General features: G+C 52.5%; 5 protein-coding genes across 8 annotated transcripts in view; 3 read left to right on the top strand and 2 right to left on the bottom strand.

Moving 5' to 3' along the window:
* Positions 1-11,215, top strand: part of LOC115612069 — an 11,813-nt gene extending 598 nt beyond the window's left edge. The window contains exons 1-2 of the mRNA XM_030495892.1: positions 1-1,090; positions 10,718-11,215. The exon at positions 1-1,090 is cut by the window's left edge and continues 598 nt beyond it. Of these exons, the coding sequence (XP_030351752.1) occupies positions 613-1,090; positions 10,718-10,893 (654 nt within the window). The 5' untranslated portion in view covers positions 1-612 and the 3' untranslated portion in view covers positions 10,894-11,215. The remainder of the gene's footprint in view (positions 1,091-10,717) is intronic.
* Positions 11,216-18,318: 7,103 nt separating this feature from the next.
* Positions 18,319-24,502, bottom strand: LURAP1 (leucine rich adaptor protein 1). The gene is made up of 2 exons (XM_030494272.1): positions 24,165-24,502; positions 18,319-20,930 (listed from the first exon to the last, which is right to left on the bottom strand). The coding sequence occupies exons 1-2, from the start codon at positions 24,354-24,356 to the stop codon at positions 20,241-20,243; spliced, it is 882 nt and encodes a 293-aa protein (XP_030350132.1). The 5' UTR covers positions 24,357-24,502; the 3' UTR covers positions 18,319-20,240.
* POMGNT1 (protein O-linked mannose N-acetylglucosaminyltransferase 1 (beta 1,2-)) lies at positions 23,198-40,331 on the top strand. Of its 3 annotated transcripts, none has more exons than XM_030494271.1 (22): positions 23,198-23,220; positions 25,624-25,812; positions 28,847-28,955; positions 29,358-29,473; positions 29,779-29,844; positions 30,281-30,394; positions 31,077-31,194; positions 31,494-31,592; positions 32,099-32,226; positions 32,789-32,859; positions 33,150-33,225; positions 34,694-34,777; positions 34,910-34,951; positions 35,028-35,086; positions 35,203-35,275; positions 35,539-35,667; positions 35,998-36,123; positions 36,283-36,347; positions 36,721-36,765; positions 36,934-37,069; positions 37,571-37,680; positions 37,931-40,331. In XM_030494271.1, exons 2-22 carry the CDS (start codon positions 25,702-25,704, stop codon positions 38,031-38,033), a joined length of 1,980 nt encoding a protein of 659 aa, XP_030350131.1. In that variant the 5' UTR covers positions 23,198-23,220; positions 25,624-25,701; the 3' UTR covers positions 38,034-40,331. The 3 variants fall into 3 exon arrangements, with proteins under 3 accessions (XP_030350131.1, XP_030350129.1, XP_030350130.1); XM_030494269.1 differs by lacking the exon at positions 23,198-23,220 and adding an exon at positions 24,511-24,621; XM_030494270.1 differs by lacking the exon at positions 23,198-23,220 and adding an exon at positions 24,579-24,663.
* A 6,267-nt stretch (positions 40,332-46,598) lies between these two features.
* TSPAN1 (tetraspanin 1) lies at positions 46,599-51,723 on the bottom strand. The gene is made up of 8 exons (XM_030494266.1): positions 51,678-51,723; positions 51,479-51,543; positions 49,996-50,202; positions 49,508-49,582; positions 48,705-48,803; positions 48,145-48,282; positions 47,604-47,687; positions 46,599-47,320 (listed from the first exon to the last, which is right to left on the bottom strand). The coding sequence occupies exons 2-8, from the start codon at positions 51,533-51,535 to the stop codon at positions 47,267-47,269; spliced, it is 714 nt and encodes a 237-aa protein (XP_030350126.1). The 5' UTR covers positions 51,536-51,543; positions 51,678-51,723; the 3' UTR covers positions 46,599-47,266.
* A 5,975-nt stretch (positions 51,724-57,698) lies between these two features.
* On the top strand, positions 57,699-138,502 carry LOC115611400 (phosphatidylinositol 3-kinase regulatory subunit gamma). 2 transcript variants are annotated; one of them, XM_030494264.1, is made up of 17 exons: positions 57,699-58,011; positions 58,608-59,300; positions 63,414-63,509; positions 63,749-63,826; positions 71,930-72,061; positions 74,724-74,925; positions 75,318-75,403; positions 120,716-120,827; positions 123,285-123,383; positions 124,862-125,042; positions 125,883-126,008; positions 126,768-126,910; positions 128,116-128,292; positions 129,117-129,191; positions 129,568-129,738; positions 131,154-131,351; positions 137,994-138,502. In XM_030494264.1, the coding sequence occupies exons 2-17, from the start codon at positions 58,985-58,987 to the stop codon at positions 138,070-138,072; spliced, it is 2,271 nt and encodes a 756-aa protein (XP_030350124.1). In that variant the 5' UTR covers positions 57,699-58,011; positions 58,608-58,984; the 3' UTR covers positions 138,073-138,502. The 2 variants fall into 2 exon arrangements, with proteins under 2 accessions (XP_030350124.1, XP_030350125.1); XM_030494265.1 differs by lacking the exons at positions 57,699-58,011; positions 58,608-59,300; positions 63,414-63,509; ... (2 more) ...; positions 74,724-74,925; positions 75,318-75,403 and adding an exon at positions 105,182-106,210.
* The last annotated feature ends 582 nt before the right edge of the window (positions 138,503-139,084 follow it).

The raw sequence follows: 139,084 nt of genomic DNA, 5'->3' as shown, positions 1-139,084 counted from the left end.
GTTGTGGGCATCGTCTCTGGCTATGGGTTTGTTCTTAAAGGAATCGATCAGGAGGTGCCGGCAAAAGAAGTTGCTGAGAGCGCGGCTGGCGCGGCTGGGAGCTGCGTGCTGCCGGCTCCCACACGCACTGTGAGCAGCTGAACTTTGTGGGGTTTGAACATACATTTCTCCTCTGCGGACACTTCAGGCAGCGCTACAGGAGAGGAGAGGCACGGCACCGCACACCTTGCGCCTACTGGTACCCAAACTGAGCCTGGGGCACAGCAAAGGGGGATTTCTGTCTCTCCAAGGACCATCACCTGTGAAAAGGAGCTGGAGAAGGGTGATTCATCTTTCTTTTCCAGATGACTGAAAATACCTACAGGATCCTGTCTCTCCAGTTTTCATCAGTGAGTAGCATCTGGGGGAGATGGCTGAGGGACAAAAATGGTATCGCTCAAAATCATTCTAGCACCTACTTTTTCCCAAGGAACTTCATGCCCATAGGGGTTTGCTGCGGGCATTTCCAGGGGTGAGGACCGACATCCACAGATGCATCCCTACTGGATCATGTAAGAATTTGCAAATGAGAAACCCACCCCAGCAAGACCTTCTCTGCCCAGTTTGCAGTACATGGTTTGGTGTAAGCACGGCAATTCTCGCCTCTTTCTTTCCCTTTTAAATATCTTGGGCTTGGAGACCTCTTTCGTCATTGCAATTATGATTATTTGCAACATCAGTGCCATCAAAGATTGGAGCACTTTCCTCTCCCAGATCCTTCCCAGCGTTAACAAGACTCTGAACTTGGTACAGCAAGTGGAAGCCACCACCAGCTCGGTGGTAAGTGTCCTGCAGGACCCTGAGCAGGACAACTACCTGTCCAACAGCCAGTCCATGAATTCCAGCAACTTCACGGCTGGCCTGGACCACTTGTTCCAGTACTCGTACTCAGACAATGACCAGCTTTACAAGGAGTACAAGCCCCCTCCTCGAGACGCCATTCCTCTGCCCAAGGCTGTCCTCTACCTTCTCATGGCAGCCCTGGTGGTGGTGGCAGTGGCGTATGCCATCGTCGGGCATCTCATCAAGGACCTCATTCATGACTTTATAGGTGAGTGCAGGCATCACGCGCTGTGTGCATGTGGTCAAAAAGAGCCTAGGGCAGAGCCTGGCGATGCTGGCTGGTCATTCTCCTTTGATTTGGTGGGGTTTAGACCAAACCTTAACCCTTTCACATTTACAAGAGTGTTAGTTTATCTGATGTGCTGGGTTCTTCAAACTGAGCTGTGTGTTGATGAGCTTCCCAGAGAAAATCTTTGGGTTCAGCTCCCTTCCTAAAGAGATGAGGCTTGTGTGTGTTTGTGTAAATGTGGGTGTGCAGAAGTTGGTGCTGCCAAACAACTGTAAAATCCATGGGCCAGTTTCAACTGAGCTTGGATTAGAGGTCTCCAAAATGAAAAGTTTCATGTTGACAGATACCTGAGCACAGGAGAACAACCTGCTAGTGCATTGTGAAAGAAAAGCTGCCATATGAGCCCAACCCCTGACCAGACACCAGAGAATCCACAAACTCCCAGGAAACACAGCGCAGCAGTCTGGCTCCCTTGTACAGCACCTAGCACAACCATTACAGCCTGTGCAACAAATCTGAACATTGATAGCCCAAAGACTGCATGTTTTTATGGGATTTGGCTTCCCGGCTCTTCATTCCATCCTGTTGCTGATGAAAGAGGTCCCCTGTCATTGAAGACAAAAGCGCAAACACTCTGCTGGTGGCAGCCACTGTGGGCAGGCAGAGGTGCAGGCAGAGGTGTTGGCTGCTTACAGCAAGCCCTTGGTGGCACTCTTGCTGTTTGCCCATAATTTGTCAGGCTGCGAATGTCAGGCTGCCCATAATTTGTCAGGGGAGTGCGAATGTTCCCAATTCCCTTCTGAATATGTGGTAAGTTTTGGCCTCTACAGCCAGCTTGAGATGTCCTTTTTGGGGGACAGGGCCCTGCTGCAGGGAGCAGGTGGCAGTTTTCCAGCTTGGATGGGGGGCCAGGAGGGATCCACAGATGGATTTAAGCTCCTGGCTCCTGTAGATGTATATACACCCCCCCTACACCTCCCCATTGAAAGCTCTGAGGAGCAATGTCTTCTGCTGGGGGGCAGGGCTAAAATCCCTTTGCACAGCCCTTGCTCTGAGCCTGCCCCCCAGCCAGGGATGCAGCCCTGCAGGCTTCATCTCTGCAGTGGGAGGGAGATCACACTCATGTAGAGCAAAATACACGTGTTCCTTCATGATTCCCCTTTATTTCCGTGCTCCTGGGATGCAGGAGATAGATACACACCAGCCAAAACTCTGACCACTGCCTGCAAGGCAGGCAGCACCCATGCCTTGCTGATGGGAGGACAAGCCAAGTCCCTTGGGCAGGGGGTCATGACCGGGCAGGGGCCAGCAGATACGGGACATAGGTATTTGGGAAGGCGGGATTTAGGACAAGAAAGGTCGAACCTCCTGGCAGGGAGCAGTGCTTGGGGTCTCCTCTGAGGCTCAGCCAGGAAAAGAGCAGGGAGCTGCTGCTGAGGAGTCTTTCTTTGCCCCAGCTAGAAGGGAATGGTTATCATCTTAAAGTGTTAAATATAACACTTAATCATCAGCTTGCTGGGGCTGTAACATCTCCCAGCTCTGCCACTCATCTGATTTAGCGTTGCCTTCCCAACAAAGGGACAGCACCCAAAATTATACACACTCCTGCCCTGAGATACTCAAAGGACTAGGTCAGGCCAGGTTAGAACCCCCCCCGAGTCATAGTGCCCCCATGGAGCAGACAACCCTGCCCTGATTACTGGGGTGCCTGGTGCAGGAGAGCATGGATGTGAGTGCTCAAAAACACCCCTTGGGTGAGTACTGCAAAACAGGGCCAAAATCCACACAAATGTCATGCCCTTCCAAGCAGGCAGAGAGGCTGAAGCTGCAGTCGGAGGCACTCGTGCCCATGCCATGCACAGCAACAACACTCCCTGGTGACCTTGGGCACCTTTTGATTTGCCTCTGTGTGGGACGATGTCAGCAGGGTATCCTTTCCCTAGCAAAGCCACAAAGGGACACAAAGGGACTGCCACAACCTTTCGCAGCACCATAGCCATCCCCAGTGGGAAAGTCTACCCACTTTTTGCCACTTTGGAGAAGCCCTTTCCCAGCCGAACACCCTCGCTGAGCACAGAGCATGCTCTCTGCCCTGGTGGAGGTGACATCTCGCTGAGTTAGGGTCAGAAATCCAGATGTGAGCTTCTGCCGCATCCAGACAGAGAAGAAGGCATTTACCAAACTCCAGCAGCACCCCTCAGTGCCGAAGGCTGCCTCTGGCTCATCCTATTTAGCACTCCAGGCCTGTCTTCACACCATTTACGTGCTTAAAATGAGCCAGTCCTTGGAGGAAAGCAGACAAGACCATGTTTGTTAACACTGCCAAGAAACAGCCCTTAAAGAGAAGGTTCTATTTGAATGAGTTTGCATAAAATTACTTCAGGGACAGGACAGAGGGACCAAGGGATAGTAAATAAGAAACTGGTCTATTAGCTGCCTTAACACAATGCCTGAATTTATATACTCAGCAGCAGCTCCAACTTCCACTATCAGAGTTCCTGCACTAATCATATTTAGAAGGATACAGAGAGATGGAAATACGATGCCAAAGGGCTGGAGCCTGTTTGGGGGAGATTAAAGTGTGAATAGCTAATCACTACTTTAAACAGTCACTCGGAGACTTCAAGGATGATTTCGACTCCTCACCAACAGCTTGTAGGACACCACTGGGGCAGTCAAAGCGTCACCAGCTCCATGCACCAAGAGGGACCCAGTTGCTGGGCTCAGTTCAGGATGGCAAAGAGGCTCTCGGGATGCTGCTGAGCTCTTCCCCTGTGAAATCTGAACAGGTATTTGAGACACTGACACCTCTTGCAGCTGCTTCTTAAAATTCAATTAGAGCTTGTCCAGACATCCCTGGGGAGAGACGAACACTACTGTGATGCCCAGTTTGGTAGGGAGGAGCAGGAAATGGGAAGCTGCATCAGAGGAGACGGAAAGGTGTATTATTTGAGAGGATGAAGGAAGAGATCCCCTCCAGCCAGGGTGAGGATCCTGCTTGTCCTCATCCCCCTGGATAGGGATAAGAGGCCTCTGAAAAAGGCCCTCTTCAGCTTTTCCTGGAGACACTTGGCCAAGGAGAGCCTGATTTCTCTCTGGTTTCTGATTTCCCACTTGCTCTGAGCCGACAAAGTCTCATGTTTGCGCCTTTTCCAAAACTCATCAGACATCTCTGCCTGGGGATGGATGCGAGCCCCCCGAGGTGGGAGGAGAAAGCTCTGCGTGAGCGCAGTTTAAACCCGGCTACCACTTAAGACAAATTGGGTCGAAGCATTTGGAAAGCGGCTTAACTGGGGAGCGCTGGAGAACTGCCAGAGACGGCGCTGCGGAGAAGTGCCGGCTTGGCAAATGACAAGCCTGTCACCAACGCACGGAGAGCCTAATTACTGCAATCCTTGGGAAACAGCCCGCCCTCCCTCCTCCGTCCCCAGCAGTTCACTGCATATTGCCCTTATTGAAACACACAAAAAAAGGAGGAAAAAGGGAAAAAAACCCAAAAGTTTGACTGGAAACAAAGCTGTTGCCATGGGGACTGCAGCGCGTGTGGTCCCCGGGAAAGCATCTCACTGCCTGCACGGAACCACTCAGGTCTGCGTGGGAGCAGAAGCTTTGCGGAGAGACCTTTGCTGGTGCCACCCAGTTCAGGCGAGGTTTCCTCTGAGCTGCTGATCTCCGGAGGAGACCTCGAGGAAGCTTTTCCTTTGGGACCCAAGATGGGGTACGGCAGGGCAGGCTCACTGATGCTGGTGGGACTGTGCTGGTTGATGGCTTCAGGGCAACTCAAAACCCTAAGCCATACTTGGAGCAGGGTCTTTCATTTCTTTGCCCTTTTGACCCACCAGCTGTATTTTTATTTTTCAGCCTTATCTCCACCTGCCACATTTCAGGCTTCTTTAGGAAATGGTCTCCTTGAACAAAGAAACTGTGCATGAATGTGGCGTTGCTGAAAATAGCTGCTGGGTGATCCTGCACGGGCTCGGGATCCACTTTTAATTGCTCCACACAGAACCACAGGGCTCTTAGGATAATTCCGCCTATGGCAGGGATTGCAAATTGAGTCTCAGGCCCATCAGAGAGGACTTACATCTTCTCTTTCGGCTATGGCTTGACTATGATTCATTTGCCCCCCAAAGTTGTGGGAAAAGAAGGCTGCGTCAGGTTCCCTTCTTTTTCCCATCTGAGTGCTAACCCACTCCTGGCACTAACCCCCTCCCTCAGTTTGCCTTTGGGTGCATAGAGGTGCACTGCAGCTCTTTAGGCACTGTCTAGGGGTGCTGATGTCTAGCATGGCTGCTGTAGGATGGCTTCCAGGGAGTTAATTCCCACTCCCAGCTACTATAATAACAGACAGATGCCCCATCGCCACATCCATCCTGGCATCACTACAGCTGCAGGCTGCTGCTGTCAGCCAGACAAGCGGTCACAGTGGTCTGGCCCTGACAAAAGCAGGCAGCAGTAGCCCCGCTCCAGGACAACTGCTTCTGCAGCCAAACCTTTGAAGCACAAAGCCTGAGCAGTGGGATTGCTCCCAGCACATGCTGCCAGGGATCGACCAAGTCTGCCCTCAGGGATGCGCCATCCCACAGTGGCGTTTCCATGTCTGCCATCCCTGGTCCAGTGATGGGCTGTGCCAGGTCCCTGATGCAAGGACTGTGCCTCTCCACTCCCCTTCAAGTGCTGGTCTTTTTGCGCTGAGACCAAGCACAGCTCCTCACTCTCTGGCCGTCTTTGCCTCCATGGGCTGGAGGATGCAGAGAGCAAAGAACCACCCCAGGAGCATCCCTGCCTCCCATGTACCACACCTGAGTCACCACCTCTCTGAGACCTGCTCTCCAGAGCAGCAACACTGCCCAGGGATGTGACTAGGATCAAATGCAGGCTTGGTCCAGGGTTGTACTGGTGCAGAAGAGCTATTTTTAAGAGAATATCATAATTAATTGAATGCCTTTTCCATGTCACCCTCCTTCCCCTTCATGCCAGGTGACAGCTCTGCAGAGGGACAATGTCCTTACCTGTCCATCAGCAAAGCAGCATGCTCATGTTGCTTGGTGTGTAGGGCAGTTTTGACTTGGACAGCATGGCTAACCTAGGAAATTTCTGCAAAACAGGGAGGGAAGAACAGACACCAACAGCAAGTTAATTCAGAAAGACATTGAACCTGGGGGAAAAGGGGACTTCTTGATAACAAATTGCTACTGCCAGAGGCAGACAGAGATTTTCCAGCAGAACAAACCTTGGAGATATCTGCTGATTTTGCTAATGAATAAGCAGAGTCTGTCGTGCAAATGAGACAGATACAATGTCCAGCTGTGACTGCAAAGGAACATGAGTCACAAGAGGGATATCCTTGAAGTTGTGTCCATCACGAACGCCTTGGCCAGAGCTGGTCCTGCCTTGCTGCAGAGCACAAGGCAATTGCTGGGTCAGGACCTGTTTCAAAGGAAGAGGTGCTCCTGCTGCTGGGAAAAAGGCTTTTTTAGCAGCTGTTTTCACACCCAGCTCCATTTAAAGCAAATAAAACTAGAGCACGAGTTCAGTTGTTCATCTAACATGTTTCCCCTTCCGTTGTTTGTTTCCATCTCTGCAGGGAGTGTGAATGTCTCACTGTGTTGCATTTAAATTTCAGCTCTTTCTCCCACCTCCCTCTGCTCTTCTGTTAGGGACATCTCTTTTCCAGTGGCTGAAGTGTCTCTTAGTCATCCCACCCTGTCACCAGTGGATGCAGGGGACCTGGCCATCCCACTGGGATAAGTCTGCGCGTGAAGCATCCCTGTGCCCCTGTGGACACAGGCAGGAAGGAGGCTGCTCCCTGCATTGTAAGGGGTTTCTGAGTGAGGACCATCCCTCATGGTGCTGGTATGAGGAGGGGTAAAACATGCTGTGAAATCTGGGAAGCCCTGAACAGTGTTTTTCTGCCCCTAAAAACACAGCACATCCTAAGGATCCTGCTTCCAGGGATGCGGCCAAAGACTCAGGCAGAGCCAGGAAGGTGCAGGGGCACTTTGTGCCACATCACTCGGCTATTTAGGGAGAGATTCTATTCCACAACTCCTGATGTACCCAGCCTACCCTATCTCCTCTCCCCAGCTGCTTTGGATCAATCACTCCATATCGATCTCACCCCATCTCAGCACTTTCCACCTCGCCTTTCGCCCTGCAAGACCTCAGCAGGCACGCTGAGCCTCAGCAGCTCCCGGCGAGCGGGGAGAGGTGTCTCTGCATTAGATGCTGCTCTCCCAGCCTGGCTGAGAAAGTCACTTTGTCTCTCTCCTTTATGTGAAGCATGACTCCTTGTGGCTGGAGCCTTTGTGAACACGAATGTTGACTCCTCCAAAAGAGGATTTCGTTTTCCTCTCAGTGACAACTGTGTCCATCTTCTGTTGCTCATGCAGACTCCCTGCCAGATGTAAGGGATAGAGAGAGAAATCCCTGTCACGATGCTAAAGGCTTCAGCTATCTTGAGAGGGTTATCACCACCCCTTGGCTCCCAACCCCTCACTACTCTCCATTACCTGATTACTCCCCTCACAGGGCTCATTATCGAGGTTTCTAGCACGTGCTTGTGTGTGACGTAAAGTTGTGCATCACACCCCCTGCAAAGATCCTTCCACATCAGAGCAAGGTTTAATCTCATGGGCCCAAAGATGTGCAAATCTCCTTTCTCCCCCCATTCATCCCTCCCCAGATATCCCATGGGAGACCTTGGTTCCTCTACCACAGGCTGAGAGGAGCTGGAGGGAGAAGCTGGGGAGGAGCATATTGAGGGTGCTGACAGTTTTATGGCTGTTCCTCCAGGGTCTTGCTGGCAGGAGATCCTCCACCAGCTCCATGGGGCCTCACTCCCCTCTTCCACACATGGCAACACGCTGAAGTTACAGGCCATAAATGGCCACAAATAACGTGTAATTGTGTAATTACTTCACTCCTTACTTACACAGTCAAATCATAAAGGCATCGCAGTAAATACCCTCTAATGACAGCCTAATTACATCTTCCTGCAGATTACTGGGTAATTAGATCCAGCAGGCTCCAGAAATAATTCCCAGGGAAGCAGCGGTTCGGATTAGCGTGTACAATCCAGCCCGTTCTTACCCAGGAATTAGACTGTGGCAGCCTCACACGAGCCACCTTCCCCAGGCACCCTGTTACCCTTTGGTAACAACACACCATGACCCTTTTCCTATGGACATGGCTTTTGCTGAGCCCCCCATTGCTCTCCGAAAACACCCATCCTCTGCGTTTCTGCCTTTACAACAGTACCACAGCGCTGTGCACAGCTCTGTCTTCTTCTGTTGCCTGCAAATGCCCCCAAGTGATCATTGCTTGGCCACCAAATGCCACCTCCCCTTGCTCACAGGCACGCAAAGCTGTGCTCTTTGCTTACCATTGCGTGCAGCAACCCTCATGCAATGGGTCCCGGGATATTTGGGTACCCATCACCTCTTTTCCTACAGCATATTCTCCTTCTTCCCCACCAGACCAGCCCCTGCTCCCACTGGAGTTTTATGGCTGACGTCAAGGAAAGCAAGCTGAGAACTTTAATAGTATTTGTAGGAGGCAATCTTGTTATTGTCTTCCGGATCCTCCTCATGGCAAGCGTCTGCGTGTGAGCCTAGGAGGTCTTAGGGGCAGGAGAGGGGGGTGTCCAACCAGCATGGACCCAGCCCAGGCTGCCAGGAAGCAGTTTGTTTGGCTTCGGTTTAAATCCAGTAAATCCAAGCAAAATGGAGGCTATAAAGGGAAAAAGATGTAAATGAGCCTTCCGGGCTTGGCTGCTTTCCTCAGGGAAGGGTTGTGATGGAGAGCCCAGGCTCTGGTGGGGATTGTGGACCATGCGAGTAAAAGCTAAATGCCCCAGTTGGGACTTGGGGCAGATCCAGAGCTCCCCAAAAGCCTTTGGACCACACCTTTGATGAGTTCTCCAATCGCTCTTGGCAGCACCATGGTAGCTGTGGGGACTGTGGAGGTTCTTCTGCTGCCCTTCCGCTCACACAACCAGCAGATCTCAATGCCACGGTGGTGGAGGTGAACAAAAAAGGAAAGAGAAGACATAAACAGCCACTCTCTGGACACATCGCATGTGCCCAGCATGGTGGAAGCCTTCTCCTCCTTGGAACCTGCACCAGTTTCCAGACAGCCCACACCAGCAGTGGGGTACAACACCCCCCTTTTCTCTGCCTGGTCCCCATGGCAGGGCTAGACACCCACCCTGGCTCCACAGCATGAACATCACCCCGAAAGCCATGCCCTATGCTCTTGGGAACGGTGTGGTCAAATGGATCCAGGATGGAGAAAAATGACAAAACTTTGGGTGTTTCTTCAAAAAAGAAGCTTTAGGGCTTTCAAAAAAGCCCCAGCATTAACCTACAGTGCACATACCAAGCACAGGTAGGATCACAGGTCATTCCCATCTCTCTTATAATGCCTGCAGCAATGTCTGGACACCATTAGTGACCCAAAAAAGTTAGATCTTCCTCTCCCTCCACGCCTGGAGTCCCACTCTGGCATTTGCCATCATTCAGCCTTGGTTTGGCTGCAAAGTTTTTTTCCACAGCCCATGAAAAAGGCAGTGTCTCACTGCGATTGCATTTCTCTGGCCCTGCTCTGCCAGGCAGCCTGTGTCTTCCTCCAAAGAGCTGCAACTGAAATGCCCCATGGGGACAGAAAATGTCACAAAGGAGAGAAATGTTATTTCTTGAGAGGGATCCATTGGTGAATAAGTGGACTCCCTCAGAAACAACTAAACCAGGCTGGACTTTCATCTGCCTCCTGATACCCATCTCTGCTTTGTTTTGGGAACAGGGCGGAAGCAGAGAGGTCCTGATGCTCCATTGCCCACCACTGTCAGATAGACTTGCCTAGCTTTGGTTTGCTCATTGCTGGTGTGTCTCCATCATGGCTGGGCATGGCCTCTCACTGCCCAAACAACCAGTTTAAATAATAGATATCTGGGAAGCAGAACACCACAGAGCCACAGTCCTTTGTGCTGCAAGGGATGTCTTGGTCATACCACATTCCAGCAATGACCACTGTATTTTGGAGTGGGATCAGCCACCCCCAGCGCTGTGAGAGTAGCTGGATCAGCTCAGCACCACGTCCTCGTGCTCTGGTGGTCTGCCAGAAGCACAGCCCCAAAGCTGCCCATGGAGGGATTGAAGCCCTGGTGTGGCTGTGATGTACTCCTGTGGCAGATAAGCTGTCCCCAGCCATGCCTCCAGCCCCTTTTGGATGTCAAACAGTTATTTAATCATTCCCTCTGTTTCTGACAGCAAAAACCTGCTGTGGGGAATATATTGCCAGAGAGCCCAGATGCACACTTCGCTTCAGAGGCACTTCATTTTCATTTTTGGGATTAGCAGTGTGATTTCATTTGCCTAAGCCAGGAGGGCTTCCAGAAACAAGCAGCCTGAAAACCAGCCTAGAGCTGGGAAGGGCAGAGATCCCAGTGCCAAGGGATCCAAGGGGGCTGAAGGGGCAGGGGTGACCTGCTAAATACCCAGAGTGAGGGGCAGGATGTAGTGGGAGGCAGTGATTTCCCAGCCAGCTTTGACTCTGGGAACAGCCAGACGTAACCAGCAGCTTGTTTTGTGCTTTTCCCTCCTCCAGACTGGATCTTTGGCCCCAGCCCGGATGACAACAGCAACAAGAGCGACGTCAACTGCATCAGCAACAGCGTCAATGAGATGAGTGAGATGCCCGAGGTGCCACGGCGCCGGGACCGCCAGCCCCAGGACGTGGTCATCACCATTGGCGAGACCTGCCACTTGCCACAACAGACGTGATGGGCACGGTGGCTGGGCCAGGTGGGATGGAGCAGCAGGAATGGAGTGGAGGGATGGAGCAGCAAGAAGATGCAGTGGGACTGCAGCAGCCGCCATGCAGGACCGGGCAGCGAGAGGAAGGGAAGGGCAGAGCTGGCACCACAGAGCAAAGCCCTTCTCACCCTGGTTTTGCCAGCCTCTAAGGACTTTGCTGGGGTGGGTGGCATTCCCCTTCTCCCGGGCTCGTCAGTCCTGCCCTGATGTCTGCCCATGGGTTCACGACCTCCCTTTCTTCCCTGTGAATAGCAAAAAAGAAAGGCAAATGCAAAATACACCCACCAAACAAAGCTCGCAAGAGGAATGAGCCAGAGAGGAGCCGGGCGGTCCTTTGGTGTGCGGCTGCCCTGCAGCACAGGGATGGGTAGTGAAAAGGGCAAAGGAGACAAAGAGGCTGCATGAGAAATATGGGTATCTGTTTCTGGGGACAGACCCAGGACACAGCAGACAGCTGTGGGCTGCAGCATGAGCTGAGGGCTGCAGAAAGACACTGGAAGGTCAGTACGAGCCAAAACCGACCCAGTTCATTGATGACCTCTGCAGGCCATCACTCCTCCCCTTAGTTTTGCAGCTCTGCTGGGTGCCTTCCTCTTCCTTGCCAGGGCACTGCCACACAGAACTGCCCTTCTCTCTTCTTCCCACTTCTCTCTGCCCAAAGGCATCCTTTCCATTGCTAACTCCAGGTGGATCCTCACTTCCCCTTTTTAAAGGGGCTCGGGGGAAGCAGGTGAGATGGGGGGCAAGCTCCCAGACCAAGTGGGAAAAGGAGCATCCTGATGCTTAGAATTGGTATTCTAAGGCCAGTTCTCGCCCTGCTTCAGGTTTTGAACCAGGATCCATCATTCCTCTGTATAGCAGAGCACAGGCACCAGGGCCAACCTCATTCCTTGGTCCCAGTGCCTCTTCCTTATGAAGACCCCTTTGATCTCCACATATTTCCTAAACTTAATAAAAGGCTATAATGCTGGCCCAGAGATCTGATCCCAGGAAAAGCCAAGTGGTCAGGACTTCTGCCTCTGCATTCAGGGAGCCGAGCACTGCCTTTCCCAGCCTGAGGTACACAGTGCACCCCTAACAGCAGGAGCCAGAGCATCATTTTCCCCTTCTGAATGCAGTTAGGGGAAAATGAATGTATTTTCAACCTCCTACTCTGATGGCTTTTAATGAGAGCCATTACCAGCAGTCCCACGCTGGGGCTTTGTCTGCTTTGCAGCAAGCAAGGGCAGTAGCTACAGTACCGCAAACCATCCCTCAGTAATTAACCATTTCCAATCAGACACTCCATTGCTCTAACCATCATTCTTCTCCTATTTGTTTTTTTGGCCCTGGGTTTGTAATGCCACGTCCTGCAGTGCGGCTGTCAAGGAAAAGCCAGGCAGCAATGCCACAGTGGCATGGGGGGATGCTGGGGTGTGATCCTGGGTCTGTCAGTGATGGAGACGTCTGTGTGCTGGGGAAACTGGGAAGGTCCAGATTCCTGGGGGACAGGAGCTTGTACAGGGTGGGAGGGCTGGTTTCCTTGCTTCCCTGCTCTTTCAACACATAGAGGCTGGGCATTGGGGTGACTCAGATGTCCCCAGCCACTGCTGGGCGGGAGTGAGGCCATGTGTCCAGCATTGGCACTGCTCTCAAAGGGACTGGTCCCTGCTATGGGGACATGCCACTCACCGGGCACAACTGGTCCCCTCACAGCTGCAGGCAACAGCCCCAGCAGCTCATCTGCACTGAGGATCCATCATCCAGCTGGTGGAAATGAGGCTTCTCTGGGGATGGAAGCAGCCCCTTCCACTCCGGCCGGGTCCTCGCTCCCTTCCTGAGACTTCTTGGGTCCCACATGACACGGTTTGATCCCAAGAAGATGCTCCTGCACCAAGCAGCAGCTCGCACCCTGCGCCAGCGTGGCTGTCATCCACCCCAGGACACTGTCGTCCGAGCAGGAGGAGAAGGAAGGAGCCAAGCTCCCTCCTGTGGCCACCGGCACCGGGGTCCACCGGGCTGCTCAAGGCTGGGAAGAGATTGGTGAGGAATTACCCTCAACCCACTCCCCTCCTGGAGCCAGGACCCCTCCTTTGAAACCTCTTTTTTGCAGGGATGCAAGGAAGGATCCTGGTGCTGTGTCCATCCCCAGACCAACCGAGCCTCAGGTAATGCTATGGCAGTGTGCATGGCAGGGGGAACCACCAACCGTCCTCCTGAGCTGCAGGGTCTCACCTGGTCAGCACCGGGAACCAGGCTGGCCCTGGAGCTGTGCAGAACCCCATGGCTGTAGCTGCTTTCTTTCCCTTTCTCTACTGTGACCCCACTGGCACCTGCAACATGACAGGGCAAACAGCAGAGGACAGCAGTTTCACACACCACCTTCACACCCCGCATCCCTGCATCACTGCCGTCATCTGGCACCTGCCTTGCCCTGATTCGTCAACAGACACCGCACTAATGCTGAGCTCTGAGGATGCTCTGAATCTGTCAGAGAGTCATGAGAAGCCAGGGAGCCATTTTGCCTCCAGAAACTGGAGCAGAGTGTGGCTTTTGGCTGAAAGCAGCCCCTGTCCCTCCAAGACATCAGTGGCTTCCAGCCCAAGCACCCACCCCTGGACTGGCTGCATTTTGGAGGATATCACCAGTACCCTCAGAGCACCTCTGAAGTGGGGTGGCAGTATAGGACCAGATGGACAAGCGAGACTGAGAGGATAGGGAAAGAAGAGTTGTTTGGGGGCCAGTGCAAATGGTACAGCAACCTCATCTGCTCTTCTTGCCCACCAGGACCCCTGCTAAGGGCTGGGCTGTCCCCCACCAACCCTCTCCTTGTCCCCCACGTCGTCCAAGCAGGGTATGAGGGTCTGGCCGTCCAACATCAGGGGCTCAGGGAGAAGGTCCATGGGCAAAGGTGCTGGGGGCTGCTTTGCCTGGGGGGAGGTTTGGGGGGTGTCAAGGGGAAAGGGGGCTGATGAGGGTGTCAAGCTGCTCCGACTGCTCCAGTCCCTGCCCCTCTTTAGTGCAGGAGGTTGCTCTTTAAGCACCTCTTTCCTCTCCTAAGCACCTTAGGGAGCAGGGGCGAGAGATGCTGGTACTTTTTATAGCAACCATAATCCCCACTGCACACACTGCCTGCGCCCTCCCGCCCCAAGGCCCAGGACTGAGCCTTCGAAATGGGGGCTGCTACCCCAAAACTGCCTCAAATCCCTTCAGTTCCCAGTGTTGCCTCTCTCCCAGGGCACAGATCCTGGCTGGGGATAGTTGTGGACACAAAACCCTTTTGCAGAAGGTGTTTGAGGGCTGCAAGTGTTGCACCCCCCTGCCCGTCACAGCACTCTGATGAGGAGGGACACACAGTCAGACATACAGAGGTTTATGGATGAAGACTGGAGCAACTGCCTGACCTCTCTGCTCTGCTCTGAGCCTGGGGAGAAGGAAATGTGAAATGGGAGGTTTGGTGGGATGGGAGCGGCACACGTGCCCGGGAGAGGCACATTTCACCTCCCATCCCTGCCACAGTGGCCAGCACTGTCCTTCTACCCAGCCACAGCCACAGTCACCCCCGCCAGGACCACCGCCATCCATGGAGAGCTGCGAGCACTGTAGCTTCACTCCCATTTGGAGACATCCCTCTCTGTTCCTGCTCCCCATCCTGTCCCCAGTGGAGATGTATCCTGACATCCCCCTGAGAGGTGGCCATGTAGAATGGGGACACCAGCCCTGGCCAGGCAGCACCCCTGCCCTCCCTGCTGATGTGTGATTTCTCTCTTAAGCAGCTCAGCTCTTACTTCTCTCCAGCCAAACGACTCTGCACCCTGCCAGGGGGAACCCAGCACATCTTTTAACCTTTCACTGTTTCTGTTCTACTGCCCACAGCAGATGCAATTTTCTCCAGCCACTGGGATCAGGTGGTCCAGAGGAGAGGGCAGCATGGGAAATCCTGCCTAAAACTGTTCAGACACTACCTGTGTTGCTTTTCCCTGCTGCAGGTCTGGCCCTGGTCTCCCACAGCCTCTCTGTAACATATTCACTGTAATTTTCCCTTTAAACACACCGCAGAAGGGACAAAACCAACCCAGGGGGGTTCTTCTAGGTCAGACTGAGCTAAGGCAGTGAAAGAAGATTAATTTCTCTAAAGAGCAATTCCGATTTTCACTCCCCTCCCCACCGGGGACCGAAGGCGGGCAGGAGGTGGCGACAGGAGCACACACATCTCCTGGGCACACACAGCTTCTGGTGTCACCCCTGGAGTGGCACTGAGTGGGGTGAACCCAGGTCCCACTCTACATGGGAAGTGGGAAAGGGGGGGTACTCTTGCCAAGCAATGGGTCACGTGAATGGGAAGGAGAAGCTGGCACACTGGGGACCCTGATGGGCCAGGGGGGGTGCCCACCACCCAAAGGAGGAGGAAGGGGACTCCTGGCACCCTGGCTGGGCTGGAAGGGTGACATGGGCAGGGAACCCAGCCCAGAAACTGTCCTTGTCACCCGTCCCTTGTCACACCCCTGAGGCCCCGAGCAGTCATGCTTGTTTTTCACTCTCAAGGAGGGTTGGGAAGCTCTAAAGCCAAAGGATTAGTATCCAAAGCAAAGGCTGGGCAGGGAACAGACCCGGGAGGCATTTCCCGAAGGCTCAGCTTGCTCCTGGCTTGTGCTCCAGCTTTGTCCCTGTGTTCAACAGCCTCTGGGTCACTCATCCGATGAGCCAAGAGCAGACTCGGGGGGGGAACTCGGGGGGTACCACAGGAGGCAGGAGGTTCCTATGAGACGCTCCCATGCTGGACAGTTGGAGCATCCCCTGCCTGGTGTGGCTTCTCCAGTGTGTGATAGAGGTTGAGCACACACTGAAAGCATGCCCTTCCTTAGAAGACAGGCACTGGGGGACATCTCTGCCTTCTCAGCTGCCTCTTTGCACAAAACCTGTAGGAGGTTCTGCCTTTGGAAACCTGTAATCCTGAGGCAATGGGAAGGAAAAACTGGAAACCAGCTGAAAACTCAGGACACAGGAACCCTCCATTGGGCTGGTTTAACCTGGTACAGGGGTGTCCTGGGCAGGGCATAGGGAGCAGGCTGGGTGAAACCAGGAGAGAAGGAGAGCTGGATGATGGGGCCAGCCTGGGTGCCAGGTCCCCAGTGCCAGGACTGAATGCTGTCCCGATCTGGAGGTGGTTTTGGCATCATGGGGCTCTCCTTGGGGATCACCACTTGGCTCCCACCAGCACTAACATTTCAGTCTTGCCCTGGAGAACATCCCCACAGCCAAAACAGGGCAAGCTGAGAGCAGGGTGTGGGGGCATGACCAGCCCTTCCTGTCCCATTTGTTGGCCTCTTCTGCCCCACGCTGCCTGCAATGGGTCAGGCAGCTCAAGCCCAGGGCCCTGCCTGCAACACTACTCCTGGTAACTAGAGAACCATGGGGTGAGTGGGACAACCCTGCACTGCCACTGGTGTCACTGGGTCACTTCATTGCACCCCTATAGCTGAACACTTTCTCTTGAGGGGTTTGGTTTTCAGGCAGGTCACTCTGTAATGCAGCCCGTGCTCATCTCAGGGAAACCAGAGGGCAAGACATTGTCAGCTCCAGGTTACACTTGGTTCATCTGGACCTTTTCTTACCTTCTCATCTCAGCAGTGGATGCCAGAGACAAGCCTCAAGCAGAGCCCAAAGGGTTCATTTTAGAACAGCCCCAAGCAGCCCTATTACAGTTTTCCTCCCAGCACCTGATCCCTGAGCAATGCACAGGGAATGGTACAAGGGACAACATGGAGCATCCCTGCCCCGGCCTCGATGAAGGTCACAGTGCCAGGATCCAGCCCCACACCCCCTGCACCGACTCCCCTGGTCACCCCACAGCAATGCACCCCACACCAGCCAGCCCATGGGGTTGTATGGGGCTATGGGGCTGCCAGACCAAAGGCCACAGTGAGGGGCAGAGGGGCTGGATGCCACCTCCCCTTTGGCCGTGGGCACTGGGCTCTTCCCCTCTGTGAAAAGGTTATTTTCATGGTGCTTCCCCACAGGAACTACCATAAATTGCTTAAATGGCTGCAGCACTCAGGGGACAGGCCCTTTCCAAGCCAAGCTACACATGGGGAGGGGAAGGCCCAGGGGAGTGTTTAATAGCTAGCAAGGGGAGGCATTGAAGTGTTTTACTGCCTCGTTAAGTCAGTCTAATCTCTGTGTATATCTTTAAAAAGAAAAAAAAAATGACTTGATGGTGTTTTTATTGTAAGAGGTGGGTGTTTTCTGGCACCGGCTGGGATCCTGCCTGCTTTATCTGCTTGTTTTCTTACCTGACACCAGAGCTGCACAGCCCAAGAACAGCCCAAGGGCAGCAGCAGGCAGGGCCAGGCACTGCTCCTCCCTGGGCAGTGGTGAGAAGAGAGGCTCCAGGTCTATGCTGCAGGCTGCTTCTCACCCATGGGTGCTCTGCACCCCATTGCTGCACCCACCTTGCAGCAAGACAGAGGTGCTGAGATTTGAGCAGATGATACCCAGTTTCTGGGGCTATGGGCAACTGTGGCTCCTGTAAACTAGGCTTAAGAGTCCATGCCCAGAGGAGCCCCAGCAAAGGCGACACGGAGCTGCCTGGGGTCTAGCTATGGAAGAGGAATGGGCTGGGCATTTTGTTTCTAAGGTTTCCCTGCTTTATTTTTTACCTCAGTCCAGCATAAAATGTGGAAATCCTGCCAAACCCTGCTGGCTCCAGCATCCACCTCTCCATCTGCAAAAGCTCACAGTTTCAAAGCCAGGAGACGGAACGGATGCTGGGCCAGGATGGCAGGGCTGGATAAGCTGCTTGCGTTTGCTTTGGAAAGGATGATGTTTCCACGAGCGCCAGCTCCAGTGGTTTTAAAGGGACCCACCCAGGAGCAAATCCCAACAACCTCAAATCAGAGCTGTGGCTGCTCCCACCCCAGGGCAGGCTGGAGAAGTCTCTGTCCCATACCCAGACCTCCCTGCACATCCTGGCTGGAGGAGGCTGCAGGAGCCAAGGCTGCAGCTACAGAACAAGGGAAACAAACGTGACCCCAGCAGAGCTAATAGGGCTGGCAAACACCTACAAAGATCTTCCTTGGAAACTTGGGGCAGGAAGGGTATTTGTAAGTGAAGAAATAGATCAGCTGATCTCAATACGCCCCATCTCCCAGAGATCCAGTATCACCAGCATCCTCGCTCCCAGCAGATGTGTTCTGGTACCCAGCTGCTTCAGGAAGTGTGACTTTTATGTGTCACCACCCTGATGTGAGAAGGGACAGATCCCCAGACACGTGGTCTGTCCCTGTTTAAGGACTGGGGTTAAGAACTGGGTTTAAGGACTCTGCCTGCAGAGCTGCCAGCAGCTCCAGGGCATCTCACTCTCCCCTTTCCCTATAAACCCCCATAAGCCCAGCAAAGCACCGACACTGTGGCCTGGGAGAAACGCTACCATTTATTAAGCCAGCTATTTTTTTATGAGAATGATTTAACAGCGCTGTGGGACTTACCCTGTCTCCCCCAGGGACTCTCAGCTGATTCATGCCATGCAGGGCTAGAAGGAAAGCGGGGGACAGCCAGCCTTGGGGGACGTGGTGGCTTAGCAGCAGTGGAGCTACACAGGGAGCCATGAGCTGCTTGTAGGCAATGGCAAGCCAAGCAAAGCTGCGCCAGGGCAGGCAGATGGGATGCTCATATAGAGCAACCTGGTCCCAGTTTGCTGGGATTCCCCCAAGTCCTCAGCAGGTGCCATCTCCTGGAATTTTGGGTGCTGTTCTGCTCTCCCTGTCCATCCAGGAAAGCCCTGAGGATCTGCAGCGGAAGGGAGGGTGCTCGGGGTTCTCAGTATGGAGTGTAGTTTCCACTGAAGGTGCTGCTTCGGAGGCACAAAGCTGAACCTGTCATGCACACAACCACCTTCCTATCCATGGCCAGCTCACATCTCACATCTAGGGAGAGTCACAGCCAGGTCTTCCCTCTCTCTTGGCTTCTCATGGACATCAGATATTGTCCCCACTCCTACCACCCCAGCAAGGGAAGAGCCAGGCTGTGACCCATGGAAGCAGGGGAATGATGGCATCATGGTGAGAGCAAAGCCGTCACAGCACTGTGCCGGTGGAAGATGCACCCATGGCTTATCCACGCATGTGGAAGAGCCCCTCTCCTTGAAGCACGATGCTCAGGTCCTTCCTGCATCATCTGATGAAGGCAGCAGGCCCTGCCCAAGCTCTCATGCAGCTCCAGCTTCAAGCCATGCTCTACGAGCCAGCGAGGAGTGTGCTGGGGGGCATAGTGCGTGGACAGTAAAAGGCACAGGCAGAAGCCAAGGCTAAAAGGACAGAGAAGATGACTCCGGGGCAGGGTCACTGCAAATCCACCCCGGCAGAGAAGCCTCATGTTTCTGGTTGCTGTTAGGGGGTAGAGACCTGGCACCATTCATCACACAGGTGGAGAATCCCAGTCGTCACCCCCACCACACTGTGTCAGGGGGAAGCACGAGCCTCTCTGAGCCTGAGCCCCGCAGGCTCTGCCAGGCTGCCTGTACACTGCCACATCCTGGGGTTTCAGCAGGACATGGTTCCATAGTGGAAGACAGTCCAGAAACAAACTGGGAGAACTGGATCTCTATCTCCCACTCTGTGCATTGCCCTTCTCGTGTAATCACATTGGGAAGGGAAGTCTGCACCATCATCCTTCTTCCACAGGGCACAGATGAAGGCGTTCAAACAAGGCAGGGCTTCACACACAGGAAAGGGGATTTTAGCATCCCCCATGTGCTGAGGCCAAACCCCAGGTGCCCCAGGTCAACTCTACCCTGGATGGACACTGGCCTTGAAGACAGTGATGGAAATGAGCACATCCAACAGGGATGACCTGCTGCTGGTCTTGCCCCACACCTCGCACTGAGCATGCTGGTGCCACCATGGATGTGTGGGAGCATCTCCTGTCCTCTCTGAGCAGCAGGTTTATAGGAAGGGTCCCCAGTTTTTGCAGATAGAAGGCTGAGGATTAGAGGGGAGAGGTCCCACTGCACCAGGTTTTCCCACCAACCCTTCCCTGCCACCAACATCAAGGACAACAGAGGAGTGACCAGCCACCTGCAACCACCCCCCCAGAGCAAAGGATTAAATTTATGGGCACCCATCTCATCTCCCCCCTCCCACAAATTTGCTGCAGGGCCAGCACCCCATCCCTTAGGGCTGAATCACCAAACACTGACAGGGGGGTCAGAGGAACAGTGCAGCACCACTGAGCCAGCCTGTCCCCCCTTCTCCAGCCACCCCAGCTCTCCCAAGCGGAGACAAGTGAAGCAGAGCGAGCAGTTGGGAGAGCTGGACTGGGAAACGTGAAGCCACGGGCTACAAGAACGTCACATCATCCTGAGACTGGAGCCAGCGCCAGTGGGCATCATACTCCAGGTGCAGTTTGCTGTTGAGTTTGCAGTTCTCAAAGTCAGCCTCAGCTTTGTGAGCCTTCCCACCCAGGTTCCCCTTCCCTGGCCTCTCCCCAGCCCCTGATGGCACTTTGGTGTCTCTGCCTGGTTCCACAGGGGAGAGCTGCTGGCCCAAATGCCCGTTGGCCACCTGGGGCTCCTTCGCAAACCGGTGATCCTGGGGCAGCCTGGGTGGGGAGACGTCCACGTGGGGCCACTCGTGCTCCGCTTTGCCCTTCTCTTGCTTTGCCAGACCCCTCTCAGGGTCGATCCTGACCCAATCCTGCTCCGCCCTGACCAGAGCTCTGCCCGATGCGGATGCAGCGGCGGTTTCGGCAGCGTTTTGGGAATACTCATCCATGTCATCAGCCAACGTGTCCAGGTAGCTACCGACGGAGATGCTGTCCAGCGGGTCATTGGGGTCCTGCAGGCTGTCCCAGCTGCCCCGCCGCGAGGCCGCCTGGCTCTCCACCAGGCTGTACTGGCTGCTGGCCAGGCTGCTGCAGCGGCTGGTCAGCATGCTCCGCTCCTCCAGCAGCCACTTCACCGCCTCGATGCCCTCATTCACCACCACCAGCTGCTGCAGGATCTTCACGTCGACCGCTCGCAGGTAGGCCTGGTGGGGAGACAGGAAACACGGGGGTTTGAGGGGACCAAGGTGACCCCACATCCCAGCACACCCTGGCAGAGGTGTCACCACAGTGGCCACAGGTCTCCTGAGCTGTTTAATGAACAGCATGGCATAGGGGAACACCCTGCAGGGAATAATCCCAGGAGACCCTGTCCAAGACTTAGGGACACAACCATTGCAGCCAGTGGCTTATGGCACCTACCAGCCACCAGCCCCCTCAGGCAAATAAACTCAGAGCACTTATGTCACTGTCTCCTATGGGGACAAGAATAAGCAAGGAACTGGAGGCACTGGGTGTAGATCTGAGCCCAGAGCATCCCCCAAGCTCTAGGAGGCTGGTGGCAAGGCAAGAAGACCAAGCAAGGGCATTGCTGATGGTCCAGATAGCACCTCCCCAGGCTGTTTTGGCTGGGTCCCTTCATGCATTTACTTCCCCTTTTCTTAGGGTCCAATCCAAGCCTGGTGACAATGTGACATGGCAGGATCTGGAGCCTGAGACTCAAATCACTCCCAGAACAGGGGAGGATGGTGGGGTGGAACAGGCACTGCTGACTACACGACTTGCCTCACTGACTCCTACCCCTCCAAGCCTTTGCAAAGCTTCAGTTGCTGCAGAAACATCTGTTTTCCTAACGGAAAGCCCCGTGTGCCAAGACATTCCTGTCTGTGTGATACTGGCCGCCGAAAGCCACTGGATTTCCCCTGCGCAGGACGCAAATATTTTGCCAGGAAAGGGAATAAGACAGCAGCGGGGGGAGAGAAACCCGTTGCAGGACAGGTACCGGCAGCCTGGGAGCTGTGGATGCCCACAGACTTGGTTCAAAAACACACCCTGTCCGCAGCACCAGCAAGCTGGGACGGAAATCCAGGCGATCCCACAGGATCATTTCTAAGCACAGCACCCGGTCCCCAGCATCCGGTACCCTCAGAATCACCCGCCTGCCCCCGGGTGACCTGCCGGTCTCTTGAGACCCCCGTCTCCGGTCTCACAGCGAGCGCAGCAACAAAAGCATCCGAGGAAGGAGCCTGGGAAAACTCCAGCCAGGGTTTTAGCACGTGATGCCTCTCAGTCCAGAGGACACAAAAAAAAGGGCAATGATTTGTAGAGACCCAACACAAATCCGCCATCCCCTCCCCGTGCTCCTCAAGCTGGATTTACATGAAAAATAGCAGCGATGTGCCCGGATTGGGGCAGCAGCCAGCGTCGGAGTGCAGAAACTTCCTTTCTAGGCAAGTTATTTCAAAAACTGCCTACAATGGACTTTTCTGCGCACGCTGCTAAAGCATCTGGCCTTGGCAGGGAGAAGAGGCGGGAGGAGGAAGGCTGGGAACCCTGATGAGGGGGTTCCCTGGTTTTCTCTGCCTCGTTGCGACAGCGCTGTCAGAGATGCCGGGGAGCCACCCGGAACACAGAGGGTGGGAAAACACTCCCCCCTTTCCATATGGTTTGTGGAAAAAGTTGAGCATCGATTTGCTGGTACTTTAGGCCATCCTGGCACATCCCGTTGCACCCCAAGAAACCCCCTCTCCAGCAAGGCAAGAATAGTGTGGGAGAAGATCGAGGTCCAGCTGCTCTCTGTATTCATCCAGATGTGCTGATGCAGCACCACAGCACCAACCTTGTACCAAGGACAGCCATACAGGGGACCATCACACTCCTCCCAGGGGGGATACGGTCCCATTCCCCTCCCCAACATGCAAGAAACCTGCAGGCACCTTCATCCCTAGGGATGAAATATCCTCCTCGGAGCAAGAGGCAAGAGTGGGAATTTGCTGTCTTCCCCTCCCACCACCCACTCCCAGGGCAGCTTCACCACGGACCACTGGGGTTTGCTGGTCTCTGCGGCTGGGAGGGGAGATTTTGGTTCTTGTTCATTGGGATGGGGAGATGGGAGAGCCCTGTGCTGGGTTTTGGGCATCCAGGTGCCATTCCCAAGCTGCTGACCTCAGTGTGAGGTGTCCCTGCTTCTTTCAGGCAACAAGAAGAGCCAGGGCCGAGAAAGGAAAAGGCTTTCTGAGCCAAGGTTAATAACACACGGCCGAAATCAGGCCTTGCAGACTGGGGGCTGACCCTGCCTGCACCTGGGCAGGGCAGACAGCATGGCTACTTCCTCCTCCTCCTCCTCCTCTGAGCAACTCAGGGCCCACAGACCTTTCTCCTCCGGTCAGAGTGCAGCTTGGAAGCTGGCAATGGAGGGAGGATGAAAGAGGAAGGAGGATGAAAGCACCGATGGGGAATATGGAATGGGCAAAGCAGCAGTGCCCCGGGTGGCAGGTAGGGATGCGGGTGTATTTAGGCGTTTTCCCTATGGAAAAGATGCTCATTCCCACCCACCCGGCCCGTGTGTGCACGTGTGGGAGAGTCCCTTCCCCCAGCAGCACTTGAACCCATTGCCCAATCTCGCCACGTTTCCCAGAGGCGCAGGCATTTGCTCCCTCCACAGAAAGAGGGAGGCGAGAAAGCTGCCATCAAGACTCCCACGGTCCTCAGGAAAGGCAGCCACGGGAGCACAACCCTTTACGAGCCACCAGAGAAGCCCCAGCAGGAAGCGAACCCCAGGAAAGCTCCCAGCGATGCTTGTGCCTTGTCACTCACGGGGTGACACCCGTGGGGGTGGGGGGACCCATCACCATGCCCTTGGCGAAGGTCCCTGCCCTAAATCCTGATCTCTGGAACACTCCAATCCCCACTGGAACCATGGGGTGAGGAGGGGGGGCAGGACGGCAGTGGATGGAGGGGTCCGTGAGACCCCGGGAGGGGGGGATGCTCTATAGACTGGGAGGCAAAGACAGGGTGGGGGGATATGAACTGGGAACCCATAGAGGAAAAGGGGGAACACCCCAAAATGCAGGTAGGGCACTGGGCACTATTAGGGGGCTGTTAGAGGGGGGGTGGCAGGCAGTTACCCGGGGGGGGGGATGCAGCTATCCCGGAGAGGGGGGGAACAATAACCGGGGACGACAGACAGTTACGGGGGAAGGATGGAATTATCCCGGAGGGGGCAGTTAACCGGGGTATGCAGCTATTCGGGGGCCGGCAGTTAGAGGAGAGCGGCAGGCACTTACCGGGGGGTCAGTTACCGAGGGGGTCAGATACCGGGGGGCTGCGGGCAGTTATGGGGGGGCGCCAGAACGGCAGTTAGCAGGGGACTGCGGGCAGTCGGTGCGCAGTTACCGTGGGGTGCGACAGTCAGTGCCCCCGGGTGCCGCAGGACTCACCATATCGAGGCGGAGCGCCCGGAGGCGTTCGGCGAGCGGCAGCCGGGCGGCGCGGGCCGGTGCGGGCGGTGCTGGCGGCGCGGGGGCTGTGTCTGCCCGCAGCCCCCGCAGCAGCCCGGCAGGCGGCCGCCGCCCCACCTTGGTGGCCAGGTCCCGCAGGTCGGCGGGCAGCGCCTCCCCGCCGCTCTCCATGCGGGTGGGGCGGCGGCAGCAGCGGCGGCGGCCGCGCTGTCACCCGGCCCGAGCCGCGGTCCCGCCCCGCCGCGCAGGGCACGCCTCCCGCCTCCACCTGCCCGCACCAGCGAGGTCCGCCGGGCAGCGCAGAGCGGCGCGGAGGGGCGGGGATAGGGGCGGGGGTAGCGCTGGCCGCGCCCCGTGTCCCCCCCCCGTCGGAGGCGGTGGCAGCTCTGCGGCGCCGGAAGCGGCGCGGCCCCGGGTTCGCGGCGCCGTGGCACCGGTGAGTCGGGCCCGGCCCGGCTTCGGCCTCCCCGCTTGGACCGTGAGTAGCGGGGCCGCGCACGCCGGCCGGGCCGCACCCCGCCGGCTCCGCGCATCGGCCTTCCCCCGCTGCCGCTCCGCTTGGGCCGCCGCTCCGAGCCGCCTCCGGCGCCTGGCTCTCCCTTCCCGCCCCCCCGCCTGGGGCCCGTTCGCGGTTCTCCTCCGCTGCCCCGCGTCCCCCGCTCCGGGTGTCCGCGCCCCTCTGCGGTGCCCGCCCGGCATCGCCGGCTCCCGGCGCGCTTCCCCTGAGGGTGCCCCGGTCCTTCTCTCCCCTCCGGGCGGCTGCTGTGGGCTCGCACCGTGGCCGGCCCCGCTGCCGGGGTCTGTGCTCCGGCCAGGCCCCTGGCTCTGCCGGGCCTCTGCATCCCTTCCCAGCCCCAGCAGGTTGGTCGCAGCACGGAGCCAGGACCTGGGCACAGGCCCTCTGCCCCAAGGGTGCTGGGATCTCCGGCGGGCTTGTGGCCCAGCTCCGGCTCCATGTGTAGGCTATCAGCAGCACCAGAGTGGGGATGGTGCTGCTTCACAGCCACCCTGCTGCAAGTGGGGAGGATGCCTCTCCCCACCAGGGACCCTGCAGGCAGATATGGCCAGTGATGACACCATGATGGCTGCTGGTCTGGGGTCTGTCACCAGCTCCTGCCTCTTGGCCACCTTTCCAGAGTGTGGGAGTGGGCCCACTGCACTGCAGTGGTCTCTGTAAGGCGGCCTGGAGCAGAAATCCTCACTGGCCCATGGGTTCAGGGGCTTCCCATCACCCTGCTTACAGTCCTCCAGCAAAGTCTGGCCTCCTGGATTGCTCCCTGCAGAGGTGGGGGTGCTTGCAGGTGGGGAGGCTCCATGGGGCTTTTGCTTGTGGTACATGAGTGCTATTGATGGTCACTTGTGCCAGGCTGTGTCTTTGCTGGGGAGAGGGTTTGAAAGCGCTCACCTCCCTCTCTGTGCTCCCATCCCATCCTGACAGGTAGCCCCGATGGACATGAGAGGGGAGCAGCACACATCCTGACCCCCGCCCCACACGGCTGTGCCAGCCCCTGTGACTATGGACGAGTGGAAACCCAACCCCGCCATCAAGCCCCACAAGAAGCGGAGCTGGTATCTTGCCTGGAAGTACAAGCTGATGAACCAGCGCATGCTGCGGAAGCTGTGCCAGGTGAGTCACCCGCAGGCCTGCAGTAGATTAGGAAGGATAATCTGCAGGATTTGTGAGTTTGCGGAGATGCTGTGTGGATGGAAGTGGGTCTGCTGACAGTCCGGGTGACCTAACATGCTGGGGAGACGTAATTTGTCCCCCAAAAAGTTACCTCCAGTGATTCTGTGCTCATGCGTGGAAGGGTCTGACATGCCTAGCAGCAATTTCCAGCTACAAATGGACTTGTTGGGTGGCTGTAGCAGGAGATATAATTATCCAGGTGTCCTTGGGAAGCTTTCATCTAGAAACCTGACTGAATGTTGCCCTCCTGGTTCCGGACCCATGCCAAGTGCTGCAGGACTCAGCCTGCAGCGGGAAACCATCCTTGCCCCATTTAGTTTGCAAACCAAGCCTGGTATAAGACACAACAGTTGGACAGAGAAAATAGGGCTGGATAACAGGATCTCATGCCCCAGAGGCAGCTGGCGTCTGGGAAAGCTGCAGGCTTGGTTGCTTGTGCTGTAAAACTGCTAATCCTCAGCAGGGTCGGCATCCTGGGGGCTGTCTGGGGCTGTAAGAACAGGAAGGGTTTGGCCCCACAGCAGCGAGCTGCAGAAAAGGGGCTGCTCCTGAGATGAGCAGAGCTTGAGATCTGGCAGCTGGTTGCTGTGGGAGGGAGCAGGGGAGGGTTTTGCGTGTGCCTGGGAGGACGAAGACTCGTGAGGGAACTCGGGAATGAGAGGGCTTGGTCCTGCATCCCCTGGAGTGCTCAGAGATTGGGAACAGGCCTGGTCATTGAGGTAGGCGTTGCTGGGGATAATGGGCTAGAGCCTGTCTGCTGTCACCTCTCTCCTTTGTGTCACTGCTGTGGCTTAAAACACAGATGAAAATTGGGCTTAAAATATGTAAACCAGAGTTGCAGGTATGGGGCAGACAGGTCTATAGCAGCTGGGCCTCTATCAGCAGCTCTGACTGAGCCAGCCTTGCTAGACCCAGCTGCTGGCCTTGCTTAGTGCTGCCTTGGTCACCAGGGCTGCTGCCCCATGTCTGCAGTGCTGACCAGGCTGGAGGCAGGTTGGTAAAGTGGCCTTGCTGCTGGCCACCAGGCACAGCCTGCTCCTCACCGTGAGCCCAAGGCTCTCTTCTTGCCTGTTTAAAAGCTTTCTGTGCACAGATCCCAAAGGTGCTTATACTGCTGACTCAACAGCAGATCAACAAGCCAAAATGCCATAGTGACAGTTACATCGTCGTGTGTCTTATTGCTGGTTTGCCATCTTCCTCTTCCTCAGTTACTTCCTGAACCCATTTGGCTGCTTGACAGAGGTAGCAGCAATACATAGCTTTGAGGCAGTAGCTGGCCAGGTAAGGCAGGGATCCCGTTAGTGCCTCTCAGCAAGGCCGGGCCTGTGTGTTATCACAACCCCATACCACACCTCAGAGAATCGAGCATCCTAGAGCTGAAAAAGGCACATATTATTAAGCAGCAAGTTTTTGGAGGCTGAGGAGCAAGGGAGGAGTCAAAATCACCCAAGACCTGTCTCAACATCCCCTTGCAGGGAAACCAGGCTATGAGCAGCTTCCACCAACCTCTCCCCTCTTCTTCCACATTTGCTGTGGACTCCATGCTGGGTCTTGGGATGCTCCAGGGAGATTAGTAGGACCCTGAGCTTGCCCGGCTGAAACTGGAAACCATCTGATGGCTGAGCCAAGGGGCCAGAGCTTTTGGCCCATGGGATGAATCTACAGATTCAGCAGCATAGGAGTTAGATTTCGGCTTTTGTGGTGGCTCTGCTGTGAGCTGGATGGACCCTCCTGGCCTGGAGCCTGGTGGAGCCCTGCAGTGGTGTTAGCTTTGGGGGTAGAAGCTGCTCAGGGCTTTGTGTCTTAAATCCAATGGCAAAGCCTCCTCTGTCTGCATGACTTTTGAGCTCTGGGCTAGAGCTGTTCCTCAGCCCTGGGGCAGGGCTGCAGGTACTGGGCAGGGACTTTGTTCCTGTGCAGACTCCTATGGCCACCACATGCTGCTGTCACCTTTTCACCTGGGCCCTGGGTCACAAAGCTCCCTAAGTCAAGCAAAGACAAATTGCTTCAGCTGAGGTCTTATCTTTCAGTCCTGCATCCCAGGCCAGCACTCCAGCTTTAAGACCATCCTCTTGGCCATGGCCAGATGTGCTCTTGCAGCTTACACCTGCAGGTGGATTATTTCCCTACATGGGATGTTTGTGGTCCAAGTCTTCCTGTGTGGCTCTGCCTCAGGAAAGGCCCCTTTAGTGTGGAGCAGTTTCTGCTTTATGCTGGATCGAAATACCAGGAAAAAGGCTGAAAATGAGCAAAAGAGGAGCAAGGTGCATTTAAAGTACAGGTACTTCTCCATCCTCTTGGTCTGGAAGCAACATGGCCATGGGCAGTGGTGATGCTCACATTAGGGGTTCCCATAGTCTGCTCCATAACTCCTGGACCTTCCCATCGCCCTCTGTGTTGACATCCGTGCAGGTTGCCTTGAAGATGGCTGCAGACAGTAAGGCTGTGGCCTGTTTTCTGCAGCCTGTTGCACAGTGTGGTTTCCTCAGGTCAGACCTCAGCTTCTTCCCTTTGCCTCGCTTTAGTCGCACAGCATCTATCCCTGTGAATACATCCTCGGGTTGCAGAGGGAGAGACAAGAGTAGTGATGCTGCAGGAGAGGCAGAAGTTAAGGTTACTGTGAGAGCTGCAATTCTGAATTGCCAAACTCTTTACATGCACAGACCCTCAACCTTGATGCAGTATTTTGACAGGAATCTGCTTGCAGATCTGGAAGCAGGGATTTGTTGGAAGTGGGTTAATTCTCATGTATCAAGAAGTTGATGTCTCCAGTTGATGAAAGCGTTTCAATGTAAAACTTGGTCACCTGTGTTTCCTTCTCTTTGCCTTTCCCCGGAAGAAAACAGGGGAAACGACAGATCATTATGATCCCTTGCAAGATCTCTTGGGGTGCCCTGCAGCCTCTGCCAAGGAGGTGGGCTGATTTTGGGTTTATTACTTACATGTTGCTAATGCAAAGCGTCCTGCATTGCAGACAGGTGCTGTACTCTTCCTGCTTGTGACTGTAATTGTGAACATCAAGCTGATCTTGGACACCAGGAGAGCTGCTTATGAGGAGGAAGAGGAGTCTGCGCAGGACTATGGTGAGGAGCAGCATCTTGCTTTTCTTTGAAAGCAAGGAAATTCGAGAGAGGGAAGTAATTTCTTCAAATCGGGGCAGCCTTTTGGCCAGCTACAGCATAAAAGACAGGTCTGTGCATGTGGTTTTAATGAAAATGAATAGAAAAGGTTGTTCCCATACCCATTCTATCTACTCAAGGTTTCAGCACTTTTGGCTGCAGACATCTATGTGGGGATAGCTGGGGCCAGACCTGTTGCCATTTTGTGTTTCCCTTAACTGCTGTCCCTGTGGATTCTGACCCATGGTTTATTGGGCTGGGATACCTGGTGGGCATGACCTTCTGGAGGCTTGGCTGGGCTAGCACCAAGCAGGGACAAGCTAGAGGTGTCTTGGCTGATTGAGACTGGGTATTTCTTCTCTGTAGATGATGAGATGCTGAATGTGGAGGTCCCTAGGCACCCTGTCAGCAACAAGAAGGTCTTGGATGTCGAGGTGTACTCCAGCAGGTCTAAGGTCTATGTGGCTGTGGATGGGACAACGGTGAGTGATAGGTGCTGGCTGGCTGGCTGAGCGGAGGGTGGATATTGCTGAATGGGTGAAACCTTAAGCAGCAAGTGGTGAGAGCACTTCAGTGGTTGACAAGAAGGTCAGGAGTGCATGCCCCCTCCTGCCTACAGGACTCTGGAGGTGCTGCTCCATATTGTCTTCTACTCTGGCATCACTGCCATAAGCAAAGACAAAATGTCACAGCAAAGACTTGCTTCTTGTCTGGGAGCTCTGCTGTGGTGAATGGGCAGGGAATAAGAGGTCTTGGCATGTGGTTCTCATCACTTCTCCACTTGCAGGTCCTGGAAGATGAGGCTCGGGAGCAGGGAAGAGGGATCCATGTGATTGTCTTGAATCAGGCTACGGTAAAGCATCCCTGTGTGTCTGCATTTGTCTTTCTTACTGGGCAGTATTTGTCCTTGCTCTTTAACTGTTGGGTGCACGAGGCAAAGGGCAGCCGGGAAGGAAGCCCCCAAATGCTTGTTTGTTGTTCCCAGAGAGGAACACAGTCACCCAGAGAGTCCCTGCAGCGTTTCTCTTGTGCTTACCTAGCTGTCCTTGAGGAGCAGGCAGGAGAGGAGTTGTGAGGTTGTGTAGTGCTGTCCTATGGACCTCATTGCACTTCATGTCGTGTGTGAAGGCCCAAGGGCTGAGCTTGCCTGGGGACTAAATTCTTGGCATACCAGAAAAGTAACTCATTGTGTTACTTAGGAACTGAGGCTTCCAGGACAGATTTCCATAACATTGCATGTGCTGCCCATGTAGCATTTAAAGATGCATCTGACGTTTGAATACCAACAGGGTCATGTGATGGCCAAGAGGGTCTTTGACACCTATTCTCCCCATGAAGATGAAGCCATGGTACTTTTCCTCAACATGGTTGCCCGGGGCCGGATCCTGATCTTCACCATTAAGGTATGTGACCTTAGTGTCAAAAGGAAAAATCATCTTGAGTCAGGGCGCCCTGAAGATTATCTGGGCAGTTGCCTCCTGAGTGTCATCAGGCATTCCCAGGGCTAAATGTCACATCCCCACTGGGCAATGCCTCCCTGGCTGGATCACCTCCTATGTCCTCTTGCTCCCCCTTGTTACTACAGGTACTTCTGTGTGCCCAGCAAGGCAGGAGAGCAAAAAGCTGTTGTGTGAGATGTGTGAGAGCCTGCAGCAATAAACAAAGGTTAGGTGGAGAATGAACATGAGGAAATACAAAGATATGGTGGGACCTTTCTGGATCCTAGTTGCATGCTTTACTGGGTGCACTGTGGACTCTGGGCTCTAGACTGCTGTGTGAGCAGTACTGTGCTGCTTCAGGGTTTCAGGTTTAGCTGTGTGAAGTGCTACTGAACACATGGCTCTGCTTGAGAACAATCTGGTCTTGAGGAAATAGAAGTCTGCAACTACTCTGACCTCCCTGTGGGTCATGATGAAGCCACTGGCAGGTTTAGTGGCACGGAGACCTTAGCAACCTGCTCTTGAAGGTTTCTGGTTCAGTGGTTCAAGGGTAGGAGTGGGCTCTGTACCTCTTTAGTATTCATAGGAACCTTCCTTGTCTGCATCAGAAGCCAGGCCTCAGCTGCAGGGTTGTGTTTTGTTCCAGGATGAAGGCTCCTTTCACCTCAAGGACACAGCCAAGAATGTCCTGAAAAGCCTGGGGAGCCAGGTTGCACCATTTCTGAGCTGGAGAGATATGTGGACATTTGTGGGGAAGAAGGGAGGTGAGTCCTGCACAGGCTGGGAGAGTGTGCATGGCTCCTTATTGTGGGAGAAGCCAGGTGAAGACAAACCCAGCCCGTGGCCAACATGCTGTATGAGCAGGGAAAAAGTCATAGAGAGTGGCAGCTCTGTTCCTGGGGGTGAGGGTGGAGAAGGAGACAGAGCAAGTCCCTTCAGCAGCTTGCAACAGGCCAGTGGGAAAAGGTGCCAGGCTGCCACCCTGAGCTACAGCCCTGTTCATGCCCTGACGCAGCGGGGATGGGCCCTTGCAGACAGTCCTGACCCTGTGTCCCTGCTCCAGGGGAAGTGTACGGGGAGAAGCACGCCAAGTCGCCCGCCCTCTCGACATGGGGTGACCCTGTACTGCTGAAGACAGAAGTTCATCTGACATCTGTGGAAGGTAGGAAGCAAGATCTGCTCCGTGGTGCTAGGTATCTCTGGGAGATGCCTTCCTGCTGCTCCTGCTGCTTGAGTGAAAGCTGTGGGTCTGGTAGCAAGATCCCAGGATGGATGTAAGGATGTTTGAGATGGGGATGGTAATTTTTAAAATGAGGCCAGCTTCCCTTCTTCAGGCTTCCATGGCAATTCCAGGCATGGTTGTTGATAGAGATGCGGATGGGGAAGCAGGGGCATGGTCTGGCTGTTTGTCACCTCTCCAAACCAGGCCTGGTCCAGTCTTTTCTGACTGTTGGCCTTGAACATGGCCCATTGCTGCTCAGAGAGGCTGTATGATGGGGATGGCTTCTGAATGGCTCCTGGGGTTATATCTGACATCCAGAGTGTTGCTCGTTCAGGCTTGGTGATGGCTGAGCTCAGGGAGAGCCATGCATGTGGCAGTGCAGCCTGGAGCACACAAGGTGAGGTCATGGGGATGAGCAGTCTGTGTTTTCTCCTTGATGCTTCTAGATGCTGAGTGCCATTGGCCTGACACAGAGTTGAACCGCCGCAGGAAGAGGTTCTGCAGCAAAGTGGAAGGTTATGGCAGTGTCTGCAGCTGCAAAGACCCCACACCCATTGAGTTCAACCCTGATCCTGTGAGTGCAGGGGCAGAGTGTTCAGGGAGGGCAGGGATGGAGCGGGTGTGTTTGCAGCTCAGTTGCAGAGCCCTGTCCTTAAGTACCAGCTAAATGGTGCGAACTGCCCCTGGGCAAGCCCTTAGTCCTGGCAAAGGTAAGGTGAATACACATGGTCAGGTCATGCTGGGGAAGGGGTTCCCTTGCCCTATGTCTGGCCTGAGCTGCCAGAGTACCATGGCTCTAGGGACATCAGTGTAGCCAGCAGAGCCTGTACATTTAGCGGTGAAGCAGCTATTATGGCCTTTGGACTGTCCTTGGCACAGTGATGAAGGGTTTGCACAAAGGTCTCCAGCTGGATGCAAGCTGGGATTTGGGAGCTGGGTCTGGGGTGGGGTAAGGGAGGGAAGTTGGCAGGGTCTCCAGCAGTGCTGAGTGGAGTCCTGGTTGGTCAATGTGGTCCTGAGTCAAGGGGTAGGACTATGCTGATCCCTGCCCCATGAATCCTGCTCTCAGTGGCATGGGATCATTTAGGTTGGCCTGACCTGCCCCAGCCCCATTCATACATATTGTTCTCTTCCAGCTCAAAGACAATAAAGTCTTTGATGTGCCTGTAGCTGTTATTGCAGGGAACCGCCCCAACTACCTGTACAGGTAAGCACTTGCAGGGGACACAGCTGCTCTGCTCTGTGCCACCAGGCATGGCCCAGGCTCTCCCCTTTGTCCTGTTGGCAGGACCCAGCCTCCTCCCAGGGTTGCATGGGGAGACCTGCTTGAACAGCTCCCAGGGTTCTTTGCCATGGGAGAGGGAAGAGCCCTGGGGTAATAGCTCATGTTTCCTAATTGTGCACACTTCCCCCATCCCAAGGGATCTGTAATCCTCTGCTGAATGGCCCGAGCCCACTGGGGCTGTGGTGTGCTCAGGCCCCTTGATCTCTCCCCAGGATGCTGCGCTCCTTGCTGTCGGCTCAGGGAGTCAATCCACAGATGATCACAGTCTTCATTGATGGGTACTACGAGGTGAGAGCACTCTCAGGGGTCCCTGTAGCCAGGTCCTTGGGCCTACAGCTCGGAGTATATGGTGCTGGCCCAGTCCTTGGTGGGTTGGCAGGCTATGAGCCCCTTCACCCTTCCTCCTGCTGTGGGTCACACTGCTCCTCACCCACTCCTGCACAAAGTCAGTCAGCTTTGCCAAGCCGTGGGTGTGGATAAAGCTGCCTTGGCCATTCCCAAAGCCCAGGATTGACATCCCCATGTCAGAAAGGGGCTGGTTTACAGGAATGAGATGGTCATGCTGGGCTCTCCCCATCTCCTTTTCTCACTTGATGAGTATCACCAGCCCTTTGAGCAGGGTCTGGGTGTAACGCCTCTTGTCCAGCTCCCTCACGTGAAGTGGAGGAAACCAGTCCATTCATGCCTGTCCAGCTCCACCCAGTGAGAGGTGAAAAGACCCAAAACAGTCTTGTTTTCACAAGGGTCATGAAAGCTGAAGACAGGTGAAGGAGAACTGGCCCTTTAGAGGGCAATGACCTTCCTGTCAGCTCAACCTTATAAAGCCCTGGAGGATCCCACTGCCATCTCTGGCACTCTGGCAATGGGATGTGCTCTGGGTCAGGCATGTGGGATCCTATTAGGTCTCAGGAGTTTGCTAGCCCTCATCTCTGCATGAGCCCATGAGGTCTTGTCTGGTTACCTTGTGATGGAGATGGGGAAGGGAACAGGCTTGTTCCCTTGCAGGCCTCTCCCACCACTGCCAGGTTGTGGGGCTGGGGGAGCTGTTTTGTTTATGCAGGCTCTTGCTGCAGCACATCAGACTGGTTAAAGATAGCAGCATCCATTGCCATGGCAACTGGAGCAGCATCCCTCAGCTATGAGGGGGCAGCCATGCTGCCATGGTGGATACCAGGGAAAGGTTGGTGCAGTGGGAGCTCCTTCTCTTGTGGCTAGGAGGCGGGATGGACAATAAGGGGATGGAGAAGGAGGGGATGGAGAAGGCCTTGATGTGGCCTTCTTGGGGTGGAGATGTCAGCCTAAATGTGATTACTTCTAACCCCAGTGCAGGTATGTTTGGTCAGAGAGGTCTCTTTCTTGGCAACTGTGAGAGAAAATGAAGTTGATTGTGGTCTTGACATTAAGCTGCTAGTATGTGTTCCTGCCTATACCTGTTTTCTTTCTGCACTGTCAGTGGGGGACTGGGAATTTTGGGGCCTCTGATATGCATGAATACAACTTTGGGTCTGCAGACTGTCAGGGCTAACAGAAGCTTGTGGCAATACTTAAGGGCTGAAGGGCCAAGAGAGTTTGGCGAGTTCCTTGTTGTGGGGTCACGAGCAACAGCATCATTTTAAGCCTCACTTGTCCCCAGGAGGACAGCCACATGCAGGGCATCCCACAGGTGTATTCTTGTTGTCCCAGAGACAAGGGTAGAGGGTGGGGGGAATGTATCCAGACCCACATATGTGATGAGCTTTGTACCTTCCCACTGCAGGAGCCGATGGATGTTGTGGAGCTGTTTGGCCTCTCAGGAATCCAGCACACTCCCATCAGCATTAAAAATGCCAGAGTTTCTCAGGTGAGAGACCTTTCCCAAACCCTGGAAGTGTTATTTCGTGGGACCTGGGATAGCATTTGAGGGAGGCTGGTTTAGCCCTGCATCGGTGCCAGGTTGATGGTAACCCAGGCAACAATCTGTCTTTTCTTGTAGCACTACAAAGCCAGTCTGACTGCAACCTTCAACCTGTTCCCGGTGAGTGAGACCTCTGACCTGTCTAGCTGCTCTGTCCTGTCCTCTGCATCCTTCTCATGTTCTCCTTGCCCTACAGGATGCTAAATTTGCCGTGGTTCTGGAGGAAGACCTTGACATTTCTGTGGACTTCTTCAGGTAAAGCTGTGGGTCCCTGTTTGGGTAGGGCATTTCCTAGAAGCATTCTGGCTGCTCAGGAGAGGCCAGGTTCCTGCCATGCTGTTTGACCAGGGGCTGGGTAACTCTTTCCTCAGCTTTCTGAGCCAGTCCATACACCTTCTGGAGGAGGATGAGAGCCTGTACTGCATCTCGGCTTGGAACGACCAGGTGGGTCAGGGGAGGATGGCGGAGCAGGGACACCTCTGCCTTGTGTTGTTCCCATGACAGGCTGGGGTCCAAGCTCCAATTTAAACCAGGGTGTCCTCCCCTGGACTGTTCGGAAGTGCCCTGGCAAATCACCATCCTTTCCCAGCCTTCCCAGTGGCTGTTCCCTGCTCCCCATGCTGAGAGCCTCAGTGGAACAAGATGCCTCCTTTTTTGGTGGGGTAGGGGTGCATTCAGGGTGCTGAATGCCCCCCATAACATCACAGGGCTATGAGCACACAGCTGAGGACCCCTCGCTCCTGTACCGTGTGGAGACCATGCCAGGCCTAGGCTGGGTGCTCCGGAAGAGCCTGTACAAGGATGAGCTGGAGCCAAAGTGGCCAACCCCTGAGAAGGTGAGTACCTTAGAGGCATCCTCTCTTATGCATCCCCATCTCTGCCCATCAGCAGTCTCTGATCATCATCCAGATCCTGTGGGTACAGCTCTTGGAAAGCCCCTGGCTCTCCCTGAGCTTCTACTGGGAAGGATGCCCAAGCAGAATGGATTTGGGAGAGACAGCAACTTGAGGACCGCATAACCAGACACAGACCTGGCTGGAACAGCCCCAGCAGGCTGGGGCCAAAGGGGCTAGAGCTGGTGTGGGCAGCTAGAAAGGTCCCTGGATGGCCACACTGCCAAATTACGTACCCAAGCTTGAGTGTGAGTGGCAGTTTTTCCTCCCCAGCTCTGGGACTGGGACATGTGGATGCGGATGCCCGAGCAGCGGAAGGGCCGGGAGTGCATCATCCCTGACATCTCCCGCTCCTACCACTTTGGCATCGTGGGGCTCAACATGAACGGCTACTTCCATGTGAGTGACCTCCCTCAGCCCCCAAGCCTCATCCTGATGCTGAGCTCTGACTTGGCCACCTTTCCAGGTAGAAGGGATGCTTGAGGTGACCTCCAAGTACTGCTGACTCCTGACCAAACCCCATTTTCTTTCCTTCCCTGCCCTTTCTTTTCCTCCCAGGAAGCCTATTTCAAGAAGCACAAGTTCAACACAGTTCCAAATGTCCAGCTTAAAAATGTGGAGAGGTGAGTGCTGGTCAGAATGAGATCTCGAAACAGTTGCTTGACCTGACTCTTGTCCCCTTGTGCTGGGGATGTGTCCCTTCCTTCTGGAGCAACAGCCATAACCTCCAGCCCCAGCACACTGGCTTCTACTGGGGAATCTTTGCAGTGTTTTGGTTCAGCTGTGGTGTGTTCCTGATGGACAGGTTGAAGGGTCATGTTTTTGCTGCCACATCCTCCAGGATGCATGGCAGTCCCTGCTCTCCATTTATTGGTTCCAACCTGCCTTTTAATGTTACACTGGGTCGGTCTTAAGTTTGGATCATCTTGGGATGTTCCCTGCTTATCAAACTGTCTGACTCTGCCCTTTTCTTTGTGTTCTCTCCTCCTCTAACAGCTTGAGGAAGGATGCCTACGAGACCGAAATTCATCGGCTCCTGGGGTAAGTGCTTGAAGGAAGGTTGGGAGACACTGGGTGAACCTACCAGGACAGAAGAAAGAGGGGAGGTGGCCCTGGCAGCCTCAGCTGCTGCTTGCCTGTCTGAAGTACTCTGCAGTGGGGATAGGGAGGAGTTGGGATACCTTCTCACTCCCTGTTCTGTTTCTGCAGTGAGGCTGAGGTCTTGGACCACAGCAAGAACCCCTGTGAGGACTCCTTCGTGCCCGACACCGAGGGCAGGGTCTATGTCATGTTCATCAAGATGGAGCAGGAAGCAGATTTTACCACCTGGACTCAGCTTGCCAAGGTGAGCCCCTTGACGTGGTCTCTCCTCACTCCTGCACTGGTCTTGGCATCACTGGGAAACATCTGGCTGTTGGTTTTGGGTTTGCTTATGAAATGGATGCAGTTCAGCAGATGGATTCTTGCTGTCAGTGGGTGATGCTGAAGCTCTCGGTGTTTACGGAAGGCACTGGGTCATCCAGAGCAGATGCATGGCTCAGTGGAGAAGATCAGTCTTATGACCTTGCTGTGTGGGATACCACTTGTCTAGTAGTTCCCATCACTTGCTTGGAGGTGATGATCAAACCTCATGTCCTGAGGCAGGGGTGGGAGCAGGTTCCTCCTTTCCTGTCACTAATGGTGGCTGAAGGAGGGCCACCTCGTGCCACCACAATCAAGGGATTCAGCCCTCTCTGCTGTGTCTCAGTGAGGGCAGGGGTGGTGGCTCTTCCCTTGCCAGGAGATGCCTGGCCCTGGTGCCTGTGCCCAGGCTCTGATGCCTCTTCATCCCTCCCCACCATCCCAGTGCCTCCACATCTGGGACCTGGATGTCCGTGGGAACCACAAGGGGCTGTGGCGGCTCTTCCGCAAGAAGAACCACTTCCTCGTGGTGGGGGTCCCTGCCTCCCCCTACTCGTGAGTATCAGGGCATGGCAACCTGGGTAACGTCCCCATCCTCATGGCACTGTCCCCTGCCCAGTGCACTGCATCATCCACTTCTGTCTCAGCCCAATCCTGGGGTGTACCACCCCCCTTCTTAACCATACATGCCCATGGAAGGATGCTGCAGTGGGAAGATCATGCCAGGAAGCAGTGCTGTTGGGAGCTGGGGTCCTGAGGGGGATCAGCATCCCTGCCTGCTCCCATCCAACCTCCTCACCTGCAGGTCCAAGAAGCCCTCATCAGTGACACCAATCTACATGGAGCCCCCCGCCAAGGAGGAGGGGGCAGTGGCAGTGCCAGCAGTTGCTGCAGCAGAGCAGACGTGAGACTGGCAGCGGGGAAGCGAAGGGGACCGGGGGAAGCCAGAGACCCCCCTGGTGCAGAGACAGAGTCGGAGGCAGCTCGCGGAGACTGGTGACTGGACACACACTCCCGTTTCAGGCTGCAAAATGAGATCTTGGGTTCCCTCCAGCCCCCTGTTGTGGTCTCCCCCCTCTCCCTCGCAGGAGATGGGGATTCCTCCCTGTAGATATGCCACCCCCCATCCCAGGAACCTTGGTTTTTTAACACAGACTACTAACGCTGCTCCATTTGCCCCCTGGCTGGGCAAGGCTGGAGGAAGGAGATGCTCAATTGCAGACTAGAGGGGGCCTCAAGAAATGCCTCAGCTTCCCCTTTTGGTCCCCAAGTCCTGAGAAGGCAGCATGCTCATGTGCAAGTGCTGCAGCCTACCAGCTAGGTGTTATTTATTAACTCTTGCCTGGCTGGCTCTGTGCCCAGAGGTGACGAGGGGATCTTCCAGCATCTTTTCTGTCTCCTGCACGACGGATGCACCTTGAAGACTGTATGCTGGGTTGGGCATCTCCCCACACACTGACTTTGCTTCTTGGGCTGCAGCAGCTGGTGCAGCCCAGCTCACAGGCAAAAGGGAAACGCTGAAGAGGAGCTGAATTTACTGCAGAAGTGAAGGGGACAGCCCATACCCAGCACGAGGAGCTGTCAGGTGCCCCTTTCCTTGCTCTGCAGTTCTGGGAGCTGGAGATGGCTGTAGATGGAAGTGGACCAGGCTGTGTGCTGCGGCTCAGACTGTCCTCACCCACCTTCTCTGTGGGGAGCAGCCCTGTCCCCCGAGTTGTGGGAGAGGGGGTGAAAGTGCCTTGCAGAGTGAGATGTGAGCAGACACAGGCACCCCTCCAGGGGCAGGATGGATCAGGGTCCTGTGGAGGGAGAGATGCTCCTTGATGGTCCTTGCCTGTGGTACTGTACCCTGTCTCTCCCTCTTTCCTGGCCAGGTACCCCCATCTTTTGCTGAAGGCTGAGGGGGTTTGTTCTGAATCCCCACCTTTACCTTGGTACGTTGAGGTGAGCCAGAATGGGCAACCTGGCTCTCTTGCTATGGTACACCCCTCATGCAGAGGGAGGGGGTCCCTGTTCCCCCTCCTGTGCCTTAGGAAGGACCCAGAGCCCCCTCCCATCCCCAGCCACTTGGTACTAATGTGTCCCCCTACTAGGGACAGCCCTGCTCCTCTTGCTCAGTACACCTCTGTCTCATCCATGCAGCAAGAGGTCTCTGCCCAGGTCCCCCAGCCTTGGGCAGGGATGCTACGCTCTGGCTTGCCCCTGGGAGGAGGATTTGCTGCTCAGCCCTTTCCCTGTGGTCGCGGGGGCTCTTCCCCTTCGTTTTCTCACTGTGAACTGAGCGTCGGGGTCTAGACTACACTAACTTATTTATTTATTGCTTGTGGGAAGGGGAGGATAGCAGGAAAGCAGTGTGGAGAGCTGGCAGCCCCCAGCCTGCGCAGGGGCAGTCATGGGAGGTTTGTCTCATCCCCCAGCTCCATTCTCTGTTCCCTTCCTTCCTCCCTTGCCCAGCATAGGAATGAATAGTTGTGAACCCAAGAAATCTGCTCGTCTGAGGCCAAAATGAGCCCTGTGTGGACACAGCACAGGTTGAGTGTGACCCAGCAGCAGGGACGGATGCAGGAGGGGAACAGGAGTGTGCAGAGTGGCACCTTGAGACTGCGGTACTGGGTTCAACCCTGTCCTCTGCCACCACCAGCACTGCCCTTCGCTGGGGCTCTGCTCTGGCAGCATGGGTAGAGCAGGTCCTTCCAGCATAATGGGAAAGGGACTGGGCTTCTTCCCAGGGAAAGCAGCTTGCTTCCCCATACCCTGCTTTGGGAAGACTTCTACAGCTCTCCAGCATGATGCCCTTTCCTTGGCATCTCTATTCCCAAGGCCCAGTTTCCCTTCTCCCTGAAACTAAATGCACCCCCTTTCCCTCCCTCTCTGGCAGGGCTCAGGCTTGGCTTCCTCCTAGCTCCTCCTGGAGCTGGGAAAGGTGGTTCTATGGATAGGGAATGGCTAAACCCAAGTTCCCCTGCAGCAACCAGGGGCTGGGGCTCCCTGCTCTCAGCAACAGCAGGACTTGACTGGTGGGCTTCAAGCTCCCCCTTCTCCGCACACCATGATGGGCCCACTGGTGCTGTTCTCCATCCTTCCCCATTCCCCCAGCAAGGCTCTGGTGTGGCGGCCGTGGTAGGGCTGGGAATGTGGGCATCCCAGGGCTTGCTGCTTTCTGAATTGAATTATTTTTTCAGGAGTAAACATTGCAAAGCTGTTGAGCCTCGTGTGTTTCATAGCTGCCCTCTGCATGGCCCAGGGGTGGGGTCCCTGTCCTCTGGTGTCACCTGGGCTCTTGGTGGCCCAGGGCTGTGCCAGCAGAGGTCCTCCAAGACATGCTGTGCTGGATCAGAGCAGTTGGCTGGCACAGGTTTGTGAGCTGTTTCCTCCTTGAGCTTTATCACTTTTATCTTCAGCAACCAACAGAAACTCGGACCAACTGTCTGAGGACCTGCTTGGCGTTACCAGCCCCTGTGTTCCCCATGGCATCAGCTGCTGTCCCCTGAGAAATACAGAGCTGTGGCCCTTAGATCCAGGTTTGGTGTCCCCTTGGGGGGCAGCAGGATGAAGTGGCTGCTTGTCCTGAGGTGGAGGGCAGTGAGCACCAGCCCTGGCACTTGTAACCCACCACCCAGCAGTCTGAGCCCCACAGGGCTGAGCTACATTTCTGGCCTCTGGGGTGCATTTGGGTTTTTCTTTTGTGGGAAATGGGGTCTTGCAATAAGGACCCCCTGCCCTAGGGCACAGCAGAAGGAAGGGATGTCATAGCTGGAGGGGATAGGGCCCTTGCCATCAGACCCACTACTGGAGCTGAGACCTGACAGTTCAGGTTGTGCCACACCAGGGCCAGCGCCCTGCCCTGCTCCTGAGCTGTTCAACCCTACCTGGTTGTGGCCAGGGGTGGCAAAGGCTGCAGGAGGGACCTCCAGCAAAACCACCTCTGCAGGGCAGCAGCTTTGCTCCTCCCCACGGGATGGGAGTGGGCAGGGGTGAAGTGAAGCTGAGTGAGGCCCAGGCTTGGTCCTGCCATGAGAACAAACAGCCTCAGAGCCTCTGGGTCAGCCCTGTGTGGGTGACTTTTGCAGGCAACACAGATCATCCCAAATTTCTGCCCCCGTGGGGCAGAGAGCCCTGGGAGGGCTGGGGGTGCACCTGCTTTTGGGGCAGAGACCACAGGACCCAAATGAAACCACAATGGGAGAGCGTCGGCTACCAGCATGGGCCGGCCGCAACCTGCATTCCGTACCGGCTGCCTCCTGCTCCCTGCAGCCAGGCCGGGCTTCTTCCTAAGTTGCCAATGCCCCCCCGGGACCAGGCACAGCTTTCAGGGAGAACATTCCCTTGCCAGAGGGTTTCTGCCCAGCCCCAGAGGCTTTGTTGGCAGTGCCGAGTGAATCTCACCTCCCGGCAGCATCTGCATCCACCTCCTGCTGAGGCAAAACGCTGCGGCACTGAGCCCTGCCAGGGCGCTGTGACTGATGCCTGTGGGTGGTGTGGGCTGGGGTTTGAGACCCACCACTTCATGCCCACCTCGAGGAGCCAGTATTTACAGGATTTTCCTCCTGAAATGGAGAGACGATGCTAAAAGCAGGTTCACCCCCTTGAAGGGGAGTGCATGTGCCAGGCTGATGGAGAATTTCAGTGCGTTACCTCTGGGTGATAATGATGCCGAGATTCATTGCCTGAAGGGGCTTAGTCCTGGTGAGCTTGTTAGAGAAGCCAGTTCACTCCACTTCCTGCCCTTTCCCAGGGTCCTGCTCACTTCCCATCCTGCTCACTTCCCAGCTCACCCACTGGTGCTGGAGCATTCCTGGGTGTCCAGAGCTGGCTGGACAACTATCCCATTGCCTGCCCTCCCTTGGAAGCCCAACCTGCTGTCTCCCATGGTGTCATGGTTTAAGCTTGGCCCCATGTGGCACCCGTTTGAGCACACGGTGCCCAAGTTGTGGGTTCCCAGGTCTCCCTTGCCCCCTGCAGCCCGGCCTCCTGGCTTTGTGCAGCCGTACAAAAGAGAACCTGTCCGGGCTGCTCCACGTCCCGGGAGCTGGCTGATAATTAAACAAAGGCAAAATAGCCTTGGCACGAAACTTGACCTTTCCAGAGCTTGGGGGAGGAGGGGAATTTTGCATAAATCCTGGCCGTGGTTATTTTTATGCATTATGCTTTTCCAGTGGGGATCTCTGTGCCGGAGGGGCAGGGAGTGCCTGTGCTCCGATGATGGGCTGCGATGTGGGAAACAAGGTCCATGCTGGCCCTTCCCATGGCACATCCATTTCCTCGTGTCCCACAGATAGAGGGAAGCACCCTCCAGCCACTGTCCTCCAGAACAACAGCCTGTGGGATGGAGCAATCTCAGTGCCTAGGGCGTGCTGGCCGCATCCCCATCGCTGTGCGGGAGGGAGGCAGTGACGCTGTGCCCAGGCCACCTCCATCCGGCTCAGGGTGCTGATCCCCAAATTTCAACACCTTCTGCATTATAAAGAGCCCTGTCACACCAAGGTGCCCAAGGGGCTCTGCCTGGCTTCTCCCCCTGGTCCTGGCTGTGCCCAGCCCATCCCTGTCGCCATTCCCTGCTGCCACCTCCTGTGCCCGCACCCAACAAAGCCCAGCAGCAAATTAATCTTCAACTGGATCCCTAGAATTGTTCCTGTGATGGTTATTACGATGGTATATAACGTGGTGCCTGCTTGGCATCAACGTTAATGATTAACACATCACGTTCAATGTCAGCTCCTGCCTGCTGCGTTTGAATAGCCCTTCGAACACCTCCTCTGATATCTCGACAAATAACCAGGACACAGAGCTGCCTAGAAAGCATCCTTGGGGCTGGGTGGGCACCCAGCATGGTTTATCTCTGGGGCAGGGAGGAGGAGGAGAAGGGAAGCCAGGGAGGAAGGCTGTGCTGGGAAAAGGGTGCAGTGCCTCCCTTCTTCCCCCCGGGCCAGCCCATGCCCTTCGAGGACGTCCTCTCCTGCCGGATCCATGAACGTCATGGCCAGGCTGTTACGGTGGGTGGGGGAAAATCCCACGCAGTGGGCACTCCTTGGGCAGCTGACGATGGATGAGTTGGCTTTTGCTTCCCATTCACTCCCTTTATCAGCACAAACCTAAAGAGCTGTGATTCCTCCTCCCTCTCATGATAACCCTGTCCCCCCACCAACACCAGTTCCCAGGAGGCAGAGGGCAGCTCGTGTCCCAAATCACTCCCTGCCAGGCAGGGGTTTGCCCATTGTGCCCCAGAACAGGCAATGCTGGTGGCAAACACACCCTGTAAATCTCCTGGGACTGTGGCTGGTGCGCGGCGTCCATCGTGGCAGAGCAATGGGTACAAAGGCACATCAAGGGGCTGCTGGGGGGAGAAAGGCAGCTCTTCATAGATCTGCCTTCCCTGTAGAGCTCCAGCTCCTCATTTTCCTCACCCTGTGCCCATGGGGATGCTGCCCACAGGAGGGTGATGGGGGATCTGGATCCACCCAGCCTCCAGCACACACACCAGCCCCTTCCTTATTGCCTCCAAGGGAGCAGCTTGTCCTTGAGCCATCCCGCTCCGCAACCATGTGGGGAAATTCCCCACATGGGCTCCGAAAGTGGCTGCTTCCAGCAGAGAGATGTTCCAAGGCTGCTGCAGGGTGGGGAATATGGTGACATTAGGCTGGTCCACCTCACATGGGAACTTGTGGGGCTGCAGCAGATGGGATAAGGCTGGAGACGCCACACTGTTCCCGTGGCTCCAGGGGTCTGCATGCACCCATTTCCCTATACAAACCAAATCCCAGATCACAGGGACCAAACACTGTCCATTTGCTGAGCCAGCCCTAAGAGTGACCCCAGCTGTGCTGCCACCCACCCCACACACAACTGGGTCTCCCTGCACCATCCTTATCCTTTCCTCAGCCAGGATAGGGGCAAACCCAACCCAGGAGAAGGGCTCATCCACCCCTGGGCTCAGCCACACTTCCCTTCCCTTCCCTCAGCCACCTTCACTCCCACCAGCTCTCCCAAACCCAGAGGGTTTCTGGCCAGGCTGGTTGTCACCCTCACAGGGGCCTATTGCCCATGGTGGAATGGGGCAAGGCACAACCCGTGGGCTGGGGTGCACAAGGGGGTGCATGGAAAGAGACAGCAGTGGCTCTGGCAGGCAGCAGGGTGCTGCTCACTTGCCTGCAGTCCCTGCTACAGGAGACTTTACCCTCCTGCTGTCCCCTCACCCTGTGTTATGGGTGGAAAAGAGTCACCGTCATCCCAGCACACACACCCTGCCATGCCGGGCACTTCAAGCCCGAAGACACCTTCATCGGGGAGCAATAAGGAAGTTTGTGTTTGCTACTGTATGCCCCTGGGAACTTTTTGGCCTCATTCTCCAATGGCACAATTATCAGCTTTTTGGGGTGCTGCAAGGCACAAGTCTAGGGGATCAAGCAAGTCTAAGGGTTACAAAGTGAAGAGATGCCTGGTGGCACCCACTTGGGGTGGTGGGCTGGGTGCATCCTGGGGCTGGTGAGGGACTAGCTGGTATGAGGTCTCCTCTGTGGATTCCAACAGGTGCTTGGACAGTGGAAAACAGAGGGAAGTGGCACAATGGGCGCACAGGGAAGGCTGCACCAGCCAGACTTACCCCCCATTGCCCCACTGCTGCCCTTTCGGCTGCCAGGGGAACCGAGAGCCGGGAAGGGTGATGGGAAGGAATTGCATCCGGGAGGAGAAACTGGTCCTTCAGGTTTCCCTAGCAGGTGGAGGGGAGGCACCAAGCTTGTGGTTGCAGCTATTTCCAGAAGTCGGTGCTGCAGAAACGGCCTGCGCTGAGCGGGGAAACCCCACGGCCAGGAAGAGGTGTAAAGCTGGGAGCGTACAACCAGCCAGGGATCACCCCGAGCCCACTGCACTCTGCTGGGGTGATGGCACAGGGTGTTTGCCAGGACCCTGCTTTGCAAGGCAGCCCCAAAAAGAAGGAGCAGAGAGGGATGAGGCCAGGCCAGATGTGCCCAGCGGTGCCTGGCTCAGAGACAACCAGCTCCTGGCCACCACAACCAGGAAGGCCACCAAGTCTGGGATGGGCTTTGGGCAGCAAAGGGCTCCTGCGTACTCAGGGAGGGAAAAGAGGAATAAAAGCCTTGGCGTCACCCATGAGGTCACTGTTTACAGTTAGAACCTGGTTTTTCACGTGTCGAGTGAGGAGGAGGAGGAAGAGAAGGCTGTTTTATGGCAGCTTCCCCGCACACCTCGCCATGGGGCAGGGCCAGAACCCATGTCCCCGGGGCTGAGTCACCCAGGTGGGGAGCAGATGCCCACACCTGTCCTGCTGCCACCCCGCTGCCCCTGACATCGCGCTGGGTGCTGGATGGTGCCATCGAGGTGCTGGACCCTGAGTGGCCGCAACCGTGCCCCGGTGCAGCCCCGTACCCTGTGCAGGAGCTGATAAGGGGGTGCTGGAGCAAGGCAGTGCATGGGGAGAATGTTTGCACACTGGACTCCTGCCCCACTGCCTATCGCCCTGTCCTTCACTGCCACCGCCCCACAGCGCTCTGCCCCACAGCCAGCAAGGTGGAGAGCCTCATGGCAGAAAGGGGGTGAAGCAGAACAGCCACCCCCAAACCACCTGCCTAGGCCTCATGGTTGAAATGAGCAAGACACCAGAGAGGGACTCTTCATCAGGGACTGTAGCAATAGGACAAGGGGTGATGGGTTTAAACGTATGGGAAAGTTCAGGTTGGATATAAGGAAGTTGTTCTTTACTGTGAGGGTGGTGAGGCACTGGCACAGGTTGCCCAGAGAAGTGGTAAATGCCCCATCCCTGGCAGTGTTCAAGGCCAGGTTGGACAGAGCCTTGCGTGACATGGCCCAGTGTGAGGTGTCCCTGCCCATGGCAGGGGGTTGGAACTAGATGATCCTAAGGTCCTTTCCAACCCAAACCATTCTCTGATTCTATGAAATGGGGAAACTGAGGCACAGCAAGGGGATGCTTAAGGTGGAGTGGTGCCAAAGGCAATGGGGGGGCAATGCTGGGGAAGAGGGTGGCTGGAAACCCGCCCATCACCCCCCATAGGGGGACTGTGGGTGCATCACAGTGGGACAACATTGGGCGATGGAGATGCTGGAAGATGGAGCTGCGGGGGGTACCACCCCATTTGGTGTTCCTGGGGCTGATGAGGACACCAGACCACCCCCCCCCCCCCCCCCCCAAGAATCAACCCTGCCTTTCAGGCCAGGCTGTTGCTCAGTCCCTGAACCCGCGTTGCTGAGCAAGCAGCGGCTGTTGCGGAGGGCAGGGCTGGTTTGCAAGGCTAATGGTAGCCCCCGCCGCTCCCTGGCTGTTGCACAAACACGGGGCTGCTGGTTTCCAAGCACCGGAGCAGGTGAAGAGGCTGCGGGCAGCGCTGTGCTGCCTGCATGGGGCTCTTGGGGTTGGGGAAGGCAAAGCAGCTCCTCACCCTGCAGTGCTCCCTAGGCACAGGCTGTTTATTGAAGCAGCATCAAGATCGGCTCCAGAATTGTATCCAAGATGAAAAATTTATTTGGTTTTCTTTACAGCATGGAGAGGGCTCAGCCATGATGTGACGGGGGGGCAGCCCCGGCCACCACAGGGACAGGGATTGACAGGGCTGTCTTCATGCCAGGGCAGGGGCACAGACCAGCCGGTGCCTCCTTTAGGTGACAACATGTGTAGGGGTAGATACATCCCCATATGAAGTGTAGTTACCACCTACAATGATTCTATGATTCAATGGAGCGATGAGGGGGCACAGAGCAGCCCCAGGGCCAGCCCCCACTTAGGGACACAGTGAGGATGGCGTGGGAAAGGCACAGCACCCGCCTGCAAGGGTTTATCAAGGCATCGCTGTGCCACTGCCAGATCAGCAGCCCTGATCAGCCCCTGCGCTGCTTTATCTCTCTCCAGCATCAACTAAACAGACCAAGCAGCTTCCCCCTCTTCAAAAACCACCCCAAATCACTATGTACAGACTCAGTGTGCCATATCAGTACAAAAATATACACAAACTCTACAGATCCCAGCTCAGTAGATCAAAACACAGCTACAAAATCACAGTGCACAGGACAGCATCAGGCCCAGGGAGCGATGGGGTCCCCCGGAGAGCACGGCACGCCACGGGAGCACCCCGGCACGGTGGGGAGGCAGATCGTCTCCTGCCTCGTGGGGTCATTTCTGGTCCAGGTGGCAGTACAGGTACATGGCAACCACCATGGCTGCAATCTGGAGTGGTGAAAAGAAAGTCAGCATCCATAAGTGCGTGCTGTCTCATCCCTCCACCCAGCATGGGTTTGGGTCACAGCCTGTAGCATCCATCCCCAGCACGCTCAAGGAGGAAGAGTTGGGTGTACCCATGGACGAAGGCTCAGTAGCCACCCTGGGGCAGATGATGGTCCATGGGGCTGCACCAGCCCCCTGCAGCCGCTCATCACCCAGGCTGGTCCCAGCTCCACTGCTCACTCACAGATACAAGGAAGAGGCAGCACAATGATGCTCAGGCACTCACCTCCAAGGCAGCGATGCCAGCTGCCACGCCACCCACCACAACTCCATGGGCCCTGATTTCTTCCAAGATCTGATCGAAACAACCCTGCAGAAGGCAAATACACAGGTAAGAGCGAGCAAGAGGTGGCGATCCCCCAACTGCTGGGGCACAGCAGCCTCAGAAAGGGAGGTACAGTTCTCCAGTATGGACATAGCGATGGTCTGGGGGCTTCAGGGGGCAACTCAGCCACTTCTCAGGCCAAACCACAGTATTGGGGGCAGAAAGGAGGGGAAGAGGCAGGGAAATCACACAAAAACCAAGAGTGGTGCCTGAATTCATGCTTGGCTCCAGGCATGCCACCCTGCCGCAGAGCTCCCCTTCGGACCAGAGCAATGGCAGCATCTTTGCTTGTCTCCACCAGGCATCTCCCAGGACTTAAGGCCCATGGGACCACCATGTCCCAAGCTGGGGCTGGAGCTACAGGACAGGTCTCCTGCCCCATGCCAAGGCACACCCCAAACCAGGCTCTGCCAGAAGAGAAGAGCTGCTGGTGCATCCATACCGTGACATTGCTTTTTGCAGCAGCCGCGTAGGTGCAGGTCTGTGTGTCATTACAGCAGGGCTCCGGGTAGGTTCCATGTGTGTTATACCAGACGGAGTCGTTGAAATCTGTGTAGTTACTCAGGCCACAGCAATGGACCTAAGAAGGAGAGAGAGGAAAGGATGGGGAGAGCATCCTGCAGGTCTCCCTCCTGGTGTCCAGGTCTGGACACCACTGCCCCATGGAGGGGGTTACCCAGCTCAACCCTGGTGTTCAATGGCCTTCTTGGGACCAGGATTTTGCCCACACTCCAGCATGTACAGCTCTCCCCTCAGCCATGGGACCACTAGATCCCAAGCGGGCAGGTCCCAGGCAAAGGGCCCAGGTCCCAGGCAAAGGACCCAGGTGGCAGATCCCAGAGAAGCTGATGGGAGGTGACAGCTCAGCACATCCAGGTTCATGATGGTGTCCCCATTCCCATCCCAGAATGGGAATTGCCCATCCCAAAACCCAGGTTTGCACCACCAAGCCATGCTGGGAGCATCCTGACCCAGAGATGGGGGCCCCAGCGCTCAGCGCACCTCCGTCATGGTGAGATTCCAAATGTGTGTGAAGCTCTCATCCACCCCATACTTTTGCTTCAGGAGAGGGGTCACCACAGCTGTCAGCAGCGCCTCTGCCTGGAAGAAGAGGCAGAGAAACACCATCAGAGAAGGTTCTGGGGAGCATCACAGAGCTAAGATCCCCCATATTGGTCTCAGCCTATGGGGAGGAGACCAACCAGGCCCAGCACGGCCAGGAGCACGTCACATCACATCCCTTTGGCCTGAGGACAGCTTGGCCCCTTCCCCACTAACCAGTATTTTATGGCACTTATGACCAGTGAGTCATCTGATAAGCAGCACAACTGAGGGAGCCAGGAATGATGTTTGCTCTGCGGTTGACTTCTCCAGTGCCCAATGAGGCAGTCACCTTTCTCCCCAGCTGGTTTCTCAGGTGTCTAATAAGGGGGTGAGTTTGAGCATGAAGCATTAGGGACTTCCTCTCCAAAGTGGCTCCTACCATCAGAGGTGGAGAGGTGTCAAGGCTGGTACTAGCTTAAGGCATTTGAAAGAAAGAGGAGGGCAAAACTCGGACCATAACCCTCATTTCTTTAGGGCAATGGGAATCCCTGTTTCCACCACCTTCGCCCCAGCCAGGCTGTCCCACCTTGCCCACATAGCTGGTGCCAACAGGGTCCAGCATCCCTTCCTCCAGCAGCAGTGCCCACCTCTCAGCTTCTCCATCCATGGGCAGCACCACCAGACCCAGTGCCTCCTGTTTCCCCAAGGGATAGGAATGGGTCCCAGATCAGCCCAATCCAAGCCTCAGATATGTTACTTACAACGCCTGTGTAGACCAGAGCCACCACGGCAACAGCAACTTCAGCAATGAAGATGATCAGCACCACTGTGAAGAACTAGAATACAGCAAGGAGAAGGAGGTCAGAGCAACAGCCAGAGACCACTGTCCCCCCAGGCTTCCCAAGGGCCACAGGACACTACCTCAGGGCTTAAGCCCTGTCTCATTGCCTTCAGCTCTGCCCCAGGGCAGGAGCAGCACAACCTTGGGATACTCCAGCCTTCTGCATGGGGCTGATCTCTCTGGACATACTCCAAAAGAGACCTCTGCTCAGCACCAGCTTCTGCTTCCTTTCACCCTTACCCAGGGCAGACTTTAGGTCCAGCACTGCCTTTCCAAAGGCCACCCAGCCTCCTGCCACATGGGAACATCCAAGGAGCACATCTCCATGGAAAAATCTGCCCCTCAGATCTCCCCCATCAGAGGACAAGCTCAAATGAGACTTGATAAGGAGACAAGTCAGGTCCATACCATCATCAGGAGACATTTGCTCTCCTTCTGTGCGCCGTAGCACCCGAGGAAGCCAATCACCAGCAGGATGGCACCGACGACAATGAGGAAGTAGCCCACATTCACAATCTGCAGGATGCTGGAGGAGATTGTCCCAAATATATCCAGGAACGACTGTCCATCCACTGTGACCCAGATGCCAACTCCCAGGAGGGTCCCACCAGCAAGCTGGGAGGAGAAAGACAATGTCAGCTCCCAGGCAGGCAGAGATGTGTGATTTGGGGAAGGTCCTGGCACAGGCAGAGATGTGTGATTTGGGGAAGGTCCTGGCACAGGTATTTCTCCCCTTTGCAAGTTTTTGCTGTACCAAAGCAATACTTTGTGGCCACAGAGGGCAGCTTGGGGTGTTGCTGCCACACACTTGGGGTGGCCGGATGGATCAGGATCCCGAAACACACCCCACAACAAGCACATTCCCAGCTGTGGTGTCACAGTTCCCCCTATTCAGGGCAGCCAAGCCAGTAGCGTCACCGGCCACCCTCTAGCCCCAGAGGGACCCACATTTCCAGCTCAGATGCTGGCCAGCATCATACTGCCATGAATTCCTCCATCCAGCGAAGCTGCCCACTTACATGGGGGAGCGGCTGAGCAAGTGTGAGCCCCGGAGGATCACATACCCCTGGCAAGGTCAGGTCAGGGCTGCTTCCAGCCTGCCCCAGCCCTGCCCTCCACCCGCTCCACCTTCCCCAAGTCCTGGCAGGAGCGTTAAGGCAGCAATGCTTCACCAGGGCAAGCCTGGAGGCTCTGCAATCCCCCTTCCTAAGGCTTTATCCTACCACAGCCCCTTCCAGCTGGCTCCATTGCTCTTGCAGAGCCAGGGTAGCTCTTGGAGCCCCACTACCTTTTAGCCCTGGGTGGGAGCAGAGGCTATATGTGCTCTGGAAACTCTCAATATCCCGACACTGGAAAGGAGTTGGGATATTTGGAGACCTCCAGCATTGCTGGTCAGTGTAACACACATGGGCTGCTCCCCTACAGGCAGCGCCCCAGCAAATCTCCCTGCTCTGGGGCACACTGCACCCCTCGCCAGAGCTTCAGCACAAGGAAGGACATGGGTGGCTGATGCAACAGCCACTATCCCCTGAGCCCAGCATGGTCCCCTGGGCTTTGGCCAGCACTGGACACACCACTGGAGCAAGACCCCTGCAAGCCCAAGGGCTTTAGTCCCCAGCTCGGGGCCAGAGCCCAGATCTCTCACCCCGCCAGGGTCCCAGGAGGACAAGTCCTACAGGGACCCACATCCCCTGCTCTGTTTCCCACAGGAGGGGACATGGAGGGGCAGGAGAGCTCACAGGGGATGGCTTTCCCCACCCCACACCGGGTTCAGGGTTCTCTCTAGGATCTGCTCTCGCAGTCCCCAGCCCTTCATCCCAGTTTCCCGGGGGGAGGAAGCCGCCAGGCTCGGGTCCCCCCGCGGCAGAGACATCAGCTGAGTCGCACTTACGAATATGATCAGGTTGAAGAGGACCATCATGACCTTGATAAAAGTGAAGCACCCCATCTTTGCACCTGCGGAGAGCAGAGAGGTGATCAGGGGTGATCCCCAACCACAGCACAGCTCAGCCCCCCTCCGAGCGAGTCCCCCCAGGGGCAGAGGAGGGGGATCCCCGGGGTGCACTCCCCAGTGGCCGAGCCGAGCTTACCTGAACGCAGACCGGTCCTAGCGCCCCGTCCCGACCGCACCGACGCCTTTTAAGCGGGCGCGGCCTCGGGGCCGCCTCCGCCGCTGGAGCCCCCCCGCCCCGTCCAGCCCGGCCCCGACGGGACCACCCCCTGGAGGGAGGGAGGAGTAGAGGGGATGAAGCCACGCGTGTCGCTGGGTACCTGGTGGCCTGCTGCCCTCTGCCGCCGGAGCGGCCCGGCCCGGGGGATGCAGGTAGAGAGGCTGGATGCTGCTCCGCGCCCATCACCGCGGCCTCTCGGCGGTAGGGTTGGGGATATGATGTCCCCGTCTCACTGCTGCTGTGCGCTGACAGCCCTCGAGGACACGTACCCCTGCCTGTGTCTTCACTGAGACCCAACCTGTCAGTCCCGTGACCCTTGGGATGGGGCTGTAGCCCCCTTCCAGTGCCTAAGGGGGCTTCAAGAAAGCTGGAGAGGGACTTTTTACAAGGGCGTGTAGTGACAGGACAAAGAAGAAAGGCTTTAAACTGAAAGAGGGGACATTTAGATTGGATGTTAGAAAGAAATTCTTCACTATGAGAGTGCTGAGGCACTGGCACAGGGTGCCCAGAGAAGCTGTGGCTGCCCCATCCCTGGGAGTGTTTAAGGCCAGGTTGGACACAGGGGCTTGGAGCAACCTGCTCTAGTGGAAAGTGTCCCTGCCCATGCCAGGGGGTTGGAACTGGGTGAGCTTTAAGGTCCCTTCCAACCCAGACCATTCTGTGATTCTATGACTCTGGGGGGGGGGCTTATGCCCATGGCAGATGCTGCAGCCATGGTGGGGGTACCACTCCACTGCCCTCCTCCACAGGCGCTCAGCAGCAGGGCTTGGGATATTCCTGCCATGGACAGCTGTCCCCTCCTGCAGGACCATGGCTGTGTCACCCCATCTTTCCATGGGCTGATGCTGCGGGCGCGCTTCTGGACCCATCACTCCGGGCTGCTCAGGCAGGGATCTCCAAAACCCCAACCTCCAGCCCCCTGGGCTAAACCAGGAGCAGCAGAGAAGGGCACAGAGCCAGTTCACAAAGGAAAAGCCAAAGTTGTAGGGGCCATCACAAACTGTTGCACAGGGAGGCAGATTTTCGCTGGCGGGGACACAGCAGGGTGACAGCAGGAGAGGACAGTGACAGCCATAACAGATGCCAGCGCTGGAGCAGGTCAGCAGAGACCTGCCATTGCCTAAGGGCTGCCAAAAGTGATTCTCTTTGGAAAGACGCTTTGAAACAGGGCTGGTTAAGCAGGGCTGCAACAGAGAGCCAAGCAGGGGTGCTGCATCCCCAGGCCTGACCATGGCAGTGGTTCTTGCCCATCCAGTGTGCCTTTGGGCAGGAGCTCATGTTGGTCCCCTCCCTGGCACCCACAGTGTGTCCCTTCAGCTTGTCATCAAACCAAGGAGTGATGCAGGAGGGTGGAGAGCCCTCATCCTGCAACAGCAGCCAGCAAGCACAGGGTCTGGATGCTCAGCACACTCCACCCTGCACCCAGTTCCCCCGAAACCCCACAGCAAATTCCCTGCCTGGCCATAATAATACATTTCAGCTGGATGAAGTCAGCCCCATTGGGCTCCAGCCAAAGCCCAGTGGTATTTGGGGAAGCCTTCAACCTTCCCAGGCACCCTGGGTATTAGTGCAACTTGTGCTGGAGCCGGGGGCTTTAACCCTTTCCCCCTCAACCCTTCCCTGCAGTAGCTGTCCATCCACTGCTGCCATGAAGCTGCTCAGAGTGAGCGGCTCAGCCTTTATCCCTCTCCCAAAAAGGGCTGTTATGCCCCCATGCAAAAGAAGACCCCCATCATATTGACCCTCTCCCAAAACCTGTCCCATCCCAGCCTGCACGCAATCCCCCATCTCAAAAATATTTTTGGGCAAATATGTAAGTAGTAACTTCCATTCCTAATCACTCCCAGCCAGGAGGAAACTCAAAGGACAAGCTATGGGCTGCTCCACTCACCTCTCCAGCACTCAGCACCGCAGCCTGGGGTTTGGCTGCTCCCCAGCATCATCCATTTGAGCCCCATTAGGGAGCCAGGGCTGGATTTTCTGGCTCTCCGGGAAGGCTTGGCCTGACCACAGCAGGACGAGGCCGGTGACATTCCCATGTTCCTCCTGTCCAGCAGGGCCACACTGCCTCCCCATTGTCTCCATCCCTGCACACAGCCTGGCTGGACCCTGAGCATCCCCTTCCCCACAGCACAGGGACGCTTCTCACCCAGGCATGGGTAGCACGGCTCCTCCCCAGCAGCCTGGCTCTGGGAGGCTGAGAGCAGGAAAGTGGCTGCAAGTGGTCACCCCAAAGTCCTCTGTCCCCATCCCAGCTGCTAACCCATGCTGGGCACATGTCCAGTGTCAGGATCTGCACCGAGCACCCCTCCCCGGGTTTTTCTTCATGGAAAAGCTGCCATCTCTGCTCCCTGACTCATGTCTCTTCCAGCTTCCCTGGGAAGGACTGGGCAGTGGGACCACACTGATTTCCTTGTGCTGCAGCTCCCATATTGGGGGCATCCTCCCCATTTCCGTGGCTACGTGCAAAACCACAACCTGAGTCCAAAACACAGGATTTGACCCATCTAGTGCCATGATCTGTGCCGCGTGGGGCACAGGGTTGTAAATACAGGGGTGATAAATGGGAGCTGCAAGTATGTCTCAGTGGTGCATCCCACAGTGTGAGTCCCTCAGGGCACAGATCCAGCCCTGTGCCTTACATAGCTGATTTTAATCACGGTGCTGTTTCTAGCTATGTGTTCATAATGCAATTACAGAGGGGCTCAATGACATCTCCCTGCCTGTGTATGGGGCTGAACTTCTTCCCATGCATGTACCCCCTGCGGCGAGTCCCCCGATGCCTGCCCCGCCGCTGTCCGCCTGCCCGCACCCCTCCACATAACATCTCCTTGTTTCTCACATGTGTTCAGGCCAGAAAATCCCTCCCAAATTCATTAGCAAGGTCCATGCCGAGGCAACAGCTGCTGTAAAGCCAAGTGGGGAGGGTTTGGGGATGCAGAGGGCTGCGCTGTGGGGTCACACCAGGACAACCGCATGCCAAACGGTGATGCTCTGGGGGCTGCTGCAGGTGAGTGCCGGGCTGCAAAGCCTTCACTGTCGTCTCACCACCAAGGGCTCCCAGTTGATAGGACCTTCTCCCACTATGGATTGAGGTATGGGACCTGGCCTCGGTCAGGGAGCAGCGCTAGGGTGTGCTGGTGCACGCTGCCCAGGGAGGTGGCGTTGAGGGGCTATTGGCACGTAGTGCCATGCAGGATGCCCTGCCTGGCACCGCGGTCTCTCTGGCAGCACCCGCTCCTGGCATCTTCCCCACTGTGAAGCTTCAACCCTGCAGAGAGAGGAAGAGCCCCAGGCAGTGCCCTGAGCCTTTCCTTATGTTCCTTGGTTTTGTTCCCAGCATCTCCCTCCCCAGGTCGGGGTACCCTAACCCAGGCAGGGGTGGCAGCAGTGGCAGAGCAGGGATGCAGGAGCCTGCAGCTCCTGGCTGCCCGCAGGCACTGCGCTGGGAGGTTGTTTGAAGAAGCACTTGGCTCTTCTTAAAACAAAACCCACAGAGGCCAGAGCTCACTCCTGGGCACCCTGAGAGAAAACCGAGAGAGGGAGTTTTGCTGCTCCGAAAGAGAAGAGAAAGCAAAGCGTGGCCCCCTCCGGAGGGGGGAAACGGAGATGAAACCAAAAAAGCCGACTCCGAAATGTCAGCGGAAATCAAACATTGTTTCTCTGATTTCTCCAGCTGGGAAGGGCTTCACAACCTCACTTACTCCAGCCGGGCACATTAACAACTCTATTTATGCTCTGTTTATTCACAGCCATGTGGCTAACTTCTCAGGAAGCACGGGGTGAGTGCAAACAGCACATCTTGGGGCTGGCTGGGATGGCACTGGGCAGCCCCCAAAGCAAAGAGGGGAGCAGTGGGACCAGTCCTGTCACTTTGGGAAGGCCAGGACAGGCAGCCAAGGCGGCTATCTGCTGAGCATCCCCTGGAGATGCTCCCACCAAGGGCTGTCCCTCCAGCCGGGAGAGAAGGGGAGCAGAGCATGAGAACCCCAGCAAGGAGACATGTCACTCTCCCCCCATAGCCCCATCCTGGGCTGTATGGACAATGAGCAAAGGGGGGCTTGAAGGAGAATGTGGGGTGCAAGATGCCTCCTCCTGCACACCTCAGGAAAGCAGAGACCAGGCAAGTCAAAGGCAAAGCTCTCACTGCGATGAGTGCTGCTCATTAAGCAAACAAGGAAGGATCTGTAGCTAATCAAGGCCTGACAGGCAGCTCCTCTGCGTGCTCAATAAATAGCAGTGGAGGGCTGAAGCACCTTTTACTCCTTCATAGGGTGCTTCCTGAGGGCTCTCTGCTCATCCTGGAGGATGCACCACCTCTGGGCTGGAGTGAGGTAGGGGCTTAAATTAACAGTGTAGGGGTGAAACAGGATGAGGGCCAGCTCAGGGTGGGGAAGTTTAGGGAATGATGTGGCTACTGTTGCTGCAGTGAACCTGGAGTGGTGGGTAAGGGGTGCTATGGGGATGTCTAGAGGCCAGCAACAAGAAGGGGCGCTGGGGCAGGAGCTGGCCATGCTGGGGTGATGCTCAGCCCTATCTGGGGGTGGGATGTAGGGGCAATGGGACTTGGCTCCAGCAAGAGGTGGTGCCTTTAGGTTTGGGGACCCTGAGGTACATCAGGAGGGGAAGATCTCTACTGCTGGGAAAGAGGAATCTCACTCAGCAGCCTGGGAAAGGAGACTATGGGTGTCATGCCATGGTGTTCCCTTGCCCCAGAGCCCAGGGACTGTGTTAATTCCTGGCCTTTGTATAGGGTTGATCGTAGGGTGGGTGGTAATATTGGCTGGTGATGTACCCACCAGCTTCCCGAGCTCTAATCCTCCCCTGTGGCACAGGGACACAAGGGGGGCAACCCCAGGCAGGGAAGCACAAGCTGGGGAAGGGCAGTGTTTGGCTGTTTGCAGCCAACTCTGACCCTGTCCTGGCAGCATAGTGCCAGCAGGTAAGGGACAAGGGAGAGAAAAAGCCCTTTTAGTCCCCAAAGACCAGCAGCAGGGGCCCAGCAATATGCATCTGGGGTGAGATTCCCCCGGGATGCTGCTGCCCTGCATGGCCAGGCCATGTGCTGCAGGGGAAGGAGAGGGAGGATTTGCTGAAATTACAGGAGAGAAGGGCTTGTACAGCTCCTGCGTTGCTCTGCTGGCCTCTGGGCCTCACTTTCCTCAGCCTTACTCAGCACCTTGGGTTTTCCTTTGAACCTCGTGGCACCCCTGCACTGGTCCATTGCTGGCCTGGATTTGGCATGTGAGCATTTCTCAGAGCCCATGTTTTAGGGACCATCTATTTTTAGGATGCCCAACCTGCAGCAAAGACAAGGAGCAACTGCCAGTTTGGACAAGTTGGTGTGGGAAGCAAGGATTAAAGGAAAACCAAAAACACTTCTGCACCTCTGGGAATATCCCATCAACCTCTTCATGCCTCACAAGCAACCACATATTGGGACATCTTATCCATGCCCCATTGTAACTGGCTCTGCTGAGACTCAGTGAGGCACAAACCACCTCAGTGCAGAGACACTCCCAGCATGGGTGTCCCCGGGCTGGAAGTGAGCTGAGAACTGATGCCCTTGTTGCATGTGACTGTGCTGCTGTTGCCACAGGCTGGCCAGATGTGTGTCCCTGCTGTGGCTGAGCTTGGCCCCTTCTACATGAGCTCTGCCAGCCCCTTCAAGTTCTCTGCCCCGCTAAATCTTAGCTGTTGCTTTGTTAATGTTTAAGGATGCAGGAGCTCTTGCAGCATCACCTTGTGCTGCTTTATGGGGTACCCAGTCCATACCCTGGATCTGGGGACCATTCAAAAGCTCAGGAGGAGAGTGAGGAATTCCTGGGCTGGGATACTCCATGGCAGCTCCTGCCTTGTCCTGTGTGTGTTTTCTAGCCTGGCTAAGGGATGGGGTCCTCTGTGGGTGTGCAGAGTGAGCTGCCTGCTTTTGGGGGAGGGGGGGGAGGATTCATGGTGTGCTGGTCCCCCCCCTGCCGTTTAGCATCCCTAAGGATGGATGGAGCCCCCCCAGCTGTGGTTCTCCAACCCACAGAGGAGGCAATTTGGGAGCAGATGCTGCATCTGGGGATGAAATCATCCACCTCCTCTTTCCATTCCCCCCCTCCCCGGTAGCCGGGCTCCCCCCCCCCGCCGCGCTGCGGGGCTACCGGGGAGGAGGGACGCTGACATCACCGCCGGAGAGCGGCTCGGCGGGGCCGGGGCTCCGCTCCGCTCCCGTTCTCCGCTCCCGCCGCGGGAGCCGCCGCGCCCGGTAAGGCTGGAGGGGCAGCGGGAGGGCTCTGGGAGGCGGGTGGATGGATGGATGGATGGACACACGGACGGCCCCGCTGCTGCTGCTAGGCAGCATCTCTCCATCCATCCCTCTTCCCCGGGGTCCTGCGGGAAGCTGGGGGGCAGCGGGTTGACAGCAGCACAGCATTTCCTCCCCCTCCGGGGAAGATGTATCTCATGGAGGAATATTTAAAAATGCACCGGGAAAAAAAAAAAAAAGAGGAGGAAAAAACCCCAAACCCACCCCAAAATCCTGCGTCTCCATCCGCCAGCTCCGTGCAGTAGTGCCAGGCTGGAGCTGCCGGAGGGGAGCTGCGTGCGGCAGGAGGTTTCTCAGCCCATATGTCTATTTTAAAAGCCCGTGGCGTGATCTCTTGCCCTACTTTCAAGACTCTTGCCGGTACTTTCCTTGCGTGCAGCGGCCGAGCCCTGCTGGCGGGAGATCCCCGGGAAGCGAGAGCTGAGCGAGCCACTGGGCTCTCCCTGGTATCCGGAGGCTGGGATGGGGGGACAGGGCGGTGGGTTGGGGTTGAGACAGCAATTTGGTCGCTAAGACACTGCCTTTCTCTCTGGCAGAGAGAGGGAGGTCCCAGCACCATGCGGATGAGACCAGGCTGAGAAGATGATGGCACATTTGGACCCCAATTAGCCTCTTCTGTTCCCCTCTGTTTGCCCCGGTGATGAAAAGGCTCCTTACCCACACCTGAGCCAACCCTGCTGAGCCCTGGGCACTGGAGTGGCTCTGCAGCCATTCCAGGGCTGGAGGTGTCAGGATCCGCTCTCCAACGCGGAGATTTTCCAACACTGACATTCCTATTCTGCGTGCGTGGGGAAAGGAACGCTCCCATCACACTGTATTGCCCCAGCACAGTCATACCTGCCCTGTGCAGGTATCCCAGGCCCTAATGCCTGGTTGGATTCGGGCAGCGTGACCCACACCAGACAGCATCACCATGGCCTCCTCGGACGGGCTGCAGTACCGGGCTCTCTACGAGTACCAGAAGGACCGGGAGGAGGACCTGGCGCTGTGCCCCGGGGACGTGCTGACGGTCAGCAGGGCCGGGCTGCTCAGCAGTCCCAGCTACAAGGACGGGGACGAGCGCAGCCCCCAGGGTTGGCTCCACGGCCTCAACGAGCGCACCAAGGAGCGCGGAGACTTCCCCGGCACCTACGTGGAGTACCTGGGTCCCACGCGCATCGTCACCACCACCACCAAGGCCAGGCCACGGCCCTTGCCCCCGCCACCCGCTGGGACCCCTGCACCCTGGGGTGAGTGCTAGGGGAGCAGGAAGGTGGGATCCTATGGGTGCGTGTTCTCTGCACCATGGTGAGGGTGGTGTGGAACCTGGGTGGGTACTTGCAGTTGGTGGGGATCCACCCTTGGGATGGGGATCCAGCCGCAGAAGGAGGAGCTGCCCCAGGAATTATCTGCCCTGGTGCATCGAGGCAGCTGCAGAATGGACAAGGGGTACCCAGGGTATTGCTACCCTCTGCAGGCAAACACACTGCAGGGATTGCTCCTCACCAGCATCCCAGGCTGGCTGCATCCAAGGGGGTCTGTGTGTGCGAGAGAGCAGAAGATGCAGGAGCCCTTTGGCCCCGCATCGAGGAGCAGTGGTGGTACCCAGGAACCTCTTTTCCCGATTGCTTTTCTCCAAATCACTGCGGCACCCGATTCCGGCTGCTCTCGGTGCCCGGGCGAGCGCTGGCCCCCAGCCAGCTCCCGGCCTCACTGTCACTATGTGCACGCTGGGACAGGGGATGATCTCAGCAGGCAATGGGCTTGGTTCTTGGGGGGCTTCTCCATCCCCGGGGGCTGCAGCACGGTGCTGGGGAGGGGGAAAATTCAGTGGCGCCCTTTCTGGCATGGGAACCTCCGGCCATTTCTCTACCAGGATCTTGCAGCCAGCTCTGCCCTCACCACTCACTGTAGCCAAGTGCGTTGGGGCTGAGAGGAATTTCACAGCAGTTGCATAATGTACCCGAGCTAAAAAAAACCCCAAAACCCAAAGAAACCCCCCTCTCAGCTACGCAAAGCCATGGTGCTCTCCTTCTCTGGGATGTGATGGAGGAGGAATGGCTGTCCGTGTGGGCCTGGGGCTTGGAGAGCAGCACCACCTTTAGCCACAGCTGCCCCAAACCTGCCCAGCTCATGGTCTGGTGCCTCAGACATCCTCCTCAACCAGACTAGGACCAAAGCATAGATGTGGTAAGTGGAGAGGCTGTTTCTCTCCTGGGCTGGCTAGGCATCAGAGGTACCTCGGTCCAGGGTTTAGAGGAGCACCATCTCCCTCCAAAAAACGGTTCAAGGCCCCTTTGCCACCACGATTTAAGAGGATGAGGACCACTTGGCCCCTGGGCTGAGCACGGCAGGACTCAGCTGGCATGGGGCAGCTCCTTCCCTGACATCGTTCACCACCACATGCGGGGCTGCCATGTGGATCCTGCTGCTCAGACTGCTCCAATGGCACAAGGAAAATGCTGGGACCCCTCTCTGCATCCCTGCACTGCAACACAAGTGTTCCTCCATGGCCGATGCTCTGAGTGCACCAAGGCAGCCGCATTCCCAGCAGTGCTGGTGCGGATCAGTGAGCAGCTATGTGCTGCCTTTGCAGGAGGGAGGAGGCCACTTTTTGGGGGTGTTTATCCTGGCAGATAAGGGGTGTGAGCCCCCTTCCCAGTCAAGCTCACTGGTGCATGAGGAGCCCTCTGCCTCTGGCTGTTCAGCATGCAGAACCCTAGCAAACTTGGTGCTGCAGTGTGGACAACTCAGGTCAGGCAGGAGCAGACCCAGGGGCTCTCCAGCCCCATTTGCCAGGGAGAAGCGTGAAGCCATCTTCTTGCTGCCGTCCCTGCTGCCCATCACCATTGCCTCATGCCTGCCCCATGCAGAGGGTGGTAATGGGCTCCTCCCCGAGGGGCTGGGAGATGTGTTCAGGGACATGGTGATGCCCCACAGACTGAGGCACATCCGCAGCAGCAAGCACAGCCTGGCCCATGTATAAGGTGCAGGTTGCGTGTGCCTGGGGCCAGGACAACCACTTAAAAAGTGTAAAACTGAGAATTTTTTTTTTTTTTTTTTTTTTTTTTTTTTTTTAATTAATAGGGAAAAATCCACCAAAACCAGGTTTTGGGGATAGATCGAGGAGGGTGCTGCCCTCTGCAGGACATGCTCTGGCCATGGCCTTGTGTCCGGCCCCGCTCCCCACGGTGTGCAGGCACCTTGGCAGGGGACACTCGTGGCCCACGACCATGTCTTTCTGCAGCAGCAAAGCGGTGTGTACCGTTTTATGTCTGTTTAAACCCAAACCTCCTGGCTGGTGAGATTTCCCTTAGAGTAAAAACCTCAGCGTCCTCTTGACAGAAAAGGGACTTTTTTGATTTTATTTTTTTTCTTTCATTGGAAAATTCTTCCCACACTGTTTCCATTCCCAGATGGAGGTTTTGAGGGACATGGTTCTTTGGCTATCCCAAACCATTATTCTTCTGGAACAGCAGTGTAGTGCCCTGCGTGCCCTTAGTGCCCACCAAGCCCCTGTGCCACCCAGGGATCCTGAGAAGGATGAAGCTACGGGGTGAACCCTGAATGGAAGAGAGACACTGCATCACCCAGTCGTGCCCTGGAGCCAGGCCTGGCTCTGCAGGGAGGAATGGTCTTTAATTAAATAACATCCTAAATCTGTCTCTGCAGTGGATCCAAGTCCCAGGGGCATTCCAGGGGGTTCAGATGTTTTGCCCCTGCCTGGTTGTCCTGGGCGGCATCACCTCTACTTCACCCAGGGTTGGAGAAAGTGGTGCATCAGGACCCTGGGTTCCAGCTTGGCACCCTGCAGGGACAGGATGGGCTAAAGCTCCAACCTGAGCTTGGGGCCATTCCTGCTGTTTCCAGTAAGAAGAAACAGATATTTTTTGCAGTCAGCACCTTTTCCCTGTCAGCTTGGAGGCCAAAGCCCTGTTTTCCCTAATTAAAAATCCACCCATGCAATGGGGATGTTTTCCATGGGCTTCTAACCACATACTTTGTTTTAAACCCCGAAATCTTCCCTGTTCCCACAGGCATCCACACATCTCCATCGGGCAGCAGAAGGGACCCTCTTGCTGGGCTCAGATGAGCCACCGGTGAGCAGAGGTTTGCATCCCTCTCTGCTCTTCAGGGCATCACCACGGCAAAGATCAGAGCCTGGATCCGTTTCAGCCAGGTTGTGTTTTTGCAAAAGGTCGAAGGTGCTTTTTTTGATCCAAAGTCCCTTTTTTTTTTTGTATTTTTCATTCCTTAAATTGTTATGGGTTTCTTGGCTGCACACATGAGCTCCCTGCCTTCTGCCCCACAGCAAAAACTGAAGACAGAATGAACCTAACAAGGGAGTTGGCTGGTCTGGAGTGTGCCTCGCTTGGGGAAAAACTCACATTCAGGCTTTATTTAATTTGTTATAGGTTTTTTTTAAATGTATTTCCAGCTGAACAGACCCACTTGCCACATAAAACAGGGAAAGGGCTCTTGGCACATCAACATTTCCAGATGCCGTCCATACCCCGGCGGTCGCACGCAGCTCTGATGTGCTGCAGCCGATGGCAGCCCCTGCCAGCTCTCCCCTGCCTGCTGCCTTCCTGAGGGGCTCAGGACCTATAAGGAGAAAGTGGGGGGGGAAAATCCAACACTGCACTGCCAGGGTCTCCATTTGGTATAGCCTGCACAGGAAGGGTTTATCACCTGGGGTGATAGAGAGGGAGGGAAGGATAGTGTTCCCTGCTCTCGCGCCTGCCGGGGGTTTGCTCCTCTCTGAAAGGGTCTGGGATGAGGGGTCCTTGGTATAAAAGCCAGGAGCCAGCAGCACCTGGGGATCTGTGCTGTGGAAAGCCTGGCCCATGTTAGCTTGAAGGGCTCTTTGAGGGCTGGGGAGTTCTGTGCCAGCCATGGCTGAGTCCTCCCTGGGCTTGTGCTTAACCCTATTGTAGACATCAGAGAATCCAAGCAGGTGAGTGCTGCAGAGAGCCTTGTCTGTGGTGGGTATGGATCTGGCCCCCCAGCTCCTGCCTGATGGCACTAAGGGCTGTGGGTGATGAGAAGGGCAGCCTCGGTGCCATAGGAGGAGGGGTGGGGAAGGGATTTTGGCCATGCTCAGGCTCCCCATGGGCAGGGCATGGGCTTGAGCAGATCCCTGCATCTCAGCAAGCAGCTCAGCCCCCAACGGTGACTCTTACTGCAAAAAGAGGATAAAACAAGGGAGAAGTTCTCCAAAATTGGACACACATGAGCCCAAGTGTTGGCTGTGGCTGTGCCAAAGCAGCAGCTTGATCTTGTCCTGGTGCAGCTGAGGAAAGAGGCTGAAATTCCTGAAGGCAGGAGTTTCCAAGCCCCTTCTCCACATCTTTCCATTACAGGGCTTTCTGGGCAGGCAGAGCTTGCTGAGCACCCCACTCTCCCGGAGCAGGCACTGCCAACTGTGGCCAGGCTCATCGAGGCGCTGGAAAAACAAGGTATGGGCAGCCATGGTGTCTATCCATGGCTCATATATGGGTGCACACACTCAGTCACCCTCTCTGTCCCTGTTCAGAGAGGCCCCAAGGGCATCACTAAAGCCAAACCTCTCCCCACACACCCAGTACCCTGGTCAGGGCGAGGGAGGGTGGTGGTCTGAGTCCCTGCCTGCTTCCATTGTGTTGGAGGGGAGGATGTGGGGCTCAGGACTGACCCCTCTCTCCTGGCTGCTCCCCAGGTCTCGACAGCGAGGCGCTCTACAGACCCGGCCCCAGTGCACTGGGAGATGCTGAGCTGAAGCAAGCTCTTCTGACGGGTAAGTCCCAGAGCCACATCATTCCCCATATCCCAGAAGGGAAGAGGGTTTGGGGATGCTGCTACCAGATGAGCCATGTAACCAGGCACAGCAGGGATGGATTACTGGCTCCAACCTTCTTATGGCCCTAATTACGGCCCTGAAAGGTCCTGCCTCATGCAAGCCGCCTCAATTCCCCCAATATCCCAGTGTGATGCTGCCAAGAGGGATGCAGGTGTGGGGCTGGGGCACTTCACTAGAAGCTCTATTATTTATTTAGGGAGAAAAAGATTTTGTTTTGCAAATCTCTGGGGTTTCTGCTTGCAAAAGGAGGCAGGGAGAAAGCCTCTTGTGGGCGAGAAAAAGAAAAAGGGAAGAAAAAGCTTATTTTTTAGGAGAACGGGCATGAACAGGACGGGGAGGAGGGAAAACCCACTTCCCACCCCTGCTCCGCAATTCCCGGCTGGAATGGCACGGGGGTGTTGGGGACGTGACGGATCCAGTGTGCCGCTTAAATCTGGGTTGGGGGGGGGGCTGCGTCCAGCATCTCCCTCCTCCCGGCCGCGGTGCCCGGAGGGCGGCACTGTGGCTCCAGGCACGGCCCGGTTGTGCCACCGCGTCCCCCCCGCCTGCCCTTGGGACAGCACCGCGGGAGCCGGGCACCCCGGCTCGGCTCGGCTCGGCACGGCTCGGGGGGGCCGGCGGGTGGCTCTGCCAGCGCCGGGAGCCGGCGGCAGCCGGGCCGTGTTGCTGGGGAGAAGGGCTGTGATGAAATCGCTATATTAAGCAGCATGACCTCATCGCTTCCCCGCGCACCGGGAGAAGAGTCCCCGCCGGGCCCGGGCTGCGGAGAAGGGAGGGATGCAGGGGAAGAGGTGCTGCTGGTCCCAGCGCTGCTCCCCCGGGGGGTGATGGGGGGCACGGTGCGCCCCACACCCGCTCTTGTCCCCTTGCAAAAGCCCCTGCTGCGGTGTGGGGAAGGCAGAGGAAGGGGTGTCCTTGAGCACAGCCTCGTCCCCCGGCCCAGATTTGCCGGATGAGGAGGTGAAGGCATCCGCAGAGCAATCCCCGCCGTCTCGGCTGCACTGGGCACTGATGCCCAGGCTGGGCAGGGACAGTGACCACAGCATGAGGAGGATGCTTTGCTTTCCGAGCACGCAGGAGTTACGGATCCTCTGCTCATCCCGCAGCATCCCGGCAGGCACAAGGCTCCCCGGCAGCCCCAACAGCAGTCACTATCGAAATCCTCCTGCCCAGCCCTGGGAGAGAACCCCAGCCCAGGGGCAAAATCCACTGGCTTTGCCTGGGCTGGAGCTGCTGGGTCCATCCAGGTTTTCATTTCCCACTGCAGGACACAGCACTGGGCAGGGAAATGCCATCATGGCTTTCAAACCGTTTGAAAGCTCGGTAAAATCCTCAACAGCCCAGAGTGACCTGGTGCTCCCAAGCCCCCCATCTCTTCTAGGACCTAAATAAGCTCTTTTATTATGAGGGGGCTGCCCTATGTGATCAGAAACACTGAGCTGGGCAAAGCCAGAGCTCCCTGGGTCTGGCTGGAGGGGGTAGGACATGTCATGCATTTGCTACCTCTCAGCTAAAGGGGGCTGATGCTCAGCCCTGCCAGAGGGATGCTCTGCAAATAGGATGGGGATGATGTTTCTAATAGGGCCAAGCATCCTGGCAGAGCCCAGCCTTGGCAGCCTGCATCCCCATAGCCTCCTGCAGACCAGAGACCCAGTGGTGCTGCCCCAGGTCTTTACTGGAACCCAGACTGGTTTGGGGAGGGCAGGAGAACATCTCCCAGGAGAGGACCAAGGGCCACGCAGGCCCTTGCATTGCATTTGGTGGAGTAAAACATCTCTGCCAAAAAATGGGAGTTTGCATGCCCCATGCATGAGATGGCAGAAGCAAAGGTTGTGTTTCTCTTCCTCCTGCACTCCTGATGGTCCATGCCTGCAGCACCCCATCTCTCCCAGCCTGCCTGCAAAAGTCAAGCTCCATCTTAGGGAATGAGGAGAAATCAGAGCCGGGGCTGGCAGTGGCTGGAACTGAACTGTGTCTCGGCTGAGGGGAAAACCAGGTTCCCATTGGGAGTTTCAGTTTCTCTGCGAATACCCAAATCACGCTGGTGTTTGGCAGAGGTGGCAGGAAAAGTGCTAGAGAGTGCAAGGAAAAAGGAGCAAGGGCTGTAAGAGTTTGGGTGTTGTTTTTCTAACCCCTAAACCTTAAGATGCAGGCAAAACCAGGCTGTTTTCTACACTGAAAGAGCATCTGAACTTGTGGTGGGCAGGAGGAGGAGGTTTCTCTGGGGACAAGGAGCCATGCAGGTCAGAGCGATCCTGGTTGTCCTGGGGATCATGTCTCTGGGGCTGGGCAGTGCAGGTGCAATCTTGAGTTGTGCTTATCAAACCTTTCCCCATCCCTGGCCCTTCTAGACTCCTTACCCATGGGGGTACGCCTGATCAGGCAGCCCCCAAGCTGAACATTCCCCAGGCTTTGGGATGAAGGTTTCTCATCCTCATGGGGCTGCAGCAGCGCTGGGCACAGTGGACTTGGATGCAGCATGGCTCCATGTGGCTCTACAGCCTGGGCTGAGCCTGTCACTGTCCTGGTGATGGTGACATCTTGCAGGATGGTGGCATCTGACTGCTGGCTAGAGCCTGTGCACCAAACTTGGTATTTCCATGTTGGGTGATGCAAGAAAAAATAGTTATAGGTGAAAAGCAAAGACAGAGCCCATCGATAACAGAGGGTCTGTGAATCGAACTGAGATGCCACCAGAGCCGATGCGTACAGCAGGGACTGAAGGGTGGATGGGCTCACAGCCAGCTTATGCTGGCTCCAGAGGAGAATTACTTGTTTTGGGACAGTCGGCGCTCGGTTCAGACCCTCACATCCCGAGAGGCGCGCGAGGCCATGCGACACGGCTGAACACGGGAGCCAGAATCACGTGGCAGCTCTGGAAAGGGACTTAGTGAAAAGCTGCAGCCCCACGGGGGCCGGGGGGACTCGCCAAAGCACTGCAGGGGATGAGGCAGGCAGGAGCCCCACCGCAGCCACAGAGAGGGGGCTATGGGCAGCAAAAGGAGAGGAGAGTAGACCTTTAAATGGCAGTGACAGTGCAACACTCACCCCAGTTGCACCCAGTGCTCCCCACAGTGCCCGGCTGCTTCATGGGCTGCGGGCATCTCTGTACCTGCCATGCCAGGGCCATGATCCCGGGGGTTTCCGGCCCCCAGCAGTCCTGCTGTCCCCTGTGTGTGGTTCACGGGCTGTTTGGAGCACAAAGGATGAGGCAAATCGCCTGCATAGTCCCTGGTGCTTGCAGACCCGAGGTGTATGAGCACCGCCAGTGCCCAAGGGTGATGGCTATTCACCCCGTGCTTTCTCAGGGTCCTGCATGCACCCCTCTACCCCTGAGGTGGGCCAGGCATCCTTCTCCTCATGGCTGCCATTGAACTGGAAACTTGGGATCTTCTTTGGCTGATGGGTGGGCTGGTGGATGCTGGAGCCTTTCGGAGCTAAGGGATCCAAGCTGGGGGAGGCTGGCAATGGGGATGGCTGCACAGTCCTGCGGGTAGTGGCTGGCAGCGCTTTGCCACTGCTGGGTAGGGATGGTCTGCATCCTCATCCCTACTGTGGATGGGGCAGAGACACCCTGCAGGGCTCCCCCACCCTACGGCTCCCTGTGTGCCCCATTGGCTCAGATGGGGCTGAACCCATCCGGTTTGGTGGCAAAGCACTGAAACCTCCCGCATTTGGATGATGGATGCTCCGATCCAGACTCTGAGGTCCAGCAGCAGACACAAATAGTGAGACCCTTCCACATATGCACTATGAAAAGCCTCCACTGTTGTCAGGGCTGGTCAGGAGCTGCCTGCATCCCTGGGTGCTGGGGCGAATCCGGCGGCAGCGCGCGGCGGATTGGAGCCGGTGTCTCCAGGCGTGCCGTGCCTGCGCTGCCATCCTGCGCGCTTTGATCCGGGCCCCGGCGCAGAGCAGTCTGCCTGGAGACACACTCACATGCCCGGGAATTAGGTCAGGTCTCGGTGGGAATTAGCGAGTGGTGGTGGGCCCCGGAGCTTCACCGGGGCTGCTGCGAGCTGCTGCTGGGCAGAAAGGGCTGGGATGGAGTGAAGAGCAACCACGCACTGCTCCCCACATCATCACAGCATGGATACCCAGGGAAGGAGCGTATCCCCATCCTCATCCCTGGGATGCCAGAGGGGGTGGGAGGCCCCCAAGGGCTCTGTTTTCCCCTGGCCAGGCTATTAACCCCACCACAATGACTTTACTCCCAAACACAAGGCGCCCCAGTGCCTGCCGCACTGCTTTTTATTTATACCTGCAGTGGAAATAAACCCCGTGTCATCAGAGCCTGGCGAGAGGCATGAGCTCATCTCTTATATTTGGTGGTGATGAAAGAAGGGTAAATAAACAGCAGCAGACACACATCCCTGCCAAACCCAGCGGGGTGAATGGGGGGTGAGCTTTTGCCATCCCTTCCCGTAGCTGCTGGGAAACTGAGGAAGGGAACTGGCTTTGGGAAGCAGAGGCGGCTTCACTGGGCACCCTTGAAAGGGGGATTGCAGCATCCCTGCCCTGGCTGAGTGCAAGTCAGGGGTGAAACCCAGCTGGAAAGGTGTTTGGGGCTGCCAGGAGTGTCTGTGCATGGGCAGGGGATGTCCTGGCAGTGCCAAGTGACCAGCACAAGGTACCAGCAGGCTGGCTGAGTGATGTTACAGTGATACCGAATCCTAGCTGGGGAGACAGTCTGTGATTTGGTGCACAGTGCCCCAATAAACCCTCACTGTGGGATGCCCAGGACCCTCAAATGCTTGGTCAGGTCCAGGGGAGGTACAAGTCATTGTGCAGGCAGTATCCATGCAGATGGGAAGGTATAGCTGTTAAGACTGGACAATAAGGACATCCCTGCAGCAGCAGCTGACAATTAAACCTAAAAGGTCTGGAAGGGGTAGGTAAACTCCCAAGTCAGTATTTAAGTCAGCACCAGGTATCGTCCGGCACCCGGTGAGAAGCAGCTGAGAGAAGTCATTGCTTTTCCCTCTGGGCTGGTGGTCATCATGTGCACACTTTCCCCAGCCCCAGATTTATTCCTGCTTTTTATCCCCCATGGGATGGCGATGCTCTCCACTGGTTCCCAGCTGCTTGCTTGCTCTGCCAGCAGGTCAACAAGCAGGTTGTGTGCTTGAGGAGGCTGGTATGGGGGTGAGGTTGGACTTTCGGGGTGTCTTCCTTCTATTTGTGGCAGGCAGATGGAATCCCTCCATCATTCCCTTGGGGAAGGGATGGGAACATCTGGAGAGCAGCGGGAGAGCATTGACTCATCCTGCAGCATCATTAACTTCTTATAGCTGGTTATCATCTCCCCCTGATAAGGGGAGAGCAGCATCCGTGGGGTCAGGCCGGCATAATTAGCCAGGAAGGCTCCAGGATTAACCCTTCCCCAGCTGCTGGCCAAGCCTCCCTGAGCTGCTGGTTCACAGCCTGTGCTGGGGAGCAGCTCAGAGCACCCCAACTGTGCTCTCAGCCTAATGGGGAACCCAACTCACCACAGCAGCCCCAGGGGAAGGAGAGGAGCTGGGGCAGGAGGATGCCACTCCAGGAGGATAGGGGCAATGGGCTAATGGCTATTTCTAGCCAACATGCCAAGGAAAATGGTACCATCAGCAATCAGTCCCTGTCTCCCCATGGTCTCCCCATCACATCTCTCTCTGGATGTAAAGATGTTTTTGAGTCTTGCTTTGAAACTGGCTGAGTCTTCCCTTTGAACAGCCCCCCAAGCCCATGCCTAATGATGCAAATGAGCTAATTAGGCCGTGGTGGAGCCTGGGGCTGATCGCCTGGGGCCAGTGCCCAACAGCGGCCCCTTCCCTGTGCAGACACAGCTTGCGGCTGCTCTTCTCAATCTGCACCAGCATCCTTAAGGCAAGTGACAGATCCTTCTGTGGCAGGCAGGGAAGAGCAGCCGGGCTTGCCCTGGGTGAGAAGGGGTTTGAGGTTTGCACCCTGCTGACGGGAGCAGCTCTCTGCAATGCAGCTACTTGTCCAAGCAACGAGACTCTGAGACCCCATCCAGCAGCATCGCTGGGTTTCAGCCGTGCGCTGCAGGCTTTCAGCCCAAAGCAAGGGTTGGAGCATCCTGTGGGACCCCTGACCCTGCTCACCTCTTCCTGCTCAGCTGGAGCCAACCCGCCAGCTCACTTCTCCAGGGCAAGTGCTAGCAAAAATGGGGAATTGGCTGTCACCACCCTAAATCCCCATAGAAATAATCCTTTTGGCCAGGTGAAAAGGTCCAGAAGGGAGATGAGAGATGGGAGCATCTGCATAGACCAGAGTGGGGCTGGGATGCACAGCACAGCCCTACTCAGCTCGAGGATGCTGCGGGCAGAGTGGTCCATGAGGTGATGCTGTGATATGGAGGGGTGTCAGAAAGGCAGCACCCTCCTTTGCGCCGAGTCATGTTTGACCACGCTGGGTGGCTGCCTGCCCCAGAGCGGTGGCATCTGTCCCGGGCACAGCTCCCAGCGAGCCGAGTGCTTGCTCTTGGAAATGAGGTAGCGTCTCCAATGGCTGGGTTAAAGGCTTCGCTTCGGGCATTGGTCAATCTGTTTTCTCTCTGGTCTCCAAGCCAAATGGCAGGCACTGGCCATAAGGGATCCGCCAGGCTTCTTGTCCCTGAGCAGACAGATGAGGTGGCAGGCAGGCTTCTTGGCTGCCTGGTCCATGGCGGAGATGCCCTATGGATGGTAGATCAAGGCCAAGGTGTCCAAATTCAGCCTTTGCCATGAGTTGGGGAGCTGTTCCCCAGCCCAGCCCAACCAGACTTACCCCAGGAAATAGCTTTTCTTTGCCCTTTTGGGTTCATCGCCCCAGAAGGGAGCACAGTCACATGTGGTCAGCTGAAATGGTTGGAGACTCAAGATAGAGCATCTCTCAAAATGGCACCAATTTCAGTAAAGCTGAATTTGGGGGTAAAGATACAGAGAGAGGAGGGGAAGGGGCCTCAGAGCAGGGCAAGCCCAACATCTCGATCACAACACACCCGGCCATTTGGGGCCTGACACCTCATCATTAAGAAAGCGCAAAATTTGCTCTTTTTTCAATATTCTAACTCAGAAGAAGCAAGAAATTCAGTTTCAACAAATGAACCGTTTCAAACAATCCCAAATATCTTGGGCTTTTTATTTTCCCACCAACCCCCCCAAGATTTCTCCTATGAGGAGAATTTCAAAACATTGCATATGACTCCAGTTCGAATCAAAGCCAGATTTTGAAACCTCCAGATCTCTGCAAAAGGGACCATCACCCTCCAAGCAGCCACCTCCTGGCCTGACCAGGCTGAGAGACCTCCAAGACAAACGCATGAGGCAATACTGAAGGATGCTGAAAGGGCTCTTCCCCCTGGACCCTGGTGAAGCAATGTCCTCATGCCAGCCCGGCCATGGGGCTCAGACAGATGCATCCCACCCTTTGCCTCCTGCTGGACCATGGGACATATCTGCTTGGAGCACTGCCCTTGTCCCAAGCCCATGCTGGGGTCCCTGGAGCCCAGGTCCCTGTTCCCTGAAGCATCCTTCACCAAGGCAGCTGTCTTTTGAGGCTGGGACAATTGATGTTGGTTGGGCATTTGGGCTTGCTGGAGGTGATGTGGGCCTTTAGCAACATGCATTGCCTGGGGACCATAACCCTGTTAAATGGGTGCATTTTCCAAGAAGTTCCTCCAGGGCTGGGCTTGGCACATGGTGCCTGGTCCTGATGGCCAGAGGGTGCCTTAAGGCAGTCACTCAGCCCATCCCATGGGTGCTATCCTGCAGTGGGACCATGGTGGGATGGCAAGAACCTCTACCCCATGCACTGGAGATATAGTTCACATGAAGTGGAGATGCTGCCTTGTGCTTTCCATAGGCTGATGGAACTCAGGATCAGTGGAAACTGGGACAGGAATATTTGCTGGGGGGTTCTGGCAGTGAAATCATGGGCTGGGAAAGGTGGGCATGGGTGAAGAAACCAGCACCCATGTCCAGAGGAAAGCTCGCAGGGATGGAAGAGCTTTGAGGAGCAGCACCATGGGCTAAGGGCTCCTGCTGTGTCTCCCTGCAGATGCCTCAGCTGTGGACATGGACCTGTACGAGGCCCAAACGCTGGCGGAGGCCCTGAAGTGGTACCTCCAGGAGCTCCCATCACCCCTGATCCCTCCAGCTCTCTACAGCGACTTGATCCACATGGCTCAAGGTAAGCACAGTCGGGCTCACCCTGTGCCTGCAACCTATGTGTGTCTAAAGGAGCTTTGGGAAGCATCTTTCACAGAGCATCTCCAGGATGGCTCCTCACTCCATCCCCTGCTTGATGCTGCACTAAGGACCATTGGGAGCATCCCCTGTGCCAGAGCAGCACAGCGGCTTTTGGGAGCAAAGGGAGCCCTGCAGGCAGCTTCTCCCCCAGTGCCGCATGGTGCAGTGCCCGGAGCAGGAGGTGCTGCCTGTCGGGCCGGGCGGCTGCCAGGGCTGAGTGATGCTGGCCCCAGAAGAAAGCGTTATGATAATAGTTTGGCTCCACTGCCCGGGAATTTTTTGCTGTAATCTCGTTAACTCTTGGCTTTATATGGGCATAGAAAATTCTCTGCTTTTTCAGCTTAGCACTGTCAGGAAGTGCCTTTAGGTCCCCGCGAGCTTTCCAGCCTCTGTGCAAATGTACAAGACTGACAAGGGTTTGGGTTTATTTTGTTTTATATTTTCAAATAAACAGAGCAGGGCTAGTACCCACATCAGCAGAGCCCACGCTCCATCCCAACAGGGAGCCTGGACCAAAACCCACTTCAAATGCGCCCTCACATTGCTGCTCAGCATCTCCCTGTCCGAGGCTCTGTGGGCATCACCAAGCAAACGTGAAGCCCTTGCCCACCATGTTAGTTAGGACCTGAACCCCTTGCCACCTTCAAAACCAGCTCTCCTCATTGGTCACTGCAGTATCCTCCATCCCCATGTACCACCTCCCCATCACAGATCATATTCTTGGCTGCCTTAATAGGCCAGACATGGCCTTTTCCTACTATGTCCTGGTGGGAAAAGGTCGCAGGCTCCTCATGGCCTCCAGTGAGGCGGGAGGGATACATGGGGAAGAAGAGGGATAACTCACACCCTATCCTCCCTGCCCTGCGCAGAGACAAGGAGCCAGGAGAAATACTCCCGGGGCCGGTGGCACAGAGAAGGTGCCTTCCCCTCACCAGTCAAGAGGAGAAATCAAAGGCTGCCTCCCTTCCAAGGATAAAAACACAATTAGGAAGCAATTAGCTGGGTTGCCTCGTTAAGCGACTTCAAAGGGAAGCGCCTTTCCCCGCAGCCTGTGCTGGAGTGCAAGGAACGGTTGCAGGGGGAGAAGGAGGGGGCAGAACGGGGGTGAAACCGATGGGGATTTCTCTGGGGCTTTAGAAAGAAAATAGAATTACAAGTCTGTCAGGAGAAGGTGCTGGAGGTTGGCAGCCTGCCCTGCAAGCAGGCTCCTCCTGCCCTGCTCCAGGCTGCGGGCTGACCACCTGCAAAAGGAGATGGAAAACATCCCCACATTCCCCATTTGGATGTGGACCTTCCCCCTGCAGCATCCCCTGCGTACAAAAAGCAGCCAATTGGGGTAGGGGAGGCCTGAAGCAAAGCCAAACATCTCATGGGAGCAGCTTGTTGGGTATGGAGGCACACAAGCACCCCATCACCATCCCAGTCGGGTTGCAGACCTGCCTTGAAGGGGATTACAGACCCCTCCAGCTCTGGTGCACACCAACCCAAATGATGGATGCCGGGATCTAGCTGGGCATCAGCCAAGCCTCAGCCCTGGTGCAAAGAGCCACGGGGAGCTGAGTCAGCCCCGGCTGTGCCGGGCTTTGAAGCCGGCTGAGGGCAATGCAGCCCTGGGGACCTCCCTGTCCCCCGCAGATGAAAGGGCCAGGCCAAGGCAGGGATGGAGGATGGAGCTGCAGAGCAGCTGCTTCCCATGCCCAGGGCAGGACCGCGGCCCCAGACCGCTGAGCTCACAGCTCACAAGACTGAGGAGCCCCAGCCAAGGCTGCCAGAGGGCACTGGGTATGTGGGGGGATGCTGGTGGGAACACCACGGGGCTGAGGGCTGCTCAGGGCAGCCGGGACAGAGGTTCTGGCAGCACCTCTGTGATGTGCAACACAATTAGGTGCCTGCTTTTATTCACACGGGCAATTCAAGAACCGGCCCTTCCTGCTACTGCATCTTGGGATGTGAAAGAGACCACACCAGGAGGGCTGCAGGGGCTGCTGTCAACACAAGTGCAGCTTTTTTTTCGCTAAAAACCCTTTTCCTTCCCAGTTTGCTTTTACTGCAGTGGAGGGCTGAGCCTTTAAATCTGGCAGATCTTCCAGCTGGTGCCTATTTCCCCACCCCTGCTTTGCTTTGCCTTTTCCATGGCTTTGCTGTGCACCAGGCAGGGTTTTTGCTGTTATCTGTTGGAGCAGCAGTGAAGGGTGTTTAGGTTCAGCCCCTGCTAGGTGAGCAGCTTAGCTGCCCATGCTCCCTCCCTGGCTGTGCTGAGAGAGGGAATGTGCTGAAGTCACCCTATAATCCGATCTGGAGTGGTGTCAGTGGGTAAATGGGGTTGGCAGCCCACAGGAAGAGGTGGCTGAGATCCTTAGGGCATCACCTCTGTGGGCCCTTCATCCCTGTGGTACCCATGTGTCCCACAGCCTGCCTGTGGGGAGAGATGGTCTGCAAAGACATAGTGGTGGTTTTGGGGAAGAAGTTGAGGTCAGGTTTTTGGGGGGCTCTGTGGGAAGTAGAGACCTGTCACATCATACGTGCCAGTCTCCCATGAGAGGCAAGGGGATGTCCCAACCTCCCAAACTGACCTTTCTTCTTCTGTTTTCCCTTCATTGCAGAGACCCCGGGCCTGGAGGAGTGTGGCCAGCGAGCCAGAGCCCTGCTGGCCCCCCCGGCGCTGCCGCAGCCCCAGGCACTGCTCCTGTGCCAGCTCCTCTGCCACTTCTGCCGCCTCTGCCAGGGCACGCAGCGGAGCCGCCCCTTGCCCCGGCTCCTCGCGGAGCAATTCGGGGAGCTGCTCCTCTGCCCCGCGGCAGGCAGGTGAGGTCCTCCTTCATGAACGCAATGGGATGGGGAAGAGAAGGGTACCCATAGTCAGACATAGGCATGCTGCCCCCCAGCCGAGATGGTTTGGCTGGAGGACAGCCCACCAGCGGCTCAGCCCTGGGTTTTCCAAAGAGGGAAGCCAGAGCTGGGAGCCCTCATCCCAAATGTGATGCTCTGCCATAGAATGGTTATGGTTGGAAAGGACCCTAAGCCATCACACCTCTACTTTGGACAGTGACCAGGCCTGATGGCACACATGGGACTGGGACACGCAGTCCCACAGGAGATCTATGGGGGTGACTGGCTCCTGTCCCAGGGCTATGGGGGTCTCCAGTGGGGCTGAGCTGCTGTCACCTCACAGATCCCCCCCTTACTTCTCCCCACAGCACCGAGGCGAGCCCCGAGCTCCGCACAAGGATCCTCGAGTCCCTCATCGTGGCCAGCGAGGCAGCGGAGGTACCAGCAGCCCCTGGTAAGAGATGCACCAGCGGGAGACATTTCTGGGGAGGTGATGGCAGCAGGTCTGTTCTGGTGACCCGTGCAGTGACAGGAAGGTGTCAACCATCTCTGCAGTGGTGGCTCCCTGGCCAGGCACACTGTTCCCATTTCTCTTCCTCCTTTCTCCTCAGAGAGACTGGTTTTGGGGCATTTGTTTGCAGCCCTCAGAAGGTTTGCAGCTATTTTCTTGCTTAGTGACTGTGTGGCTACTCTTTGGTCTCAGTGTGGTAAAAGCAGATCCCAGTCCCCCATTTTGGGGGCTCAGTAGGTGTGAGTGCTTTCGGGTGCTATGTGGTCTGTTTCACTGAGCAGGGCTGCAGTCTGCAAGGAAAAACACACCAACACACCCATAAAATGGCAGGACAGTGCTTGCTACAGGCTCAAATCAGGGTTTGTGATTTTTGACTTGTGTTTGGTTTTCATGTGTGCAGAACCGGACTGTGTCCATTGGCACACTGCTGCTTCTCCCATGGGCCATACCCCGGGATGGGATGAGGATGGGTGCTTGCCCCTCACCTCTCCATGCATGGGAAAGGAGGCAGGGGTGTGTGTTCTGTTGCAGATGTTCATGATTCCACCCAGCCTTCACCCCCCTGCACTGCAGTTCTGCCACTTTTATTACCAACACCAGCGTTTGCTCCAGCTCCTCTTTGCTCTTTACTTCTGCCCTGGCAGTTAAAGTCCCAGCCTTCTGCTGACCACCCTCTCCAGCTGTGTCCCTCTTGCTTGGTGGCATCTCATGTCCCATCAGTGTCCAAAACCATAGCACATGCCCCTTGTGCCCTCTGCAGCACTCCAAGGATGGGAGGCAAGTGATTCAGGCAGGGATGGAGGATAGGGTAGGGAAGGTGCTCAATGAAGCACAAACCAGAGGCCTTGAGCACCGCAGAGATCATCCCTGTAGGATCCCATCTCTAAGCAGCCACCAAGATCTGTCTGTGTCTCTGCACCAGCTGCCCAGAACCCTGAGAGGCAAAACTGCTTCCAGCCCTCCTGCTCAGAGATATGTCAGCATTGGCCCCAGTGAAGCCTGTCTGTCTGTGATGTATCTGGGTCCCTGTCATCACCCTGCCTCCCTGAGGGGTGGCCGGGCCAGGCAGGATTACAACTCTTAATATTCCTCGTAAATCAGCCCTTTCAGACCTGTCATCTTATTTATTGCTCTCCCACGAGTTTGTCAAGATCCATATGCCTCTTCCACCCGCTGATCCAGATGTTGGGCAGCTGCAGCCTGGCAGTCCCTGGGGTCACCGCTACCATCACTAGACCCTGTGCTGTCACCCATTGCCACCACCCCAGACTGAGCAGTGGGGTTGGGCAGGATCCTGTGGTCCTTATCGCCTTTCTGGGTCAAAATCTCCCCTATTGGGCACCCCACAAGTGTGGTGCAGGGCACAGGGCACTTGGACTCACTGCTTCGCTGCGAGACTTTGGACAAGTCGTGGCACCTCTCCTCTCTTCGTACCTCAAAGCAGGGATATTATTACTTGGCTGTCATCACATTAAGACGTTGGGAAGCTTAATTAAATGCCTGCAAAGCGTTTCTGAGAGCTGTGGATGAAAGGGGCTATATATAAAGTGCAAAGAATTATTATTAGCGGTGGGGTCGGTGCCCCGGCCCTGCTCCCATCGCCCTGGCCCCACTCCCCCACGTCCCGGCACCGTGATTATTTCTGTGCGTGTGTGGAGTTGTGGCTTTATAATTATACATGTAAAATAGCTATAAATACCCTGCAATAACACACGCGGCGGGTGTGTGCACATGGCACAGGAATAGGAGTCGGTAGCTGACACGGAGGAAATCGTGGTGTGACCTCGTTCTGATTCAGACATAAATATACCTTGTGTGAGCAGGCCAATGGGGGACTTGGGGGTCTTCTTGGGGGCTGCAGGAACAGTGGCCACTGTGACAGTGAGGGTCATGCTTTGAGTGAGGTATGAAGCTGGCTGCTAACCCCAGGGAGGCTCCTGCAGGGTTGGGGTCCCTCCTCTCTCATGTGTCTTGAGGCTGATGGTGGAGGGTTGGATGTGAAATCATCAAGAATAGAAATGTAAATTATGAAATCTGGAGGGGCTTCCTAGTGGGAATTTGCTGCTGTTGAGTTTGTAGCATCCCTTCTCCTCTTGGGGGGTCTCTGCAGCTGCCCATGTTCAGGCTGTGAAGGGGAACGGCATGAGACGGGGCTGTGATGCCTCCTGAAAGTTCTTCTTAGTGATAATGGGATGCAGCAGTGGGGTCATGCTGGGGGCACTGGTTTGCACGGGTCCATGCACTGGTTTGCATGGGGCAATGCCATGGATACTTGGCAAAGTTGGGATGGAGCCTGGGGCCAACTGGCCACATCCAGACCACCTTGCTGTGATCTCCAGCAAGCCCCTGGTGCTGGGGCACGGGGACATCCCCCAGGCCCATGGGGACCCAGGGGGACACATTGCCCACGGCAAGACCCCAGAGCTGGGGGAGGCGGTTTTCCGAGCGGGATGAGGGGGCAGGGGAAGGCAAAGGGAAGAAGTGATGCAAATACCAGCTCAGCTGAAGGAAGATGACTTCATCTCCTTTTCCTCTCCTGGTGCTATTTATAGGCACTTTAATTTACTCCCCTTTGCTTTATTATCTCTCCAGCAAGCCGTTAGCCCTCAGACAGCAGGATGCCTTTACTCACCATGCAGCACAGAATCCTGGAAAAAAAACCCCACCAACCAACACCCCACCAGAAAAACCCCACAAAGTGGGGGCAGAATGCAGGGAAAGGCAGCAGAGCGCTGGGGGCAGGAGCGTTGCTGTCCTGTGGCATGGGTTTCTGGAGAAAATGAGAGGATTTTGGCTCCTTTTGGGGAAAAGAGTGAGGACCGGACAAGTGAAATGCTCCCTTCTCCTTCAGAGTAGTGGATAGAGGGGACAGGACCAGCGGTGCCGGGTTCCCCTACCCACTTCAGGATGGGTGCCGCTGCTTTGCTGGACCCTAGGGAGGCAGGCACTCCCTGCTCCCTCTGGACCCCCAGCCCTGTCCCACTTTATATGGAGCAGTGGTATAATGCCGGCAGGTGGGAATCAAGCTCCAGCACCCAGGCCAAGCACCTTAGAAACACCTTCCCAAAGAGCAGGCTTGGCAGCCCTGTGCCATGGGGAAACTGAGGCACAGCCTCCCCTTGGAGTCATTCTTCCAGTAGCTTCAAAATCAAGTCCCATGCGCGGTCAGTTCCCAGATGCCCAGCCCTGAGCCCAGCACTGTGGCACCCTACACCCCAGTGCTCCACAGGGATGGAGGCCACACGGTTGTGGCAGTGCTGATGATGGGTGACAACCCATGACATCTCATGAGCACTTCCCAGCCTGAGCCTTAAACAGCCTCTGTGACAGCATCACTACTGAGCAAGGCTGCTGTGTTAAACCAAATTAGAAGTATCTGGCTTTGAAGTTTTTAATTAACTTTGTTCCCGATTGCTTTCTTCTGAATCCAAGGGAAAAGCCCATCTCTTTCTCTCCCTGTCTTGTGTGTCACGGTGGAGGTTGCAGACTTGGATGTGCAGGGTGTCAGGAGGGAGCAGAGGGCTTGCCAGGAGGGGTCAGACCTGGAATGCTGGGGGCCGTGTCCCGGCTCTGCCATGCCTGCATGGGAGCATCCCCCTGCTTGGCCTGGCACATCGGGTCCCCTGGTACACCAGGGTGCCTCTGGTTTGCATTACCCCTTGGTGTTTCATCGCCCATAGGGAGCCAATGGGTGTTAAAAATAGCCAGGGAAAAACCCCAACCAAAACCTCTTGTGTGGAGGGCAGCTGGGGGAGGCTGTGACCAAGTGGTCCCCTGTGCCTGGTTCTGCCTCCCCTAATCTGCAAATAACACAGAGAAAACCAGTTAGCACTGGGGAAGGGGGGCTGGGAGGGGTGAAGAGAAGAGAGCCAGAGCCTAGCTAGCGACGCGACATCGGGAGAGCAGCTAAAAATAACAGATCCCTGAAGGCACAGGAAGGAACATGACAGGGATCTGCACTCCTGCCATCCCAGAAGACGGACTTGCGCCCCCCCAGCTGCTCTGGCCATAACGCAGCTCATCCCGGTGGTGAATCCAGAGAGGGAAAAGCCTCCAGGACGGACAGCAGAGTGGAGCAGGGAGCGATGCTCCCACCCGCAACAGAGGATGGGGTCCCCCAAGCACTGCGGGCACCCAGCTGGGAGGCAGCTGCTGCCTGACCCACTTGCAGGCAGTGGGATGCTGCTGGAGACCCCAGGGGTGCTGCCTCGCAGCTAATTTTAGCCTGTGTTCAATTAATCATGGAGCGGGAGGGGATCGTGGTAAACCCGGCCTCTGCCTGTGCCTCTGCGGGCTCCCTGCCTGCCCCGTGCTCGCTGCGGGAGGGCTTGGAGAGCAGGGCTGGGGTGAACATCCACCCTGGGGTTTGGGCTGAGGAACCAGGAGAAACCCTGTGCCACGATCCCCTTCCTTCAGCCAGCTTTAAGCATCTGGGACAGCCCCTGGAAGGATGTCCCATGGCAGCCTAGAGACAAAGGAGTAGGAGGCTTCTCTCAGCATCTCCTCATGCCTCAGTTTCCCCTCTTGGCTGGCAGAAGTTGTTTTGCCAATGGGGTTTCTTAGGTTGACTACTGGTTTGGGCAGGCATTCTCCCGGTGTGCCAGGGCGCTGGGATGCCTCCCCATGGTTGGGAGTGGAAACACCCAGCAAGGGATGTTTCAGCCACATGCCACAGCAGCAGCCCCTTTCCCGGCGGTCACCAGCTCTGGCCCCTTCCCATCCCCAAGCTCTGCATGTTGGGCATGCCCAGGCCAGGGCAAAGCTGGGACAGGAGCAACTGCATTGCTTGGAGATGAAGAAGGACCCTGGCAATACCATGGGGATACAGGGCAACAACCCCACAGTCCCTTCTCTCCCCATAGCAGTCACAGCCCTGCTCCAGTGGTCCCAGTGTTGAAAGCGTGGCACAGCCCAGCCCTCCCCGTGACAGCAGAAATAGCTCCCGACGGAAACACAGCTCGGCTGGGATTGAAATCTTTTTCCTGCCTGCACTGCATGGCCAGGGCTGATAACAGGTTGGATAACCCTGAGCATTGTGTGTGCCGCCAGCCCATGACCCGCCAGGAGTTTCACTGCCGGAGAGGAAGCGCTGCTGCTCGGCCGGCCAGGATTTGGAGGGAGCCTCTGTGTGTGCTGGTGATGGGATGCTGGGGGGGGTCCTGCTGTCTGGGCAGCCTTCCCTTCTTTCTGTATGTGAAGATTTGGGATGGCTCCGTCAGATCCTCACTGGTGCAAGCCCAGGCTGCTGTGTCAGCATGCACCAGCCAGATCCCGGCTGTGTGTGGCCGTGAAAGCTGCTGGCCCAGAAAACCTGGGGATTCAGGGAAGTTGTATGGCCCTTTGGTTTTGCAGGGCTCTCTGGATGGGGGCTTTACAGCGGGAATGCCCCTGTCTGCTCCAGAGAGCAGATCCCAGAGGGTGGGTCGGCTGAGCAAACCCTTCCCCATCCCGGATGGAGATACCAGCTTTGCTGTCACAAGCCAGCCAAACTGCAGGATCATGTGTGCCAGCATGTGTGCCAGGACACACAGCGTCCTCCCGGCTCCTGCCCTCAGCCACTGTCTGGGCTGGAGTCACTCTTCCTGCTGCAGTGACTCTGGCTGAACAGCACCAGCAGCTTCACAAAAAGAGATGGGAGGGTGGCAAAGTGCCGGTCACACCACCGGCCACAGCGGGTTTTCCAGCTTGGCACCAAAGCCAGGAGCAGTGCAGTGGCATTTCTGTCCTCTGCAGCTTGCCTGGCAGCGGATGGGCAGCAGCATGATACCCTACCGCCCTCTTAGTCAGGAGGTGCTGGGAAATGGCAATGTTGCCCATGGGGAATTTCATGCTGGAGCAGGCAAGTTGATCCCTCCATGATCCCACCAACACCACTGAACCCTGCATCCCTCGAGAGCATCCCGGCTCTGCTCCGAAGGGGTGGGAGGAGGCAGGCTGCCTGGCACACACACGAGCAGCTCTGGGGAAAGGCAGGGTCTGTGCTTCCAGGAAGGGAAATGAGTCACGGGAGGACAGCAGGGCTGAGTGTGGGACCGGGGTAAGCGGTGGCTGCCAGCTGCTGTCCGGGAGGTCAGGCAGGAACGCTCTCGCAGGCCTTGCCTGGCTTTACAATCTATTAACGTCACTTTGCCACTCGAGTCGAGAGCCGCACAGGCAGCAGAAACGTTCGGGCATAGCTCGGATCAGAGCAGGATTTCAATTACAGTAATCAAAGGTGACACAGATAAGAAACCCTTGGTCTATGAAGCCGCGACAGCTGTCCTCTGGCTAAAACCAGCACCCATCCAGAGCGGCTCCATCAAAATCACTGAAGTGGTACCAGGGTAAAATTGGATTGAGAATCTATTTTCATCTGCTGTGGTGGAAAATGCTTTCCCTGTGCTCCTTGGGGAAGAAAGACACCTTTTCAGGAGAACAGCAAGGGAGGAAGGTGTCAGGCATGGAAGATATTGTCCCCAGCAAAGGCACTGATGGCTGCTTGTTGGTGATAGAGGCAGCAGGAGGAACAGGGAATGTTTGAGCATTGTGGTTGTGCCTCCTGCTTTCCCCTCTCTCAGCCTGGCCCCATGGGGATGCTCATGGCTGAAGCAGGGATGTACTCAGCTTGATGACAGGGTCCCCGAAGGGATGGTCCCTCTAAGCCCCACCATGGCCAGAGCATGCCTGACTGAAGAAAGCCTGGGGAGAGGGTCAGGACATTGGAGGGAGAGAAGAGCCCTAGGGGGCAAGAGCTGGTGCCTTCCTGTCTCGTCCTTGCAAGCGCCTGACTTGGTCCTGTTGAGAAGTGCCACAGGCACACTTTGAGTGGGTCACCTGCTGACTGTGCCAGCAGAATCCATGTGGGAGCATTGGGTAACCATGCCTGGAATGTGCCCACCCTTCCCACTGGAGAGGATGCTCACAGCGGTACACCCAGGGAAAGCTGCCCCCTGCTCCTGCCTCTGCCATCACTTGAGCCTGTCCCTGGTTGTCATGGTCAAACCCCAACAGTGCTTTTGTCTCTCATAGTCTGGGATTGAAATCTTTTGGATGCACACTGATACACTGGCTGAGCTCTCCTACCTGCTTCTTCCTACCCCTTTACCCCTTTGGGCTCCCACCCCAGCTCCTCACCACCACTCCATGGACCCATGAGAGACCACCACCAAGGTCTTGCTGGACGTTGGATGTAGCCCAGCCATGGGCACCCCTGGGTCCCACACACAAGGGGCCCTTTTTGCCCCTGCCCCAGCTCAGCAGGAGCCAGCCAAAACACAGTGGCTCTTTCTGTGCCCACTGGCCCTGCTCCAGCCTGGCTGAGTGTCAACCACCAGCCACGGCGTGTCCCCCCCAGTGCTCCTTGGGGAATGTGAGCCCTCTGTCAAACAGTGGGGGTTTGTGTGGGGCAGCGGAGCTGAATGGCGGGTCTGTGTGGCCAGGGAGGGAAGTGAGCCGCTTGCCTCATCTGTTTACCTGGAAGTGGAGATCGTGGCCAGGCCTGGCTGCCGAGCAGCGGGCACTTTCATGCTGGAGCTAACAGGATGGGGAGTGCCGCGCTGCACCCGTTCCCGAGCTGCCTGTGGGATGCGGGCTGGGACATGGTGGTGCTTCTCTCCCCCGATGTGCTCTCATGGTGCTGGACTCGCTTGCTTGCTTGCAGCAGGAAAGCCAGAGCCTGGGGAAGGATGAGGGGATGAGGATGGGTAATGGGTTCAAACTTAAACAGGGGAAATTCAGGTTGGATATAAGGAAGAAGTTCTTTACTGTAAGGCTGGTGAGGCACTGGAACAGGCTGCCCAAAGAAGTGGTAAATGCTCCATGGCTGGCAGCGTTCAAGGCCGGGTTGGACAGAGCCTTGGGTGACACGGTCTAGTGTGAGGTGTCCCTGCCCATGGCAGGGGGGTTGCAACTGGATAATCTTAAGGTCATTTCCAACCCAAACCATTCTATGGTTCTGTGGGGTGCAGCCCATCAGAGAGCTGGGTGATACTGCTGGTCATCCTCTGCCCTGCAGCATCGCTGTGCCCCAGGGCACTTACAGTGTGTGTCCCCCTGTGTCCCCATGCCGGCTGGGTCCCCATCCTGCCTGCATGTCCCCTCACCACCCATGGGTTTCCACTGCTTGTGTTGTGCCCCTGGACTGGCAGGGTCCCATCCTGGCTGCCTGTCCCCATACTGTCAGCAGTGCCCTTCGGTGAGCCAGGGCACACCTGTGAGCTGATGGCCACACATGAGCTGCCAGGAAGGTAAAGAGGACGATAGCATGTTCGTCAGCATCTGGATGCACAGGGATTAATGAAGCTGGTTCACTGCCCCCAGGGTTCAGGTTGCCTTATCTGTGCGTATCTGTTCCTACCCAGCCGCTGCTAGAGCTGCTGCCGATGCCGCACAGCTAATCCCAGAAGCTGCCAGGTACGGCAGGGATCACTGCCATGACCTGCTCCTGCCCCCAGGCCGGCTGATACTGGAGATAACCAGAGCCCCAGGGCAGCAGTGCAATGAGTTTGGGGTTCTCAGTCTCTGGCAATACTATATGCAGGGGTGGGAGGCAGGCACTGGCATTGCCTCTTATCCTGACCTCAAGGCTTGGTGACCTTCCAGTTCTTCCAGGAGCTCTACCAGAGCTGGGGTACCCACAGAGGCCAGCATCTCACCAAGCATCTTAGCACCACATTGTCCCCAGGAGACGTGGGGCTGTGCCCAGACTATTCAACCTCATGCAGCATCCTTGCTGAGCATCCTCACTGAGCATCCTCGCTCTTCTCAAGTACTCAGAGGACCCATGAGTCCTGCCTACCTGTCCCAAATACTGCCAGGAGGGTGCCCTCCCGCTGGCCTCTGGCACCCCTAATTTCTCCATCCCAATTTGGTCCTTCATGCCCTGGGAGGAGTATCAGGGTCTGTGCTTCGGCACCATCCCAAATTTCCGACCTGGCGTGCACAGTGCCATGGCAGCGCCTGTATTTTTTCAGCTGCTTCCCTGTTTTCTTTGCAATTGGGCTCTTTTGCTGGGTGATGGTGATCATGGGGCTTATGTGGGGAGGGCTTAGCATGCTGCTGAGCAAGCAGCTCGCAGTGTGATGCCCATACCCAGCACCTCATGGTGGCCTGCCCTGTCACTCACCCTACATCTCGGATGGCTCCAACCCTCCCTGGATATGGCACAGAGGGAGAAACATCTCACTTGGGCTTTGGACAGACTGTTCAGCTCTGCACACCCCAAAGTCACTTGGGGATCTCAAAGCCACCCATCTCCCACAGGCTCTGTGGCTCTGTGTACCACAGACATGGATTGCCCAGACTGATGTCCCCAAGGTCACCAACACCGGGGCCTCCTGCTCCCAGCCTGTGGCTTCTCCAGAGCATGTCTCCTGTCACCTCCCAACGTGGCTATGTTGGGATTTAAACCTATGGGGAAGGTGGGCTGGAGAGGGCTTCACAAGGTGCCAGGGGGAAGGATGGCAAGGGAAGTCACCCAGGGGAAAGAGTGGGGTCAGGAGAGCACAAGCCCCCAGGACCTCTCTATGAATGGGGTTTGGAGGGCTGAAACCTGCAGTGACAGGGGTTTGGTCAGGCAAAAAGCACCAGCCCATGCTGGCCCTGCCCAAACAGCCTTGCTGGGCCATTTTGGGAGCAGTCATACCATCGAATGGCTGCACGTTTCTGAGGAAAGCTCTGCTCCACAGCCTCCGACAGCTGTTCCTGCAAGAGCCTTAAACCGAAACATCTGGAGTGTTTCAGAATGAGAAACCTGAGCGTTTTGGGGTTCAGAACATTTCTAGAGATCCAAGACAAATTCACGAGCCATCAGGCTTAACCTGAGTGTGGTCTTTTCAGCCAAAAGTCCTCGTCCAAGTTGTTTCCTCCCAGCTTTTAGTGGGATTAGGACTGCAGTGTCCTGCACTGGCAGGCATCCCTGTGTGCTGAGCACATCCAGCCCCTGAAACCCTCTCACTCTGGCCCCAGATTCCATCCTGGCATCCCAATGCTGCTGCCATCACTTCCAATTTAGACCACCTCGTAGCAGAGACCGATATAACAGCACTTTGCAGGACAGGGAGCTGGCGCCGGCGCTCCGTGTTTCCCACTCGCCAAGGCCGAGGAGCTTGAATTACTTTTTTCCAAGAAGGGTGGATTTGGTTTGCAGAAAGATAAGGGCTGGGGAGCAGTTGTTCTGCTCTGCTGAGCCTTCTGCCATCTGGAACAGCTTTTGGTTTCCTTCTGGATGCCTCTTCTATGGCCTGCATCGGCAGGGCTGGGAGAGGGATGAGGGTATTGCTTGGACACCTGAGGAGAGGAAGGGTGAGGGAATGGAGCTGGGGACACGTGAGTCTGTTCCTGCATGCCCTCTTTGCAGGGGTGGGTAAAAATCAGCCTGGCCAAGCAGAGAGCTGCTGTAGGGAAGGGTTTGGAACAAACCCTGCTGTGCTGGTCGTGGAAGTCCCTTTATCAGCCCTGCCATGGGCTCTGCCTGAGCTGCTGCCTGCCTGCCTCTGAGCTCCTGTAGCTGCTGCTTCTCATCCACCACAAGGGTGGGTAAACCCTTAGCATCTCCATCCTCCCTTTTTCCCTCCGGGGGAGAAAGGTAAAAGCAAAGAAGGCAACACCAGGGATGGACTGCCCATGGTCTGAAGTGGGGAGAGCTCTCTCCCCAAGGCAGGCTAGCCCCAGTCCTTCAGGTGAGGTCTCTTGTGTCTAGTAAGGGGTTGTGCTCCTGCAGCTACTTTGACCGCAGGGAGGCCATAAAAAGCACCTCCCAGTGCTCGTACGGCCTGTTCCCATGTAAGCTGGGGGAGAACTGTGTTTTTTGGGCATGGTGCTTCTTCCAACTGGAAAAGACCCCCCAGAACTCTGCCAAGGGGTGGATGTCAGCTCTCATACCCCTGCATGACTGTGAGCCAGCCACCACTGAGCCACATGTCAGGGTCCCTCTTGTCCCCACTGGTTTGCTCAGTGACTCTGCACCAAGCATTTCCTATGCGGTGGCTCTGATTTGGTGTCCCCAAGGCTGATACCCAGTTTGGGACCACGCTGCCACTGCCCAGGCAGCCTGTACAGTCCTCAGCATCCAGCGCTTGAAACCACAACCTCTCGGTGAGCATCCTCCCTGGAGAGGCCACTCTCTGCAATTAATCCCGGCACGGTTTATGCTAACGACTCTCCCCACTTTAAATTATAAATGGCCCTTGGCATGTGTGCACACAAACACACGTGCCCGCACAGAGCTCCTTTAAGGCCATCATTAGCTGTAATTAGCGGGATCTGTCACTCATCTTTGGCAGTTAACGATGAGCCCTGAGTCAGAGGAATCCAGCGGCAGATAAAATAAACATGATTTCAAACAGTTTGGAAATAACAAGCCCTCATTAATCAGACAAGCCCCAAAGGGAAGCACTTGGAATAGTAGCAGCTTCTTTGCCGCTGCTGAGAGCGGGGCTGGGTGGGCTCTGTGCCGGCCCTTTCCTCCCCAAAGTCCCTCTCCAGCGGGAGCAGGAGGCAGGATGCTTGCTCGCTTGGCTGACTTCATGGCAGGGCTGAGGTGTTAGAGACAGTCAGCTCCAGCAAGAGGCCTGAAAACTGGCAAAAACCCATCCAAGAGGGCCTCTGCATGGCCCTTCTCAGGGTGAAAGCAGCTGGATTCTGCAAGGATCTGGCCCCAAGATGTGGGGCACTGCCAGTGCAGGGGCTCAGCTCTGCGTACAGATGAAGCAGCTCTGGGGCTGCACATCCCATGGCCACTGCTCATCCCAAGACATGAAGTGCTCCATGCTAAAGGTGCATGGAAGGGAGCATCCTCAGGATCCGGCTGCATGGGTCAGAGCAGGATTTTGGGGAAGGGACTGGTACAAGGGGTGTTTCCTAGGGAACAAGAGAAGCTGGGGAAGTTTCTAGCTGTCACAGCTGCAGCTAAATCACAGCAAATAGGAGGGGAATGGGACACACAAGGCTGGATTATATTACAAAGGAGCAGTCCATCATGGGGTATTTAAAATAATCCGCTTAGATGCACAGTAGCAGATTTGGAGTGCTAAGGGAATTGAAGGCGCTGTGGCTTTGCAAGGCTGGATCAGATCTAGTTAAGATGCCACTTAGAACAGCACATCCCATTCTTCCATGCTGCCCCAGGGGACAGGCACATGGCACCCACAGCCCCTGCAAGGCCACCCCAAGACACCCAAGGTGACACTGGCCTTGTCCGATGGGTGACAATGTCCTGTGGCACCTTCCTGGGGCAGGCGGCAGGTTTGGGTTGTGCCAGCCCGAGAGCATGGAGCCACAGGCTGGATTAGGCACAGAGCAGAGGATTCCTATGGGGAGCCAAGCCTGCAGAGGGGCAAAGGAGAGGTAACTGGTGCTTGGGGTCCAGGGGATGCTGGTGTAACTTTGTGCCTGCCTGGCACAACAGCTTGGACCAGCAGATGCCCAGGAGAGAGCTGCACTCAGGCTGCCAAGGGATAGGAACCTCCTCTAAGAGAGAAGGTGGCAATTGCAGCTCAGCTGGGGCTGGGGACCTGGTGTGGGGTCCCCAGCAGGCTGGGACAGGGTGTCACAGGGGGTTGCATGGGGCTCTTGGTACCTCCTTTCGGGGGAGATAGAGCTGGGGCTGCCCTGAGACTGGTGGTCTGGATGCCAGCCAGGCTGCTCTGCCCCTGAGCGGCCTTGCAAGCCCCACAGCATGGCCAGTGGCTGCAGAGGAGGGTAGCTCCTAATGCTGGGTCCTCTGTTGGGGTCTGGGGTCAGCCTGGGGTCTCTGTGGGTAGGATCTAGGCATCCCTGAGCATCCTCACACTACCAGGCTGAAAGTTCAGCCCCATGGAAACCATAGAATCATAGAATCATAAAATAGTTAGGGTCGGAAAGGACCTTAAGACTATCTAATTCCAACCCCCCTGAAATGAGCAGGGACACCTCACACTAGATCATGTCACCCAAGGCTCTGTCCAACCTCGCCTTGAACACTGCCAGGGATGGAGCATTTACCACTTCTTTGGGCAACCTATTCCAGTGCCTCACCACTCTCACAGTAAAGAACTTCTTCCATATATCCAACCTGAACTTCCCCTGTTTAAGTTTAAACCCATTGCCCCTTGTCCTATCGGTACAGTCCTTGACGAAGAGTCCCTCCCCAGCATCCCTATAGGCCCCCTTCAGATACTGGAAGGCCGCTCTGAGGTCTCCACGCAGCTTCTCTTCTCCAGGCTGAACAGCCCCAACTTTCTCAACCAGCTCAGCCCAAGAGAGAGATTTCATCCCAGAAGCTTCATCCCGGGCAGCCATTCCCCCAGAAGAGCATCCTTCCAAGAGCAGACAGTTTCCATCAGGCTGCTCTGACCCACAGTGACCCCGCAGAGCCAGACCCAGCAGCAGCCTCCTGGATCCGGGCAGCGCTGCTCACCTGATGTGACCCCGGCATGGAGCTGGGCATCACGCTGCCCACCCGTTTGCTCCCAGGGAGGGCAGAGCCCAGGAATGTGCCCACAAAATCCGAGGCCACATGTCAGATTAGGCTACAGGACCGCCTGCCCCTCTCCTCTCCTCGTGCCCTCTGTCCCCCGAGCCCCACCGCAGTGCCGCACTCAATGCGAGAGCTCGCTCCTTCAGGTTTAAACACTGTCCCCAGCTCCCCTGAGCATTAATCCAAGGGAGGATTAAGGTTAACAAGATCCTGGAGCCACCCAGCAACTCATGCTTCCCGGGATGCACCACTCTGTCCTGGCCCCAGAGAGGGCACGGGGCCTTGCTGCACCCCTGGGGTTGCTGTCCCCCTCAAGCCCCCCATCCTTTCCTCTACCAGCATGCATCTCAATGGGGTTGTGCAGCACATGTTCTTGTCTCCCCAAATTGGGGCCCACAGGCCACCCCTGGGGCTCTGGGGGCTTCTAAGCCTCTGTGAGCATCTTCCCCCAGCTCCCTGCAAGCCCTGGTGTGGAACAAGGGCAGGTATTAGCTTCGCCTCCCACCTCTCCCCTGTCCACTGGGTGCTGTGCTCCAGGTCGCTCACTCCTAGATAGCTCTGGGTTCATGATGACTAGTTTAAACGCATGGAAAATACCTTAATCCCTGGCAAACCCCATTCTGCATGCCTCTGCTCCCCACAAAAGCTCCTCAATCCGGCCATAATCCCCAGGGAGAGGTCACCCGAGCAACCTCCAGCCTGGGGACAAGGGACTCCCTCCAGGTCCTCACAAGCTCCTGGGGCCAACATGTGGGTCCTCTGTCACCTGCAGGGGACAGTGGGGACAGGTCCCCCAGGGATGCTCTTGCCATAATGAAGGATGGCCAGGGCAGGGAGTGTCACAGGAGGAGCTGCCACCTTCCTGTACCCATCTTAGTGCCACAGCTCTTGAATAGGAGCTTTTAGAGAGAACCGGGTAACCGTTACCTATTTTTATATAGTTATGATATTTATTTCTGCTTCGGGTTCCTATATGCCTCACAGTAAGCCCCAGCTTCCCAGTCCCCATCTCCCCCAGTTCCATCTCACCCTAGGGGGCTCCATGGGGCATGGAAGTGGAGGGTAGAAGAGGTAAAAGAGGTTTGTGGGGCTTGTGGGGTAAAAGAGGGCCCTGGCTCTGCCCCCAGCCCAGTTTCCCCAACACCAAGAACTTCTGCTGCCTTCATCTGGCCTGACCTGCGGCCTCACAAGCTGTAATCCCTCTCCTGCTGCACCTGCAGGATCAGAGGCTGCAGCGCCAAACCCATCCTGGAGAGGAGGGCACCAGCAGGGTGGCAATAAACCCTAATGACACCCTGGGGAGAGGAGGAGGGTGACAGGCTCTCCCCACTCTATTGGGTCTTTAAATAGGCAAAAGGAACAATCCCTGGTTGCAGACGTGTTTTCTATATTTACAAGAAGCAAGGACAACGCTGGGAGAGAGACTGAGCTGAGCTTTTAACCATCCAGATTACACTTAGCAGAAGCATTTACCTCTGCCTCTAATCCGCCTGCCACAAAGACTTGCTAACTCCTTCCCAGATTTTACTCGAAGGCTTGAACTCCTCCTGCAGAGGAGAGAGTTTAAGGCCAGGCTACTTCTGGAGGGCTGTTGGGTCAGGGTCAGACTCAATTTATTCTGTCAAGCCAGTCCCACAGGCAGGAGAGGGGCAGGCACTGGGAGCCCCTCAGTCACTGGGAGCTCAGTGATGGTGGCTTCAAAATCAGAGCCTGTGAAGAGCAAAAATTTGGACATTTGTGAGCAAAACACTAGAAGTTCAGGTTAGATACAAGGAAGAAGTTCTTTACTGTGAGGGTGGTGAGGCACTGGAACAGGTTGCCCAGAGAAGTGGTAAATGCTCCACCCCTGGCAGTGTTCAAGGCCAGGTTGGACAGAGCCTTGGGTGACATGGTGTAGTGTGAGGTGTCCCTGCCCATGGCAGGGGGTTGGAACTAGATGATGTTAAGGTCCTTTCTGACCCAAACCATTCTATGATTCTATGGTTACAACTCACAGAGCAGAAGCTGAGCTCTGGAGCAGGCACCTGCAGGCGCAGCCCTGTTTGTTTTCAGCTGGATTCCTTGCAGAACACAAAACACCCACAGCCAGTGCTGGGTGGCTGGGGCAGGCAGGGGGAAGCTGCTGCAGGATATGGCCATGCTCCCAGCACCCGTGGCTGGCGTCCCCTGGCTCCTCCACTCCAGAGCAGTCACGTCCTCCATCATGAGCGCTGGATCAGGCCCATCAGTCCTCAGACTACACTGATGCCTGCTCCTGGGTGCTAGCATGGTGGCTGTATGCAAGCAGGATCCATCCCTTTACGAGTATTCCCTTGCAGGATACAGCCCTGCAAGCAGGATCCATCCCTTTAGGAGTATTCCCTTGCACGATACAACCCTGCAAGCAGGATCCATCCCTTTACATGTATTCCCTTGCAGGATACAGCCCTGCAAGCAAGATCCATCCCTTTATGAGTATTCCCTTACAGCATACAGCCCTGCAAGCAGGATCCATCCCTTTACATGTATTCCCTTGCAGGATGCTTTGCCTCCATGCCAGGCAGCGAAGAACAAAACTCCCAGCCCCTGGCCCCTATGGCACCCCATGGCACAGTGACCCCCACCACTGCCAGGGGCTGCAGTGCCTCATTACAGGATTCCAGTGGAATGCTTTGGGATGGAGGGACATGGATGCAGTGCGGGTGGACGTCATGGTGTCAGGCACGCGGGCCCGGCAGCGCTGCCAGCACACGCGGCTCTGTGGCAGCCCGCAGCCAGTGCAATCTGACAGTGAAGACGGCCCGGCTGGAACAGGGGCCAGGAGAAGGGCTGGAGCAGCCACCGGCACTGGCGGGAGCCCAGCTCTGCTCCGCAAGGCCTGGCCCAAAGGGCTGCCCACCCTCGGTCTCACCCCGCCAGCGCTAAGCCCCAAGTGCCAGGTCTGCAGGCTGAGCCGGGAAGGAAGCATGAGCCGGGACAGCAGAGCCCGCGCTGGAACCTCCCCTGGCTTCTGGGAACGTGGCAGTATCGGAAACTTCCCTGCCGGCACGGCTGTGCTGGAGGGGACAGCGTGTCCTCTTGGCCAGACCTCGCATGGTCCCTCTCCATCCAGCAGCACTTCCTGGGGCACGGAAGGATGCGAGGGTGACAGGACGGCCACCACTGTGCCACCACCCAACCACCGGCTCCTCGCACAAAGGCTGGAAGTAGGGTGCAGCCGTGGGGGTTCCCAGGCTCTGCGTGCCTTTGCTTTGCTGCTCAAGTAGTTTCTGCCATGGTTGAGGCTTTCCCTGCCTTTCCTGACACTGCAGTGGAATCAGTCTGGGGGACTGGGGGCTCCCCGGGGCATCGCAGCAGCTTGCAGCTGCTCCATCCAGGGTTAATCTTCCCATCACCACCATCAAGCATTATGTTGGGTGGTAGAAAGCATCTGGCAAGAGAGAATCCACCTCATGTGCCTCTAAACTTGGCATTGATACCTGCAGCCAGCAGCAGTGGGGCAGCCAGACACAACGGCTCTGGCTGTGGCAGGACCTGTGGCTGCACCGGTGGGGGAGCATGTTGATCCCCAGTGGGTCCTAGTCCCACTGAGAGGTTTGCTGCCCCTTGGGATGTGTCTTGTGGCAATGGGTTGCTCCAGCCATGGGGTCCTGGCAGGGACTGTGTTCATAGGGCTGGGATGGCACACAGGGGTCCCCTCTTGGTGGCATGCTCCAGCCTCCTGCATGCCAGCTTCCAGAAATTACTTGATATCCTATATCAAAGGCACCCCCAGCACCCTGAAGGCATGCAGGCAGGTTTCAAGCCCACCTCCTATGTTTGGCCCCTGCAATGGGTGAGCTCCACAGATGCCACCAGGTACATGAGGACAGTCTGCAACCAGCTCCATGCTGGGATGGGGGCTGTTGCTGGAGAACAAGAAAGTGTGATTTGGTCATCACAGGTTTTGGGTGATGAAGATATGTCCTCTTGGACTGTTGCCTTCCTAGCTGAAGCACGCAGCTCCTGTCTTTGCCACACTTCATTAGCTGCTGCCTGGCACAGGGCTGAGCACTGATGCCCATGGGCAGTGGTGGATCCCTTCTGTCTTAACCCATACAGAGTCTCTGAGTATCAGAAACTGTGGCTCTGCTCTGCCCTGCCATCCCCACCGTCCACTGGCTCCCCCAAAGCCCCTTCCCAGGGGAAAAACCTCCTGAATTTCCCCTTGGAAACCAACAGTGCTGCATGCTGTGGGAGCAGGAGAGGAAGGAGACCATTGCTGGACCACAGGTCAGAAGAGCCAGCAAGGTTTCCTTCCTCACTGGCAGCCCCAAATTCACAGTGACCTAACCCTGATGTGAGTGGAAAATTAGCCACCCCTCATGACGAGCTCCATGGCCTCACCATAGCATCCTATCCCTGCAGCAGCATCCCCCCTCCAGCTCCTCTTCCCACACCCAGCCCTAGATTGGTGTTTCCATAGGGGTCTGGCACACAGACTGGGGGGCTCTGACCACAGTTGTGTTTGGAGGCTGTGAGGTAGCAAGCTGCTCTGTGCCATCAGGACCTGGCTAAGGAGAGCAGCAGTTTTGCAGGCAGAAGGGGATGTATAGGAGGGGGTCCGGTGTGTGTGCGCATCTGTGTGTGCACGTGTGTGTGTGTCACACACACCCAGGAGCCCACCCGTGTTTCACCACTTGTATTCCTCTCCTGCTGCTTCCCTAACAAGCAGCATACCAAATTCCAATGCCTTCCCCAGTCAGCACCTCTGGGAAATGCTGTTCCCTTGGGCCACAGGCCAGGACAGGCAGTGCTATGGAGCAGCCCCTTGCTCCCTTCCTCCAGCCTGCTGGGCAAGGGTCCAGCTTGGCTTCCGCAGCGCTTTCTGCAGGCAGGGCTGGTATGTTCACCACAAGCTATAGATGGCCTGGCCGCCGCTTACAGTAAATCTGAGTAAGTAAGTTGTTTTGGGCAGAGCATTTGAAGTCCCGCAGGCAGCAAACCAGCTGTATCCTACTGGCACAATAGTCTGCCGCAGGCGTCTTCCATTTCCAGCGTGCCCTTTGGCTTTCCCAGCACTGATCCACTGCGCGTCAGCACCCGCCATCGGCACGAAGCTGCTTTCCCAGGGCTTCCCCCACCTTCCCGGAGGCAGAGGGTGTCTCAGGGAAAGGAGCTGTGACTGCTGTCACTCCCCTGCTTTGGCTCTGGGTGTGCAGGGAAGCTGTTGAGGAAGGATGCTGGGGCTCGCACGGTCCCACATACTACTGCCCAGCCACCCTCTTGCTGCTTCTTTCTCCCATTGCTGCCCTCCCATCCATCTCCAGTGGAGAGACTGGGGGATTTTTCTGCTTTCTTGGGTCAATATGAAATCTTTGCCCCTGTGGGGCCAGCGGATGAACCTGAAGTACCACTAAAACATTTCTTTGAGGGGTTAAGTGGGATTTACATGGTGAAGATGCCTGCTCCAGCCCTCTCAATGGATGGACATCTCCAAGCATTGAGGAAAGGCAAGATCTGGCTTAACCAGAAGTGTTTCTCTGAGCCCTCATGTTTTGCATTTTTCTCTCCCTTACCCACAAGGATGTTCTCCCTACCCACTTGTTAAATGAAAACCACTGAGGTTCTCATGTCACCAGTGACAGTGAGACTTGGGACTATAGGACTGTCCAGCTCATATTTGCACCCCAAGCCCAGAGGAAGGTGAGGTACACACTGGCAAGAGATTCAGCCCTGTCTCTTGAATGACCAAGAAGCAGAAAGTAAGCAAGGCACTAAGTCACCCAAAGACAGATCATCTCCCAAATGCTGACCCAGCAGTCTCGGGACATTGCCCCAGAACAGCTCTGCCAGCCCCACCCTTCCCAGCACAGGAAAGGATGCACAACAGACACGGGCAAGGGATTTTCCAGGGTGGGAGCTTGCTCCTAGTCTGGTTTTTCAGGACCAGGCTGCAAGCTCGTGAATCGGAGCTATTTTTCAAGTTGGTTTCTGCAGTGGAAGTGATCAAATAATTGTTTATACACCCGTCTGGCCCAACGGCTCATGTTCACAAAGCAGAAACTCACTGTCAAGGCTGCTGGGATGTGGTTCCCCCGAGATGCTATGGCATGTTTTTAAGAGGAAGATGTTGAGGCCGCAGGTGCCTTTCCAAGGCAGAGCTGCGCCGCGGTCCAGGCACAATGCCGGCCAGCCACTGGCCCCGATTCATGCCGCCCTCCTTTCCATGGAGAGTGAGGATGGAGGACATACATCCCCATGGAAAAGTCAGCTCTCCCAGAGGCAGCCTCCTCCAGCCCCCCAAAGTGACAGTGGCATGAATGTTTCTATTCAGACCGACCATTTTTTCAGGCATTTGTAACCCCCTCTAATGTGTTTTTCTCTCTCCTTTGGGGTTGGAATTATTCTGGCTTTGTGCAAAAACCAACTCTGAAGCGCTCAGGGAGTGGAAACCTCCCATTATACTTTTGAAAAATAATATTAATCTTCCCTCTCCTTTTATGAAGAGCTCTCTCCCCGATGGCTCAGGACTGGAGGTGAGCATTTGATGTGGAAATAGCCCTTGCTGAAAGAGCCCTTTTGATGTTTGATTTTCACAGGGCCAACTCCAAACCAACTGTGGGGGGCACTGGGTGTCAGCAGGGCTGGGCCCCAAAGGGTACCCAGGAAGGACATGGGGCAAAGGGGAAGTGCTGCCAGACCCTTATCCTGCCTGCCTGCTGTTCCTCTGAGCAACAGGCATTTCCAGGCTGACAAAGACAATAAACCCAGAGGGATTTCCATTCATAAAACGTGCCCTTGGCCTGATTCAGCTCCAGGGCCGAAGGCAGGTGCCCAGCCTGCAGTGAGCCAGAGGGATGGATGCAGCTCTCAGCCATCCATGTTACCTTCCCTCAAATGGCATGGTGTCACTGAGCTCTGCGGTCCCGTAACAGCATGTAGTGATAGGACAAGGGGGAATGGTTTTAAACTGAAAGAGGGTAATTTAGATTAGACTTTAGGAAGAAATTATTTCCTGTGAGGGTGCTGAGACACTGGCACAGGGTGCCCAGAGAAGCTGTGGCTGCCCCATCCCTGGCAGTGTTCAAGGCCAGGTTGGACACAGGGGCTTGGAGCAACCTGCTCTAGTGGAAGGTGTCCCTGCCCATGGCAGGGGGTTGGAACTGGATGAGCTGTAAGGTCCTTTCCAACCCAAACCATTCTATGATTCTGTGATTCTATTCTATAAGCATGACTGTGCTGGTCCTCCCATTGCCTTCTGCACCAGCCATGCCCTGTTCCCTGCCACTGTCTGCAGCAGGAGCCTATGGCTCCAGGTAGGAGACACCCTTCCTAAGAGCAGGTTTCCACCCTTTGTCCAAGGCAAGAGGGACCTGGCATCTCCCCATCAACTGCAGAGACCAGAGCGGTGTGCAAGAAGCAGGATTTGGCCTTAGCTGCAGGAATGCAATGGCAGAGGGAAGGAGAGGGCACTGGCTGATCCCATCTCCTGCTGGGCTCCCCAAGACATGTGTGCTGAAACCTGCCCACTGCAGAGAGCCAGGGCCATGGGACTGTGCCAAGAGGATGAAGAAGATGTGCCTGAGCTCAGTGTGCGTGGAGGTTGGGGCAGGGTAGCTGGAGTGCCACAGACCCAGACAGCATCCACAGGTGACAGTAGCCCCATCCTTGCTGCTGGGGCACGGGAGATGGTGAAGTGGATACTCGCTTTGGGACTGAGCCACTGTTTCTGGGTACCTCTGGTGGCAGGGAGCCTGGTAACCCATTTGTTTCTGCTCCTAGCTCCTTATTTAGTGGTTTTAGTATCCACCAACTTTGGCTCCTGTAGCGCAGGAGCTAGCTTTTCTCTCATTCCCCTGCCTCTCCCCCTTCTACTGTTCTCTCTCATTTAATTCCTCAAAGCCCTTTTAAGAGGCCATTCATCTGGGAGGTATCACCTAAACCAAAGTTGTATTGTGTACATTTGGTTAAAGTAAGATAAGAGCTTCTAAATAGTGGGGCAGTAAGGGTGGCTTCTTCAGGTGCTGGCAGCTCTCACAGAGCATGCAGTGTCTACGATGTGTTAACCCACCGGCCAGGATTTGCATAGGTACAATATCCCTCTTCACGTTCTGGCAGGTTCTTGGCTTGGAAACTGTTGTATTAAACCTTAGACCAGTAAGTTGACCTGGTAATCGGTATCACACTATTTACTTTGTCTCTCCCCTATTTCTTTTCGGAGACAATACACATTCTATGCTTTGTCAGCAGAAGGCAGCGTGAGTGCTCACCCATGTCCCACTCCTCCTGGGTGCTGCAGGCACCCAGTGCCCTGGCAGCTTCCAGCTTTGCCTACGCTCTGCAAAGAGCTCACGTGCTGTGCGTGCTCATGGCACTGAGAAACAAAAGGGTTTACACTTTCGTCTCTACCAACCTACGTGTTGTGAGAGAGACCCAGCTGCCTTTTTACCCAAAAAGCTTTTTCCTCGGCAAAATCTGATGATGTTGCAAGTTTTCTCTGATCCTTGAGGAACAGAAGAACTGCCGGACATCTGGAAATCCTGGACTCCAGCACCGTGCCGGCACAGCTCAGCCCTAAGGCACATGCTTAGAGAGACCAATGTTCCCGGGAGGCAGGGGACCAGCCGCACAAGTGCTGCGCAGTCCCTCTGTGCACAGGCAGTAAAGCTGATGCCTTCCAAATGCTCTGGATTTGTTGCATGTTTGGAGGACATCTGTGCAGGATAGGCACTGGCTGGCTCAGGCTTCCAGCAAATGGCCAAAGGATTTACCTCGTGTGCTGGGAAGCTGAACTTCACGCCGTGGTGGCTGATCTGCCAGCGTGTGCCCATCGACAGCCTTGCCACTGCAGCCAGGACTTAGTGAACCTGTGAAATGGTGATAAAGTCTCATCTGGGGGTGCAAAGTGGTGTTGTGGTTTGCAGGTAGGAGGGAGGTGTCTCCCTGCATGTTCCTAGAGGATGCCGAGAACTCCACATGGCAAGCATGGCAGCAGAGGCCCAGAGTGAGTTCTCAGTGTCCTAAAGTCCTGCCTGTCCTCCAGTGAACTCATGTTCTTCTCCTGGGAACCCAGCATTATTCAACAGAATTCCCCATTTGGGTTTGGAATTCTTCATAAGGGAAAGACCCTTAATGCAAAGGACAGACAAAACAGGTCTTACAGCTGATGTGCAAGTTGCCTTTGCTCAAGCCCTCCCTGCCCATCACCTTGGCTGGACAAGGAAGGCATCGCATTCATGTGCTGGTTTTGAAGCGATTACCCTACACAGCACTGTTTGTTTTATTTCCCTGCTTAGTGTTCAGAGGCTGATCTTCTTGTGCTTATTTACTGTAAAGCAAAGAAAGCCAGGGAAAATGATCTCCAAAGCAAATAGAGCCATGTTTCCATTTGGGAAAACTTAGAGGGAAAGTGCGTGTAGCTAAGCAACAATGCATGATGGTAAATGGGTCATTTTCCAAGGCATGAATTGCATGTGGATAGCTGCAAGGAAAACAACCCCAGCCAATGTGCTGCCGACATTTGAATTTTTGGCCTAAAAGTGATTAATAAGAAATAAGGTGGACTTTTCAATACCCCTGAGAGCATCCTGGGTTGTTATGGGGTTTTTTTTCTCCCACTTTCCATCTCCACCCAAAACCTTGGGTGGGAGTTTCTTACTGTGGCTGAGCAGAGCTCTGTGTACGGATGCCTTTGCATCTGGACCTGAAATGAAATGGGTCAGTTCCACTGCATCCCAGGGAAAGGGATGGAAACAAGGGGACTCAGCCATAAGAAACTTCCTTCTGTTTAGGGCCAGGGTGAAGCCAGCATTCACTCATGCACAAGCACCAAAGCTTGATCTCAAACTGCCCCTAGCAGCACATAGGACAGATTCACTCACTTATCCTCCCTGGGAAACTAGATAATCTCTGCAAGAAAAGGAGAGTGTTTTCTTACTGTGGGGTAACATGCCATGGATATATGAGGGTATTAATACTAGGATAACACTAGCTATGAGCTGGTAAAAGTTTGAGAAGCCAGGAATGGGAGAGTTTGCTGGAGGTGACATTTGGTTGGGTGCATAAAGCTCATGCCATGTAGCCACTGCATCATGGGTGACAATGCCTGGCTCAAGCCACGGGTGAAGGGTTAGGGAACCCTTCAGCTTTGGATCCTAGGACAGGAAAACTATTGTGTTGGGGTTTGTTTTCTCATAATAACAACAAATCTATAGAGTTCAAGCTTTGCATTTGCAACAGTGACCACTCATCTGAGCTTTCCCAGAATTACTCCTGCTGGGAATGGTGCCACCTTCAAACCAGTGCTGGCAATTCAGCCTGAAGGTCAGCAAGTGGGATGGCAGCAGAGCAGGGACGAGACCTCGCTTTTCCTAGACGTGCTGTTGATTTCCTCTTCCTGCTACTTGCATCAACTGGCTGTGATCAAAGCATACACTGCCATGGTTATTAAAAAGAACGAGTTATTGCAGGAAGGTATTGGGATTATTTCTTTCCTCCATGAATAAAGTTCTACAGTTCCTCTTAAAATCAGACCTGAGGAATTTACAGAGTGGTTATTGTACATTCCTTGGGTAAAAAAATATAAAATCTGAGCAAGTAGTTCCAGTGCATTAAAGCAATGAATAGAGGAAGTGAAAAATGTTTTAAATTCCTATGGAGTGTTACATTTCAAAAATGCCCTGCTTTAGGACATTAGAACTGGGGGGGGTGGCTTTTTTTTCTCTCTTTCCCGCCTTCTCTAATTTCTCTGAACTTGTTACAAGTCTCCTTCCATTTTGCTCACCATTTCCAAGCGACTAAATAGAGAGAGGCCTGGAACGATGACAGAGATGCGAAGTGCACAAAGGGACCGGAGTGTGGTCCGATAATTCTGTAATTGGAGCTGCTCGAGGCGAAGTTTTTTTGAAGCCAGTGTAAATGGGGATCGCGGAAACCCTTAACAATCGGTCTGTCAGGCTGCTTCTTTAATGGATTGCTCTGTTTAACTCTCTCTCTTCGTCACTGGCAAGATGACAAGAGAAATTAGTGTACTGGAAAATATAAGGTAACTGGCAGCTCCCCAGCCCGGCTCCACAGCCCTGCAGACCCCGGGGTGCCGCAGCACCGGAGCCTGGCTCACCGGCTGCTCTGCTGCTCCATCGAGGAGGAGGAGGGGAGCTTGGAACCTCCCGCCCTTCCTAGGGGTAGGAAGACCTGCGAAAAATACCCTGTGGCTCTGGGATGACATAGTGAAGGGTGTGTGGGGAGAAGGGGTCTCCCCATGGCTGCAGGGTCCCTGAAGCACTGCTGGATGCAGGCTGGGGTTGGGGCAGGGGGAGCACCTAGGCGTCCTCACAAGGCCAAGTTGCAAACCTTTAATCAGCTGCAAACTGGCTTTGTCTCTGCTTTTACACCATGGATGTGCTTGGTTTTAAGGGCTATAGGTTGATGTCAGTCTTTTGGGAGTGTTGGGTGCAGGGTGGGAGCACTCACCCTTAGGGAAGATGTTCCCAATGTGTGTGTGAGCCCATGTGAGTGCAAGTGTGTGCTGCTTCGGGGATCGGGGATGCTCTGACACCTCCATTGTTCACAGGCAGCCTCTGAAATTTGGCAGCGATGATGCCCCGAGGCTAGAGATGTACCTTTTGCTTTTCCCATGAAATTCCATTCTGGTTTGGCTGAGTTATTAAAAAAAATGAAAAAAAAAAAAAAGAGAGAGAGAAGTTTGAAAATCGCCATTTCCCTTCTGCTGCCTGCATTCCTCAGGAAAACTTTGGCAGCCTGTCAAAACAATAACTGAACGTGAACTTTCTAAAGAGCTGGCCTGGTGCTGTCTGCCAAAGCAGCCACTCAGCCCAGCTCAGCGTGGCGTGTCCTTTCCCTCACCCCCCCAGTGCCCACCCCCTTGCACACCATCCCTGGGCACCCTTCGGTGCAGACGTGTGCCCCCCCAAACACCGATGGGGTTGGCACATGCTGCCTGGCTGCAGAAGCCACACACATCTCCTCTTGGCTTTCCACTTCCAGCCCCGACCGTTACTCCTGCAGTTCTGGGGGCAGAAACCTCTGGAGCAGTGAGGAAAGGCCAGTCCAAAGCTCACTGAGGAATACCTCAGGTCCAGCTGCAATAACCTACGCTGTAGACATTTATCTAAATGATCTTTTTCTTTTCTTTCTTAATGCTATTTCCTATGTTAAAAGAATGTTGTTTACAACACAAAGCCAAGTGCTTTTAAGCTAGGAAATGCCTAATGTATGATTCCTCACAAGCTCAACTACTGTGTGCATGCATTGTGCTACGACCTTTACGTGAGCCCCCGTTTCAACCTCTTGCCTTGTCGTGTGGACACGGAAGGGACCAGGGCACAAGCTGCTCCGACAGCTGTAAATAAGACACTTCCTAACACTGAAGTGTTTCATTTGAATGTTTTTGCAGACCACATATTATTCTTTAATATAGGTTTTTAATGCAATGTATAATTTGCAAACCAAAGCACCCGACTCGGGCACACTTGCCAGAGTTTTTCCTCACCACAGAAATGCGGCCGCATCTGGGGTGGAGCAAGGCGGCTGCTTTGCAGCCTCTTAGGACATAAAATGAGTCTAAAGCAGAGAGGAGGAAGCACAGTCCTTGTTAAAAACACTCATTACATTTCACATGAAGGTGCAGGAGGGTGCAGGGAGGGAAAGCACTGCTACTTCACCCCCGCAGGGGTTAATACTCTTAATCTGGTGGCAAATGTTTTGCAGTCTCTGGCTATTTTCAGGGCTCAGACTGTACAGTTCAAAGGGGAAGATGGTGCTTGCGCTGTCCCCGTGCCGCCAGCAGTACGCTGGTTCAGGTAGAACCTCTGCTTTTCTCACCACCTCTTCCCCTGCCAGCAAGCCCCAGGTTTAACTTGCAGCACCCTGAGACCCCAGCGCAGTGTCTGAGCCAAAGCAGACCAACCCTCCTGCCCCCCCTTGTCACCTCAGCACCAGGAGGTGAGAAACGGGCAGGAGTAATCCGTTAACTAAACCAAACTGCCACGACTGGTTGATCTCATGCTGTTACTTGCAAGATGCAGCTGCCCCCATGGGAAGCTGGCCACCAATTACAGCAGATACCCCACAAATCTCAGTGTCTGTCCAGCACAGGGCTAGTAATTTCATATTGTATTTACTGCTGGCCAGGGAGTCGTCCTTTCCAACAGGAACACAGCTCTACCTTCTACAAGCTCTCCTCCAGCAGGCCCTGAGCTTGTGCTAACGGTGAAGCTAATGTTTGGATCTCGGGAGTGGCCAGGAGTCTGAAACCTGCCCCAAAAATCCCTCATCATTTTAGTGTGTTTGGCTGGCAGCGCTGTGGACTCAGCCGCTCCCTCCTCCACCCCTCCAACTCTAAAAGCCTGTTGTGGCCTACATTCAGCTGTCGGATATCACATTATCATGGCTCGGCAAAGAGGAAACCAAGCAGTTTGGCACAAATGGCTTTTCTGTGTTCAGGCTGTTCCAGCGCGGGTCCGCTCGGCTCCTCCTGAAGCACATGGAAGCGCTCAAAACTTCAATATTTAATCTTCCCTTGAAATGCAGATCCAAGGAAATGAAAGCGAGCAAATGCATGGCCATCGACGCAGGGATGTCAGGGAGGCAGCAGGCGCTGTGCTCACTTCTTGCCTGTCAGACATAGTGTGGGGCACCAGGACCCTCTCCTGAGCACAATGGTCCCTGCTCAAGCGTTGTCATTATCACCATTATTTTATTTCAGTGTTTGAATGTGGCTTTTCCCAGTTTGGGGTGATCTAGTGCCTGGCCAGACCTTGAGCATCTGTTCTCCGAGGGCCCTGCCATGACGCTGGATGCTCAGATTTTGCACCCATAAAGGAGAGATGCACAGGCAGAGGGGATTTTGCAGCATGTAAGTGCCTCCCTTTCCCTGCTCAGAACACAACCACTCGCCCCTATAGCAAGGCAGGCACTGTAGCAGGAAAGGGAGCACCCCATGTGTGCGTGCTGGGAGCCAAGTAATCCTGGCTATATTATAAGCAGAATTTTGAGAAATAAAAACACATTAATATTCTGTTCTCTGAAGGCATTATCCTACTGTTTACCATTACACACAATCCTTTGCCTTAAATTGCATCTTTGATTAAAGCAGCAATGAGAGAAACCAGCACTAATAACAAAATGTATTCTGCTTTAAATCACTAAAGTGAAAACATCAATAAGCTGTAACCATCAGTGCCGCCATGAAAATGAAGGCAACCACCATGGGAAACAGCAAGGATGAAATCCACTTTGCCAGCATAAAAGCCAAGTAATTAGGTCTTATGTGGGTGGAACTTATAATGAGGTGCAGGAGGGGGAAAATGAATTTCAACCCAAGCCTGCATCCTCCTTCCCCCCCGCCAGAGCTGCTGATCTAAGTTTGGGGGCTGCAGTAGGGTCGGCAGTCCAGTTTCTCAGCTCCATGGGGCCCGCAAAGCAGCGCTGGCATCTCCACCTCTACCTGTACCCATCACCTGGCCCTCGTGGGGCTGCAGAGCAGCCCTGCCCCACACACTGTCAGTGTTTTGTACCCATGGTACCAACTTGGATTTCACTGGAGGAGAGGGCTGCGCTTCCAAGGAGCACATTTGGCTTGGAGCAAGCTCAAGCTGATATATTGTATCAGCTCAAGAAACTTATTTTCACAATGAAAAGAAAAAAAAAGGGAATCTGGTCTGGTTATTGTGGATTCATCAGTTTGTGGATGGGGATATAAAACGAATTTATACCCAGTGAGTTATTTGAATCAAAGCCCTGTGCTCCTCTGCAGCTGTCCGTCCCCCGAGGAACTGTTACTGGAGCCGTGCTGCTCCCGATTGCTTGCCTGTGAAAGTTGTGATACATCAGCAAACTTCAGATCCTCTTCCCACATACTCTTACTTTGGGTAGAGCCTTTCAGTTACTCAGTGTTGCAGTCACCCTCCGGTTCACTGAAGCCAGGAGTACATTTTCAGGAGCTGTCTACCCAGTGCTAAAGCAGGAGAAATTATTCATAGCTTACTCTTCCATGCTTTTAAAGTGCAAATAAAGCAGGCAACTTCAGCGCTGGGTTTTCTAACGTTCCCTGACATCTCCACAGCAGATCAAGGTGCTCGCCTGCCCTTGCGCCTGCGACATGGGCTGGAAGTCTCCAGAAAGGGCTTTTCCTGAATTTCTTAATAACTTGTCTTTCTGCCTTTCTTTAAGGATGCTTCCCCGTGCTCAGACCGAGGCTGACTGCCGAGCTGGCTGCAGTTCTGCCTCCCGCCGGTGCTTGTGGGCTGCGGGCTGTAGCTGCCGTCGGGATGTGGCTAACAGGCAGCCTCAGGTTCAGTTTCGGGTTTGTTTGCAGCTCAGATTTATCCCAAAGCTTGTCAGAGGCTGCCACACGGTTTGGTGCCTTTTCCTCTGCTGGTTTCCACACCCCCCCGCCCGCTTGGTTACATCTCTAGAACGAGCATTCGGTTTCCCGAGGGGTCACACTCCAGTTAGCAGCCGGGTAGGATTCCCGGTTGTTATGTGGGATACAGCGCGGGCACCTGCACAAGCAAAGCAGGGAGGACACCCCGTGTGCCCGGCAGCAGGACAGGCAGCTCCGGCCGCTGCCGTGAGGTCAGCCTGCCTAAGCCCCAGCCGGGCATGGGCACTCTACCTCCGAAGGGCCTCCTGGGCCGCGGCCCGCTCCCACACACCCCAAAGCGGGTAGGTAAGCGGGTAGCAGGTAAGCCCGGCGCTGCGGGGCATTGGCCGGGGGGGGGTGTGCACCCCTCGTCGGTGCGGGCAGGGGGCATCTCCCGCGCGACCGCACTGCGTCCGGCAGTGACGGGGCCTCCGGGCGCTGCCGGGCCGGGCCGGGCCGGGCCGGGCCGCCCGCGCACCCCCTCAGCCCCGCGCCCCCTCTGCGCCTCAGGGCTCGCCTTCCTTTGTCCCGCTTAGTAACTGCGGCTCCCAGCCAATCGCCATCGAGCCGGCCGGCTTCCACGCCAGTTGATTGGGTGTGCTGTCCGGAGCCCTCTGCCAATCCCGGCGCTCGCTGCTCCCTCAGACAAAGACGGCAGCTCTGGCAACTGGGCTCGGCTCCCCCCGCCCCCCGCGCGTGCTCCGCGGCAGCGGCCCCTTGGCGACAGGCCAGCGCAGGGACCTACCACCTCCCTTGCGTTCCTCAGAAGGGGGGGGGGAGGAGGAGGAGAGCTAGGAAAAAGCGGCGAGAGAAGCGACCGCAGTGGCGAACGGGAGCTGGGTAAAAGTTAGAAAAGCGGGGAAATAAGATTTAGTTTTTATGCCAAGCTTTCTTTTGCGGGCGTGTCACGCCGGCGGGAAGAAGGATGAGGGTTTTTTTGCCCACCCCCTTCTCTGGCTTTGTGGAAGCGCCCACTCACTCACACACACACCCCCCCTTACTCCGTTCTTATGGAAGGGGTTAAAACGCCGGCGCGAAGCCCCGCCCCCGCGGCGCCGGGGAGGGGGCGTGGCCTGGTCTTCGGCAAGAGGTGGTTGGCGACGGTTGGGCCCCTCAGAGCCTCTTAAAATGAAGCCTAGCGGGGCCGGCCGCGCTGCACCGAGCCCGGCGCTGCCGCCCGCCGCACCCGCACGGGGCCGCGGCTCTCGCCTGCGCCGCGCCAGGCCGCCAGCTGGGCACGGCGGGACACGCCGCGGGCTGCCCGCCCAGCGCTGAGCCGACCCGACCCGCACCGACCGGCCACCCCCCCCCCCCCCCCCCCCCCCAGCGCTGCCCGCCCCGCTCGGGCTCCGCGCCCGCCGTTATTGTTGCCCGCCGCCCGCTCCTTTCTCTTCGTCCTTAGCCGGCGGACTGAATTCATCCAGAGAGCGAAATCCGCCCCTTTTTACCCGCTTCTTCACATCTCCCGGCTTTTGTGAGGGGGTTTTGTTTTGCTTGCAGCACGGTGTTTTCAAAAAGAGCCCGAAAATGGCGATTTTTAGAGAGGTTTCGGGAAAGTGGCTTTTCTGTGGAAAGGTGTCTTTTTAAACAAAAAGAAGCACTCTCTCTACATATATATCTATATATATATAAAACTACCTATCTTAGTTCTTGCAAGGCAGCTGCTGAGGTGGCTTGTGTAGTAGGGTTTTTTAATTAAGTTTAATTTTGAGATTTTTTTTATCTCCCCCCCCCCCGTATTATTTTAGAGCGGGGTGGATTCTTTCCGGCTTTTTTTCCTCCCTTTTTTTTCCCCTCCCTCTCCATTAAAAGCCGATAGAGCCAACCTCTTATTTGTAAACCTGCCGGGACTCGGCTGTCGCGATGTACAACACGGTGTGGGATATGGACCGCGATGACCCGGACTGGAGGGAAGTGATGATGCCCTATTCCACTGAGCTGATCTTTTACATTGAGATGGACCCTCCAGGTAGGGAGCCGGAGCCTGCGTGCCTGCCCCGGCACCCCTCGCCGCGGGGTCGGGGCTGCCTTTCATTCCTGCCTTCCCTCCCCTGCCCGTCCTCCCTCCTCTTTGCAGACTTTTCCCGTTTGAAAAAGGGGGGGGGGGGGATCTGCAGAGGGGAAGGGAAAAATACAAATAATCCGTAGTTAAACTTTGCATAAACTTTCCAGGGACTTGAACCCGCAATCTCCTGGGTGAAAGTATTTTATTATTGGGGTATTTTTTTGGGGGGGTAGGAGGATAACTGGGATTTGTGATGCCTTTTGGGAGGTGGATAGAGGTAGGAGGAGGGGAGCTGCTCGCAGCCCCTCTCCCGAGTCTCTTTTATTTTTTTTAAGCCTTTATTGAAAACCGTATATTTCGGCTGTATTCGCTGCTAGAGGAGCGGTTTTATTAGCCTCTTCACCTGTGTGCCTTTATGTGCCTGTAACACTTCGATAGTAGTGATTTACCTACCTCCATTCAGTTCCAGTTTAATCGCTTTTACAGTCTCCGAGCCCCTTTTCTCGCCAGCTCTCTTCCAGCATTGACAGATGAGGTGTCTGTTGTCGCTGGGTCTTGGTGCTGGGGGAATAAGACTTGGGAACAGGCTGGAATCCATCCCTGGAGGCACTGTTACTTTGATAATGCTTAATAACCTTGTTCAAAAGGGTTTAATACAACTTTTTGTTTATTTCGTGGATTGCCAGTGCCGAAAATGGAGAAATGTGTTGTGCCTTGTTTGCCTGAAGTTTTTTAATGGAACAAAGTTTCTTTTGTACCTGAAGAGTGAGGGGGAAGGCTTACAAGGAGAAGAGGTTCAGTCTTTGGTAATAAATTAAAGCAGAAATGGGTGCTGGTGAAACCGTATCTCTACCTGCAAGAGTCTAACAGGCTGAGAGCAGTAAGAGGATTGAAGGGCCTTTATGTTCTCTGGTCTCTGATCTGCGCAGCCAGAAGGTACGGTAAAATATACACCCAAAATCATAGCTGGCAGAGAAATTGATAGCAAATAATTACTTCTGAGTGGTATCTTCTGTGTGGCATGTACTGCTAGACTTTCAAAATGCGCTTTTCAATCTGTGCTTGAATCGTGGCTTGTATCTCCAAGTGTGGTTTAGTCCCTTTGTTTCAGTGCGGTGAGCTCTTTTTTTCCTTTCTGTAGGTATGTGGTACTTTAATTAAAAGAGGAGGAGGTGATCATCCTGAGATTTTTGGATCTCAAGGACCTGTACTCGCTTCCCTTGGTAACTGACGCTTCAAAAATTGGACAGATCTCTCAGACACACAATACTGGCCACTACTCACTAAATTCTTGCATAGCTGATGCTACCTATTTTTAGATGTTATTCCTGAAAGCATGAAGTTCAGTGAAATCTGTTTGCTTCTGTGAATTTCAAAGGGTAGCTTTCCTGTAAATGCTTTTAACTATTCAGGAGGTTAGTATTTGTATTCGCTTGTATCAAGTGAACAAAAACCCAAGCTCCATTGTAGGTGACTTCAAACAATTGGTGTGAGGGGGTTTATTTGAAAAACTAAAGCCCCTTGAATGGCTCAGTGCAAGGAGGCTGCTAAAAGGGGCTGGCATGATTGAACTGGTCAGAAAACAACTTTTCACTATTTCTGCAGGAATTCGGCCATGCAGCCTAACGAAGTTTACATTAAGAAGCATTTCAGTCATTAATAATGCCAATATTTCCATCCTTGGAGCCCTGTTGTCAGGGATCAGGGCTCTGCACAGTCCAAACATCAGCTAGCAAAGGGACTTAATGTTACATGCTGATCTCTGAAGTGCTCAGTAACTTTCATCTTTCCTATTTTTCAACTAGAAAAGCCAGAGCTGGAAATGATGCATGGGGTGATCCCCATGTGTATGTCCTGATTTTGTAGAACTATAACTTTTAAACTGCAGGGGGAAGGAGGGAGAGTGTGGCAGAGGTGGCCTCCTTCTAACTCATCCAGAGGTGGTGGGGTGGGAAAGTGTTTTCTGGTCTGGGATGATAGGTCATCCCTAAGGGGGAGTGTGGAGGAATTTATTTGGAACGCTTAAACGCTCGGCATGCCTTGGGATAAAGTCACTGCATTTGCACCCGGTAACAACCACAACTCCATTTGGCCTGCTTCCAACAAAAATTTGTGAAGGTTTTCAGTGTAGCATTCCCCTGCGCTGCGTCTGGAGTTCCTGAGCAGCTGAATGGTGGCAATATGTTTTCTCAGCAGCGCACAAACTAACAATATGCAGTGAGTGTCCCCGCTGCCAAAGGAGGCAGCGCGCTCTTTTGTTCAGGGAACTTGTGCGAGGAGATCCCTGGTTGGGCTTCATGCTGCAGTGCTGGGCATCGACTGATACTGGGAGCCAAGTGGCTCAAATCACGCATGACTGTTGGTGATTACATTTTAGTGCGTCTAAACTTGAGTCAGAAGACAAAAGCTAGGTGAACATAATGCACGGTGTCACCCGTAACCTCTAAGTCAAGGGTGGGGATACTGTTTCTTGTTAAGGGCCAGCAGCTCTTTAATTTATCTTGGCAGGCTGTCTCAATACCCACCTTAGCGTGACCCAATAATAATGCAGAAATAAAACCCTGTGATGGCAGGCAGCCTGCAGCACAGCCATAGCTTCTGTCAGGCTTCAGTGCACCTGCATCAGCTTATCAGTGTGCTCGTGTTTTCTGTCCCGGGTTGTAGGTGCAAATGGATGTTCAGAGCAGGTCCTGAAGCCTCTCTGCTAGAAGGCTTGCTCAAAAGTTCAAAAATAGTAATGAAGTCGATGCCTTGCTCACGCGTGAGTTTTCTCCAACTCCAGCAGAGGCAGGCAACAAGGGATTGCTAGCTTTTAATCCATCCTAAACATAGGAGTGGGACAGTTTTCCTAAATAGAGCAGTGGAACTAGGGATTCAGTTCTGACAGCCTTGCAAAGCATGCCTTAGAGCAGTACAACTAATACAGGAGCAACAGCAGTGACAAACAGCAGGGTGACTTCTGTTACCTAATGCTTTTTCCCTCTGCTTGCATGTATAAATGCATAATAAACTGTATTGCTGGCTTAAGGTAGGATCTATATGTGGCAAATATACTAGTTGCAACTCAATAACTTTGTGTCTAAAGACAAAACTGGAACCATCAGTTGCATATTACTAACATAATAGCTTCTAAACTTTATGACCAGGATTAATTTAGAGTATTATGGCCATAGCAGCATCATACGGTGGTTCTGGCATTAGGAAACTGGCTGTCAGGATTCACTTGCATGTTTGTTCCTGCTGTGGGTCTTGCTGTCTGAAAAGGCAAGGAAAAAGGTTACTGGATTGAATTTAGTTTTTATTTAACAACATCCGTTCCGGTCTGAAAAAAAGTTGTTACTGCCAGAAGTTAAGTTTTTGAATGGAGGGTGTGGAATTGGCTGCAAAAGTTACCAGAGCACCAAAAGCATTACTACCTTTCTGTTTTCTCGCTTCTAATTAATAGGACAAAGTAATGTCTTTCCCTCTGTAGATCTGGGATATATTATCCGTTGTGTTGATGATAAAATGTGTAATCACTGAATACATTTTGTCACAGTTGGATGAAAATCAGTAAGAGTGTTCCGCTGGGATTTGAGATACAGATGTCAGCAAAGATATTTGGCTCAACTACAATTTAGAGGTTACTTTCATTGTGTGGGTTATGAAGAAAACCACAAGTTTAGAAGTAGGCTTACTAGTGCAGAATGGGCTCTGTCTATGAGAAGATAATAGAATAAGTGTTTGTCCTAAAGCTACATGAAAGATACCTTGTTGGAGCCTGTTAGGCCCAAATATGACCAACCGCATTTATTACTTGATCCAACCATCTTTTTCAAGAATACTGCTCTTCCTTGCCTTGTGCTGGGACCAGCTGTAACAATGCTGGTGGTACAAAATCTTTTAATAATTAGGGGAGAGCAGCAGTAATCTATAGGCTGCTTAGTCTACTTTGCAAAAGCAGTAATGCCATTGTATGAGTGAGACAAGTATTGAAGGGAAAAAGTGTATTTATTCATTATAGTTTCTATTTTCTACTCGTATATAATTTGACAACCCTTGTTTTAGGGGAGTGATACTATAATTGTAATTTGGAAAACACAGGGTTTGGATCTCAAGGGCAGCATTTAGTCGGATACCAGTCGTGCTGTATCATTATCAATGTTATAGTGAAAACTGACTGTGGCTTCTCAAATGGGGTTTGTGGTATGCAGTGGCCAGATGTAGATGAACACTGCATGTCTATGCCTGACTAGTTTTCCAGTGGGAGAACAGATGCAAATTTTAATGGCATTGTCAGTATTGTCCTTCAGCTTTATCTGAGCTGACTCCAGAAGCTTATCAAAGTTCTGCTCCTACACATCTTAAAAATGCATAGTTGTACCCGTGCACGCAGTCAAGACAGCAGCACTGTAGCAGCAACTGTCTTCATGGCAAATTTCAGCCTTGCTGAAGATAATGATTTTAAAACAGCAGATGCTGGGGGTGGAGAGTTTCCTTCTTAGAGAAGGGAAGTTTGTGCAGACTGTTTTGGGGTAGAGCAGGGAATAAATGAGGCTCAGTCGCTTGTATTCTGCATATCCTGGGAAATGCTTTGACTTTGAGTCTCAGCTCCTATGACAACAGTGATGTGAAATGCTTGTATTCTGTTCTTGTTACACCTGTATTTCTCTATTGGCCTTTTCATTTCAAGACTGCTGTAATCACTTTTTATTTCTGATTGCGTTTTCAGGCTTGCTTTTGCATTCCTAGCATTTGGTTTTCATTTTGATGGATCTAACTGTTAAAGAATATCACTCATCAGCTTTCAATTAAATACATGAACACAAAAAATAGCATTAATATAAAGTGAAATGATGTTTTGCTTGAGACGGGAGAGCTTGCTTTAAAAGGCTGACATTTTTATTTTTCAGTATGCTTTCAGATGATGTAGAAATAGTTGGGCAGGGAAAGCTTGCTGGAGGGAGTTGTTCAGCTCTGTGTTCTTGTAAAGCTATAGGTTTATGCAAACTAAAACATGGGAGAATGTTCTGAGAAGAAACCAAGCTCTTCACACATGTTTGAAGGCAAAACCTGCAGCAAATGTTATTTCTGCAATTGTTCTGAACAATATTGCATACTGTATGATGCCTATACCTGACAGGAATTAATCACACTGTTGTTTCCTTCTACCTCACCTGTTCAAAAGTAGAAGGCTCTTCTTGGAGTTTCCTTTGGGGAATACTGTTTTCCCCAGCAGCAAGAGTTGACTTCTGTCTTGGCCATTGCCTGCATGATATCTTACTCCAGAATGAAGCTATTTGGTCTTATCTTTGCTCTACAGCTTGGGAAAACAGAGAGGCATAGCTGGTCATACACTTCTGTGCCCAGTACTAGAAGCAGTTGGGTGCCTTACATCATCCCATGTTGGTTGTTTAGTGAGTCACTTTTTGGGCAGAGAACTAGAGAACACTAGAAGCAGCAGCATGAAGAACACTTTTATCAGCATTCCCTGTATGTTTTAAAGCTGAGGCTTTATTATTGTCAAAAAGACTGTTAACTGTGTTGAAACAGGTTGCTGTAAAACTTTGGCCCTGTTAAAGCAAGAAGTCTGTTCTAGCTGGATTTTTGGAAACTGGTTTCTGTAAAGTAGGTTGCTGAGTAATGCTCAAAGAACAGTCTCTGCTTGCGTACTAAATGCCTCTATGGAAATGGGGGGGGAGTTTGGGTTTTTTTTCTTCTGCTTTTTATCCCATTTCTTCTGACAGGTTAAAATCTGCACAAGAGCTAAGTAAGTAAGAATGTGCTTCTCCACATAGTCAAAACTACAGCGTATGAGCTGATGCTGGGCCCCCAAACAATGTGAGTGGATGTTACCTCTTTAGAAGGGATTTTCATTGTCCTTCATCTTTGCTGTGTCCTCCACTCAATAGACAGAGACTTTGCGATGTTTCACTGAATATATTCCAGTACCTCAAGTTCTTCTAATTCTTCTGAAGAACGGTGGCTGTATACAGGGAGTTCTTCCATCCAGCATTCTTTGAAAAAGGAGATGAAATACTTCAACTGCTTCAACCGCTTCAACCTGTGACTGCTGCTAACATTCACCCAGAGTTTCTACTAGTTTTTGTGAACTGGAAAAATGTTTTGGTTTTAGGTTTTTTTTTTTAGGGATAGTTCTTAGAAATGTTATTTCTTAAATCAGATATTATTTAGAAAAGACTTGAAAAACGTTGTGTTTCTCAGCACAAAAATTTGTAGGTTTGGACAAATCAAAAAACAGTCAGTCTGTATCCCCAAACAGTTAAAAAGTTAAAACCCAAAACTAGAGCTGCTGCAACAGAACTAGGGGAAAAACTGCCGTAATGAGGGAACACAGCCCACTGTTAGGATGTGTTTTTCTTTGAGTGTGGGCAGTAGGATTTACACTCCAACACCTGCCCCAGGAAAATGTTTTAGAGGTGAGATGGATGAGAAGTTCATTGGCAATATTGTGCATGTAAGTTCTGTTGTCTGTTACAACCTGAATTTGTATGTTGTAATTAAATTTCCCAGGCTGTCAGTATTCCTTCTGCCCTACCCTGTATAGTCATCCTGGGGACATCATAGGAATCTAGATTGTTTGCCCTCTGAGGAGCTGCTCCCAAGTGTCAAATTAGAAGTCTTTGGTGTTTGTGGCATCTTTACTCTGATTCATCTCCTGTCTTCAAATGGAGTCCCTTGAAGGATACGAGGAAGCTTGAATCAATGAGATCAATGTTGAAGATCCTTTCTATTTTGAAGGGTACACTACAGTCCCACTGATAAGTTTTTGGGCAGTGGAAGAAGTGAAGGTGCTGCTGTGGAATGGATTTCGTTAAAATGTTTTGAAGATCATAGTGTACTGGAGCAAGGAGATTGAATCCATTCCTTTTGTTACACCTTGAGATCTCACCATGCGCAGTGGCTGTGCAGTCTGAGGCTACTCCATGCCTGCTCTGAATCTCAGCTTCTGCTGAGGGCACTGTGTAGGACTGCATGGGTTGGCACTTCTGCCTCAATGGGATGTCCTTCAAGATTAAGGTGCTTAGAAAAGATGATGAATGACAAAATGTACAACAGTTTTTCTCTGAATGCTTTCCTACCTTCAGATTTCTTCTGGAGTGTTGATTTGAAATGCACCTTTTGATCTTGATTTAGATGGATCTCTGTTAGCAATTTAGGTGGTGTTGAAATATTTCTACTTTGATAACTAGAAAATAGTTTGGCATCACGCAAGGACAGGTACTGTATGAAGAACAATTTTACATACTGCTCTGAAAGATCAGATTTAGTGACAAGCTGAAATAAAATGCTGGTTAGAGCAGAGTCATATGTATTTACAGCTGTATTATTATTTTTAAGTAGGCTCTTGTGCAGCAAACTTCTCAGTAGCGTCAATTATTTCCGTGAATTGGCTCTTCTATGAGGTTTGTACCTGACGCCTGGATGGATGGTTAGTCTTTGAAATATCTGGGGAAAACAGCCCTGGGCTGTTTTCATTTAAAAAGGCTTTTTATTTTGGCTTTGGTCGGTCTCCTAGCCACAGTGTGTGACTTCACTCTCTGTCTTCCACAATGAAAAATTAGTTCTTCATTCTCAATTACTGGAGCTCTGTGCTTATGCTGAATTTTGTGTACTTTTATCCAGAATCTATTTCCGTGTATTGACCAAAGAGTATTTTTTAATAGCCATTTGAAGACTCTACTTGTGGAGGGGTAGAAAACATGTCGCAGTATCTCTTTAGTGAAGGCAGATGAGGAATTGCTTTAGTTAATAAGCGAAAAGGAGAATCTACTTGCTCCTTGCATTTTATATTTACTTTTATTGTGTAGTATTCATGACCTGACATCGGATACTATAAATTACAGCTGTTTTTATAGAATATTTCAGATTCTCATGGACTATAAAAGGTCTGCTGTGAACTTTCATCCAAAAATGTGGTAAAAGCCTGGGCCTGCTGGCGGGGAGAGAAAGCTGTTCCTTCCTGAAGTGAGCTGAACATGTGATGCTGGGTAGTGACAATCCTTGAGTGATGAAGCATGGCAAAAGTTCTAAAACGTAGCCAGCTTATTAATAGTGTGCTAATTATGCTTAGTAGGTAAAAGAGGGTTTATCCTTTTTATCCTCCTCATGTTAACTTTGGAACAGACGTCTCAAGCCTGTTGATCATGGAACCTCTGACACTGCCGTAGCTTGGCAGCTGTTGCACTAAGGTCTGGGTTGAAAGGAAAACTGTTTTTCATCGAGCAGTGAAAATAATTGGGAAGTTGAGGTTTTCTGGCTTCACAACTTAATGCAGAGGCTGGAATGAAGAGGAGATGCTGTGTTACCTTATAATACAAAAGTCAAAGATTCCAGTGTCATTTATCTGACATTGAGCATTTTCCATTTCTTCTCTCTCAGCCCATGAAGTAAGAAGCTTTGCAAAATAGTTGAGGGGTATTTGTATAATGCCCCAAAGAAATCTGAATCTGAGCCTGCTCTTCTTCACCCACTGTTGTCCATGATTCTGCAGGTGTCCTGTAGCAGATAATCTTTAACCTGTGCAGTAGCTGTGGATGCTTGTGAAGAACAGAGTGCAGCAGAAGTCTGGCAGGCTGTAGGAGCTGAAACAGTGATTGGGAGATGTGGGAGAGGACAGGATAGCTGGGGAGTTTTCAAACAAAACAGATCTTTATCAAAAAAGCCAATTAATCAGAACTGAAATATTTCTTAAAGGTGTTGGTTTTTATGAAAGTTCATAGAAACACAAGCAAAGCTATAATGGGAGTGTTTTCATTGGAAGCCTGCCTGGATTCCTGCCAACTTGTCTGCTGCTTTCTGTAATGAGATATTGAAAGACTTCAATTCTTTGAATATGTCTTACTCTTTGGCATCTCGCCTGTTTTGGGGGAGGAGAGCGAAAATGTGAGCATGCCTGAGGTTCTGTGGCCAGCAATAATGCGATCGAGTAGCTTCCTTCCACGTCCCTTGAGGAGCTCTCGGTGCGTGTTAGCTACCCTTTGAGGAAGGGCAGCTTCGAAGGGCACTGGAGCTCAGTGCTTTGCGAAAGGGGCCTTGGCAAGAGAACTGAGCAGCTGAGATGTGGAGCTGCCAAGATCACTTACCTGCCAGTGGTGGGGAATGAACTGCTGTCAGCAGGTGTGCACGATGCTCCTCTTTGTCAGGTGGAGGATCTCTGTGAAAGCATGGTGTCTCACTGCTCTGGCTTGCACACCAGGTACACAGTGTCATGGGAATGGGGTGCAAAAAGCACCTTTGTTCAGTGTATGCTTTTGTCTCAGGTGTCTTGAGGAGATCTTGTGCACCAGGGAAAAATACAGGACTATTAAAGGAGGGAAGGATTTTGAGGCTTTGCCTTAAAACTGTTACAGAAATTGAGAAAAGTGAGAAATGGAGTAAGACTACAGAGAGCAGTTAAAGATTGGGAGACTTTTCTATTTTTTAGAAAGCTAGCCTACAATTTCATTCCAGGTCTTCATCTATATCTCCAAAGGGGAAACCCTTCTGTCTCTAAGGACTCTGTCATTAAAATGTTAGCTGGCCTCACCATGGATTACTTGCATGTTTCCATGTAATGGAAATGACACTTTCCAGAGCCTTACATTACAGTTTGTAGGGTATCTACTGTACATGAGTCTTTTCAAAGCTGGGTAACTGTCTTGGAAATCCTCTGATCTGTTTTCTGCTTGTCACAATGTGGAAGGAGAGTAGACTCAGAGCACCACAGAGAAGGTTGTAAACAAGCTCATGGAAGTGCTGAGTGAATTAAAATTTTCTCATCAGAATACTTGGTAGTTATGATTATTTGTAACAGTTTAAACCTGCTATGTTTTTAAGTATCTAGCCTGCAGCTCTTGGAAAATACTAGAAGTAGTAAGTTATGGTGCCATTCTTGGGATTAAGTGGCACCTGTCTTAAAACTGCAAATTAGAGTTGAATTAACTGGCAGGTTTATCATGTACACAAATACTGCAGCCAGAGAAGTTTGGGCTGCTTGACTGGGTGTTGTGTGGATGTAGCACTTGGAGACCCAAGACATTCCTCTCTTTTCATTCCTCTTGAATTAGTGCCATTGGAAACCCTCATGCATAGGGCTCAGTGGCTCTTAGATCATGTAAACTTTTGAAGTTTTTCATTCAAAAACCTGCCTGAGGAAACTGCCTATTTCATGGAAATCACGGTGTACTTTGCAGAAGTTAGACTCGGGATTAATATAGGCTACTATTTTATATAAGAGACTTTAAAAAGAATACAACGGTGCTGAACTTCAGCACTTGCCAGCTTCCTTGGTTGTCTTGGTGTTGGAGGTGGTTTGAATTTCAGGGAATCAAGTCAGATAAATGTTGAATAGCCTTTATAAAAAACAATTCTACGCAGTCAAGAAAGCATCAAAAAAAATTACCTTTGCAAAACCTAATCAATAGGCTTTTCTCTCTGAGGACCTGCGCTGTGCTCTGCAGAACAGCTCAGCTGAAGCTACCTGCTGGAGCCGGCACGGCAGCCTTCCGGGCCCTGACGTCAGCAACATCCGATCCAGAGTCCAGCCCGCATTGGCTGCCGTTGCCTCCGCTCCATCACCAGCTCCTTTTCTTATTTCCCCCCTTCTAAGTGACACTGATCAGGGATTGGGATTTAGCTCAAGCTAGGCTGCTTGAGGAGGCCAGGAAGAGGGGACTAGAGTTGCTGAAGAAAGAAAAAGCAGGCATGTCCACTAGTGCGTGGGGGAGAGCCAGTCTGCTGTCATCGCTGCGTGCCAGGCGGTCACTGAAGGCTGAACCTGATTTTGGGAATGCACTCACGTGGAATTGGAAGGCTCCAGCTGAGCTGTTGCCTTTTGGGTTTTGGAAAGATCTGTGCTGTAGAACTGTCCTAGAGATGTGGTAGGGGAAAGATGCTTGTGTATCCAATGCTAACAGCAAGTTCTTTATTAGAACAGATAGGTCCATTGTGCTGTTAATCACTTGTGATCAATGTTCTTTCTCTCCCAGGAAAAAAGAGGCAAGAAACCATGAGGATCGTTCACTCTAATCAGAGCTTGTTCTGAGATAAAGTAAGATTGTGCCTGTGGCTAGATCAGAATTGGACCCAGTGACATGGAAAGAAACACAGCTGTTCTTGAAAGCATTTCTGTTGACTTCAAGCCAGCTTTATTTTAGGATTTTAGCTGTGCAACGTTCATCAAAACTGGATTTTTTCTTAAGTCAAAATTTCTAGACTCTTTAAGGCTCTCTGTAGCATCACATAAAAATATCACAGGATTTCTCCTAGCAGGGTGGCTAGTACTGTCTGAGTACTAGTAAAAACTATTTTAGGATGCCCCATGTAGCAACCCATTGGGCCAGTGTTACAAGAGCAGCGGTAGGATGGAAATAGGGTGGATACTGCTTTGTTACAGTAGACTTGCCGTGCTATTACAAATGGTCCCCTTGTATCATCACAGGTTTTGGGCTGTGGGGTTTAAACTACCTTCGTGCTCAGTTCTCCATTTGTACAGACTACAGTCATACAGCCTGAAAGGCAAGCCAAGAAACACTGAAGTGGGTGGGCATGTTAGTCTACTGGGTAAAGCAATAGCCAGGACCTGGTTCTGTATCCAGTACAGGGGAAAATCTGTTATGATTCAAAGAGCTCAAAGTATTGAAGGTAAGGACTTAGGTCCATAGCTTTCTGGAAACAGGATCCACCCTTGCAAATACTTTTGTATTTTTAAAATGTGCAAGCTATTAAAAAGCATTTTTCAAAAGTCTATTGTGAAAAGGACTGGCTTCCATGAGTCAGGTTTTACAGGAACTGGTCCAAGCCTTATTCTTCTCCCTGGAAGAATTTCCTTCCCATTTTCTCATGCAGAAGGAAGTTCTGCAGACAAAACCCTGATAGTGAGAACTGATACCTACCTATTAAGGGAGAGAAGGAGAAAACCCCACCTGTAGTAAGGACACTTGGTGTAACATCTAGTGCTCTCTGCCTGTATGCCAAACTTCCATTCCTTACCTTTCTGGTCTTCGTTAGTTTGCTGTTCTGTGCCCAGTGCTTTGGAGTGAGCCCTAACAAAGCTGCTAAATCATTCCACAGCACATAAAGGAGCAAGCCTTAATCTTACAAGGAGGGCTAGAGAAGTATTCAAGTACTCTGGAGAATACTTAAAAGGCTCTTCTAGAAAGCCCCTATTACCAGTGTAAAACAGGCTTTTACACTGTAAAATACCTTGAAGTATTTGCTATGTCCAAGCCTTAACTTGCAAGACTCAGTGAAATAATTGCTAGTGCTGGTATAGCTTTCTAAGAATTCTCCGCGCTGTTGTATGTGCTTGTTGATGACTCAGAATTAACAAGATTCTGGAGTAGATCAGAACTTCTACAGGTTTTCTGAACTCAGATTTGCTGCCATGTGCAGGCACAGATGAGACTCAGAACCACTGCATCTGTCCTGTTGTATGTAGGGTAGCAGAGTCCAGATGTGAGGTGGGAGGAGGGGGGACCTGAAGACATTTTCTAGAAAATTCAGGAACTTTGAATGGGGGAGGTGGAACACAGTAAATACAACTGACTCTACAGGCTTAGCCTAGATATATGCTCCTCCATCTCCACAAAACAGTATGGGGCTGGGAGCTTCAAGCAAAGTAGGGTTACAACTGTCTTGCTCTCAGTGGTGCCTTGTACAAATACTTAGGTGCTATACAAACAACTGTAGCAGTTGAGCTAGGAATAACCAAAGCCTGCTAACCAGGAAGCTACTTCACTAAATCCAAAGGTTTTCACCTTCCTTTTATAACAAGACTTGTTATTGCCTCACTAGATATGTGTGCACCTGAAAGTTCCCAGCTCACCCCATAAAAAGAACCTGTATGCTACGGTTTAATGCTTATTCCCACAGAATGAATGCTGCTATCTAAATCAGGTGTTTGGTCAGCAACCCCAGGGTGCAAACGTCTGGGTCAAGGTTCAGGTTTAGTTTAGATTGGCTCGATTAAAGTATCTACTGGTTTGTAAGAGAACAGTAAAGTTACTGTGTTGGATATTTAACATCAGATGGTATTTGGAACTGCAGTTGGAACACTGTTTTCTCTTCTTTAATGTGGGAGGTGTGTCTCGGAGGTGAGCAAATGGATGGTGCCAAGTAGCACACCTCTCAGCATTAAGCTATTCCGCACTGGAGGCAGAGATCAAAATCTTCTTTCTGCTCCCTTTATTTGTATTTCTGCCTGTATGCTGGGATCGTGTGCATCTGAAAGATGGCTGTTGTCAGTGTGTCAGGCCTGCTCGCTGACGCTTGTGTAATCTGATGGCTAGGACACAGGGCTGGGAGCACAGATGTTCAGGGTCTGTGCTAGTAGCAAATCAATGTGTGTAGCTGCTTTCTTACTCTGAATTCAAATGTGACCTGTCCCTGTAAAACACTCTCATGAAATGCCTGAAAAATACTTGGTTGCAGTGGTAGTGTTCTTGATGAAGAGCCCAACCTCTGCAAAGTAGGGGAGAGCACTCAAGACATCTTTCTCAAAGAAAATAGTGCCATTCCTGCTGACAGGCAAGTCTCTACCAATACATGAGCATGCCTATGGCTGCTGAATTACTCCTGATACAGGGCTTACATTCAAGACCATTATAAAGTTGTTTGAGCAAAAACTTACCAAATAGAAAGAGCTTTAGTGCATTGTATTCCCTTGCATTGTGTAACCTATTTTGAGACAGAAGTAAAAGCCTGTTTGTCTTGAATTCAGAATAGGGGAGTTCTGGGCAGGTATGCATGGGGCCTACGGATGTGTAGTTCTGCTGGTCTTTTAGAGATTTGTAACATCCCCTTTCCTGTGATAAACACTTCAGCTATGTAAAGAGGTCATTATTAGAGTGCCTCTCCAAACGTCCCCTTTCCCCTTCCTTTATCACCTCATGTCCGGTGGCGTTCAGAGAGTCATAGCTTTTGTTCCTACAGGAGCCTAAATGACAAATCTAGTATGAAGTATGAACCTTGAGTGGGTGATGGGTATGACATTGCCCAGCTATCACTTCTCTCAGTCACACTTTTCCCTCTGAAGACGAGCCCACCCATTTGCTCTTCCAGGTTGCCATAAGGGGTGGCGACACCTGAGCAACAGGAGTTTTTCCATAGTGGTGCACAGTGTTCTCCAGGCTGTGGCTTTCAAACACAACACATCTTTGTAACTTGTTTGGAGTTCTAGGCGGTGATTGCCTGCGTAGTCATGCCTGAGATAGTCTTCCTTTTAACAAAACCTCATGTTTCCTCATATTCCACCTCTTTTTTCTTCCCTCCAGTACATGTTTGGTTTGAGTACTGGGAAATTTGGGATTGCAGTGCAGCTGTTGATTTCAAAATTCTTTAAAAATCACAAATTCCATTTGTTTTGAGAGAGCTTGAAATCCAAGTCCAGGATGCATATTTTCTCTTGCCTTTTCACTGTCATTTTATTAACAGTTTAGTGATTATTTTCCCCTGTTTACCTTTCTTTAATCTGTTCTTCATTTTCAGCTCTTCCTCCAAAGCCCCCCAAACCAATGACTCCAGTCAATACAAATGGAATAAAGGACAATTCCAGTTTCTCTCTGCAGGAAGCAGAGTGGTACTGGGGGGACATCTCAAGGTAAGCAATATTACTAAAATATATTAAAATCTATTAATATGTCATTAAAAATAGAATAAGCCTGTTAAAGAGAAAAAGAACATGCCATTTCAAGCAGCATTTTACAGGAGGGAGATGCTTCAGGACTAATACTTGGTAAAGCACCTAAGTGAGAATACTTGACTGGATTCAGGGCTTGTGTTTAAGTTGTTACTGTTGTGGTGCAGATATTACCAGTCTTGGTGACAGTTCTTCTGGGTTTCTAAATTTCTCTAGATACACAGAGTCTTTAAAAGAGAGAAAATTAGTTCATTCAAAAGAAAAGTGCTTCTGAATATGTTAGCTAATAAGGGTTTGTAAGCACACAAGGCTGGGATGCATGCAGTGCAGCAAAATTTCCATAGGAGGCTTGCTCAGAATAAAAAGAGTTTCATTCTTATTTTTGGTTTCTTTAACATTTGGTTAAATTTACATCTGTATTAATTTCTATTACATGTTAGTATAAAAATAGCTCTTACAAATGCTAACCATCACCAGCTATACTGAGCAAATGATACAGATGCATAGCAAATAAGTTTTACCTCTTAAGGAAACCCTTTTCTATGCGCTTGTGAAAATAGATGGCTTGGGATAAGTTCAGAAAACGAAGTGCCAGTTTTTATATACTTAATTGCACAAAAGAACTGAAGTGTCCAGTCATCCCTTTCTCTCTTAAGGCACTTCTGAAGAGTCTGCAGTTGGATCTGTAATGGGAAACATGAGCATGCTGGGAATGTGATCAGGAATTGCTCAAACTTGTGCACATAATACTTTGAAACACTTTGCCAGATAGAGGCAAGAAGAACGTGTTTGCCACAGTAGTTCATTGACGTTCTGAGAAAGGAAATAAAGTTTTCATATCTTTATTGTACCACCCTTATCTTTATAAAGCAAACCTGCATAGATCTTTTGAAGGGCCTCGGCAGTGATATTTTTCTGTTAATTCTAAATCGCAGTGGAGTGGCAAAACCTGATCCCAACCCCCACTAGGCAGGGTTTGTTTAAAACTGCTCGGTATTGGTGTCAGTTTATTGACTCTGGATTTGTTCCTCAATTAACAGTGCACGTGATGGCGGGAGCTAATGCAGTACAAATCACATTGGGGTGGCTTTATTAGATTAAAATGTGATACACATGCATGTAAAGATGGAATTATTTATGACCCTAATTTGACAGCCAGCAGGTACGGACTGCATCAGGCTGTCAGGGCAGGAGCCACATCTTCAGTCAAGAACTTGTGCTGGAAATTTTTTCATGAGCTCCAGGGTGCAACTCACGGGCATAAGGCCAAGCCCTTAGAGCATATCTACCCATTCAAAAAGGAGAAAGCCGTTTGAGTTAACTGTGGCCAATGTATAAAATGTTCTGAGAGGAGTAAGTGGATATGCACATGATGCTTAACAGGAGTCAGTTTTATGAACGGAACGGTTTTCAGATAGCTAAATCAAAACTAAGGCTATTTTGTAAGAATACTTTAGTTCCTTAGTATTTGAACAAAAAAGCTGCTCTTGGTTTTTCTTTGTAAGATGCAAGTAGGCTTCCTACCTCGCTTAGATAATGTTGAGGCTACTTGATAAACTTTAGTTTCCAAATGATTGTATTAAAATTTGCTTAGTGCCTCTAAACCTGTAGGGAGCTGTTTATAAAAGTGAGATACATAATCTGAGTGAAATAGTCAAACCTGGCAAGACACTTCTCAGCTGAAATAATTTTCTTAATGCTTACTGGTACTCACTTTTACTAAACTATTTCTTCATTTGGCTTAAAGTTCTGGACTGCGTATCCTTTTGCTTCAGTTGTAAATAAGGAAAAGTTGCACTGAAGCTAGCAAGGTTGTAGTGGTTTAAAACTACTGTAAATAAGATCAGAGTTAAGCCAATAATGAGTCTCTTGAGACTAAAACTGTGCTAAACTCTAGACACCTCTGAGCTACGATGCCAGAGACCATTTCTTAAGAGGTCAGGAGTGGCTTCTCAAAGGGCACCTGTTTCCAGTGTGGACTTTAAAACCTGAGCAGATTACAGGGAAAGGTTGTGAACTCTGAGACACAGCTGCTACTGTTGCTTAAACAGAGACTTCTTCCTAAGTGGCAGTTGACTGCAGCTGCTATTTTTTAGTTTAACTACACAAGTTCAGTCTTGTTTTAGATGGCCTAAAAGACTAGAGAGCCTGAGTGTGAAAGAGAATTGCCTGATATTTTGAAGACTGAACTCTTCATGCATGCTGGTGTTACTGCCTCCAATGCTGATAACCTGTGGCAAAGATGATCCCATCCCTGGAAGTGTCCAAGGCCAGGTTGGACAGGGCTTTGACCAACCTGGTCTAGTGGAAGGTGTCCCTGCCTGTGGCAGGGAGTTTGGAACTAGATGATCTTTAAAGCCTTTTCCAACCCAAACCGTCCTTAGCACTTGTAATTTTACCTTTTTTTCCATTCTTCAGGGAAGAAGTAAATGACAAATTACGAGACATGCCAGATGGGACATTCCTGGTGCGTGATGCATCAACCAAGATGCAGGGAGACTACACTCTGACATTACGGTAAGCATGGAGCAGTTGTAGTCCACAGAGGAAACCCCTGGGTAGCTAGTTGCTATACCAGTGACAGCAGTGGCTGTGTAAAGCTGACATGGCTCAAGATGAGAGATGTTTCCGAAGGAACTGCAGATCACAGAATGAACAAATAAATAGGCAGGTCTGGTAGTCTGTTCTGTTCTGTGCATTGAATCCTGTCCCTCACTGAATACTACTGTAATGATCTCTGTGTAGATTAGATGGGACTCAGGGAGGAGAGCTACTCAGTAGTGCTTCATAGTTTCAGAATTGCTGAGGTAAAAGGTATTTGTAAACTAGGTCTTTGATTAACAGGAGTATGTTGAATATCTCGTCAGCAAGCAGCTCTGGGGAATTGAACACAGTGTCTTTGTAAAAAGGGGCTGGAACTAGACGATCTTTAAGATCCCTTCCAGTCCAAACCATTCTATGATTCTATGACATATTGAACTGGAGCCATGTTGCTTTCTTCATTAAAATTGTCTGCAAGTGGCAGACTTCCCAGAGCTGCCCCAGCGCTGTCTACTGTAGTTAGGCAGCAGACCTCATGTGACTAGCTGCTGATGCCTTGCCCCGCCTGTCCAGCCACTTGTCTCTGCCAGACTCCCAAAATTGGTAGTTAGAGGCAAATGGGCAAGGTGCATAAGCCACTGCTGCTGTAGCACACCTTTGGGAGTTACTATGATACAGTGGATATTTGATCTTGCCATGAAATTCTATTGTCTAATGACAGGTTTGACCCCAAGGGTGTAGTTTAAATTCTACTTTGACTTTGGCCTTGAAGTTCACAGCTTGTGCTCTCTGGGTTTGGCATGATTTGGTTATTTTGCTGAATGCAGATGTCTTTAGGAACCAAAATTGAGAGTGCGGAAAGGACAGGATATTGTCTAAACAGTCTGCTGGTGGAAAAAAAGGAAGAAAAAAGCACTATATTTGTGGAAACCACTATAATGTGTAAATCTGGATAATGTAAAGTCCTAAACTTACAACCATCTTGTAATCCTCAAATCTTGTAATCCTTAGGTTTGTGTATCCTGTATTAGCAATCATAACTCAAAAGACTTGTTAATCACTGTATAAATGTATACTCAGTTGTATACTATTAGTGACCCCAAATTGCAGGAAATTGTGGGTTTTGAAGGCTCCTTTATTTAGCCTTCAGCATCCTTCTTTTCCCTTGCAAAACTTCTGGCAAAGCTAGGTCTTAAATACCATAAGCTGGCTTCAGAATGAACACATAGGAAGAGATTTACTTTGGGCTTTGCTCCTGTTCAAATAATATCTGATCATAATTCTGTGTGTATTGACTCTTAAACTACCTGATATCTGCTGGTATGTAAAGAATCATTATGAAGTGTACAATGTCAAAGCCACTTGCCCAGGCATTTCACTGGTGTCTTTGTTAGCAGCCTTAGTGTTGAAGAGGGATAGGAGTAAAACCTCTAAATGACGGTACCACTTTACAGGAAGGGTGGCAACAACAAACTGATAAAGATCTACCATCGGGATGGGAAATATGGCTTTTCTGATCCGCTGACATTTAATTCAGTCGTGGAACTGATCAACCACTACCGCAACGAGTCTCTTGCTCAGTATAACCCGAAGCTTGATGTGAAGCTGATGTATCCAGTGTCCCGCTACCAGCAGGTAAGATCTTCGTCAGGCCCCAAAAGCTATTAATGCAGACAAGAAGAAAATTGCAAATGTGTATATAATTTTGTTCTCTCTGTGTGAAGCATGATTTATTTTTTTAATTGAAAAAAGTGAGTTTTCATATTTGAGCTCACTTCGCTCATAATAATGGATCTTCCAAATTGTCTAGCCATTTAAGCATCTTCATTTTATCAGGTTTCCAGTCTCCATCTGAGCAGTCCAGGTGAAACCCTGACATGCAGCAGATTTGAACCTCTCCAAGAAGCCTATTCTTTTTTTCCCCTTGGACCCTTGTGGACCCACAGGCCACCGTTTTAGACAGCATTGCCCTTGAAGCAGTTATGATCCATGCAGCTGGTCACTCTGTGCATAGCCATCTAAGTTTTTCAAGAAGATTTTTTGAAGTTTTATTCAGTAGCCTGAGACACTGTCCTGTATTACAGAGAAAGAACCACAGAGATTTTTTTTTTTTTTTGGGGGGGGGGCGGGAGGGGAGAGAAATACTCTGATTTTAAACTTCAGATTCCAAGCAATTCACTTTTTCCTTTCTCCAGCAGGGGCTAGCAATCCTAGAGCTAAGCTGTAGTGTGCTTTTGGAAACACAGTACTTTGGCATAGTTCTTCATGTCCCATAATTTCAGTTCCTACTGTCTGTAAACTGTGGAACTTCTTGCATGGAGAGAGGGGGATTTTAGATGCAGTGGTTTTGTTCTGTAGAAACCTGATTATAAAAATTATGCTACTGTAAGAGGCAAATGTGCATAAGTGGACAAATGAATACTTTTAAGGAAAAGCTGCTTTGCTTGAAGACTTAATGGCTTTTTGTATGTACAGGATCAGTTGGTGAAAGAAGATAATATAGATGCAGTAGGTAAAAAGCTTCAAGAATACCATGCTCAGTATCAGGAGAAGAGTAAAGAGTACGACAAATTGTATGAAGAATATACTAGAACATCACAGGTTGGTTCTACTTTAGCTATCTGTAGAGTCTGTTTCTTGATGCTTAAAAAGTAAAGAAAATTATTTCAACCTGTTACAGCTAATAAAGGCAGTCCAAGGTCAGAAAATATAAGGGAAAAAACTTAGTAAATTGTGGAACAAAGCAAGGTGGTTTCAGTGAATATTACTTGTCAGTAGTCCCAGAGGTGTGGTGCAGGGCAGGAAGAAAGAGGAGCTGAACTTTGTAGTATAAGGTAGAGTGGTGGTGAAGTCCATCACCTGCAAGCTTTGCACTGCAAACTTCTTCCTTGACTGCGGAGTATTTCCAGCTGTTGTATGCTGTGGCGAGAATTGTAGAGGGGCTTGTCCAGGTTTTTTATAAAGACATGGTCAGATCAGTTACCAAATATTATGCGTCAAGGAAGTGTGAATACAGTATTTGGACTGCTTCTTGTAAAATAAGTAGTTCATACATGGGGAGGAGGTTTGCTGGCAGTCTTCCTGCAAACTAAGATGGAAAATATGACTAAAATATTTGAGAGGTTTGCAGCCTAATGGAGAGCATCATGTGGGGGAGGAAGGTAGACTTACAGGGAGTAAGTCTTCCCTGTACTTCCCTGACTCTACTTGGACATTTGACTAAATTTAACTAATCAATCATATTTTGACTTGGGGGTGGGGAAAGTTCATCTCAGTCAATTTTAGGGAACATAATTGAGTCTTGCATTGTGTATTGCCTCATTCTTGCATGAACAAATGATGGACTCTTTCCTCACATAGGAAATTCAGATGAAGAGGACTGCAATTGAAGCATTTAATGAAACTATTAAGATATTTGAGGAACAGTGCCACTCACAAGAGCGATACAGCAAAGAATACATTGAGCGGTTTCGCAGGGAGGGGAATGACAAAGAAATTGAACGGTAGGCTCTCAAGTTGTGCTTGCTTATAAGGAAGAACAAGTGTCCCCATTGGCACTCTCATGAAATTCTTTTATTAATATTGCATCATATAAATCTACTTGTAAACTCAGTGTTTTCTCTGAGACCTTCCCCCAAGGTGTCTGGACCTTCAGTAATGCCTTGTTCTGTTGATGAATTGCATTGTAGAGAGAAGAGGTGGGAGATCTCTGGATTATTCTCAGTCTCTGCTTCAGTAAATCGAGCTACTGTGATGAGGACCAGGAAAAGATCAGGAAATAATGATTTAATTTGCTTATCCCAATTTTGCTTTGCAAATTCTAAGCAAATTTGGATTTGCTTAGATTATGATTCCAGAAAACCTTTACTTGCAAACTGTGAAATGTACATAGATCTGGTAAATCTGATAGGCCATAGTCAGTTTTAATCACTTCCAAAGAAGATCAGTATTTAATTATCACTGCTTGTTAGTGGATAGTGGTCATCTAGCAGACAACTGTAAGGGCCTCATTTGAAATTGCCCTTCTATGAAGATACTAGCAGAAACAGATATACGTATCTGGGTCTTTGAAGAGATGCCAGGTATATTGCCTAACTTGGCACAGTGCTTTATGAGTCATGGTAGGGTAACCTTAAGGAGTTTTTCAGACTGAAAACAGTTACCTGTAACAATCTCTTTACATGATTGTGGTGCTACATTCTGAATAACGATCAATTAACAGGGGAAATACGTGATTTTCCTGAATTGTACCAAACCTGCAAACTTACCTTGAATAAAGAGACAGGCACCATTACTTCCTAGTAGCTCTTGATGACTAATTGACATCTGCATTTGAAGTCTTGCTAGTACTCATGGTACTCCCCTATGGTGGGATTGCAGAATTGATACACCAAAAAGTGAATCTGACAGTGAAGGAGGAATCTGTTCTAGGTTACCTTCCTAGAGATAATTTGTTCCTGCATCTCTGCCAGAAGGAAATGTATTAAGATAAACAGAAGGTTCAAACTATGTAAAAACGTGGTAGGCCTTCTGGCAAGAGGTCTTTTCTGGTGCTCTTACAGTAATTCTCATGTTAAGATGAGACAGTCAATGGGAGGGGTTGCTGTTATGGTAGTTTTTGTGATACTCTTATGCAAGTGCTACTGTTAAGGGGTGGTCCTTCTAGACTGGCTTCAACTCACCTCTCAAATATTACACTTGTTTGCAGGATCATGATGAACTATGAAAAATTAAAATCACGCCTGGGTGAGATCCATGATAGCAAAATGCGCCTGGAACAAGATTTGAAGAAACAAGCTCTGGACAACAGGGAGACTGATAAGAAAATGAATAGTATCAAGCCTGACTTAATTCAGCTTCGCAAAATCAGAGATCAGTATCTTGTGTAAGTAAGCCTGACCTGTACCTCAGAAGGGTGTTTCTGATGAACCTAATTAATGACTGTTTCCACTGGGATAATGGGAATTTAATTCTCTTTTCATAACCAAAGTTCTGTGTGTGTGCTAAGGTACTACGTTCTGGCATGGGATGTCTGAGCAATTGGTTGGCCTCTTCATGACTTCATTAGGGATTTCAAGAGCCTGCCACAACTAGGTGCACATTCTGTAACTCCTGTAAATAAAACATTTAAGATAAATGAGTTATAAATTGAACCTGTGCCTGGTAATACAACAGAGGTTAGTATTTTTTGTGCTGAGTGTGGCAGCTGTTGCTCATACCCACCCTTGATTTCACTGACACCCCTTTTATCCAGATCCTAAACTCCTTGGGCTGGACTCAGTGCACTAGAATTCTGGCAGAAGACAAGGGGAAACACTCTCAGAAGGTGGTCTTAGGTTAGAAGAAGCCAATGTCAATACCCGTTTTGTTTTCCCAAGAGAAATAGGCAGCTGTCACAACTTGTATTCCACTTCCTTTCTGGACTGCACTGTGCAGAGGCAGTACCTCTTCCTCAGCTCAACAACCCTCTTTCTCCATTAAAGAGGTTGCTTCATGCCTTTGTCCAGTAAAGGAGGCATCTCAGAAGATGATGCAAGGAAGTGCTCTTGTGCAATCTGAAGTCTTTCTTACGGCTTTTGCTGCTGGAGAACAAACTAAGACCCAGACTGTTCTGTTGTGTTATCTTGTGTCTAAGCTTCAGCTTGCTCAGTAAAAATACCCCATACATGTACTCTGAAGTAATGTATTAATGCTTTCTTCTCCTGGCAGATGGCTCAATCACAAAGGGGTGAGACAGAAGAGAATAAACGACTGGCTGGGGATCAAAAATGAAAATATTGATGAGTAAGTGTCACTATACATATGATTTTACTGAGAAGTGTTCCATTAATAAGTGTTTTCTGTTGTGGGGAACAGTAATACAAAACCTGAGTCTCTCAGTAAAGGACCGTAGAAAAAAGGACTGCAGAAAACGGTAGAAATTTTTGGGGGAACTTTTTCATATGAGGCAGCAACTTTACTGAAACATAGAGGATTAAACAAAGTTGAAACAATTAAGTTCGTAGTTGAGGCCTTTAATATCTGTCCATTAGGAGTCTGACCTCCCAGTTTGGGTGTGTTCTGATATTTCTTCGAGTGACTTCTGCAAAAATAAATCACTCTGCTTATTAACTCCTTTACTGACCACTGGTTAAGTTAACAAATTTTATTTCTCCTTCAGCACATACTTTGTGAATGAAGAAGATGAAAACCTTCCACATCATGATGAGAAAACTTGGTTTGTTGGAGATCTCAACCGTATCCAAGCAGAAGACTTGCTCTGTGGGAAACCTGATGGAGCATTTCTAATTCGTGAGAGCAGCAAGAAAGGATGTTATGCTTGTTCTGTGGTGTAAGTCTGTTTTCCTTTTTGTTCTAACTACTCAATTTGTAAATCTCTACCACAGCTCTTTATTTTGGAGAACAAAAGGCAGGCATAGCCTAGGCCTACCCATTGGAATGTGTCACATGTTTGCAGGAAGACTAGCATGGTAAAAGCTTTGTTGCAAAAAGTGTGCTTTGAATGTGCAATAACTTACCACAGTAGCTAGTAAAAAATTCTGAAGGATCCCAACTTCAAGCTCTCCAGTATTAAGTAAGTTAAGGCCAAATTCTCCCATATTCTTCCCTGACAAGGAACACATGGGAAGAAGGAAAATGGGGCTGTAAAGCTGTAGTATCTTCTGTTTTCATTTTCAGACATGCCCAACTGTAGATGCTCTCTCATATGTTTAAGATAACAGTGATGTTTCAGAGGAGACATTATGTGTGAGCCATATTTTTTATGACATTCACACAGCCTTGCATTGATTTCTTGTGTTTCACTTCATTTTATGCTGGTGTAATGGAGGTCACAAATACTCTGATTCCATTATCTAAAAATCCTTCAAGCCTGCTCTGGAGTGCAAAATGGCTTTCTCTGATTTATTTCACATGAGGTTAATTGCTTCTGAAAGCAAGTCCGAGAAGTGGATATGCGAAGGTATATGACCTCAAAGTAACTGAAGATCGTAGTATTTGCTATGTTCAAGATACTGTTTGTCACTGTCACAAAAGCATCATCAGATGCTTTTGCTTGGTTGATATTGTACTACAAGCTAGGAAAGGGATGGCATAATGTAACCTGTTCCTACATGTGACTCGGATTGTAATAGGCTCCAGTACAGGGATAACATAATACTCAATCTTTCTGGCACATAAGTTATTTTCTAGCAGCTTTGGAAATACTGTGTTGCGGTAACTGCTTTGCCAAGTTAGGGACTCAGTCGCTATGACTTCAGATAATGAACCGACTTGAACTCATGCCATGCTTCACATTAAAAAAAAAAAGTGCTCTCAAGCCTGGTGCTGCATTTCGTGAAATGCTCTTTAGGCCTTCAGAATTTGTGGGCTTTGGCTGCTTCACTTAGTGGAAAGGTATCCAGATAAGTTGAGCTCAAAGTCATGGCTGAGTTTAGGTGCTTATCTTCTTGGTTAAGCTCTTGACTTTTTTTTTTCCAAGAAACATTTGGAGAACAATGTACTAGGAAAATGTGCTGCTGGGATAGAAGAGGCCTCTTATGTGGATTATTATGCAAGAGTGTTTAATCGCATGCCCTGAAGCACTGTTTCTTCACAGACTATATTAATTTCCTCTACTTGCATCTATTGGGTCCTCCATTATGTAATTTAGTGACTGGCAGGGTTGCTGTGTTAGTTAATTGTTAATAGACTGTCACTTTGGGTTTGTCCTTTGATGTTAAACTCTCCTGTTTCTTTTCCTTGCAGAGCTGATGGAGAAGTGAAACACTGTGTGATCTACAGCACTCCGAGAGGTTATGGGTTTGCAGAACCGTATAACCTGTACAGCACACTTAAGGATTTGGTTCTTCATTACCAGCAGACATCCCTTGTCCAACACAATGATTCCCTAAATGTTAGGCTTGCCTATCCTGTCTACGCACAGATGCCCCCCTCTCTCTGCAGGTAAATTTTGGGGAGGAGGAAAGTGTTGGCTATCTTGGATTCTTTTCTACAATTTTTATTAGAACTTGGAGGGCATTCTTTCTCCTTAGACTGCTTGTTTTGCACACGAAGTGATTCTGTGAATGTGAATCAAAAAGAGGCCTAGCAGCAACAAGACGACAACTTGGGTGTAGGTGTCCTGGTGCTACCTTAAAAGCTCAGCTGTGCTTTTACACTGATACTTTTGTTTCCTTATGAGGGGAATAAACTCAACACAATGCATACAAAAATACTGGAAGCAAAACATCGTTTTATGGAGATAATTTTTTGCCAGGCACCTTCAGTGGAACCTTCAGTGGAACTTCTAATTGGATTTTGTTTTCTCTTGTTCTCGTAGAGACAATTTGAAGCCTCTGTTTGAGGCATCAGTAATGTCTTTCAGTCTTAAACTCCCAAGAAACTAGGGGGAAACTCTACCACAGCAATTCTTCTCTGTTAATTTTAGCAGCTTCAGTGCGATTCAGCCGAACTTCCAAAAGAGGGCTTATCTTGAGGTAGCATGGAATTTGGTGAGAGAAGACCAAAGGAATTATGGGAAAGCTTCAGGTTTTTAATTTAAGTGGAAAAATGCTTGTAAAGAAAAGTTGCTTTATTTTTTTTGCCAACAGTAACAAAGTTTTGGTTTCCGTGGCACTACAGGTCTTCACTTAAAGGAAACGTTTATAACCAAACTGAACACACCAAAACTTTGTTGCTAGATCGAGCACTTACAGGGAAGGTTGCATTAGCATCCGCACATACTTTCTACACCAAAACTTGAAACAAATAAAAGGAAAAGCTAAACATTGTGTGGCTTCAAAACACTAAATTAGTCTGATCTGATGTAATTGCTTACTCTCCTCTTTCTTCACCCCCTCTTCCTCCCATTCCTCAGCTTGGGATTCTATTTTCAGTTTTTAATGATACTGTGCTTCAGAATGTAAACCAGAATGAAGCTTGCACTCACCTGTTGCAGTTCTCCTGCTGAACAATGACAGACTCTTGTAACACTTGATTTTGGTATAAAGAGGTAGGTGCAATCGAATGCTTCTGGATGGCTTATTGCTCCAAATTCTTTCATGAGGTGTAGTCATTTCCAGTTGCATAGAAGTGAGCGTGCTAATTATAGATCTCTTCTAATTTATTGTTTGAAAGCTAGGTTCTGAACTCTCACACCACTGCAGCCAAGCAAGATTTTACACTGGTATAATCTAAATTCCCTTGTAGTTATTGGACATGATGCAAAACACAGGAAGAGAAGAGAGCTGTACTCCTCAGTTACTGGATGTCTGGTACCATCCTTTGACAAGGCTGCTGTCAGATACTGGAGGGAGTAGTCCTGGACTTCATCAAGTACCACAACCATCCGATAAATCTCCTCACTGGAAAGTATACAAAGCAGCTTATTTCCATTCTTTCAGCTTCTAAAATGAAAAAGAGCTAAGTTTGGCAAACTGAACTACTTGGCATCAAAGCACAACTGGCAGTGTAATTGTTCAGTGTGCAACCTTGAAGGTTACTTTTGTTCCTATTGCTGGAAGCAGTTCCTTTGCAGTGCACTCATTGTGCAGGACAGGAAGCAGACAGTCATGCAGGTCTGAGAATGCTGTAGACCTGTTTCTGACCCTGGGACTGATTTCCGCTCCAAATGTGGTGGGTTTTCTTTTGTATAATGGCTGGGCAGCAGTGCTAGGCTTGTTGATGCTTAATGTTTACACTAGAAGTATTGTTTCTCTGAATGCCGTGAATTTGCAAGCAGGGAAGTGACAAGGCTGGAGCACTGGCAGCCACTGCAGGAAGGGTAGTCTGGTTGCCTGGTATGCCTGTGAGATGTTTTTTTGCACTAATAACCCTGACTCATCTCAGGCACTTTCTAATCGGCCAGATTTGCAATCTTCAGGCAAAGAGTTCTGTAGATGCCACTTTTCTAATTACATGAAACACTACAAAACTTAACCAAAACTTGATGAGAGAAGAAAATTCTTTCCAGCTGCTTTGTCAAAGTGGCCCATAACTGCAAGTGTGTCCCTTCTCTACCACTTTCCCAAGAAAAGGAAAATTGAGACACAGCTTTTGCTCTTAGTGAAAATCTTGAATGGATTCCTCAGTGGTATATGGACATGGAAATTTTTCTTTTTAAAGAAACTTGCCCTACCTCTTGGATAATTTGCAGTTCTAATCTGGTAGCTGTAAAGCTGTCATTCTCACACCTCTTGTGCATCTCGTGTTCCCTTGGTGCTGGGCTGAGTCCAAATGCCTGATGAGGAAAATCAGTTCAAAGGCACAAATGATAGCCAGGTGCCTCATGCCTCTGGAAAAACCTGTGCAAGAGGAGTGTCTGTTTTCTCTGCCCTTGTGATCTCTCTGGGCTCTCCTCTTATTTGCAATGTGAACATTTGAGGCTGATGGGGCACTTATTTCTGATCCTTGCTTTTGTGACATACACAACCTGGCTGAAGTTTCACATCTGCCCCATTTTTAGGTAGGGTTTGGTTTTGTTTTAAACAAGTGCAGGTCTGCTTTCAGGCTCATAAATCCTGGCACACCCTCACAGCACTGACAGCAGCAGGATAGCAGAGCGGGGCTGTCTGAAGTTCTCCCATTATGGAATCTAACTGATCCTGTGAGGTCTTGGGCCAGGCTCCGGCCCCATCTCTGCCAAGGTAAATACAGTGTAATTCCATTGGCGCCCGTGAAGGTAGCTTGGCTTTATAGTGGTGTGAGTGAGTTGGGATTCTTGGCCCCTCACTCCTCGAGATCTCTCTGCTGATCACAGGTGATGTATTTGCTGTGAATGATGCACTCAGAGCCAATAAGCCATCTTGAAGCATTCTTTGAAATTCTGCTTTGCCCAAACCTGCAGATCAGGGCTATGGGCAGATTAAGCCCATGTTCCTCCTATTTGGCGCTACTACTCTCAGCAGTCTCTCTGAGGCTGTGTTTTGCTGCTGTATTTGGTTTTAGGCATCTGAAATCCCAGCTGCCCCGATTGCTCCCCTTTGACTCTTGTGCTATTGCACAGATTCTTTCTGCAGTCGTTTTGCACTTGTAGAGCAAATGGAAATGAGTATAAAACCAACTGATGAGTGTAACTGGTGTGATCCATGGGGCAGGGGCTTGGTCCTCTTGCGCTTGTTGTGCTCAGCCTACTTCTGTTTGTTCAGTAGTGTTAGAGCCGTGAGAAACTCCATGGCTTCCAGGAGCTGCTCTACACTTGCATGACTGAGAAATCAGAAATAGGCCTGTGAGCTGCAGGATTAGACCCTACTAGGAGAAGCAGCTGTTAAACCTAAAGCAAATACAGGAAATGTGAACATAAAGACAGCACGCAAGAACTCAAGCTCTTTTAAAACAGTAAGATGTGAGAAGGTTTTCATTGTAAGAGTCAAACATCAGGAGGAAAAGGGAAATAGTCTCACTGTTGTAGCAGCTGTCTGTTATCAGGCTGCAGTTAGAGGAGTACTGATCTCATTGACCCATATTGTATTAAATATATATGTAGAATTAATTAACTTTTTGCACAGTGTTAAATGGGGGCAGGGGGTGTTGAAACTCAAATATGCACAGTTTCTTCTAATCTGTTTTGAAGTATATTTGCAGGGATCAGGGGTGATTCAGTATTTTGTATTCGTAAGGATGGAAATCAGGTCTACTTCCACAGTTGCCATTGGCCCCATCGCATCAGCCACCAGTGCCATGTTTCTGAAGTTAGTAAGTTACAAATCTTTTCCCACTAGTTTCCTTCTTGGTTACAAGTAATCTTAGCATGGGAAGAACCAACCTAGAAACAGAGGGATATCCCAGCAGACGCTTCACTGCGATGTGAAGCAATAATACGTGGTTGTCCACCTTCTGATAATGGAGTGCTCTAGATTTGGGGCTTGTATTTTGGAGTTTCTTTATTTGTCAGCAGCAGCAGATTGGGTCTCTGCTTTGCACCATTAGTAGTTGCAATCTAGAGTTATATCCAGCACAGCCCTCTGTCTTATGCCAAAAATAAAATGCTCTTTCCACACCCATCTCTCTTGATGTGGCAGATGGTCAAGAAGTTTTCCATTTAATGTGATGGGCCTGATTGTTTTCTCACTGGCACTAGTGTAAGCAAGACTTCCACAACCAAAAGCCATTCCCAGGAAAAGAGCTTGTATTTAATCATACGTGAATTCTAGTCACAGCGGGGCAAAAATCAGTTTGTCCTTCACAAAGCCAGGCAACTGTAATAGGGACTGTGGAAATTGATATTGACACGTAGTGCTGTTTTGGGGAAGACAGGGGAAGGAGAAGGGTCTTGGTTTTCCCAAATCCTGGCCTCTTTGCAGGCTTGGGTGGCACCATGTCTGTAACTGAAGGCTGTGGCTGTTTAAAACAGCAGAATTGCTATAGGAGTGTCATACCTTGTAAGTTTGGAAAAGCCCCTTCTTTGGTACTTGAACAATCTTGCTTCTGTTTTTGAATGTCTGTTTATTTTTTATTTTTGTTACACTAACAGGGAATAAAAATCTGAAATGTTAGTGAGTCTTGTATGCTTGCTGCATTGTGCAGACATGAAACAGGTACTGCTTGTGGATCAGGAGGGGTAAGAGACAGGTTCAAAATGCAGTTTTACAAAGCACTATGATGGGTTGGGGGTTGTTTTGTTTAGACCATATTTAAAATCAGGTTTTCTTACGTGTAGTTTCCTTGATGTTGATTTGCAACCTCTGCTTTTGGAACAGCAAAATCAAAATAACATTCCTGAAGAACAAAGATGCTGTGAGAGGAGGGGGGTTAGGCTTGCTCAAATTCAGCTTTAATGAAGAGGAAGGGTCAGCATCCTAAAGCATCCCTCTGGTTGTAGTTTGATGAAGCAGTAGACGGACCATGAAATAGGACCTCTGCCTTGAACCACAAAAGAAAGAGGAGATGCCAAAGCAGACCCTTCCCTTTGGAATAATCAGTTGTACTCTCCTTAAATGTGCGTGCCAGGAGATGGTTAGGAAATTAGTAGAAGTCCTTAAGAGTTACTCCTCTTTAGGTATCAGAAGGGAACTTGCATTGCTGATCCCCTCATTTCCCTTGGCACAATGTGTGCAGCCAGGAGCAGGGAACCAAGTTACTAGCCCAGATAAACATGGGCCTGTTCATGAAGCAGCTCAGCTAGTTAAGTACTGCGTGAGGAGTAGCTTTGGATGGGGTTAGATGAAGTTTGTCCAACATTTTTGTGAATCTTGCATTCTGTGGGCAGAAATATTTTCCACCAAATGGGAAGGGGAAAAAAAAAATCTCTCTTGAAATTTTTTCAATTCCTTCCTGTTTGTTCACAGGGGCAGATAGGGAGCTTGAGCTTGTTAACTGTTTAGATGATGACAGTGCTTGAAGCGCTGGTCTTTGGAGCTAGCTCCATACAATTAATGCAGAATTTGCATTTTTGTTTAATTGCTATTGGCATAGACTTAATGTATTTTAAGACGAGACTCAGCATTTGTTCTAAAATTTGCCTTTAAAGAATATAATGTGAGCTTCAGAGGCAAAAAAAAAAAGTGAGAACGGGCCCATTTTGATAGAAAAAACCACCTCTTTGATCAACCTGTATTAGAGAAAGCAGCTTTAATTTGATGCCCCCCTCCACCACCTTCCCTTGGGATTGCTCCTGCAAGATCAGCGTTGGCCAACGCTGTATTCAGCAGAGCCGTATCCATGCGCTTTCCAAGTGGTTTTAGCCAAGGGGCTTGGGATTGTTTGGAACAATGATTGCATCCAAAGACAAAAAAAGGCTCCGAGGGTGAATACCACCCCCCGGCATCGGTCTCATTGCTTCAGGGGAGTTGTAGGATGCTGGGGCCAGCCACGAGCTGCCTCTGGGTCTGCGTCGGCTGTGGTGGGGGTTCATGTTTGGTCGGCTGCTTGAGGTTTTGGTCTGTTTTGTTTTCGTGAGTGACTTCTACATCCAGCAAAGATATGTTTGATGAAACCTGTTAATTTTGTATATCTGGCTGTTTATTGCACCACGGGATTGTAATGGTCTGCATCATCTGTGTGTGTGTGCGTGTGCGCGTGCGTATATGTACTGTATGTATATAGATATATGTAAAATATATTCACGTACACATTTATATGCATTAGCTGTAAGTGGCACTGCCCCTTAAAAATAAAACAAAATTCACTGTTAGCACATTCTGCCATGTGTTGAGGCAGAATCGGGTTTGTTTTTGTCAAATGAAAAGGAGTTTATTGTGTTCATCTTGCATATGTGCTTCTGAAATGCTGAACTCTGGATTTCCTTGAGTGGGGGTGTCCTACTTTATTTGTAAACCCAATTGAATTGGGGTGTTACTTGCTAGGACCAAGCATTCAGCTTTGTTCCAAGCAAAGGTTTAGCAAAAGAAACCCTCTTGCTCTCCTGCACAGTGCAGGGAGCGTTTGCACGTTTCGGTAGCCCCCCAGATCCCCCTGTCCAGAGCTGATGTGCAATGGGTGGTGTTGGTACGTGTCCCTTTGTGAGTGGACTCTTTGTATAAGGTGTGGTTCAGTGTAAAGCATGAGTGGGTGTTTGATCTTGTATCGAGGGCTGAAATAACAGCACACTCCTTTGTACAACCTTTGCATTAATGTTTCTGCTTTTCTTTGACTTCTATTTTCTTTAAGGGAAACTGCATCTGTTAAGAACCTGCTTCTCCAGAAGCTTTCGAATTATTTTGTTTTCCAGATGAATTCCAGCATGTAACTTTGGTACTCTTGTTTGTTATTTGTGTAAAACCTGTTCTTCTGTCGTTTATGGTGTAGTCAGAAAAAAGAAAAAAAAAAAAAAAAAAGAAAAAATAAAAAAAAGGAATTCATGTAGTTTAACTTTTAAAGAAAAGAAACAAACTGCTTCATAAGGAAACCAATTGTATGTTAGTGTTTTCAGACAAGTCATCCTGTAGTTTCTAGCTCAGTAATGCAACACTGTACTTGTCACCAGGTGTGTTACAATTTTGCTGTACTTTCTTTTACTAGATGGTTGGGCTTTTAAATCCCAGACACTACGCATCCTGGGCCTACTTGCTCTAGATCAAAAAAAATGCAATAAAAAGTTGCAATAAAGCACATTGACATGTAATGTTTTAGAAGGATGTACTGACGGCTGTTTCTAATAAATTCAGAACTGCAGCGTGGTCGGCCTCTCATGGTGTTAGCTGTGTTTGTGCCTCCTGGCTGTGAGGCCGCGAGCACCTTCTTTAATAGAGGCTTTAAAGAAGTCTTGCAGAGATCCAACTCACGGTAAGCAGGAGCTGAAGCAGCCAGTCCCCAAAACCCTCTTGGGGCCAAGGCAAGGGAGGGATACATGTAGCACATGTGAGCTCCTCAATGGAGCCTTTCCTCTGTTCCTTTTACAGCATCTTTAGAGAGAGCAGGAGCCATCAGCAGTGTTCTTGCATGCCTCGTTGCCTCCTCTGCCATCAGGGAAAACCATGTTAGGTGATGCTGCTCCCGGTGCTGGGAAGTGGGGAAGGGGGGGCCAGAGCAGCTTTCCAAAGGACCCAGCTCAGCTGGATGCATTGGCTTAGATCCTTGATTTTGCAGGAGTGTGGGAAATCAGGGTTTGGTTTCCCAATACTATGAACACTGGGCTTTGGGGCCACTGAAAAATCGGTGAGTTTGTGGGTGGTATTGCTGATCCTCTTCCATTTCAACTGGAGATGTTAGCAGGAGTGTCATAGCACGCTCCCAGTGCTGCAGGGGTGTACAGCTGAGCT

This window comes from Strigops habroptila, chromosome 8, assembly GCF_004027225.2.
Source record: "Strigops habroptila isolate Jane chromosome 8, bStrHab1.2.pri, whole genome shotgun sequence".
Classification (NCBI taxonomy): Eukaryota; Metazoa; Chordata; class Aves; order Psittaciformes; family Psittacidae; genus Strigops; species Strigops habroptila.
The sequence above is the reverse complement of the archived record's forward strand: the minus strand, read 5'-3'. Positions and strand labels throughout refer to the sequence as shown.

What these genes read in the sequence shown, in the direction of transcription:
- LURAP1 (XM_030494272.1), bottom strand. Translation starts at nt 24,356, where the DNA reads ATGGAGAGCGGCGGGGAGGCGCTGCCCGCCGACCTGCGGGACCTGGCC. An exon ending in GGGCGCTCCGCCTCGATATG is followed by an intron (nt 20,931 to 24,164) that starts GTGAGTCCTGCG and finishes TCTCCCCACCAG; the next exon opens with GCCTACCTGCGAGCGGTCGA.
- POMGNT1 (XM_030494271.1), top strand. Translation starts at nt 25,702, where the DNA reads ATGGACGAGTGGAAACCCAACCCCGCCATCAAGCCCCACAAGAAGCGG. An exon ending in TGGCTGTGGATGGGACAACG is followed by an intron (nt 29,474 to 29,778) that starts GTGAGTGATAGG and finishes CTCCACTTGCAG; the next exon opens with GTCCTGGAAGATGAGGCTCG. An exon ending in TTGAGTTCAACCCTGATCCT is followed by an intron (nt 32,227 to 32,788) that starts GTGAGTGCAGGG and finishes GTTCTCTTCCAG; the next exon opens with CTCAAAGACAATAAAGTCTT.
- TSPAN1 (XM_030494266.1), bottom strand. Translation starts at nt 51,535, where the DNA reads ATGGGGTGCTTCACTTTTATCAAGGTCATGATGGTCCTCTTCAACCTG. An exon ending in GCAAATGTCTCCTGATGATG is followed by an intron (nt 49,583 to 49,995) that starts GTATGGACCTGA and finishes GCTGTATTCTAG; the next exon opens with TTCTTCACAGTGGTGCTGAT. An exon ending in CTCTGGTCTACACAGGCGTT is followed by an intron (nt 48,804 to 49,507) that starts GTAAGTAACATA and finishes CTCTTCTTCCAG; the next exon opens with GCAGAGGCGCTGCTGACAGC.
- LOC115611400 (XM_030494264.1), top strand. Translation starts at nt 58,985, where the DNA reads ATGGCCTCCTCGGACGGGCTGCAGTACCGGGCTCTCTACGAGTACCAG. An exon ending in GAAGCAAGCTCTTCTGACGG is followed by an intron (nt 63,827 to 71,929) that starts GTAAGTCCCAGA and finishes GTCTCCCTGCAG; the next exon opens with ATGCCTCAGCTGTGGACATG. An exon ending in TACTGGGGGGACATCTCAAG is followed by an intron (nt 120,828 to 123,284) that starts GTAAGCAATATT and finishes TCCATTCTTCAG; the next exon opens with GGAAGAAGTAAATGACAAAT.